Here is a 144,179-nt window from a genome sequence, read left to right as displayed (position 1 = left end):
TGGGTAGAATATGCACATGCGTAAAATGAGCTGGGGGTGGGGGGGACCAGATACTTGCGAAATGGCCTGGGGGATTATCTGTGCTTTTTGAACTTTTCTTTGGAGACAAGGGATGATCAGCAGGTTTCTGCCATTTTTGAAATACTATCTGAATGTGCCCAGCCTGCTCTGTGGAGGTCACTTCACCCTGAAGCTTTGAGGAAATGTCTTTAATTCTCCAAAAAGCTCACATTCTGGAACAAAACTCTTGTCCTTGCAAAAGAGGAGACCCAATCCCCAAGCAGCTTACAGATGGGAAATCAGAAGTCAAGAGGAGGGATTTCAGATAAGCTCTTAATAACTAAACCTTTTATTAGCAATAGTGTTTCCCTGTATCGCAAATTTCCAGAACCTGGCTAAACACTTTGGGTAACTGAGAGTCCAGTCTATCCCCAGAGTGTATTTGACACTCAATAAAAAAAAAAAAAAACTGCATTACTTTCAACAATTCCAGAATGGCTGACAAATACGAACAAAGTTTTAGACTAAATAATAAAAATGTAATGGGGGATTTTCATTTTGAATGGTCAGATTGACTCTAAAACAAAGATGGCAGATAAGAGCATCTAATAAGTCAAACTCATAGACATGTTTACAATGAATAATTATCTGGTAAAATACTGACCTAACCTAAGAAGAAGGCTGGGATATCAGATCATCCAAAATGTGCTTCCTTGTCTTCCAGTTCAATTTATGTCCTTTCATGGCAAATGCTGCAAAGCAGGCTGTGGGAAGCTCTGTGTGTGTGTGTGTGTGTGTGTGGGCGTGTGTGAATTCATAGAGAATAGGAAATAATACCTATGTGAATATAGGCATAAAGAGAGCTTCTCTTTTTTTAAAAACTTTATTTTATTTTTTCAGTGTTCCAAGGTTCATTGTTTATGCACCACGCCCAGTGCTCCATGCAATACATGCCCTCCATAATACCCACCACCAGGCTCACCCAACCCCCCACCTCCCCTCCAAATGCTCAGTTTGTTCCACAGAATCCACAGTCCTCATGGTTCGTCTTCTCCTCCTCCGGTTTCCCCCAACTCCCTTCTCCTCTCCTTCTCCCAATGTCTTTCGTGTTATTCCTTATGCGGCACACGTAAGTGTAACCATATGATAATTGACTCTCTATAGAGTTTCTTTATGATACCATAAGTGCCACATATGTGCTAACTGCCTTTATGACCATAGCTGCCATTGCTGCAATCTTAGTATCAAAGGAGCATCTCCTCCGTAACCCTTAAGAAGTAGATGCATTTTTCACAAGGGAGAGAATTCAAACCTTTTCAAATTGGCTCTTTTACATGTTTCTCCCCAACCCAATGACTTAGTGCCATCTTCACCAGAATAGTATCCATGTAGTCAGGACATGCCTGTGAATGGAAATTAGAGGTAATGTGATAGACTGTTTCACTGTGGTTTTTGGTTTTGAAAGACCTTAGGGTAAACCCCAACTTGGTCACTGAATGACCTTGACAATTCACCTTGCTGTAGAAGACTCCATTTCCTTATATGGAAAATTGGTATTATAGAAGGATACAACATTTCACACAGACTACTATGGAGATTAAGTTAAATAATTAGGGTAAATCTCTTAGCACAAAATATCCATTCAATTAATGATGATAACTACGAACATGGTATGTCAGATAACTTTTCATGCACATAAGCACCAGTGCTGGAATACTTCCTTGATTTGTCCCTGTCTTGGGGCTAGTCTGCTTCTTTTGGCTGCACATTAGGACCTCATTTTAAAATGGTACATGAGAGCATAAAATTTAGTAACACTAATATCTGTGTATTATATCCAAGGGAGTACAGCCATAAAAGAGTTAGTGCAGTATTGTCTACAAAAATATCCCATGGAATGGATCCCATATACAGTGTTATTAGGAGACTAGTGGATATTTTATTTTATGGCACAAGCTGAGAAGCTCCCAACTTGTATCACAAACTTCCTTGGGTTTACAGCTAAAGCAGTATTTAGGGAAATTATTAGCACTAAGTGCCTATATTGGAAAAGAGGGAATATTTCAAATCAGTGACTTAAGCTTCATTCTCAAGAAACTCAAGCTAGAGGGAAACAAACTGAACTCAAAATAAAAAAATAATTAAGATAATAAAAGAATCTGATGAACTAGAAAACAGAAAACTAATAGAGAAAACCAATGAAACAAAAGCTGGTTCTTTGAGAAGATCAATAAAATTGATAAGCCCCAAGTCAGATTGATCAGGAAAAAACAGACAAGAAACAAATCAGAAATGAGAGAGGTGGAATCATCATAGATTCTAAGGTTATTAAAAGAACCATAGAGAATTTTATGAACAATTGTATACCAACAAACTTATGTGAAATAGACAAATTCTTTGAAAGACATTAACTTCCAACATTAACTCAAGAAGAAATAAAAACTCTGAATAGCCCTATATCTGTTACAAGAATTAAATTTAATTTGAAGTTAAAAACCTTCTCACAAAGAAAACTCTAAAAAATACGGCTTCATTAGTGAGTTCTACCAAATATTTAAGGGATATTCTACACAGACTCTTCCAGAAAAGTGAAATGAGGAAATACTACCTAGTTTATTCTATGAGGCCTACAAAGGAAAAGCCATATGATCATATAAATATATGAAAAGAAAGTATTTGATAAAATCCAATATTCATTCCTGATGAAAACTCTCATAAAAATAGCAATAGAAGGAAACTTTCTTAACCTGATAGAAGGCATCCATAAATAACTTACAGTTAATATTATATTTAAGGTTGAAAAGTTGAATTTTTTTCCCTAATACCAGGAATAATACAAGGTTGTCAGTTGTAATATTGTACTAGAGGTTCCATCAAGTATAATAAGATATGAAAAAATAAATAAAAGAAATCCAGATTGGAAAGGAAGAAGTAAAATCATCTCTCTTTGCAGACATTATGATTGTTTATGCAGAAAATTCAATGGAAAACAAAAAAAATCTATGAGAATTTTTTAGTTCAGTAAGGTTGCAGGATATTAAGATAAATATGCAAACTCAATTTTATTTTTACAGTGGCAACAAACAATCAGAAACTAAATCTTTAAAAATGCATTTAACTTCAAGAAACAGGAAATACTTAGTAATAAAATCTGACAGAAAGAGTAAGACCTAGACACAAAAAACTATAAAACACTGATAAGAGAAATTAAAGATCTAGTTAAATGCATAAATATACTGTGTTTCATGCACCCCAATGTTTATAGCAGCAATGTCCACAATAGCCAAACTATGGAAAGAGCCTAGATGTCCATCAACAGATGAATGGATAAAGAAGACATATATACACACACACACCACACACACACACACACACACACACACACATACACAATGGAATATTATGCAGCCATCAAAAAACTGAAATCTTGCCATTTGCAATGACATGAATGGAACTAGAAGGTATTATGCTAAGCAAAATAAGTCAGAGAAAGACAAGTATCATTTGATCTCCTGGTATGAGAACTTTGAGAAACAAGACAGAGAATCATAGGCAAAGGGAGGGAAAAATGAAACAAGAAGAAACCAGAGAGGGAGAAAAACCATAAGAGACTCAATCTCAGGAAACAAACTGAGGATTGCTGGACAGAAGGGGGGTGGAAGGGATAGGATGACAAGGTGATGGACATTGGGGAGGGTATGTGCTATGGAGAGGGCTGTGAGTTGTGTAAGACTGAAGAATCACAAACCTACACCAGTGAAACAAATAATACATTATATGTTAATTAAAAAAAATACTGGGGCACCTGGGTAGCTCAGTGGGTTAAAGCCTCTGCCTTCAGCTCAGGTCATAGTCCCGGGGTCCTGGGATCGAGCCCCGCATCGGGCTCCCTGCTCAGTGGGGAACCTGCTTCCTTCTCTCTCTCTGCCTGCCTCTCTGCCTACTTGTGATCTCTGTCTGTCAAATAAATAAATAAAATCTTTTAAAAAATACTGTGTTTTTGTGTTAGAAGCCTCAGCATTTTTAGGTTGTCAGTTCTCTCCAAGTTAATTTATAGGTTCAATGAAATTTCAATTAAACTTCAGGAGGACTTTCTTTGTAGAAATTAACAAACTCATTCAAAAATTCTTGTAGAAATGTAAAGAATTTATAATAGCCAAAACAATTTGAGAAAGAAAAAAGAGGACAAATAACCCTAATTTCTGAACTTATTATAGAACTCCAGTAATCAAAATATTGTGGTCTTGACCTCAAGATAGGCAAATAGATGAAGGAAACACAATAAAGAGTCTAAACTGCACATATATAATCAACTGACTGCATAAAGAGAGTGCAATGCAAAAAGTATTTTTTTCCCAATAAATAGTGCTGGAATAATTAGATACCCACAGGCAAACAAACAAACAAAGAAACATTCATCCATGCTTGCGCCATATGCAAAAAATAACCCAAAAGGCATTATGAATCTAATGAAAAGTTTAAAATAATAAAAATTTTAGAAGAAAATAAAAAAAGGAAATCTTTGTGACCTTGGGTTAAACAAAGGTATCTTAGGTATGACATCAGGAGCATGATCTATAAAAGAACAAATTGATTAATGGAACTACAAAATAAAAACTTCTGCCATTTGAAAGGCACTGTCAAGAGAATAGAAATGCAAGTCAGACTAGGATAAAATATTTTCAAATTGTATATCTGATAAAGGATCTGCATTCAAAATATATCAAAAACTCCCAGAACTCAACAATAAAACACATGAACTATTTAATAAAAAGGAGGAAAAGCATCTGATTAGACACATCACCAAAAACTATACAGATGGAACTTAAATACATGAAAAGATACTCAAATTAAATGGCCATTAAGGAATTCAAATTAAAGGCACAGTGAGATACCACTACACATCAATTAGAATGGCTAAAATCAAAAGTGTTAGCCAGAGAGGAGGAGTCAAGATGGCGGAGAAGTAGCAGGCTGAGACTACTTCGGGTAGCGGGAGGTCAGCTAAATAGCTTATCTAAAGATTGCAAACACCTACAAATCCAACGGGATATTGAAGAGAAGAAGAACAGCAATTCTAGAAACAGAAAATCAACCACTTTCTGAAAGGTAGGACTGGCGGAAAAGTGAATCCAAAGCGACGGGATGATAGACCGCGGGGGGAGGGGCCGGCTCCCGGCGAGCGGCGGAGCAACGGAGCAAAATCAGGACATTTAAAAGTCTGTTCCGCTGAGGGACATCGCTCCAGAGGCTTAACTGGGGTGAAGCCCAGGCGGGGTCAGCGCAGACTCAGGTCCCGCAGGGTCGCAGAAGGATCGGGGGTGTCTGAGTGTCGCAGAGCTTACCGGTGTTGGAGCGGGGAGGCCGGCTGGGGAGACAGAGCCGAGGAGTGACTCTCAGCTCGGGGTTGCCTTGAGCCGGTCGCAGGCTCAGTCGGCTCGGAGCGCGGCCGGAGGCCAGGCTGACGGGAGTCATTGGGCGCTGTTCTCTGAGGGCGCACTGAGGAGTGGGGCCCCGGGCTCTCGGCTCCTCCGGGCCGGAGACCGGGAGGCCACCATCTTCATTCCCGTCCTCCGGAACTCTACGGAAAGCCGTCAGGGAACAAAAGCTCCCGAAAGCAAACCCGAGCGGATTCCTCAGCGTGCCCCGGGTAAGGGCAGTGCAACTCCGCCTGGGGCAAAGACGCTTCAGAATCACTACAACAGGCCCCTCCCCCAGAAGATCAACGGGAAACCCAGCCAGGACCAAGTTCACCTACCCAGGAGTACAGTTTCAATACCAAGGAGAGCGGCGGAATTCCAGAGGAGAAGAAAGCAAAGTACGGAACTCATGGCTTTCTCCCCATGATTTTTTAGCCTTGCAGTTAATTTAATTTTTTTTTCTTTTAAATTTTTTTTCTTTTTCTCTTCTTCTGCTAAATTTTTTTAACTTTTACCGTTTCCTTTTTTAACGTTTTTAAAATAGTTTATCTAATATATATATATTTTTTCCTTTTTATATTTTTTCTTTATCGGCTTTCTTTTTTTAAATAGTTTCTTTTTTTTTTTTCTTTTTGAACCCCTTTTTATCCCCTTTCTCCCCCCTCACAATTCGGGATCTCTTCTGATTTGGCTAAAGCATATTATCCTGGGGTTGTTGCCACCCTTTTAGTATTTTACTTGCTTCTTCATATACTCTTATCTGGACAAAATGACAAGGCGGAAAAATTCACAACAAAAAAAAAGAACAAGAAGCAGTACCAAAGGCTAGGGACCTAATCAATACAGACATTGGTAATATGTCAGATATAGAGTTCAGAATGATGATTCTCAAGGTTCTAGCCGGGCTTGAAAAAGGCATGGAAGATATTAAAGCAACCCTCTCAGGAGATATAAAAGCCCTTTCTGGAGAAATAAAAGAACTAAAATCGAACCAAGTTGAAATCAAAAAAGCTATTAATGAGGTGCAATCAAAAATGGAGGCTCTCACTGCTAGGATAAATGAGGCAGAAGAAAGAATTAGCGATATAGAAGACCAAATGACACAGAATAAAGAAGCTGAGCAAAAGAGGGACAAACAGCTACTGGACCACGAGGGGAGAATTCGAGAGATAAGTGACACCATAAGACGAAACAACATTAGAATAATTGGGATTCCAGAAGAAGAGGAAACAGAGAGGGGAGCAGAAGGTATATTGGAGAGAATTATTGGAGAGAATTTCCCCAATATGGCAAAGGGAACAAGCATCAAAATCCAGGAGGTTCAGAGAACCCCCCTCAAAATCAATAAGAATAAGTCCACACCCCGTCACCTAATAGTAAAATTGACAAGTCTTAGTGACAAAGAAAAGATCCTGAAAGCAGCCCGGGAAAAGAAGTCTGTAACGTACAATGGTAAAAATATTAGATTGGCAGCAGACTTATCCACAGAGACCTGGCAGGCCAGAAAGAGCTGGCATGATATATTCAGAGTACTAAATGAGAAAAACATGCAGCCAAGAATACTATATCCAGCTAGGCTATCATTGAAAATAGAAGGAGAGATTAAAAGCTTCCAGGACAAACAAAAACTGAAAGAATTTGCAAATACCAAACAAGCTCTACAGGAAATATTGAAAGGGGTCCTCTAAGCAAAGAGAGACCCTAAAAGTAGTAGATCAGAAAGAAACAGAGACAATATACAATAACAGTCACCTTACAGGCAATACAATGGCACTAAATTCATATCTCTCAATACTTACCCTGAATGTTAATGGGCTAAATGCCCCAATCAAAAGACACAGGATATCAGAATGGATAAAAAAATAAAACCCATCTATATGTTGCCTACAAGAAACTCATCTTAAACCCGAAGACACCTCCAGGTTTAAAGTGAGGGGGTGGAAGAGAATTTACCATGCTAATGGACATCAGAAGAAAGCAGGAGTGGCAATCCTTATAGCAGATCAATTAGATTTTAAGCCAAAGACTATAATAAGAGATGAGGAAGGACACTATATCATACTCAAAGGAACTGTCCAACAAGAAATTCTAACAATTTTAAATATCTATGTCCCTAACTGGGGAGCAGCCAACTATATAAACCAATTAATAACAAAATCAAAGAAACACATCGACAAGAATACAATAATAGTAGGGGATTTTAACACTCCCCTCACTGAAATGGACAGATCATCCAAGCAAAAGATCAACAAGGAAATCAAGGCCTTAAATGACACACTGGACCAGATGGACATCACAGATATATTCAGAACTTTTCATCCCAAAGCAACAGAATACACATTCTTCTCTAGTGCACATGGAACATTCTCCAGAATAGATCACATTCTTGGTCCTAAATCAAGTCTCAACCGGTATCAAAAGATTGGGATCATTCCCTCCATATTGTCAGACCACAATGCTCTAAAGCTAGAACTCAATCACAAGAGGAAATTTGGAAAGAACCCAAATACATGGAGACTAAACAGCATCCTTCTAAAGAATGAATGGGTCAACCAGGAAATTAAAGAAGAATTGAAAAAATTTATGGAAACAAATGATAATGAAAACACAACGGTTCAGAATCTGTGGGACACAACAAAAGGCAGTCCTGAGAGGAAAATATATAGTGGTACAAGCCTTTCTCAAGAAACAAGAAAGGGCTCAGGTACACAACCTAACCCTACACCTAAAGGAGCTGGAGAAAGAACAAGAAAGAAACCCTAAACCCAGCAGGAGAAGAGAAATCATAAAGATCAGAGCAGAAATCAATGAAATAGAAACCAAAAAAACAATAGAACAAATCAACGAAACTAGGAGCTGGTTCTTTGAAAGAATTAATAAGATTGATAAACCCCTGGCCAGACTTATCAAAAAGAAAAGAGAGAGGACCCAAATAAATAAAATCATGAATGAAAGAGGAGAGATCACAACGAACACCAAAGAAATACAGACAATTATAAGAACATACTATGAGCAACTCTACGCCAACAAATTTGACAATCTGGAAGAAATGGATGCATTCCTAGAGACATATAAACTACCACAACTGAACCAGGAAGAAATGGAAAGCCTGAACAGATCCGTAACCAGTAAGGCGATTGAAACGGTCATCAAAAATCTCCAAACAAACAAAAGCCCAGGGCCAGACGGCTTCCCGGGGGAATTCTACCAAACATTTAAAGAAGAACTAATTCCTAGTCTCCTGAAACTGTTCCAAAAAATAGCAATAGAAGGAAAACTTCCAAACTCATTTGATGAGGCCAGCATCACCTTGATCCCAAAACCAGACAAGGATCCCATCAAAAAAGAGAACTACAGACCAATATCCTTGATGAACACAGATGCAAAAATTCTCGCCAAAATACTAGCCAATAGGATTCAGAAGTACATTAAAAGGATTATTCACCACGACCAAGTGGGATTTATTCCAGGGCTGCAAAGTTGGTTCAACATCCACAAATCAATCAATGTGATACAACACATTAATAAAAGAAAGAACAAGAACCATATGATACTCTCCATAGATGCTGAAAAAGCATTTGACAAAGTACAGCATCCCTTCCTGATCAAAACTCTTCAAAGTGTAGGGATAGACGGCACATACCTCAATATTATCAAAGCCATCTATGACAAACCCACCGCAAATATCATTCTCAATGGAGAAAAACTGAAAGCTTTTCCGCTAAGGTCAGGAACACGGCAGGGATGTCCGTTATCACCACTGCTATTCAACATAGTACTAGAAGTCCTAGCCTCAGCAATCAGACAACAACAAGAAATTAAAGGCATCCAAATCGGCAAAGAAGAAGTCAAACTATCACTCTTTGCAGATGATATGATACTATATGTGGAAAACCCAAAAGACTCCACTCCAAAACTGCTAGAACTTGTACAGGAATTCAGTCAAGTGTCAGGATATAAAATCAATGCACAGAAATCAGTTGCATTTCTCTACACCAACAACAAGACAGAAGAAAGAGAAATTAAGGAGTCCATCCCATTTACAATTGCACCCAAAACTATAAGATACCTAGGAATAAACCTAACCAAAGAGACTAAGAATCTATACTCAGAAAACTATAAAGTACTCATGAAAGAAATTGAGGAAGACACAAAGAAATGGAAAAATGTTCCATGCTCCTGGATTGGAAGAATAAATATTGTGAAAATGTCTATGCTACCTAAAGCAATCTACACATTTAATGCAATTCCTATCAAAGTACCATCCATTTTTTTCAAAGAAATGGAACAAATAATCCTAAAATTTATATGGAACCAGAAAAGACCTCGAATAGCCAAAGCAACATTGAAAAAGAAAGCCAAAGTTGGTGGCATCACAATTCCGGACTTCAAGCTCTATTACAAAGCTGTCATCATCAAGACAGCATGGTACTGGCACAAAAACAGACACATAGATCAATGGAACAGAATAGAGAGCCCAGAAATGGACCCTCAACTCTATGGTCAACTCATCTTCGACAAAGCAGGAAAGAATATCCAATGGAAAAAAGACAGCCTCTTCAATAAATGGTGTTGGGAAAATTGGACAGCCACATGCAGAAAAATGAAATTGGATCATTTCCTTACACCACACACGAAAATAGACTCCAAATGGATGAAGGATCTCAATCTGAGAAAGGATTCCATCAAAATCCTCGAGGAGAACACAGGCAGCAACCTCTTCGACCTCAGCCGCAGCAACATCTTCCTAGGAACATCACCAAAGGCAAGGGAAGCAAGGGCAAAAATGAATTTTTGGGATTTTATCAAGATCAAAAGCTTTTGCACAGCAAAGGAAACAGTGAACAAAACCAAAAGACAACTGACAGAATGGGAGAAGATATTTGCAAATGACATATCAGATAAAGAGCTAGTGTCCAAAATCTATAAAGAACTTAGCAAACTCAACACCCAAAGAACAAATAATCCAATCAAGAAATGGGCAGAGGACATGAACAGATATTTCTGCAAAGAAGACATCCAGATGGCCAACAGACACATGAAAAAGTGCTCCATATCACTCGGCATCAGGGAAATACAAATCAAAACCACCATGAGATATCACCTCACACCATTCAGAATGGCTAAAATGAACAAGTCAGGAAATGACAGATGCTGGCGAGGATGCGGAGAAAGGGGAACCCTCCTACACTGTTGGTGGGAATGCAAGCTGGTGCAACCACTCTGGAAAACAGCATGGAGGTTCCTCAAAATGTTGAAAATAGAACTACCCTATGACCCAGCAATTGCACTGCTGGGTATTTACCCTAAAGATACAAACGTAGTGATCCGAAGGGGCACGTGCACCCGAATGTTTATAGCAGCAATGTCTACAATAGCCAAACTATGGAAAGAACCTAGATGTCCATCAACAGACGAATGGATAACGAAGATGTGGTATATATACACAATGGAATACTATGCAGCCATCAAAAGAAATGAAATCTTGCCATTTGCGACGACGTGGATGGAACTAGAGGGTATCATGCTTAGCGAAATAAGTCAATCAGAGAAAGACAACTATCATATGATCTCCCTGATATGAGGGAGAGGTGATGCAACATGGGGGCTTGAGCGGGTAGGAGAAGAGTAAATGAAACAAGATGGGATTGGGAGGGAGACAAACCATAAGTGACTCTTAATCTCGCAAAACAAACTGAGGGTTGATGGGGGAGGGGGTTGAGAGAGGGGGGTGGGGTTATGGATATTGGGGAGGGTATGTACTATGGTGAGTAGTGTAGTAGTAGTAGTAGTAGTAGTATGCTGTGAAGTGTGTAAACCTGGCGATTCGCAGACCTGTACCCCTGGGGATAAAAATATATGTTTATAAAGCTGTAAAAAAAAAAAAAAAAGAAAAGAGAAAAGAAAGGATGAATACCCAAGTTTTGTAGCAACATGGACGGGACTGGAAGAGATTATGCTGAGTGAAATAAGTCAAGCAGAGAGAGTCAATTATCATATCGTTTCACTTATTTGTGGAGCATAACAAATAGCATGGAGGACATGGGGAGATGGAGAGGAGAAGGGAGTTGAGGGAAATTGGAAGGGGAGGTGAACCATGAGAGACTATGGACTCTGAAAAACGATCTGAGAATTTTGAAGGGGTGGGGGGTGGGAGGTTGGGGGCACCAGGTGGTGGGTAATGTAGAGGGCACGGATTGCATAGAGCACTGGGTGTGGTGAAAAAATAATGAATACTGTTATGCTGAAAAAATAAAAAATTAAAAAAAAAATAGTGTTAGCCATACCAAGTATTAGTAAAGATGTAGAGGAACTGGTAAGAATGTCAAATGATACAACTAATGTGAAAAACAGTTTCTTAGTAAGTTAAATATTCATCTAAATTAAATATTCATCTACCCTATTATTCAGCCATTCTACTCCCAGGTATTTACACACACACACACACACACACACACATACACACACATGCCCCTAAACAAAAAAGAAAGAAAGAAAGCAGATGTCCATTCAAAGACTTATACAGTACATGAATGTTCATAGCAGCTTTATTTTTAATAAGCAAACTTTGGCTACAACCCAAAGGGTCCCCAACAGATAAATGCATAAAATGGATTAGTCCTCAGCAATAAAAATTAATAAACTTTTCATATAACATAGATGAATCTCAGACTAATTGTGTTGCATGAAAAGATCCATACAAAATAATATATACTATGTTTATATGGAATTCTTAAAAATGCAAACTAATTAGCATTAGCTCTGATAGAAAACAGATTAATGTTTGTATTGGAATGTGGGAGTGAGTTCTAAGGGGCAAGAAAGAAGCCTTACAAAGAAGCCTGAGAAATTTTGAGAATTGATGTCTATGTTAATTATCTTGATTGTGGAAATAGTTTCACAAGTATATACATATATCAAATCTTATCAATTATAAGCTCTAAGTTTATACAATTTATTGAATGTCAATTATATGTCACTGAAGATACTAAAACTGTGAGTATATTAGCTATTTTCTATATAAATTGCCTATATGCACCATTTCAATGAAGAATGTGTATAGATTTTTGTTAACTCTCTTCTTTTTATTCAGCTTATATTTATCAAAGTCTAATTTTACATCTCTTGGACCTAGCGAAAAATCAAGGCCTGTATTTTTAATGTCTTGTTTTTTTATTTCATTTTGTTAGTAATATTTCATTATATTTCACAAAAGTATCAATTTGAAATGGATTGAAAATTAAAACAAACAATCCAAAACACCTGGTGTTTTTTGACCTGTAGATTGAGAAACACCATCCTCACATAATTCCTCTCTATTAATTAGGATTGGATCACATGGTCATGCCCAGGCCATAAGAGAATCTGGGAAAGAAAGAGGAGCAACCAATTTTACCACATCTAGATGATATGGGTGGGACCCAGAATGGTGGAGTAAGGACCTCTGAATATCCACTTCTCCCTTAAAAAACAAAACAAACAATAAAACAAAACAAAACTGTCAGAAAACTAGTCCAAATCAAAATTTTTCGAACTCTAGAAATTAATCAAAGGCTTGCAACAATCTGAGGGATATTTATTTAAGAGTAGCTGAATATCACAAGTACAGACAGCTTTGCAACACCTTAACTTGCCCTATTCTCATTCCCTCCTCCCCAGCTCTGTGGTAGTCTTGAAAAACAGCAGCTTAGCAGTCATAAGGGGGTGTATGGTAATTTGAAATTCCTCAAAAAGTTTCATCCTGAGAGCATTATCAATATCAGAGCTATCTGATGTTTTCCTGAGAAATCCCTTTTTCAGGGCTTGCTGTTATTTCCCCTGACTTAGGTCTTGTCCAGTGAAAGAGGCCCTATCCCCAGGGCAATTGTCAAAAATGACCAATGACAATTGTTTAACATCTTAGTGGCCTCAGTTGGCATTACCAGGTGGGCTAAAGAGACTGATCAAAACCGAAGAAAGATCTGGAGAGTAAGATATTCATAGGGGGTTTGGAAAAACTCTGACATATTTCAGGGGACTTAAAAAGCCATGCACATGTACAGGGCTATGTACATACCTAGGAAAAAACTGAAAAGACCATAATCTATCACATCTGACTGACCTTGAGGCCTTGTACAAGAAGGAAGTGAAGGCTAAGGCAGAGCTCTAAACTGCTGTTTCATTGAAGAAGTGCCCCAATACTTAGAGACAGTCCCTGAGCAAAAAGTGTAATACTTATGTTTAAAGCATTTATAAAAACCACTGTTTAATTATGAATTCATCACTAAACTTACACTGAGTAGAGACTTCAGTGGCCACTTCATGACAGAATACATACTTTACAAAATTAGTCCAAGAATATGATTAAATGGGCACCTGGGTGGCTCAGTGGGTTAAGCCTCTGCTTTCAGCTCAGGTCATGATCTCAGGGTCCTGGGATTGAGCCATGCATCAGGCTCTCTGCTCAGCAGGGAGCCTGCTTCCCCTCTCTCTCTGCCTGCTGCTCTGCCTACTTGTGATCTCTCTTTCTTTCTCTCTCTCTCTCTGTCAAATAAATAAATAAAGACCTTTTAAAAAAAGAATGTGATTAAACAAGAACAACAATGGCAAACCATATTGAGAGAAGAATTTTATTTCTAGAGTGACTGTATTATTTAAAATGTTCAATTTTCAACAAAAAAAAATGAGACACTGAAATAAAAAGAGAAGTATGGCACATAGAAAAGAACAAAAGTAATCAATAGAAATCATCCATGAAAAAGCCAAATTTGGGGACTTATTAAAAACACTTTTAAATAGCTATCACAGGACACCTTGGTGCCTCAGTTGGTTAAATGCCAACTCTTGGCTTTGGTTTAGGCCATGATCTTGAGGTGATGGGATTGAGCCCCACCTAGGACTCTGTGCTCAGTGCAGAGTCTGCTTCACATTCTTTCTCCCTTTTCCTCTGCTCCTCTCTGTTCTCTCTTTCTCAAATAAATAAATAAAATATTTTTTAAAAAATAAGAATATAAGCAAATAAATAGCTATTACAAATTTATGCAAAGAACTAAAGGAAATCAAGTCTAAAGAATTAAAGGAACATGTGAAAATAGTGTCTCACCAAACAGAAAATATCAGTAAGAGATGTAGATAGAAGGATGCCAGGGTGGCTTAGTTGGTTAAGCTTCCAACTTTTTATTTTGGCTCAGGTCTTGATCTCAGGATTGTGATACTGAACTCCACACTCAGGGCAAAGTCTGCTTAAGATTCTCTCTCTCTCTCTGCCCCTCCCCCAACTTGTGTGTACTCTCTCTCTCTCACAAAATAAAAAGTAATAGATATCAATACAGAAAGAAATTATTTTTAAAAATTAGTAATTATATGGTTAAAAAGTTACAACTGAAGTGAACACTTTACTAGAGGGGCTCAATAGTAGATTTAATTTGTAGAAGAAAGAATAAGTAAATGTGAAAATAAATTAATTTAATTATACAGCCTGAGGCAGGGAAAAAAAAGAATGAAGAAAAATGAGCAGAGTTTCAGAAAGCTGTGGGACACCATCAAGCATGCCATCATATACTCAGTGGGAGTCCCAGTAGAAGAGAAGAGGCAGAAAAAGTTGGGGGGAGGAAGAGAATTATATTTGAAGGAATAATGACCAAACACTTCCCAAATTTGGTGAAAAACTTCAAGATGCTCAACAGACTTCAAGTAAACTAAAAGGGGTCCACACCTAGCAACATGTCATGGTCAAACTGCCAGAAGACAATCTTGACAATAGGAAGAGAAAAGAACTTATCACATGCAAGTGATCCTCAATAAGGTTAAAAGTTGACTTCTTGTCAGAAACCATAGAGGCCAGGAAGCAGTGGAATGGTATATTCATATTGCTGAAGGAAAAATACTGTCAATCAAGAATTCTATATGTAGTAATGATACTTCAAAAATAAAGGAAAAGCAGAGGAGTCAAGATGGCGGAGAAGTAGCAGGCTGAGACTACTTCAGGTAGCAGGAGATCAGCTAAATAGCTTATCTAAAGATTGCAAACACCTACAAAACCAACAGGAGATTGAAGAGAAGAAGAACAGCAATTCTAGAAACAGAAAATCAACCACTATCTGAAAGGTAGGACTGGCGGAGAAGTAAATCCAAAGCAACTGGAAGATAGACCGCGGGGGGAGGGGCCGGCTCCCGGCGAGCGGCGGAGCAACGGAGCACAAAATCAGGACTTTTAAAAGTCTGTTCCGCTGAGGGACATCGCTCCAGAAGCTTAACTGGGGTGAAGCCCAGGCGGGGTCAGCGCGGCCTCATGTCCCGCAGGGTCCCAGAAGGATCAGGGGTGTCTGAGTGTCGCAGAGCTTACCGGTATTAGAACGGGGAAGCCGGCTACAGAGACAGAGCCGAGGAGTGAGCTCTAAACTCGGGGTTACCTTGAACTGGTCGCAGGCTCGGTCAGCTCGGAGCGCGGCCGGAGGCCAGGGTGACGGGAGTAATTGAGCGCTGTTCTCTGAGGGCGCACTGAGGAGTGGGGCCCCGGGCTCTTGGCTCCTCCGGGCCGAAGACCGAGAGGCCGCCATCTTCATTCCCGTCTTCCAGAACTCTACGGAAAGCACTCAGGGAACAAAAGCTCCTGAAAGCAAACCCAGCAAACCCGAGCGGATTACTCAGCCCGGCCCTGGGTAAGGGCGGAGCAACTACGCCTGGGGCAAAGACGCTTGAGAATCACTACAACAGGCCCCTTCCCCAAAAGATCAATGAGAAACCCAGCCAGGACCAAGTTCACCTACCAAGGAGTGCAGTTTCAATACCAAGGAGAGCGGTGGAATTCCAGAGGAGAAGAAAGCAAAGCACGGAACTCATGGCTTTCTCCCCATGATTCTTTAGCTTTGCAGTTAATTTAATTATTTTTTCAATTTTTTTTTCTCTTCTTCTGCTAAATTTTTTTTAACTTTTACCGTTTTCTTTTTTAACGTTTTTTAAATAGTTTATCTAATATATATATATTTTTTCCTTTTTATATTTTTTATCAGCTTTCTTTTTTTAATAGTTTTTTTTTTTCTTTCTGAACCCCTTTTTATCCCCTTTCTCCCCCCTCACGATTTGGGATCTCTTCTGATTTGGCTAAAGCATATTTTCCTGGGGTTGTTGCCACCCATTTAGTATTTTACTTGCTCCTTCATATACTCTTATCTGGACAAAATGACAAGGTGGAAAAATTCACAACAAAAAAAAGAACAAGAAGCAGTACCAAAGGCTAGGGACCTAATCAATACAGACATCGGTAACATGTCAGATATAGAGTTCAGAATGACGATTCTCAAGGTTCTAGCCGGGCTTGAAAAAGGCATGGAAGATATTAAAGCAAACCTCTCAGGAGATATAAAAGCCCTTTCTGGAGAAATAAAAGAACTAAAATCGAACCAAGTTGAAATCAAAAAAGCTATTAATGAGGTGCAATCAAAAATGGAGGCTCTCACTGCTAGGATAAATGAGGCAGAAGAAAGAATTAGCGATATAGAAGACCAAATGACACAGAATAAAGAAGCTGAGCAAAAGAGGGACAAACAGCTACTGGACCACGAGGGGAGAATTCGAGAGATAAGTGACACCATAAGACGAAACAACATTAGAATAATTGGGATTCCAGAAGAAGAGGAAACAGAGAGGGGAGCAGAAGGTATATTGGAGAGAATTATTGGAGAGAATTTCCCCAATATGGCAAAGGGAACAAGCATCAAAATCCAGGAGGTTCAGAGAACCCCCCTCAAAATCAATAAGAATAGGTCTACACCCCGTCACCTAATAGTAAAATTGACAAGTCTTAGTGACAAAGAAAAGATCCTGAAAGCAGCCCGGGAAAAGAAGTCTGTAACGTACAATGGTAAAAATATTAGATTGGCAGCAGACTTATCCACAGAGACCTGGCAGGCCAGAAAGAGCTGGCATGATATATTCAGAGTACTAAATGAGAAAAACATGCAGCCAAGAATACTATATCCAGCTAGGCTATCATTGAAAATAGAAGGAGAGATTAAAAGCTTCCAGGACAAACAAAAACTGAAAGAATTTGCAAATACCAAACCAGCTCTACAGTAAATATTGAAAGGGGTCCTCTAAGCAAAGAGAGACCCTCAAAGTAGTAGATAAGAAAGAAACAGAAACAATATACAATAACAGTCACATTACAGGCAATACAATGGCACTAAATTCATACCTCTCAATACTTACCCTGAATGTTAATGGGCTAAATGCCCCAATCAAAAGACACAGGGTATCAGAACGGATAAAAAAAACAAAACCCATCTATATGTTGCCTACAAGAAACTCATCTTAAACCCGAAGACACCTCCAGGTTTAAAGTGAGGGGGTGGAAGAGAATTTACCATGCTAATGGACATCAGAAGAAAGCAGGAGTGGCAATCCTTATAGCAGATCAATTAGATTTTAAGCCAAAGACTATAATAAGAGATGAGGAAGGACACTATATCATACTCAAAGGAACTGTCCAACAAGAAGATCTAACAATTTTAAATATCTATGCCCCTAATGTGGGAGCAGCCAACTATATAAACCAATTAATAACAAAATCAAAGAAACACATCGACAAGAATACAATAATAGTAGGGGATATTAACACTCCCCTCACTGAAATGGACAGATCATCCAAGCAAATGATCAACAAGGAAATCAAGGCCTTAAATGACACACTGGACCAGATGGACATCACAGATATATTCAGAACATTTCATCCCAAAGCAACAGAATACACATTCTTCTCTAGTGCACATGGAACATTCTCCAGAATAGATCACATTCTTGATCTTAAATCAAGTCTCAACCAGTATCAAAAGATTGGGATCATTCCCTCCATATTGTAAGACCACAATGCTCTAAAGCTAGAACTCAATCACAAGAGGAAATTTGGAAAGAACCCAAATACATGGAGACTAAACAGCATCCTTCTAAAGAATGAATGGGTCAACCAGGAAATTAAAGAAGAATTGAAAAAATTTATGGAAACAAATGATAATGAAAACACAACGGTTCAGAATCTGTGGGACACAACAAAAGGCAGTCCTGAGAGGAAAATATATAGTGGTACAAGCCTTTCTCAAGAAACAAGAAAGGGCTCAGGTACACAACCTAACCCTACACCTAAAGGAGCTGGAGAAAGAACAAGAAAGAAACCCTAAACCCAGCAGGAGAAGAGAAATCATAAAGATCAGAGCAGAAATCAATGAATTAGAAACCAAAAAAACAATAGAACAAATCAATGAAACTAGGAGCTGGTTCTTTGGAAGAATTAATAAGATTGATAAACCCTGGCCAGACTTATCAAAAAGAAAAGAGAAAGGACCCAAATAAATAAAATCATGAATGAAAGAGGAGAGATCATAACAAACACCAAAGAAATACAGACAATTATAAGAACATACTATGAGCAACTCTACACCAACAAATTTGACAATCTGGAAGAAATGGATGCATTCCTAGGGACATATAAACTACCACAACTGAACCAGGAAGAAATGGAAAGCCTGAACAGACCCATAACCAGTAAGGAGATTGAAACAGTCATCAAAAATCTCCAAACAAACAAAAGCCCAGGGCCAGACGGCTTCCCGGGGGAATTCTACCAAACATTTAAAGAAGAACTAATTCCTATTCTCCTGAAACTGTTCCAAAAAATAGAAATAGAAGGAAAACTTCCAAACTCATTTGATGAGGCCAGCATCACCTTGATCCCAAAACCAGACAAGGATCCCATCAAAAAAGAGAACTACAGACCAATATCCTTGATGAACACAGATGCAAAAATTCTCGCCAAAATACTAGCCAATAGGATTCAGAAGTACATTAAAAGGATTATTCACCACGACCAAGTGGGATTTATTCCAGGGCTGCAAAGTTGGTTCAACATCTGCAAATCAATCAGTGTGATACAACACATTAATAAAAGAAAGAACAAGAACCATATGATACTCTCCATAGATGCTGAAAAAGCATTTGACAAAGTACAGCATCCCTTCCTGATCAAAACTCTTCAAAGTGTAGGGATAGACGGCACATACCTCAATATTATCAAAGCCATCTATGACAAACCCACTGCAAATATCATTCTCAATGGAGAAAAACTGAAAGCTTTTCCGCTAAGGTCAGGAACACGGCAGGGATGTCCGTTATCACCACTGCTATTCAACATAGTACTAGAAGTCCTAGCCTCAGCAATCAGACAACAAAAGGAAATTAAAGGCATCCAAATCGGCAAAGAAGAAGTCAAACTATCACTCTTTGCAGATGGTATGATACTATATGTGGAAAACCCAAAAGACTCCACTCCAAAACTGCTAGAACTTGTACAGGAATTCAGTCAAGTGTCAGGATATAAAATCAATGCACAGAAATCAGTTGCATTTCTCTATACCAACAACAAGACAGAAGAAAGAGAAATTAAGGAGTCCATCCCATTTACAATTGCACCCAAAACTATAAGATACCTAGGAATAAACCTAACCGAAGAGACTAAGAATCTATACTCAGAAAACTATAAAGTACTCATGAAAGAAATTGAGGAAGACACAAAGAAATGGAAAAATGTTCCATGCTCCTGGATTGGAAAAATAAATATTGTGAAAATGTCTATGCTACCTAAAGCAATCTACACATTTAATGCAATTCCTATCAAAGTACCATCCATTTTTTTCAAAGAAATGGAACAAATAATCCTAAAATTTATATGGAACCAGAAAAGACCTCGAATAGCCAAAGCAATATTGAAAAAGAAAGCCAAAGTCGGTGGCATCACAATTCCGGACTTCAAGCTCTATTACAAAGCTGTCATCATCAAGACAGCATGGTACTGGCACAAAAACAGACACATAGATCAATGGAACAGAATAGAGAGCCCAGAAATGGACCCTCAACTCTATGGTCAACTCATCTTCGACAAAGCAGGAAAGAATGTCCAATGGGAAAGACAGCCTCTTCAATAAATGGTGTTGGGAAAATTGGACAGCCACATGCAGAAAAATGAAATTGGATCATTTCCTTACACCACACACGAAAATAGACTCAAAATGGATGAAGGATCTCAATGTGAGAATGGAATCCATCAAAATCCTTGAGGCAGCAACCTCTTCGATGTCAGCCGCAGCAACATCTTCCTAGGAACATCACCAAAGGCAAGGGAAGCAAGGGCAAAAATGAACTATTGGGATTTTATCAAGATCAAAAGCTTTTGCACAGCAAAGGAAACAGTGAACAAAACCAAAAGACAACTGACAGAATGGGAGAAGATATTTGCAAATGACATATCAGATAAAGGGCTAGTGTCCAAAATCTATAAAGAACTTAGCAAACTCAACACCCAAAGAACAAAGAATCCAATCAAGAAATGGGCAGAGGACATGAACACACATTTCTGCAAAGAAGACATCCAGATGGCCAACAGACACATGAAAAAGTGCTCCACATCACTCGGCATCAGGGAAATACAAATCAAAACCACCATGAGATATCACCTCACACCAGTCAGAATAGCTAAAATGAACAAGTCAGGAAATGACAGATGCTGGCGAGGATGCGGAGAAAGGGGAACCCTCCTACACTGTTGGTGGGAATGCAAGCTGGTGCAACCACTCTGGAAAACAGCATGGAGGTTCCTCAAAAGGTTGAAAATAGAACTACCCTATGACCCAGCAATTGCACTGCTGGGTATTTACCCTAAAGATACAAACGTAGTGATCCGAAGGGGCATGTGCACCCGAATGTTTATAGCAGCAATGTCTACAATAGCCAAACTATGGAAAGAACCTAGATGTCCATCAACAGACGAATGGATAACGAAGATGTGGTATATATACACAATGGAATACTATGCAGCCATCAAAAGAAATGAAATCTTGCCATTTGCGATGACGTGGATGGAACTAGAGGGTATCATGCTTAACGAAATAAGTCAATCGGAGAAAGACAACTATCATATGATCTCCCTGATATGAGGGAGAGGAGATGCAACATGGGGGGTTAAGGGGGTAGGAGAAGAATAAATGAAAGAAGATGGGATCGGGAGGGAGACAAACCATAAGTGACTCTTAATCTCACAAAACAAACTGAGGGTTGATGGTGGGGAGGGGGGTTGGGGGTGGGGTGGGGTTATGGATATTGGGGAGGGTATGTGCTATGGTGAGTGCTGTGAAGTGTGTAAACCTGGCGCTTCACAGCCCTGTACCCCTGGGGATAAAAATATATGTTTATAAAAAATAAAATTTAAAGTTCAAAAAAAAATAAAATAAAATAAAGGAAAAGCAATTCCAAGATAAACAGAAATTAAGAAAATGCGTTAATACCCAACCTTCTGTATAAGAAATAGTAAAGGAAAACCATTTGTATGCTAATGAAGTATAATAAAGTAAATACCTCAATAAAGTAGTTTAAATCAGAATAATATGCATCATTCAGGGGTGCCTGGGTAGGCTCAGTGGGTGAAACATCTGCTTTCAGTTCAGGCTGTGATCTAAGGGTCCTGGGCTCCAGCCCTGCATCGGGCTCCCTACTCAGCGGGGAGACTGCTTCTTCCTCTCCCTCTTCTGTTCCCCTTACTTGTGCTCTCTCTCTCTCTCAAATAAGTAAATAAAATCTTTAAAAAACAATAGTAGTCAGAATAATAATAATAATAATAATATGAACCACTCAGGCTAACATGAAAGGGCAACAGATAGTAACTTAAATCCATATGTAGAGAAAAAGAGCACCAGTAAAGGTACACAGGTAAATATAACATCTTTTATCTGATCTAAAAAACACTGCATACAGAAATAATTATAAAAATATGTTGATGGGATGATAATATATAAAGATATAATTTATATGATAATAAGAGCACAAAGGAGAGGATAAGAATAGAACTATTTTGTAGCAAAGTTTTATATGCCATTTAAATTAAGTTGATACTAATGCAAAGCAGAATGTTTTAACTTAACATGCTAATTGTAATCCCCAGGAAAATCTCTAAGAAAATAGCTTAAAAAAAGTAGTTTAAAAAAAAAACGAGAGATTTAAAATGATACACTAAAAAATACTATTTAACACAAAATAAAAGAATGATAGGAGAATATGGGGCAAAAAGATATGACATATAGAAAACAAAACTTGATTAATAATTACATTAAATGCAATTGGGTTAAATATTCTAATTAAAAGGCAGATATTGGCAGAACTAACTTTTTTAAAAAGCCACAATCTAACTACATGGTACCTACAAGTGACAAATGCTGGATTCAAAGTTAGTTTGTAGGAAAAAAGATATACTGATATACTATGCAAACAGTAAGCAAAAGACAGCTGGAGTGGTTATACTAACATCAGATAATATGGACTTTAAGACAAAAATTACTACTAGAAACAAAGAAGGATGCTGTTTAAATTGCAAAAGAGAAAATTGATCAGGAAGTCAAAAATTACAAACATATGTGCCTAACAAGAGAGCTCCAAAATGAGTGAAGCATAAACTTAGAGAGTCAAAAGGAGAAATAGATAATTCACTGTAACAGTTGGAAAACTCGGTATCCTACTTTTAATAATGAATAGAACAACTAGACAGTAGATCAACATGGAAAGAGAAGAATTGAGAATGTGTGAACCAACTACAATGAACAAATGTGTATAGAACACCTGTTACTGAACTGGGCCCTTGGGCTCTCTAAACAATGGAAATTGACAAGATGCCAAACAGGAGTTCCAGGTGAGGCTTTATTGAGGCTTATGCTCAAGCACAAGGGAGACAGCACAGAGGAAAAGTCCTTCAGGCTGGCCCCGAGAAGAGTTGCAGGAGAGCTTTAAAGAGGCCCAGGTGGAAAAAGGGTAACATTTAAGCATGTAGAGGTAGAGATTTCTTGGCTCCTGTGCACTTAAAGGTCATGCTTCTTCATGTATTGCAAGTCTAACTGGAATGTTAATCTCCACCCTTGGGTGTGATTTTTAGTATTACAGTGAGAGGACATGTCAGTGAAAGGTCAGTGCTGGGTCTACTTTGGCACAGAGAGAGGTTTGGTCCTGTCTTCTCCATCCTTCATAGCTGAGTTCCTCCTTTCTAAGTTCCTCCTGCTTTTGCATTCCTGCAACATATACTACTCAAGAGGCACTGAGGTTTAGCTTTTCTTTTTATGGAGACAGCCAAGGAATGCTGGATTTTGCAGTTAGAATTAAGGGGACCCAAGTCCAGTCTTTGCTTTGCTTCAGACCCAACCTTAGCAGAATATACTTTATTCTCAAACGCATGAAGAACATTCTCCAGTATAGACCATAGATTAGGTCATAAAAGAAGGTCTCAGTAAATTTGTAAGAAGTTAAATTATACAGAGTATGTTCTCTGATCCCAAGTTAGAAATCAGTAATGGAAGGAAATGCACAAATAGGTGGAAATTAAGAAACACACTCCTAAATAACCAGTAAGTCAAGAAGAAGTCATAAGTAAAATTAGAAAATACTTTCAGATGAATGAAATTAAAACACAACATATCAAAACTTAGGGGATGCAGGGAAAGTAGCGCTTATACCCAATTTATATGACTGTTAACATTTATATTAGAGATGAATGTGATCACCATCATGGAAGTAACTTGAGAGTTACATCTATTCAATTGTACCAACATATCTCAAAACCATTTTAGGACTTTTAAGGAATAATTTTTAGGGTATCCATTACAGTTTTTTAAAAAAACTTCAATGATAGCAAGTCTTTAAAGATTTTACCTAATTTTTGAAAATGGAAGTCATTTGGTGCCACATTAGTGCATAAAGTGAGTGGTGAGACTCAACAATCCCACTGTTGACCTAAAGAAATGATACTGATCTGATGGAGGCATTTTCCAAACAAGATAGTGGGCAATTCCTAAAGAGGAATTCCAAACATGCATGAAATTTAAAAAAAAAAAAAAGAGAGAGAGAGAGAGATTGGAATAAATGTATAGCCAAAGAAGATGACTATTTTGAGTACAATAGTCATTTAAATGTATATTTTAGGCCTGTTTCTAAAGTAAGTATCTTCAAATCCTCTTTACTTTATGTATCCTACTATTTCCAGGTAGTTATCATTGTTATCTGCCCATTTTGTTTGTTTCCAAGAGAAACTGGAAATGGTGAATAGGCAAATATTGGCCTAGGATTTTGGTCTTCTTTTTTTTTTTAAATATTTTATTTACTTATTTGACAGAGACACAATGAGAGAGGGAACACAGCAGAGGGAGTGGGAGAGGGAGAAGCAGGCTCCCCGCAGAGCAGGGATCCCAATTCGAGGCTAGATCCCAGGACTCTGGGATCATGACCTGCGCCGAAGGCGGACACTTAACAACTGAGCCACTCAGGTGCCCCCAGGATTTTGGTCTTCTAAGTTAAGTTTATATTGACTAAATGGGTTTCTATTTGATCTTAATGTGATTTTTCCATTGTTCTGACAATTGTACATCTGTTCATAAGTCTGGGAATATGTGTACTTGTGTGTATATGCTCATACAAAAACAATAGACTGTTTTTAAAGTCAGAAAGTCCATGTGCTGCATATACCCATCTAAGCCTAATTTTTTTTTTTATTTCTCTAGCTGTCTCCACAGGATACCAATACCACATAATAACTACCAATAACTAATAAAAATGGCTATTAAGTTATATGGAATATAAACGACTATATAAATGCTGAACAGTAAACACTGTTTACAGCTTACTAGGAGAAAATGGAAACCTCATTTTGCTGATACAAACAAGATCCCCTCTTATCTTATACGTTGAAGGCTATTATTTTGAAAATTACAAGTCCCAGTGGATTCCCATACCAGAAACAATTATTATCTGATTTGTTCTCTTTATGCTATTGGTAATGTGTTGTAAAGTACCTTAACATAAATATTCGATGTCTTAAGAAACATCTGGTTGTTACCCAAATCTGTAAGCTAGCACAAGCTGAAGCAAAAGGACTACTGAGAGGGACGTAAGGAAATTGAAAGCTGTTGCAAAAAACCTGAGCAGAGCCATGGGATCTGGTTATAGGCAACTTGGAAGGCAAGCTTGGCAGAGGAGCGAAAACATGTTTCACTTTGGAAAGCTGTGAGGTACTGCACACCACAAAAGCTGCCAAGTTAATTTTACATGATAAGATATGGGACAAAAAGGAAGCTTTTTGGTAAAAGGATTTTTTAAAAACTATTTTAAAGTATTTATAAAAGTAGACCATACATTGTCTTTTGAAACCTTGGGAAAACTTCATAATTTTTGAAATGTAAAGTTCAATTTTATTAAACATATGGGTAAGTTTGAAATTATTCAGAATATTAAAATTAATTTGAAAATAATTAAAATACAGAAAAACCTCAGGTGTGCGTCCAAGTTCTGGGCAACATTAACATGGTATAAAAATTGCTCAGGAAATTTACAGTGAACAGGTGTGTGAAGTAATTGAGGGGAAAAAAAGTTCAGACATTAATTAGCAAGAATTATGAATATCCTTGTTGAATTGTTTTCTCTCGTGTTGGCATATTTTTAAGCATATTATGAAGGAAATTTTTAAAATTATGAATACACATGGAAAATAAACTCTTATTTACTCATAATATTCTATACTTTTGCCATTAATCACTTGATGACACATGGAAGGGGAAAAAAAGGAGTCTAAACCAAAAGAAAAATGTAAATATTTTTAAAAGTTAATTCAATAAGTCTTGCTAATATTGTTGAAATGTTCTCCCAAATCCAGCAAAATGAGGATTCATGCATTCAAAAGGTATCTCTGTTGAAACTTACAGAGAAAAGAATAACTATGACAAAAATAAGACCTAAGTCCTATACTCAAGGAGCTTACAGGAAGAGGGAAGCCAGACCAGAAAAGCAGAAGGTTGGAAATAATGTAATAATCCCCATTAGAAACATAGAGGATGTGATAAGGACATTGCCCCAGAAGGGGAAGGATAGTTGGATTGGGGTGTTTATCAGGTAGACAACATTAGAGACAAACATTTCAGAGAGAGAGAAGGGGGTGTATGAAGTTGCAGAAGTACAAGCAAGCCTATTGTGTGGTCGCCATCAGATGCAGTAGGGCAGTGCCGTAAGAAACACCTGAAAGATGGGAGAGGCTTTGGAAACAGGCTGTGGGAAGAAGCTGGGAAGACTTGGGTGAGGGAGGTGTATTTGAGAGCTTGAAGAGCCTAGAAGAGTGTCTCATGAAACCCTAATAATCTTTGAGGAGGTTGTGAGTGATGGCTTGAGGAAGAGAGTGAATAAAATGTTAACTGAAACTGGAGGAAAATGATCTTTGTAATATAGGGGCAGAAATTTAGCAGTGTCATTTGAGAGGAAGGAAAGTAGAAAGTTTACCGATGAACTTTGTGATCTAGCTAAGGAGATTTCCAGATACTGTTGACAGTTCTTCTTGATTTCTTCTTGCTGCTTATAATAAAATGTGAGAAAAGAGAGGTAAACTAAAGGAAGGAATTCTACACAAAGAGGGAGTTAAAAATTCCAGCCTCTCCAGATAACAAATGATAGTACAACTAAGAAATGGCTGGGGTCCCTGGGGTTGTGAGTTCAAGCCCCACGCTGGGCAGGCACATTTTTTAGAAAAATAAAATCTTAAAAAAAGAAAACAAAAAAAAAATGGCTACCAGGTAAAGATCAAATCCAGGGCACTCTGAAGAAAAAATGGTCCAATCATGAGGCCAAGAGTTTCAAATTTTTTTAAAGACCTCCGAAATATCCAAGACAATACAACATGGAATGATTATTCAGTCAAATAACAGGGCTTCAAAGAACTTTTAAGTCCCTCAGTAGGCTCAGCAGAAGTCTAAGGTAGAGAAAAGTGTATCTCGAAGAGATCTGTGGGGGTGGTCTTTTCTAATAGAGTCGATCCCAATAAAATTCACAGGCGACCTATAAAATTTTTAAAAGATTCATGTCACCAGGTGCACCACCAGCTTGGACTAAAATGGGCAAAGAGAGCACAGAGAGGAAAGGGGCCTTTGAATTCTCAAACTTCCCTACGCAGAAGCGAGGTCGAGGAACCACCGAGTAGCTGGCTCAGGTGGGAGACTACAGCCTTCACTTATTTCTACCTCTTGGAAGCTTCTAACAGCTCCCAAGAAGATCCCAGGAGTTGTGATGGCTTCGGTCTCTCCCAGCACCAAGAATGAGACTGACAGGGCAGTGAGCATTCTCGGCACTTTCATGACACTGTGCACATAGTGTTAGTGTGATGGGGACTCCAGAAATGACATCTTAGAGTGCTGGCCTCTTGAAGGAAGCGAGGAGATGGGGCTTGGCAGGGGCAGCTGTCTCAGGGTGGGCTGAAGCAGCAGCAAGGAGGTGCCCTCAGATGGTGTCCTGCCAGGAGAAACTTCTCTGCTTGACGTGCTGGCTCCTGAACTCGTGTATAAAGCCTTTGGAAATCTCTAAAAATAACTGGGTGAGCTTGGAAGAGGCTCAGAAGCCCTCGGCTCTGCAGGTGAGGCCATGAGCCAAATACAGATTAGTACCTTTTACGAGACCCTATTTGTACCCACAGCAATGTCTGGGGAACATAAGTTCCAAGCACTCGGAGAAGCCCACTATGAAGAGCAGCTGAGGTAAGTTACTGAAGGAGGAGCCTCGGGACCTGCTTATCTTCCTGATGGGTGTGGATCATGAGGTGGGGTTGGTGTCCCCTTTCAGAGCAAGGAGTGGTAGGAGGAAGTGACAAAGTGGGTTGCAGGGTCCTCCCTTTGTAGGGGTAGTGAGGGAGATTGCCCCACTCACTTTACTTCAGGACAGAGCAAGGAGAAAGGCGGCAAGATGATTGGCTCTTACCTCTGAGTCCCAGGACCTGAACCTCTACGTTGAAGAGCGGAGCTGTCCATTGGGACCTATATTGTGCCAGTATTGGAAGGTAAGGGAAAACTGTTTCTTATAACATTTCTGACACTGACTGTGTGGGGTTTTCCCTTGTATTAAACAATTCTGGCATGAAGAACTTGCAGTTCTCACAGACCTCACAAGTTAAATGCTCAGTCCCACAAGACTGCCCCTTCTTCAAACACCAATCACAACAGTGGGTGCCCAGGTTACCCACACTTCTGTCTGACATGACTACACATGGAGGCTTCCCATGACTCCTTCCTAAGGCTCAATAATTTGCTACCATGGCTCACAGAATCCATGGGAAAACTTTACTCACTTTTACTACTTCATTATAAAGCGCATAATAAAGGATACAAATGAATAGCCAGATGAGAAGGTACATAGGGCAAGGTCTAGAAGCATCCTAGAAGCATCCTAAGCACAGAAACTTCCGTCCCTGTAGAGTTTGAGGTAAGTCACTCTTCTGGCACAAGGAGGTGTTCTTGTTCATCAGCCCAGGAACTCTCTAAACCTCTTTGTGTGGAGTTTTTATAGAGGTTCCATTACATAGGCATGACAGATAAAATCATGGGCCGTGGGTGATTAAGTCAATCTGCATCTCCTTTCCCCTCCCTGCAGGTGGAGGGGTGAGGTTGAAAATTCCAATCGTCTAATCACATGGTTGTTTCCTCAAGCAACCAACCCCATCCTCCAAGAGTCTGCTCAGTGGCATAAACTCAGGAATGGTTGGAAGGGGCTGATCATGGAGAACAAGAGATACTCCTCTCACCCCTATCACTCAGGAAATTCTAAGTGTTTGGAAGCTCTGCACCAGGAACCAGGTATGATACCAAATACATAGTTTTTAAAATATCACAATATCACAGATGATCCATGAGGTTTCCTCACTTTGGGGAAGAAGTCAGAATGCTTCACCTAGCAGTGCAAGTTGGAAACAACTGGAGTTTCAATGAGAGGAATAGGATCCCTTTGTGTGAGACAATAGAAAATTCGGTAGGGCTATCTCAAGCCAGATGGGAGTTGAGGGGGCTTGTTGACATTGAGTCAGTGCCAGTCACTGCTGGGCTAACATGTGACTGTTGGCACAGAAAGCATATCATCTTCAAGCATGCATGTGTGCTGGGAGCTGAGGCATCCCAGCAGCATTTCCAGCCAATGCTGACCCCAGAAAGTATGTGGCAGCTGACAATGGGGAGCCATTATATACTGAAATATTTCAGTAGCAAATTTTCTGAAGCAGACACCTTACAGACACCTGTCTGAGGAATAATCATGAAGATACATTTAAAAAGATTGAATTGCTAAGTGCCTTAATAATTTATTAAACACTGTTCTGGCACTAGACACTTTACATATACCTCAGCCCATGTTTTCTATTAATAGAAATTAACAGGAAAAAAATCCTAAATCTGTGTGGATACATCCTAACCACCACTGTTTTCAAGTGGGAGAGTCATTTTGCCACCTTGGGCCCTGCCAAAAATGAATGCTTCTGGAACCCCAAATAAGTAGTGTGGCATCATTTTTTTTTTAAGATTTTATTTATTTATTTGTCAGAGAGAGAGAGGGAGAGAGAGCAAACACAGGCAGACAGAATGGCAGGCAGAGGCAGAGGGAGAAGCAGGCTCCCTGATGAGCAAGGAGCCCGATGTGGGACTCGATCCCAGGACGCTGGGATCATGACCTGAGCCGAAGGCAGCTGCCCAACCAACTGAGCCACCCAGGCGTCCTGGCATCATTTTTTTTTAAGGTATGAGGTTCTGGGGTGACTGGGTGGCTCAGTCAGCTAAGTGTCTGCTTTTGGCTCAGTTCATGATCTCAGGGTCCTGGGGTCAGGCTCCCTTCTCAGTGGAGAGTCTGCTTATCCCTCTGCCCCTGTCCCTGCTCATGCTCTTTCTCTCTCTCTCTCTCTCTCTCTCTAATAAATAAATAAAATCTTTAAAAAGAAAAAAACCTTATTCTTAAGGTATTGTGTTCTAAATGCCATGGAATTTTTAACATATCAGAACTTATCATAAAGGACAGAGTTTGTATTGCAATTACCAAGTCCACTTTGAATAATTTAACTCATTAACCAAAGGATAAATAAGGTCCATGTTTATTCTTCAATATAATACATATATATGACGGTTGTACATCTTTGTAAGGCAAAGAAATACAGCTGAATGAAACTATGTTCAGAAATTAAAAAAAATATACATGACATGTGCAATCACCACATTACAAATCCATTTTTATTTCTTACCTACACTACTAAACCTCATCGAAAGGACTCACTGACATCCATCGGCTGGGACAACTACAAAATACATACAATTCAAGATAGGAACACTCGGGTATTCATGTTTTCTGCTCTTTCGAATAAGTAGTAGTTGAGTTGTAAGCCTTCATGGAAGGTGAAACTACTCACATCAAGATCACTTACAGAAAGCACACCTGACTAAAATGGAGCTCAGAGACATATGTAGGACTTCTAGCGGGAGAAACCATTGACTTCATGCTAGACAAGGAAGTCACCTTCATCCAGGACTCGAACATCTAGTCATCTAATAGTCCAGCTTCAAGTTTCCTTTAGGACAGCAAGCAACTTGACTTTTGGAAATACCATTTTTTATCTCAAAAAGGCTTTAGGGGAGCACCGTGATGGATAAGAAGATGGACTTTGATTCTAACTGAAGAAAGAGAAAGAAGAAGAAAAAAAGCAAAAAGATAAAGCAAAAGCAAGGTAGGAAGCATCATGGCTTTTGAGAAGTGAGCCACAGCGAGGGCACAGCCTCCACCCATGCTGAAATTGCCCAGGAACAGACACCTGCCTTACCCTCTTGTCACACTCGCACAGAGGGACTTTCCAAATGAGGTTTCCTCATCAAAACTGGCCCATCATCCAAACTGAACTAGTACATGTATGCAACCTGACACCATTTGGCTCATGCTTAGAGTAGGGGTAGTGGGAGCAGAAGGAAGAAAAAAGGAATGAAATTAAAAATAAGACCCTCATTTCCCGATATCAAATACGTATTTTGATTTTAAAACAAGAAAAAATTTTGCTATGCTAATTTCCATAAAAATGGTGAAAATGTCATACATAATTCACGCATCCTTCAAAACACATTCACATCAAAGTAAGCCACAACAATAGCAGCATGCCTATTTACATTTTTGAGGAAAGAAAGCAAAATAATATGAAGTCAGACTAAAAACAAATATGAGAATTACCCCATTTCAACCTAGAAATCTTTCCCCAAGGTAGTTCAGGTGAGAATCCAATTTCAGATGTTTTCATGGCATGGACTGGGCATGAGCTCTTTTCTTCCCGATTTTTAAATAGCAACAGGTTCTGGGAAAGTGTTGGTATCTTACAAATGACAAATGAGGGCATGCTTTTTCTTGAATCCTTTGTGAGTTTTATTTCTCTCCAGGCAGTGGGAAGTGCCACATCCGTGCTGAATTTCTGCCTTTTTCCAAAGAAATGGCTACTGCTTGATGCAAGCAACTGAAGCCATAACGTCCATTAGGAGGGCGGAGGAGCAAATCAGGCTATCAAATCCTAATGACTTCTTGGAAAAATTGATCACAATAGCCCCAGTCTTGCCAGACTCAGCTTCTCTGGTCCGTGCTTGCATCTGGTTTGATTTCTCCGCTGTGCAAAGCCCCCTTTCCCATCAGAGTGGCAATCTACCAAGTTACCAGTTCTTGCAGAGGCAGCCACACTGGGTGTGGAGGGAGGGAACAGGATGAGCAGGAGACCGAAATTCTCCCATTTCGCTGTAATTCGAGACTGTAATCATCAACTCTGCAATGCAGACTATCCTCAGCTCTCGTATAAATGGCACCCTGCTGGCATGCGGGGGCCTCCCCATCCAAATTAAACTCCGAATTCAAAGGGGATTCTTTTTTTTAAAGTAGAGTCTCCTTTCTAAACCTCTTTAAAAAAAAATTACACCCACTGACTGCAGGGCCCTTAGTGGATTCATTTGACAAAGAAATCATTCCTTCAGTTGGCTTAAGCTCCCTCTCCCGTGTGTTGGGGTCTGGTGAAAGTTTCTCTGCCAAGGTGAGTCAGAATGGGACCTGGATAAAAAAGACCTCCTGCTCTATCTGGTAGATTCCACCCTATAGGACAGAAAACACCCTTCCATGAGGGGTTTCAAATCAGACCCTTGCATCTTATTTAGCATTTGAGAAGATGCCAGCTCTCTGCGGTCTGCGTATTAATGCACGCACTGGCTTGTATTTTTCCAGACTCGATGAATACCATCAGCTAAAGATAGCCCAGTAATATAACACTTCAGTCACAGGGCTTTGTTGTGTTATTGGTTTTTTTTTTTTTTTGGTTTTTTTTTTTTTAAGGAAACCAAATTAAACATTTTAAGCATAGTCACATAACAGGAGCAGGAGAAAACCAACCTTGAATAAATGCATAGGCCAAAGGAAAAAAGAAATGCATCATAATGCAAGAGCAAAGCTAGAAAGGAGTCCGTTTTATAGCTAGCATGACCACTAAATTGGCATGTAGTCTTCACTAAATTACACATTTTCTTCTGTCTCTACCTCCCCTTTACCTTGCACATGAGAATAAGAACATTACACATACAGTTATTCAAGGACATGCTAGAAGGATCCACTAGGTGGATACGAGCAATGATGGAGAAAAGCCAATGCCAGGTAAAACTGCCCTCCCTAATACAGCCAGCCATTGCTAGGGTGTATGGTGTCTATTGGAGCCTAGAACCATTTACAGCTAAAAATGCATTTTTATAGCTGATCTCAACACAGGAGTTATTTGGAAATGGGAACTAGGAGGACAGCTTAAGAAGCTGAATGGTAGGGGGTAGGAGAAGAGTAAATGAAACAAGATGGGATTGGGAGGGAGACAAACCATAAGTGACTCTTAATCTCACAAAACAAACTGAGGGTTGATGGGGGGAGGGGGCTGGGAGAGGGGGGGTGGGGTTATGGATATTGGGGAGGGTATGTGCTATGGTGAGTGCTGTGAAGTGTGTAAACCTGGCGATTCGCAGACCTGTACCCCTGGGGATAAAAATATATGTTTATAAAAAATAAAAAAAATAAATAAGAATTAAGAATTGATTTAAGAAGACACCATGTAAAGGAAAAACTGTTGATAATAAAATGAGCATCTTGTTTTTATCTATAAAAAAAAAAAGAAGCTGAATGGTGATCATGAGGCTGGATGTGTGATAGGAGTTTCGTGTGGCTCTGCACGGCCTCTTCTTCATCAAGAAATGACACACACATTTCACCCTTGAGAGGCCCTCGCCTTTCTGTGCTATATATGGTAGGGCTCACTTCCGTTATTAAAAATCCGTAATGAGATGGCACATGAGCTCAGGAACAAGAAGCTTCCAACTGGAATCATTCTCATATCCAAAGAGTGAGCAGGAGTGTTTGCCTCACCTCTGATTTCTGAGTGTTCTTTCTTCACAACCACTGAGCCATGTGAGATCATTGGGCTTCAGAAATGTTGGAATTTAACCAGAAACCTGAGCATTATTGTCAAAGTAGTTTCAACACTGGAAGCAAAGTGCCATCCTTCCTTGGGATGCTCATGACCCATCTCTCGTTGACAACAGCAGCATGAGGAAAGCTCTTGTGACTGTTACCATTATTCTAAATTCTAAACACTAGCCATAAGCAAACACCTCTTGCTCCAGTGGTGAAAACTAATGCCTTTCATCTCATGAATGCTCAGTCAGAAGAGAGCAGAGAGTGCCTCGTGAAATGCATGCCACTCATTTGAAAGTAGAATTGCTATTTGGAAGAAACCAATGAACTGGGAGAAAAGTTCAGAATAAATGGAAGACACGATGTCTGATGCCTCTTGCCTCAGGATTCAGAGACAGCTCAAGTTCCAGAAAGCAAATTATTTATCATTTGGAGTCACCTGATTTCAGACCAAATCAAAAAAACAAAATCTGAGAAACCAAGTGTTCAAAGGTACAAAGGACATAATTTTCTTCTAGTGATATGATCACCCCTTTGAAAGGCATAGCTTAAGGACTGGAAGCAGTTTTCTCCCTCTCAAGGTATCCTCCAGGTTTAAAAGTCTCCAGTAAATCTCCAGTCTGATTGTTCTAGTAAGCTGAGAAAGAGCAGAAATCATGTACCCCTTATCCCAGCGACTAAAATAAAAAAATAAACATTGAAAACTCAAGATGTCAAGGAAACATCTTCCCAATTGTGTCCTACCGTGGGGTGTGGGGATGTGAGGAAAGGGGCATGGGGCTTGTCTACACCCCCAGAACCACAGCAGTAGGCACCCCCTGAACTGGGTGCTCCAAGTTCAAATGCAGCGTCACCCCCAGCCCCCATAGCCACCCGTCATCATTGGGGTCAAGGCATCAGAACTGCTGATTTTTCCAAAAATCTTCCCAACGCAGCAGCAACCGCAGCAGTTTTCCTGCAAAGCAAACAAAATATGACTCTTGTTAATTCAGCAGGGCTTTTAAAATTGTAATTAGTTGGTTGTGCCCCTTAGGAAAACCACACAGGATTTTTTATAATGCATGTGTGCGTGTGAGAAGGAAAAAAAGAAACCCCTTGCAGGATTCCACTGCTTACCAGAGTTGGGTTGGGTTTTTATTTTTTCAGTTTATGCAAGATATTTTCGTACTATTTGCAAGATCGAAGGACAAGGCCGCTTTGTTTCATATGAAGCCTAGCCAGCTCCCGAGATTTCTGCCACACTGTCCATCCTGTCAGCTTGACCCCACATCAAGGTGACATCAAGAAGCGGGCGTGGGAACGTCTTCATTTGCATTATGACTATGTGTGACATGGGCCCACACAGTTTGCAGGCCTACATCACTCCTATGGATCTGAGGACATATCCTCAATTTTTATTTCACAGATTGGCAGAAGATGGACTGGAAACGCAAAGAGAAATGCCACTGGGTTGATTTTTAGTGTTTCCTCAACGCATCAAAAAACCTCTAACAAATTGCAGGGGATTTATATGCCTCAATTTACATTGTGGATCCGGCCTTATTCATAGGGCCTGGAAGTCATTCTTTTTCCACAGGAATAATCTTCAACCACCAGATTTTAAAAATCAATATTATCACAAAGTTGGTTTTACTCCTAACAGAATTTGCCAAAACCCCCATCTTATCCTGGCAGGAAATACTATAAAAAAAATGATTAAAAAAAAAAAAACTTCTCAAATGAGGCTGCACTCAGAGTTAATATCTTAAGCTTACATTTTAATTTGAAAAAAAAAAAAGGAAAAAAGTAAACTAGGAAGTGCCCACATCCCATGGACCTGAAACAGCTCTTCCCCGACCTGCAGTGCAACCAAGGTGCAAATTTCTGTGGCTAACTGGAGCTGGAGGGAATGAGGAGAGGAAGGCAGCCAGTCCAAGTGACCATCTGGAGGCGGGCCCAGAGAAAGGTCACATCAAGCAATTCCAACCAAAACGGTATCCAAGCACCAGTGTGACTGGCTCACATGTCTTTTTCCTCTGTAGAATGTCACCTCTTAGACTGCCACCATCCTCCATCACATTGATCAAAGCGCCAACGTGACATGGAAGGACTCTACCATCTCCCACTATCATTCCCTCCTCATTCTTTCCCTGCTGGACCCTAGTCACAGGCCTGCCTTGCAACGCAACCTCCTGTCACCCAATGAATTCATTCCTACCAGGCCTCAAAAGTGACTCCAGTGCTCATGGTGGGAATGCAGTTTGTGGCAAACCATTGAGGTTTGTGGTCACTGTGGATGAAATTTGGAGGGAGAGCCGCCTGCGAACTCTGGTGCCCACCACTCACAGGGAAGGCTGGTCTGCACCTCAGCAAGCCCAGTGACCCAGGCCTCGGAGCATGGAGAGTACTTTCCTTCTCTGCATTTTCACAAGATGTAAAGCTTTCTTCTACTTTCCCAAAAACTTTACTTTGACACATGAGAATGGTCTTTGTAAGTAGGAAGCCCAAGGCTTTCTTTTGATGTTTCATAGATTTCTAGATAAGTGACAGATTTCTAAGTAAATGACCCATGCACCAAAGACTGAATGCTTTCCTAACTCTGGTCGGTAACTTTGTTACGATTTACTGATTTGTTTCTGCATGATCTTATTCTATGAAAGATTCAGCACTTTACAAGAATATAAAGTCAAACAGACAAACCAAAACTTCAGACCAGAATAAATACCAATCAGAATAAAAGAGTAAGACCAGTGGGCAGCAAGAACACAGACTGGAAGGTCTTACACATTTGTTAAAATTGAGTTGAAACAATGGCCATGGACTTACTGTCCCAAATTAGAGAACTGACTTGCTGGAGGGTAAATGGGCCCCCAACAGCAATATAAATATTGGGATTCCTAAAAGTCCTCTGTAATAAGTACACTGTGTTAGGCTTTTCCTTCAGAGCATAAATTAAGCTAGCTTATTGATATAATCAAATGTGTTCATGTGTAAAACTATCGCTTATGTTTTCTGACAAAATTCTAAGCAGGGTAGAAGCTTTGTATGAAGTGGTGATTACTCCAGGTCCAAGAATGGGCCAATACCAGAAGGCAGCTCAGGGAAGAAAAATAAGCATGGGCTTTAAATTCAGAGACAACTGAGAAGTCACATTCTACCACGTACTTGCAGCACAGCTTTGGGGGAGTTATGTAGTCTATGAGTCTCTGAGATTGGTTTTCCCATCAATATGAAAAACAAAAAAAATACAAATACTTCCTCTGATCCCACACAATTGTGAGGACTACCAGAGACTGTCCTCTTCAGTTATTAACGTCTCCTGAGCTAATTATTGAGCACCTTCTATGTGCCAGGCCTTGGTCTGCAGGCTTTGCTTGGGTTATCTTGTTGGAGCCACTCAACAAGCATAGGAAGTAAGACTATGCTCAATCCATAAATAAGGAAATGGGTTTTTCCTGCTAGAAAATGGCAGATCCATGTTGTACACAAAGCAGTCTAAAATCAGGGCCCTCCCTCTCTGCAGAAACACTGCCCTCCTTCCCACATAGTGTAACAAACATTTGACTTATTTCTTGTTCTTCTCTCTGAAGGCTTGCAAAAACATCTCTTTAGGAAAAGATCCAAGACCAACCTTTCAAATGGGTGCCTTCCATGGCTATTTGGTCACAAGGTTCTTCTCATTAGAGCAACAATTCTTCTTCTAGGAAAACCAGAAAACATTTAGAGAAAGATTAGAACTTTTTTTTTTTATCACTTCATTCCTAATGTATGAGAACACCTGAAGAGTTAATGACCGGCTAATGAGTAGAAAATGCTCTTAGAGAGATGTTCTAAAAGCCATTGTTTATTCATAGCAGCAATGGCCACAGTCACCAAACTGTAGAAAGAACCAAGATGCCCTTCAATGGACAAATGGATACGGAAGATGTGGTCCATATATACTATGGAGTATTATGCCTCTGTCAGAGAGGATGGATACCCAATTTTTGTATCAACATGGATGGGACTGGAAGAGATTATACTGAGTGAAATAAGTCAAGCAGAGAGAGTCAATTATCATATGGTTTCGCTTATTTGTGAAGCATAAGAAATAACATGAAGGACTTGGGGAGATGGAGAGAAGAAGGGAGTTGAGGGAAATTGGAGGGAGAGATGAACCAGGAGAGACTGTGGACTCTGAAAAACAATCTGAGGGTTTTGGAGGGGAAGGGAGTGGGAGGTTGGGTGAGCCTGGTGGTGGGTATTATGGAGGGCACGTATTGCATGGAGCACTGTGTGTGGTGCATAAACAATGAATTCTGGAACACTGAAAAGAAATTTAAAAAAAAATAAAAATTAAAAGAATTACAAAAAAAAAAAGCCCACATTGTTCATGACCCTCTGACAGACACATTGACCATTCAGGGTCCAACTTGAGCATGTCCCCACTTTCCCTTGTCATCACTCTCAGAATCAGAAACAGAGGGATTTTGACTAAGCTAGAAGCAGTAGCGGAGACAGGACTAGACGCCTGAGACCAGGGTTTATCATAGCAGGCCTTAACTGCTGGGTGTGTGTGTTTGATGTGCACGATGGGGAACACTGGAAGAATTTTTGGTGATACAGTAAGATGATCAGAGTTGTCATTAATGAAGTAATGATTTGGCGAATTAGAGAACAGATGGACAGAGGTAGAATATCATGTTCTAAGGTATTTTATTAGTTCAGTAAATTGGAAAAAGGGCATGATCTAAGATCATAAAGCTGGGAATGGGAAGGAAAGATAGATTTATTAGTTCTGGCAAAGAAGAAACAATGTCATAGTTGTTCAGTTTTCCTTCCTTCAGGCCCAAAGCATTTATTAAGTCTGCAGTAGGTGCTTGATGAGTTCTAACAGATTTGTAATTTGGAAATGCTTTGTTCCACTCCAGCTGAGAGCTGTTTCTGATGGAAGATGGGTTATATATGGATGGTTGGAAATGTAAGAGCATACTACAGAAGGCAGAGAGCTACAGGGCTTTAATTCCTGGGGGGAAAAATCCTTCTTAAATTTACTGACTGATTATAGGCAGGCTATAGTGGTTAAGGAATGGTAAGTGCTTTTAAGCATGAAACAATTAAAAGAGATAAATAAAAGTTCTGGAAAGACTTTAAAAATAAAAGTTAGATTTAAATAGTGAATAGTTTTGGATAAGACTTAAATTCTCAACACAAAGTTAAATTCTGATTTTATAGAACATATCAGAACCAAGATTATTCCAAAAATGAATCTTCTGGAAAAATCTAGTCTTAATATTTCCTTGAAAAATAAAATACATTAAGCTTGAATACTGGCTTTTAGTAACACCAAAAATGTACAGAACGTAAAGAGTTCTGGAAACATCATCAGGCCCCCTTTGCCCAGAAGCCCATTATCCAGCAGGATAGCAGAGTGGTGAAGTTCTGCTCAGATTCCAGAGCCTGCCTGCCTACACTGGGATGCTAGCTCCATCATTTTCGCCTGGTGGGATCCTGTACAAGTACTTAACCTCTGTCCTCTGTTTCCTCATCTAAATGAGGAGAATAACAGTACCTGTTTCAGAGAATTGGCATGTGGAGTAAATGAATTAACTTCTGTAAAGCAGTTAGAACAGTGCGTGGCACAGTGCCATATAATTATAACTTTAATGATAACTAACTAGATTTCTACAATGGAAATTTTTTTCCAAATCCCCATCATTCTTGAAATGTCCATTCACCTAGGTACCAATGGTTGGACAGAATAACAAAAAGGTGATTTTTGTTGTTGTTATGTGGTTTAAAAATATTTTAAGCACTTTTTAAACTGTATAATGTCATTATTTATCTGCCATGGTTTCCATATTGTCCTACCACGTTAAAGTGTATTTGGACACCAATAAGCTTGGATAAAAATACATTGGTGGAAAATTGGCCCAAAATAGGTTGGTAACCCTAATAAGCAGTTTATGTAGTCTGGGTGAGGTACCAACTAGGTAAAAAGTCTATTTTTACTTGACATCAGTACCAATTATCAAGGAAAGGTATATTCAGACACAAATAAAACTTAGTTCTGATGCTGAATTTAGAAGTAAAGTTAATTTCAATAAAAACTGGACGTGGAAAAAATGAGTACCTGAAACATAGTCATTCCAAGGTTTGTTGGTCAGTGAAAAAGCTCCACTCCAAAACCCTGGGGAGTAGGAAGGATGGGGAGCAGAGATGGAAGAAATGAAAGTGTATCAAGCGCATATGGCTCCAGGGCATGACAACCACCATCTTAACTGATGCTCAAATTAGACTTTCCCCAACGAGGCCTGAGGACAGATATTACTTATTGCCTCTCTATATATCTTGGCCAGTTAAACATCCTAAATGTTTGGTTGAGTTTCTTAAATGTTACACTTCTGGTTCTGTGTTATTTGTATGATCCATAAGGATGTGGGTGGAAAAGTCTAGAGGAGGCTGTTACAGTAATTCAGATGAGGGGTATCATATGCCAGGATAACCAACAGGATGGAGAAGGTTAGACAGATTCTAGAAGTAATTAGAGAAAATAATGTATAGAACTTGGAGATAAATTAAATACGAGATGGGAGGATGAAGGTGAGGAAGGAAACAGCAAAGCCCAGGGGGTCTGGCTTAGGCCACTCAGTGGGAGCCATTCTTGGAGGATGGTAGAGGAGGAGGGAGTTGGGGAAGACAAGTTCAGTTTAGGACTGAGAAGATCCAAATGGAAACTTAGGAAAAGAATCTGTGCTAAAGAGGCAGATGGCTATTAGAACATAAATGGCAATTGAGGCAGTAAGAGTAGATTAGGAATTTCATTGTACGAAGTTAACACAGAGTGTGGGCTCAATTATTGGCAACAAGTACTCAGGAGAAAAGGAAGAAAGAGAAAGAGGCAAACCAGGAAGCTGACTCTTAAGGTTAGAGAACAAACTGAGGATTATTAGAGGGAGTTGGGTGGGGAATGGGCTAGATGAGGGATGGGATTAAGGAGGACACTTGTGATGAGCACTGGGTATCGCATGTAAGTGATGAATCACTAAATTCTGCACCTCAAATTAATATTAAACTCTATGTTAGCTAACTTGAATTTAATTAGAAACTTGAAAAAAAAAAGAAAAAAACCCACAAGTACTTAGGTCATCTTCATTCAGTCTTTGGTAAGAGTCTCCTTCACATATATTTATGTTGTTATCTGGATCAACCTGAGTCTTACAGCTTTGTGGTACCCAGAGAAGACTGAACAAGGTAACCATAAACATTAAAATTCTGAGTTCTGTTTTAGGAAGGCTCATTTATCCTGAATGTACACTAACCTATCTATTCCAAAATATTGTTTGCTTATATATTCTAGACTATATATGTGTATAAGTGTGTGCGCATAGTACAGTGATGTAATTTATATCATAATGAGTATAATGATTGAATAATAAACATAATAAATAGTTATGCTGAAAATAGTATCTCCTAAACTATGTAAGAAGTATTTATTAAAAAAAAAAAAAACACAACTGCTCAATAAAAACATTTTAAGCAGTTCAACATTAGCACAAAATTGGAAGGCTATGAGAGATGGAATTAGACAGAACCCCATATGAGACTAAGATGCTTTTAGCCTCTGATCACCAAGAGACTGAGGTCAGGTAGAAAAGAGGAGGAAAAGCGACAAGCCCCCGTTACCTGTGTGATGAGTCTGGAGTGGAGCTTGTGATCTGACAGCCAAGGGTGTTTGAGAGCTTCACTTGCACTTATTCTCCAGCTAAAGGGAAATTTGGAAGGCTGTTAGCAGAGACACACTAAGGAGGCCTGAATCTGTCATTCACCTCAGCTCTGGCCATTGCCTTTGAGAGACCAGATGGCCAAATGTCAAATTCACAGGCAGTTCTATCTTCTCTGGAACTATCATTGATGATTGTAGGGTACTATCAAATCCAGTCAGGGTAACAACAGCAGTGAGACAAGTGAGGCAAATAATTCAAAACTGTTGTTCATAGTTGAACATCCACTTTCCAACACAAGTAACCATTTTTCATGCCATGCTTGAGCTTCATGATTTGAACTTCTATCCATCAGTGGAAAAAAAATAAAAGTACACTTACTATTCCAAAAATAAAATGCTACAATGATTCTTGATAATTGTAAAAGTGACTTTACATATTAAAGCTCTTGAATAATATGCATCACTAACTTTTGAATTAAGAAATTTTGGGGGTGCCTGGGTGGCACACTTGGTTAAGCTCCAACTCTTGGTCCTGATCATGTCGTGATCTCACTGTCATGAGATTGAGCCCCATGTCAGGCTCTGCCACATTCAGTGCAGAGTCTGCTTGGGATTTTCCTTCTCTCTCCCTTTACCCCTCCCATACATTCTTCTGTCTCTCTCTCTCTCCCAAATTAAATAAATAAATATTTTTTTTTTTTTTTAAGATTTCATTTATCTGACAGAGAGAGTGATCACAAGCAGGCAGAGAGGCAGGGAGAGAGAGAGAGAGGAGGAAGCAGGCCTCCTGCTGAGCAGAGAGCCCGATGCGGGGCTTGATCCCAGGACCCTGAGATCATGACCTGAGCTGAAGGCAGAGGCCCAACCCACTGAGCCACCCAGGCGCCCCATAAATAAATATTTTTTAAAAAGAAATTTTGAAGACTTAAATAAAGAGTTAATGTAAGTACCGAGAGAGAGAGTTCATTAGATACCTTTACAAAGAAACTATATCCTTTTGAGCCAGCAAAGGTTTATACGATTTCAAAAAATAACATGGGAAAGAATTATAAAGATGATATTATCTTCTAATTCCAAGTTTTATAAATTTGTCTTGTATGCTAACATTTATGACCTTAAACCAAATAACCTTTCAAAATAGAAACTATAAGTGAGTGCAACAGCCTGGAGCCTACTTCTAAAATAGTATCAAGAAAGTAGTTTCCAATGGGCATGGAGCTCCAGTTTGTAGATTTCTTCAGTGAAATTGCTCTGTCAGATACTGAACATTTAAGTAAAAGATCTGAAGAGATAGTAACTCTTAACTTGAATCCATGAAGGAAAGTTTAATAACTTGGTGACAACATCACCATTAGTAGGACCTTAAACAGCCAGATATAATTTTTTTTGAAACTCTTGACCTCCACCAACCTCACCTGGAAGTGCTATTTTGTTGAATATCATAAATTTTCAGTATTGGACCTCCTGAAGCATTCCAATAACTGACAGTGCCAAAAATTATTATTTCTGTACTGTAGGAATATAAATTTCTAAAAGTTGACTATTAAAAAATAAACAATAACATAGTACAAATAATTAAAATTTTGGTACAGTTTCAAGTTTATTTTTGCACCCAGAAATTTATTCTATGATAGTGGTATCAGGTTTTGACCATAGTTTCATCCAACTATTGATTTGAACACTCACCCAGTTGTCATTCTGGTATTAGTGAATCGCTCAGACCAAAGGAGCAGGCATGACATGGCACTGGAGGCCACGAAGCGTGGCTATGACTCTGCCCTGTGCTAGCCATGTGACTGCTTGAATGCTATCAGCCTCCATGTCTTCATTTAATCCAGAGCATTAAATCAGATAACACATAAAAGCATATCTGTCTAATAGATTCTCAGTTAATGTAGAGTTCTCCCACCAAAGATTTGATAGAGTTGACATTTTCCATCTGTTCACTGCCTATTGTTCAGTGATGTATAAATATTAATAATAATAGTAATGGTAATATCAGGTGTTGTGCCTTTCCATGAAAGATAAAACCCATGTCTGTACGGTGCCCCTTCCTCACACTGACACCCCCTGCCTGGCTAAGTCCTCCTTACCCTCTAGGATGCAGTTCTGACTGACCCTTTTCAATAGACTACCTTTGCGTTAACTGCATTGTATTCTATCCTTTAAAAAAAAAAATACCTATCTCTTCTCTTAGATCATGGGTTACCTATAGACAGGGTCAGACTTTACATATGTGTTCTCAATGCCCCAGACCCATTGATAAAACACCTCCTTGGTGCAGGTATAGCTCCTCCATGTTGCTTCTTTAATCCCCTCCCCGCAAATTACACACTCCTATCTGTTCATGGTCATGTTTATTAATAACTTAAAAGCCATAAAGATAATAAAACAGTGAAGCCAGTATGGTTGGCCTTGAAAATCTTAAACACTGTTTACCATTTTACATTTTAAATATAAAACCAAAAAACAGTGTTTTTGACTAAATCACAATATCCTTCCACTGTTTGTAATTCTAAAATGCAAGCCCCTCTGTTTCAAGGTCACTTTTCTTCATTAGCTGAATTCTTTAAGGTTTTATTTATTTATTTGAGAGAAAGAGAGAGAAAGAGAGCACAAACAGGGGAGAGGGGCAGAGGGAGAAGCTCCTCACTGAGCTGGGAGCTCCATGCGGGGCTGGATCCCAGGACCCTGAGATCATGACCTGAGCCAAAGGCAGATGCTTAACAGACTGAGCCACCTAGGCGCCTCCATCTACTGAATTTTGAATTAATGTGGTTTTAGCATAACAGAAAATAGAAGACCACATAATATGTAATAGTTAAGTGGGCAGCCTTAGGGGAAGGTTGAATTTTGGATGCTCCATTCTGCCACTGACTAGCCATATGCTCTTGGGAAAACTATTTAGAGTCTCATTAATAAAACAGGAATGATAATTCCCACCTCTTGGAGATGGATAGGGGTTAAAAGACAAGCCTATAAAGTACTTGGCACAGTCTGGCCCACAGCAGGCTCTGAAATGAAATGATAGTTAAGTGTTCAGCTACACAGAGCCGGATATGTGCTTTGTAGATGTGAAAGGGGTTATGGAAATAACTTATCCCAAACCCTTCATTTTGAGGCCCGGCAAGAGCCCCTAATTGCTAGAGTCTTATTGCAAAAGGCAGAAACAGGGAAGTTTTTGTAGCCCCTTTCAAGCCATGTGACCAAACCAGTCCCTGATCTCAGTAAGCAAGGTCAAGAGCATCAAACTCCTTCCATTTACAACTTTTCTCAGGCATTGGAGATGTCACATAGAGAATTTGGGAGTTATTTCCATGTATTATGGTAGCCTATGCTTCCCTATTTTCCTTCCTTCTTCTAGAGCCCGGAACCAACTTGGGTTACCTCTTCTCCTTAATCAGAAGCTTGGAGATAAACTCCCTGGCCTCCTCTGAGATGTCCTGAAATTCTTCATCCTCTAAGTCCCACCTGCAGGCCAGGATGTTGCTCAGGGTCTCAGCATCATTGTCACCCAGGAAGGGAGACAAACCACTCAGTCTGTAAGACAGAGGAACCAGAGTGAGTCTTGTTTAAATAGCTTCAAACCCTTTACAGAAAGGTTGCTTTTTCTTGGCTCTGTTGTTTAAAATTGAGAGAGGGCAAATAACCTAATAATTAAGCATAATTTTATCATATGTTTTTGCAATCAGGAAAACGCTTCGCTCCCCGACCCTGGCCCCTAAAGAAACACCTGCAGAAACACCAGCAGCCACCCTGAAATATGAAATCTCTAAGGAGAGCACAACCTCATTTTTAAAGCCTTTACAGCTGCTGAAGTCTGCCACACACTCAGATGGCAAACACCAAAGGGTCACCCCTGAGGGATAAGGCTAACCTTCATCATTTAGGAGATCAGGACCCAAGTTGCTTTTTAATTACTTTTATTACATGAGGTATTATCCTAAGAGTTAACACAATTACAAGTAGACATACATTTACTTTTCAGGTGATGAGCAGGGAAAGAATTTACTCCTTTCACCCACAGGATTCACAGAGCCCAGAAAGTGACTCAACATGGCACAGTGTTATTTATCTGTTAAAAGACCTAAATTGGGCCATGATGCCTGTGTGTAAGTGTCAGAGAGACTGGAGACCTGCTTACAGCATATAGGCAATGACGCCCACACTCCACATGTCAGTGGGAAAGGAAACAAAATCATAGTTCACAACTTCAGGGGCAAGAAATTCCGGAGTTCCAAAGTTCACCTTCAGCTTCTCTCTGGGTTTGTACCTGGAATTTGGGAGACAAAGTGGAGGGATGGAGAGGGTCAATCAAACAGCAATAGTCATAGAAACTGAAAAGATGCTGTCTATAAGACAAAATAACGTCAGCCATGCAGCAAACTTTAAACACACAGGCTTTAAAGGAAATCGTGTATTTAGGAAATAGTGTTAAAAACTTGTTTTAGAAAGTTCCAGGAGTTTAAGAGTCATAATTCATACTGGAAAACCTTAATAATCTGAAACAGTGGTGGAGAAAGCTGGTGAAAATAGAACACCTGAAATCTAGAACATGACGAAAGGAAAACTGATACAATCCTTGACATGCTGATGGCTTGAGTATGGCCATCTTAACAAGTAAGTGAAATGCAATTATTTGCATCCATTTTATATTCACCATCAATAGACTGAAGTCCACATATAAACTCTGTTCACTTAAGAAGCTTATAGGAACCAGAACCTTTTCCAATCTCATTTATTCATTTTTTTAAAGTAAATCTTCTCTTTACAGATGGAACAAATAAAAAGACTAAGACAAACTTACAAATTCTAAATTAATGTCTTCAAATTTAATAACTTTCACTGTATAAGATTTTAAGTTTTCTTATTTTTTTTTTCTTGGATACACTGTAGAAACCTCTAAACATTCCAATTCCAAAGTCAGCAAGGTAAGGCTGGGATATAATTTTTGTCAAGTTAATTCTAAATGAGAGTCTAAAACCATGAAGTGTATCAGATTTATCTTTGCAAACAAAGAGCACCAACATGCTCACTACCTCCATTCATATACCTATGTCCAAATACACATACCTTCTGGCCAATCCAAAATCAATAATTTTTATTTGTTTAGCATCCCGATTCACACACAGGATATTCTCAGGCTGCCAGGAGAAAGAGACACATTAGCAATGAAAACAACCATCATTCACTCAAATTGTCCTTGAACCACAACTAAAAATACAGCAATGCTCAGGAAAAACATATCAGGCCTTTCACTTTGGGTCTGGCTTGTCTGTGTGGGTATTTTCTCCTTTAATTTTGTGGTGGATGAGGTTGTGGGTACCCTGCCAATCTTGCATTACCCTGCCTGTCTCTCTCCCTGGTTCTGCAGTTTACCATAATGTGTGAGTTCAAGCAGAGGCCTCTTTGAGGGAAGAAAGACAAGGAGCCTGCTTCAGTACCTTCCAAATGGACTGGTGGAGGCTGTCTCGGACTTGACTCTGCCCCTCTAAAATTATTAAGTACGAATTTCCCCTTCTTGGAGGAATATCTTTCCCGAAGATTTATGAGTTCCAGGAGAAATAGCCTGATTCATTTAAACAACCACACTGAGTATGCAATATAACGTGAACGCTCCTGACCTCCAGATTTTCCCTTTGTGCTTAGACTATGGGAAAGTCATGTGTAAAAGGAAGACTTCCCCCTCATTCATTCTTCATTCTCAGCAATTCCAAAGTTTTGCTGAGTTTGTTCTCAGTGCCCAAACCCTTGACTAAGTGTTCTCTTAAGTTTGACTCTGGTTAAGTCTTTGCTCTCTGTCAAGGTGACAGTCTAGGGGGGTGAAGAGGGAGAAAACATGGATATTAGAATTGCAACTCGGTGTTTATGGAGTGTCTTATAAGGATGCTTGTATTTGTCAGGTCAGAAAACTGAGATCTGAGAAAAATAGGGAATTTGATTTAAAGTCTAGGTCATCCATAAAAAAGACAATTTTCAAAGAATTGCTTGGAACTCTCAAGTTCTAGTCCCAACTCACACCTAAGAGCTGGGGCACATTAGCCAAGTTGCTGAATCCCCAGGATCCCATGTCCCATCCTATAGGTGGGATCACAGCTATCCTCCCTCTTCCTGTCTGGGTGGAAAGGAGGTTCAAATGAGATCAGAAACTAAGAAGCACTTGATCAACATTCAATAGACCATTTGGTTGACATAATGTCTTTGGAAGCCCTTTTCTAAAATATCTCTAAAATTGGTGTCTATGAATAAAAGCTATTGATGATGAAGTGGACACTCTATAAGAACATTTGGTTTCAAGCTTAAATAATTGATCAATATGAATAAAGTTGTCTAATTGTCAAAGAATACTATGATATAAAAATGTGTTTACAGCTTTTTTTTTTTTATTTGACAGACAGAGATCACAAGTAGGCAGAGAGGCAGGCAGAGAGAGAGGTGGAGGCAGGCTCCCTGCGGAGTAGAGAGCCCGATGTGGGGCTCGATCCCAGCACCCTGGGATCATGACCTGAGCTGAAGGCAGAGGCTTAACCCACTGAGCCACCCAGGCGCCCCAAATGTGTTTATAGCTTTGAAGGCACTTCAAAAAGTTAATTTTTTTTCTATTAAAGAAAAGCATGTTCATTGAATAAGATTTGCAAAAAGGAGAAAAGGAGACCATTTTTCATTTTTAAGTCACCTATAATCTCCCCTCCAATGGTGACAATCACTCTTAATATTTTTGGCCCTTTTTCTTCCAAGGAGATTTCTGTAAGGGATGAGTGGTCCTTAATGACCCATCCAGCTGTCGCCTTTACTATTATCTTTGCCTTCAAGCCATGACTAAAATTGCCCATTGCAAGTCCTCAATCAATGTTATGAAGCCACATACAGAGCTTTTTGACTTATGATAGGTCAGGTCCTAGTTATAGTTGCCAATCAAATCCCTTTAGGGATATCTGCAGAGTATCCACACTCAAGGAAAATGCTCCATGGAAACACACATTATCAAACTCAGTTTGAAGCCAGGGCTTTGCTAATGATTTTCAACCTCTGACTTTGTCTTTCATATACCACTTCCTCCTGCCCTGTGAATGGGAGAAGTAGCACACATAAATCAAAACAGTGAGGGAAGCTAAGTTACAAGAAGAGTAGACTATAGAAACCAATTTAAGGAAGTTAAATTTATTTAGCTCTACAATCCCCTATGACTTGCAATTGATGGTATGTTTTAGAGAATATATATTTTATCTTACGGTCATGCTGTGCAAACAGGGAAATGAGAAAATGATTGTGCCACACAAGAAGAGGCAATTTATGATATTTAACCCCAATATTAGAGCTGATCAGAGTTACTGAGCCTGGGTATTTCCTTAGTTCTAACAATTTATAGTCCAATTCTAGGCACTTCATAATGGGAGAGAGACCAAAAGGGAAGGGTCATTAAATTAGATGAGAAAGGCAGGTGGCTTGGCTCCCCGCTGCTTACATAGGTTCTCTACCATGTCCAATGTGGTGCCAGCCCCACTTCCACCACCCTTCCCAGCTCCTCAGCATTTTAGCACTGCCCTTCTGGCTGTCCTATACCCCATTCTGCCATAGGTCTCTACTCACTGCTCTAGCATGACACAGAAAAACAAATCCCTAAAGTCCAGTGCCTCCTAAAAGAGTTTGAGACCACGAAGGATGCTTGGAGAGTGGGAAAACTTGGCTACCACTAGGGAATTCTGAGTTAGCTAAAATCCTCCTACCTACTTATTCTAAAAATGAGAGGGACACAGCAATAACCCCCATGGTGCTGGTAGTGGTGGTGGTTTTAATCCTAAACTTTTAGGGAAAGGATCTCCCACGTGGATTTCTTTCACAGGGAAGTTACAAGAATCTGAATAGTTGTACCTGAAGGTAGAGATGTGCAAATATTAGGGGGTGATGAAAGCTGGGATTAGGAAGATGATGCTAAGAATCCAGGTTTTCTTTAATTCCCGAATATGTACCTCATGACAGCATAAATTTCCCAAGCTGGCAAATAGTATCTGATGGGACCTACTGATTGATCTACAGGAGGGGAAAGTGGAAGGGGCTTCATACCAAACAGCATGCTTTACCTTCAGATCCAAGTGGAGAATGTACATCTGATGCATGTGTCTTATGCCCTCACATATCTGCTTGATGAACAGGATGGTGTCAAACTCGGTCAGATTGTAGTTGTCATCGATGATGCGGTCAAACAGCTCCCCTCCATCCACACTGCAGAAGGAAGAGGTGTGAAGTCCTGAGTATGACTCCTTCCTGAACACAGCTATTTCTTGGCATAGCAGCTGGGTGTTTAAGATCCCCTAACTCCTCCAGCAGCTGTGTGTGACTTCTCTCCCTCTGTCGCTATCTCAGATAGATGATGCTTAGCTGAGGCCCTTTAATGCTACCATCAATTTCACTATGGGAAAGCCTCAAGGTCCCCATCATCCAGTGGCTGCAGCTCTGAAGTGAGTCCACATCGGCCATTTCCTAACATATACAAAAGATAAAGAGGACCTTACAAAGGCAGGGAGAGGAATCCCAAATACCAAGCAAAGGTCAAATAGGGTCTCCTCAGACTTTCAGTGTTAAAGAGCTCCTATGTGCTTTTTTTTTTTTAAGATTTTATTTATTTATTTGACAGAGATCACAAGTAGGCAGAGGCAGACAGAGAGGAGGAAGCAGGCTCCCTGCTGAGCAAAGAGCCTGATACAGGGCTTGATCCCAGCACCCTGGGATCATGACCTAAGCCAAAGGCAGAGGCTTTAACCCACTCCTGTGTGCTTCTGATGCTAGACATTTTGTTACCCAAAATTCCTATTGCGCAATGATAAACAAAACCCCAAGCGGAGGAAAGAATGAGCTGAATCACAATAGTGAATCAGCATTACTGAGAACTACTCACTTTCTAACTGTTTACTAAATTTTTATACAAATGAAACCTAGTTGCAAGTCTCTTAGTCCCAATTACTAAGAATTTGATGTGAACTTTGTATTAACGATTAGGTTGAAATTAAAATGTAGTTCAAAAATCACTTTCCTTCAGGTTAACCATAATAACCTTTAGGCTGGGTATTTGACAGTTTTATAGCTTAGATCTAAAGCTATGTCTATGAGGTTATTCTACTTCTTAGTAAAGTCATACATGGAGATGTGGATTCCTAGGTAATTTTCCTTCCGAAACCGATGCAGTTGTCTGGTACATGCCAGTCGGAATCAGAAGTACACTAAGCACAGATCTAGCAACTTCCAAAGCAAGACAGAGCTACGGCTGCGTAATCATGGGGGCTGCACGTAGCTGTGCAGGGGAGGGGCCAGGGGCCGGTAGAACACATACTACTCCATGACCAGGATGATGTCATTCTTTGACTCGAAGGCATCATAGAGCTGAATGAGGTTCACGTGATCCAGCTGGTTCATGATGTTGATCTCATTCTTCACTTCATCCTGAGAAGAAGGACAGATGCTTTAGCGAAGTGAAGATAATGATGACAAGGAGAGACCCACGTGGCACAGTCTTTACCTTGTCCCTCGTGCTTCTGGTCTTGATGATCTTGGCCGCCAGCTTCAGACCTGTTGCTTTCTCTTCACACTTGTGAACCTGGCCAAAACGCCCCCTGTGGAAGAAGAGGACGTGGTGCAGCGTGAGCTGGGCCCCAGTGGAAGACGCAGCTGTCGGGGCATTTCTTTTTTGGGGTTTGAGTGAGCAAACCTGTTAAGTGTATCTACTATAGCCAATAAGCTTCTAAAATAATATTAAAGTGCGATCTATCTGTCACAGGCTGAGGGGTTTCCTGGCCCTACCCCAGACCTACTAAGGCAAGAATCCAGGGTAAGGCCCCAGAATCTGCATTTTCAGAGCTCCTTAGGTGATTCACATGCAGCCTAAAATTTGAGAACTTGTTATAGAAAAAAAGAGAAGCTTTCTGAATACATGTGAGTGGAATAACCTAGGTTTTATAAGCATATGAACAATACAGGGTGTAGGTCAGCCATATAAAATTATTTTGGAAACTGCATATAAATAAAGTAATAGCAATATTGCACATAGATACACATAATAAAAATACATATTATATAATCACCCATGAGATTTTTTGACAATTTAGCTTGGATATAAATTTATATATACTTTGAAGGACAGCTTCTTACACATGTAATCACATATCAAAACGCACAGTCTTGAACAATTTTGAAATATGACTTCTTGCTTTGATTCCTGATTTAGTAAAACACAACACAGGTGCCTGCTTGTGCAATGTGGCTATCATGGGGAAGGGGAAGCTTCCTGAGCAACATTGTGACCTGAAGGCCCACAACATCTGGAGGACTGCAGAGGTGAGGATGGTGGCAACAACTGACAGAGGCAGTGTGATGACCACCACTATGTCCCACTCAACTCGGCTACATCTATGCAAAAACAGTTGGGTCTCAGAGAATGACATTCCTGTAAATATAAGCCAAAGGAGGACCTGAATTCCAACTACCATTCCAGATCTAGTCTCTTTACTGGACCACATGAACACAGCCTAGGAACCTCACCTGTGACTACTGATGAAGATAATGCCCTGGGGGTGCCACTGATGGCTCAGCGGGTGAAGCATCCCCCTCTTGATTTCGGCTCAGGTCATGATCTCAGGGTCCTGAGATGGAGCCTCTCATCAGGTACCCTGCTCATCAGGGAGCCTGCTTCTCCCTCTCCCTCTTCCCCTCCCCCTGCTTGTGCTCACTCTCTCTCTCTAAAATAAATACATCTTTTTTTAAAAAAGAAAAAAAGAAAGAAAATGCCCTTGGAATTGTCTCAAAGCATCTTCAGCAAATAACTATTCTCCTTCCGAGACAATTGCTGGGTTAACACTGAAGTCCCTGATGACCCCAATGGGCCTCTACGTGCAGTAATACTAAAGACTCCCACGGTACCTATTCACGTTTCAGAGTTCCCGTTTGTCTGTCTGCCCTTCCTCATAGTCTGAAGGGCAGTTCTCTATAATCAGCAGGCTGAGGAGTGAAGCATTCAGGTGGTTCCCCATGGTGGAGGGCAAATGAAATATGGAGCAGGAAGAGGAAGAAGGGACTTCACAGTAGGGATGACACCCCAATGACCAAATGCAGAAACATGCCCTGTAGTTTCTATGCATATTTTCCATGTGTTGGTAAGTAACTTTTGTGTATAGCAGTATAAATATTCTACTTCCTTTTGCTATTTCATAGAGATATGCTGACAGTAGCAAACTTTATAATTTAGACATTAAATTACAAGATATCAAAGGAGGATTGTGATTATTGTAGAAGAGGAAGGAATATCTCCCAGTAATAAATTCGGTCTGATGGACTGTACTTTTCCTCCTTCAAGGGGAGAGTGTACATTTAGACATCCTTTAAAAAAATTCTTCAGTGACTGAAGCAATCACTCAAAACACATAATAGCAATTAATACAGTAACGACATAAATGGAAAACCAACAACAATGGTAAAAAAAAAAGATTTAACACATGCCACAATAAATACACAGTGTTCACTCATTTTTACATTTTATATCTCCATTTTCAAGTTTTGGACAGCTTCTAAGCCTCCTGGTGACTCACGAGGGCTTCTCCCACTTTCAGACATTACAACATGGGAAGTAAAGCAGATAATAAATGTGGACTTCAGTCACTGTCACCACATCAACCTTTCTGACATCAGTGACGATTTTCAGAAATGTTTACAATCCCTTAAAATGCTTCTTTATGACGTTTCTGGTTGTCGGGTCAAGGCTGGCAAACATTTACGCAATCCTCAGGATCTGCCTCTTTGAAAACTCTCTTCCTTTGTTGAAAGCGTGTTAAAATTGAGTGTTACTTACCCTCCTAAAATTTCCGTTCTGCTCACGGTATAAAAACTGTTGATGGCTGCTTGTTTGGCTGTCACGATACGGTGATTAAACGGGGCGGGAGGAGCCGGGACATCATCTAGATGGTGAGAGGAAGAGAAGGGCCATTTGTTAAACAGACCTCTTTCTGGCACCAAAACTGGGCCCGAGAATAAAATAAAATGGGCCATCTATTTTATGGCTAGTGATCCAGGAAATGTATGTTTTTATTGCATATTATGGTCTATAATACATAAAGGTGACACCTGACATCTTTCAGAAAGAATGTCAGGACCACAAAACTAAAACCTTCAGAACAACTTTTAGAAATGCCACAATATCCTTTTGTTGTCTGATTGCTGAGGCTAGGACTTCTAGTACTATGTTGAATAGCAGTGGTGATAACGGACATCCCTGCCATGTTCCTGACCTTAGCGGAAAAGCTTTCAGTTTTTCTCCATTGAGAATGATATTTGCGGTGGGTTTTTCATAGATAGCTTTGATAATATTGAGGTATGTGCCGTCTATCCCTACACTTTGAAGAGTTTTGATCAGGAAGGGATGCTGTACTTTGTCAAATGCTTTTTCAGCATCTATGGAGAGTATCATATGGTTCTTGTTCTTTCTTTTATTAATGTGTTGTATCACATTGATTGATTTGCGGATGTTGAACCAGCCTTGCAGCCCTGGAATAAATCCCACTTGGTCGTGGTGAATAATCCTTTTAACGTACTGTTGAATCCTATTGGCTAGTATTTTGGCGAGAATTTTTGCATCTGTGTTCATCAAGGATATTGGTCTGTAGTTCTCTTTTTTGTTGGGATCCTTGTCTGGTTTTGGGATCAAGGTGATGCTGGCCTCATAAAATGAGTTTGGAAGTTTTCCTTCTATTGCTATTTTTTGGAACAGTTTCAGGAGAAGAGGAATTAGTTCTTCTTTAAATGTTTGGTAGAATTCCCCCAGGAAGCCGTCTGGCCCTGGGCTTTTGTTTGTTTGGAGATTTTTGATGACATGGCCAACAGACACATGAAAAAGTGCTCCATATCACTCGGCATCAGGGAAATACAAATCAAAACCACCATGAGATATCACCTCACACCAGTCAGAATGGCTAAAATTAACAAGTCAGGAAATGACAGATGCTGGCGAGGATGCGGAGAAAGGGGAACCCTCCTACACTGTTGGTGGGAATGCAAGCTGGTGCAACCACTCTGGAAAACAGCATGGAGGTTCCTCAAAAGGTTGAAAATAGAACTACCCTATGACCCAGCAATTGCACTGCTGGGTATTTACCCTAAAGATACAAACGTGGTGATCCGAAGGGGCACATGCACCCGAATGTTTATAGCAGCAATGTCTACAATAGCCAAACTATGGAAAGAACCTAGATGTCCATCTACAGACGAATGGATAAAGAAGATGTGGTATATATACACAATGGAATACTATGCAGCCATCAAAAGAAATGAAATCTTGCCATTTGCGACGACGTGGATGGAACTAGAGGGTATCATGCTTAGCGAAATAAGTCAATCGGAGAAAGACAACTATCATATGATCTCCCTGATATGAGGGAGAGGAGATGCAACATGGGGGGTCGAGGGGGTAGGAGAAGAGTAAATGAAACAAGATGGGATTGGGAGGGAGACAAACCATAAGTGACTCTTAATCTCACAAAACAAACTGAGGGTTGATGGGGGGAGGGGGTTGGGAGAGGGGGTGGGGTTATGGATATCAGGGAGGGTATGTGCTATGGTGAGTGTTGTGAAGTGTGTAAACCTGGCGATTCGCAGACCTGTACCCCTGGGCATAAAAATATATGTTTATAAAGCTGTAAAAAAAAAAAAAAAAAAAAAAAAAAAGAAAGAAAGGATGAATCCCCAAGTTTTGTAGCAACATGGACGGGACTGGAAGAGATTATGCTGAGTGAAATAAGTCAAGCAGAGAGAGTCAATTATCATATGGTTTCACTTATTTGTGGAGCATAACAAATAGCATGGAGGACAAGGGGAGATGGAGAGGAGAAGGGAGTTGAGGGAAATTGGAAGGGGAGGTGAACCATGAGAGACTATGGACTCTGAAAAACGATCTGAGAATTTTGAAGGGGTGGGGGGTGGGAGGTTGGGGGCACCAGGTGGTGGGTATTGTAGAGGGCACGGATTGCATGGAGCACTGGGTGTGGTGCAAAAATAATGAATACTGTTATGCTGAAAAAAATAAAAAAAATTTAAAAAAAAAAAAAAAAGAAAGAAAGGATGAATCCCCAAGTTTTGTAGCAACATGGACGGGACTGGAAGAGATTATGCTGAGTGAAATAAGTCAAGCAGAGAGAGTCAAGTATCATATGGTTTCACTTATTTGTGGAGCATAACAAATAGCATGGAGGACAAGGGGAGATGGAGAGGAGAAGGGAGTTGAGGGAAATTGGAAGGGGAGGTGAACCATGAGAGACTATGGACTCTGAAAAACGATCTGAGAATTTTGAAGGGGTGGGGGGTGGGAGGTTGGGGGCACCAGGTGGTGGGTATTGTAGAGGGCACGGATTGCATGGAGCACTGGGTGTGGTGCAAAAATAATGAATACTGTTATGCTGAAAAAAATAAAAAAATTTAAAATAAAATTACCCTATTTAAAAAAAAAAAAAAAAAAAAGAAATGCCACAATAGTTGAAAAGCTCTAACCCCAGTACAGTCCATACAGATAATTCTCTTAATCCCAAAACCATGTAAGTTCAAAGATAAGAAATTGTTTGATCCATTAAAAAAACAAAACAAAACACTATGAGGTCCATTATTTAACTAAAAGAAAGAAAGATGAAGAGATTCTTCATGTCATTGAAATGTTGGCTATTATTCTATATTACTTTCCAAAATATTTTAGACTTTATTTAAGACACTTTTAAGGCACAAAGATGAAATTTTCCTGTCTGGAAATAAAACCACCAATAAAACTGGCTAAGTACATATGCTACAGCTCTCAAATTTCTCCTACTTCCCACCCTCAAGTCTAAGTGTTCTAACTCTAGTCCACGTCATGATCAGTTCTAAAGCACGAACTCAGTTATATCCTTCCATTGTTCTTTTAATTTTTTCATGGTTTGCTTTCTGTGAGCCTATTCATTTCCCCATTTATTCCATATTTAAGCATCTATTGCATTCAGCTTCTTACATGCATACAAGGATACAAGGGGAGGGGAGTAGATAATAACTTTGGTTTCAGAACTTTAAATGTATTCAACGTGTAATTCTGGAGCACTTATCTTGTGCGAGGCACTCTGCCAAGTGCTAATATTTTTTAAAAATTCAGATACTAGAAGTCTCCGGGAATCTCATTTGATATAGCCATTCATCTCTCACACCATAAATATGCTGAAAACGAAAGAAGTCATGCAAGAATTCTCTTGGTGGCATTCATCTCTTCAGACAAAAAAAGGGGGGGGTGATTTTTTACATACACCAATGACATCAGTTGGCATTGTGTCTCCTTCAGGCTGTTAGGCTAGGTGGAATTCAGTTGGAAATGTTTGCTGGAAAGGTTAAGAATCTCTAAAAGACTGAAACAAAAGCCATTTCCTACCCAGTAGGGCCACCAGATCTTGCTGTCTGGAGGTCTTAGTTCCAGTGGACTCCAGGGGTTTGCCTTGTAAGCCTCCCCGGGCTTGTCCAGTTTCCTGTGTCCTAAATACGTGTCCTTCACCTGGGCTCGCTACATCTATTCTGCACTTTTTGTTGTCCTCTTTGGTGAAGCACTCCTCCATCACCCTCCGCTTGCTGCCGCCAGTGGGTTCTGCTTCCTCAGCGTTCTGGAAAGTGGGCGCTAGTGCTGAGTTTTCCAGGATTTGGAATGAGGAAATGGCTTTTACATTGCTGATACACCTGGAAAATAAAATCCAGCTGCAGCTTTCAACGTTTCAAGGAGATAACTTTCAGCCGGTCAAAGGTCTTAGCGCTAAAGCTTGCTGAACATGGTGGTTTGGTGAAGCTTCATGATAGAGTAGGATGGTTCGGCATTTGGGATAAAATGGAGCAGTATGTTTCCCCGTCATATGAAGGAGCCCAAGAACAGGTGTAGAAGACTTGGGTCCCAGGGACTCCCCTGATGACCTCATTATGACCCCAGGTTATTTCACGGAATCTTTACCAAAGGAGTCATTTTATGATACCTAGATAATTCGATCTTCATTTTTTTCACTTCCTTTTCTTATAGAAGAGAAAGATTACTAAATTAAGTATACTAAAGGAAGTAATCATCTCTCTGAATATAAACAGCAGGGAGAGTAAACCTTTATCGATGAAAGAATTGAACTAATTTCAGTTTTTTAATAGCTCCTTACCTTACTAAGCATATCCTCACAGTGATGGACTTTCTTAATAAATATTGGTTTTTACGTTTAATTCTTTAAAAATTAGGCTTCTGGGACGCCTGGGTGGCTCAGTTGGTTAAGCGGCTGCCTTCGGCTCAGGTCATGATCCCGGCGTCCTGGGATCGAGTCCCACATCGGGCTCCTTGCTTGGCGGGGAGCCTGCTTCTCCCTCTGCCTCTGCCTGCCATTCTGTCTGTCTGTGCTTGCTCTCTCTCCCTCTCTCTCTGACAAATAAAAATTAGGCTTCTCCATGATTAGGTTTCAAATACATTACTTATAAGTGAAATAAAAATTATATCTTAATTCCCTAAAAAACACACAGGTATTTGGATATTCTGTTCCAGATAGATTCTGTGGCCCATCACAAGATAGAGTAATTGATTGTAATTGGCTACATAATTACCTGAACTTATATGTGAAACTTTGCAGTTGAGGAAGAGCCCTTCGATAATCTACTTCTTACTCAATCCTTACAATATTCTCAGAAAATAGCCAATTTATCAGGCATAAGTTAAGAATTAGTTTCTTAACTTATGGTTAAATCTGATCTCATTATTCAATTCTTGATCTTAGGAAGGATGTGCTTTATATTGCTAAAAATAAGAACGTCTTACTTAATCTTTTAAAAAATATTGATTCGGGGCGCCTGGGTGACTCAGTGGGTTAAAGCCTCTGCCTTTGGCTCAGGTCATGATCCCAGGGTCCTGGGATTGAGCCCCGCATCGGGCTCTCTGCTCAGCGGGGAGCCTTCTTCCCTGTCTCTCTCTGCCTGCCTCTCTGCTTACTTGTGATCTCTGTCTGTCAAATAAATAAATAAAATACTTTTAAAATATTGATTGATAATAGTCATTATCTTTATCTACCAGTTAGTAGAAGAAAACAGTAAAAATGCCTGAAAATATCACAGGCAAGAAGAAAAAGTAATGGCAAGAAACAGGGCCAAGAAAAACCCACACCAGCTGGGAAACTAGTTTCTAAACCATTGCTTTAAAAACTCACTTCAGTTCTCCTTTTGGTATGGCTTTAAATTGCAATGGCACATAAGTCTACCAAAGACATCCGTTGTAGGCAAGCAATGGTTTAGAGCCTACCTTTCACAGAATTGATCACTGTTAGTTTTATCAACACACTGCTTTTTATCTGAACACTTGTCCAACACTGTTTCATTTGCAATTGCTGGTCCTCCTTTCATCTCAATTTCTTTTCCACTAGTATCTTCCTTAAAATGAAGCCCATTTTTCTCTCCTTTGAACACTGGACATTCATTTTTATCCACAATGGCTTGTGTATCATTTCCAGCACTACTGTTTTCTTGTCTGCTCAGTCTCTGTGTGCTTGAAATGTCTCTTGTGTCTTTATTTTCTCTTGGCTCTATGGAACTTCTTAGAGCAAAATCTTCTACCTTGTCTTGTGGTCTTTCGGTATGAAATGTGGCAAAACTTCTCTGAACTAAAGAGGCATTGGTCTTCTTGGAATCTTTCTCGTTGAGTTTATTAATCTTTTCTTTCTCAGAGGAGGGCTGGTTCTTCTGGGAAGATCTCTCTAAAAGCCACAAAATATTTTAATGGAGGACGCATGTGATCAGTATAATTTTGGCTTCACATAATGGCATTTCTATTCAGGTTTCTCTTTATCAGAAGATATACCCTTTGGGGGCACCTGGGTGGCTCAGTGGGTTGGGCCTCTGCCTTCGGCTCAGGTCATGATCCCAGGGTCTTGGGATTGAGCCCTGCATCGGGCTCTCTGCTCAGTGGGGAGTCTGCTTTCCCCTCTCTCTCTCTCTCTCTGCCTGCCTCTCTGCCTACTTGTGATCTCTCTCTCTGTCAAATAAATAAATAAAATCTTAAAAAAAAAAAAAAGAAGATATACGCTTTGGAAAAGCAAAGTAGATGTGAACATGACCAATTGACTGACATTTGGGTTCCCAAAGAGTTTTTAGTTTGTAATTAGTAGGACCCAAAGTCAAACAAAAAAGTTATTCAAACAGCACTTCTCCCAACACAGGGCTTTATGAACATGTAATTCCTTCTGAATAAGAACAATGACAACAGGACTTTTATACCAGAGCTTTCTTTATGCATAAATCTCTAGTCTTCTAAAGATGTTACTACCTGTGAGGGCCGATGTCCTTTTGTCTTTGACAGGGGTTGTTTCCTTCAGGCCAAGCTGTGACCATGACTTCTCCTTAGCCTGTGGATACACAATTGAATAATTGAAGTCACTTATTAATTACATCAGTGTTTCTCAACCTCAGCACTACTGACACATGGTGTGGGTAATTCTTTGTTGTGGAAAATGTCATGAGCATTATAGAACATTTTGTAGCATCCTCTGTCTTCTACCCACCAGAAAACAATGGCAACTTCCCTCCCAGTTCTAATATCCAAAATGTCTCCAGAAATTACTAAGTGTCCTCTGGGGGTAAAATCATTCCAGATTGAAAACCACTGTATTGCATGATTCAAAAAAAGAAAAAAAAAAACAGTAGAATTAATAGTAAGTTAGAGGACAGTCTGAATTAATGAAACTGTAATAGACGACAATACTTGAAAACAAATGAACTCACTACTCTAAAAGAAATTCTGTTAAAACTCTGGCATTGTTTGTAAAAGAAGGCCCATCTTCATGAATGGATTAAAGGACATTGATAGTGTATCGTCACCTCTGACCTCCAGTTATATTGTCTTGATATGGTTCGCATATAAATCAGATAAAAATGAGAGTATCTATGTGAATAAGATTTTGTAAACCAAAAAGTAGGAGACTAAAGTAAGCCTCTGTAAATGAGCTTTCACGTGGCTTAGAACAGATGACCCTTTTCCTAGGCAGATAAACATCCTTCTCATAGTTCTGGCTTCTCTGAATTTGCTTAGCCAACTTTTCTTAAATACCACATAAAATATAAACATTAGTCCAATCCACCCAAGTTATCATAAATTCCAAAGTTGTGCACTATAAATTAATTAAATTGTGTGGATGTCCAAAGAATCAGTTTCTTTTCTTTGGAAAGAGAGTAAAATCTGCCTTAGGGTGACTTGCAAGCATGAAACTCCATGTAAGTGCAGCTCAGGGGCATCAAGACAGACGGCTAATGTACTTTTAATAATCCAAGGGGCCGTCTCATAGCTTCAGAGCATTTCCATTTTTCAGATAGAGACATTGAAACACAAAGGTGGTAGGTTTAGTAAATCCGTGGAAAACCAAATTAGAGATTATATCCTCAGAGTTTGTAACTTCCTTTTCTAAGTGAAAGTGCAGGACAAATGTTCTTCAAGGTCTTCAGGCAAAGCCAGCTGCTCTCCCCTCTGTGCACTGCATATGCACTCACCCCAGCATCACCAACAACACTTTTAAACATTTTCCCTGTTAATTTCCCACTAGCCTGTAGGTCTTGCTTAAATGGGCAGGAAGACTGGTTCATCTTTGAATCTCAGGCACTTAGCCCAGTGACTAGGATATAGCGATGATGGTGGTGATGATGGTGATGATGATGACAATGATGGTGATGATGTTGGTGGTGGTGGTGACAATGATGATGCTGGTGGTGGTGATGAAGATGATGAAGAGAGTGATGGTGGTGATGATGTCAATGTCGATGTGGCTAATATACACTAAGCACTATCCACATCCCGGGCACATTTCTAAGCATGTCAGTTGATCCTCATAGCAACCCTTTGGGATAGATATTATTAGCCACATTTTATAACGAAATCAGGTAATTTCCAAGGATTATACAGTTCAGAAATGGTCGAGCCAGGGTTATTAGTCAGCTGTCTCCTTCATTTTGTGCTCTTAACTACTACAATCAGAAAAAAAAATAGATTACAGGGAAGGTGTGTTGTTAGTATTTACTGAGTATCTATCGCACAGCCAGTACCACAGGCGATAAGAAGGAAGATTAAGAGAGAAGCGTATAGGGGCCCCTGGGTGGCTCAGTGGGTTGAGCCACTGCCTTCGGCTCAGGTCATGATCTCAGGGTCCTGAGATAGAGCCCCACATAGGGCTCTAAGCTCAGCAGGGAGCCTGCTTCCCCCTCTCTCTGCCTGCCTCTTTGCCTACTTGTGATCTCTCTCTCACTCTGTCAAATAAATAAATAAGAATCTAAAAAAAAAAAAAGAGAAAGAGAGAGAGAGAGAAGGGTATAAAATGGAAACAAGTTAGTAGAGTGAAGAAATAAATATTTACCAAACAATTAGAATTAACATAGAATTAACATAGAAGAAAGGCAAGAGAGAGAGAATTCAAGTCCAACTTTGAAACAAGTCAAATTAGCCAAATAAGGTAGTCTAACAAATTGTGTGTAAGATACTGTACAATTTTGTTTTTCAGTGTTTCTTTTTTGAAATGAAAATTCTTGGTGGATAGGCATTGTGCTTCTGGATTTATTCTGGATAATGTGAACATAGGTGGACTTGATAAAGAAAAAGGGTATGTATCAATCAATTTCAGTTCACCAAAATAGGTAAAATGGAGAATTTGGAGGTAAGACTCCATGGAGTGCCAAATTGATGAGCCTTTGCCTCTAAGGTCATCCAGGTACTGGTGGCAAAGATTTAGGAGTGCAAACATTCTGAGGGTAGAGCAATTGGAGTTGACCAACAGGAGAAGCTGTCGATTCTGAAGAATATAAGAAACCAGCTTCCAAAAGAGGCTGGATTTTTTCTTTGTCAATTATATATCACATATGTTTTACCACTTAAATAATGTAAGGAGGTCTTTATTCATTGCCACAGGCCATTGTATTTTTATTTCTCTATGTAATACTGACATCTAGAGGAACTTTGAACTGAGTTTCCAAAAAACAGAAACTGTATTTCTCCTTTCCTGCTTCTGAACAGCAACTTCAGTATGAAGAGGGTTTCCATGTTATCTGAAGAAGATGCTAAAATAGGAAGCACAAGTCTGTAGATATATCTTGTCCAAAGATGAACATATTTTCTACCCATTTTACCATGTTAAGCATGATGTTCCTGTAAGGATTACTGTCACCTTCTGTTAATAGATAAAAGTCATGTCAGAAACTAAGTTCCTTTGCTAAAATCACACTGATGACTGAGATGAGTGTGAGGGCTTCAGTGCATTCAAATTCACTCATTATTCCTTCACTTAATAAATACTTCTATATTTGCATATGGATTCCTTTTGTGATCAATTATTCATTACTTTTATAATAATCCATTGATGCATTTAGAATGACATACAGAAGAAAGGAGACCCAAATGCCCAAGTATTTAAAACAAGTTCTGTTCTCTCCACTCTGTACAGTTTTCTTGACTGGTGTCCTGAGTGGGGAATATGTTTCCAAAGTAGTTTTCAGGTTATATAAAGGACATGTTAGAACTCGTTTCTATTTGTTTTCTATTCTTTTAAAATTTACATTTTATATATGTTTTAAAGCATGTATGAATAAAGTTGGACAGGTATATAATTTATAAGTTTCTGTCATATGCTAAATTTATTTATAAAAATAAATATACATGTATTGTTTATCAATGTGCATATTTCTGAATAAATGTTGGGATTTACTTAAATGCATTTTACTGATAGCAGTGCAAAATCAAAATAATTTGAGGACCATTCTTCCAAATAACACCATTTCTTACATAATGATTTTCTGAAATATGTGCTTTAGAGAAGAATTATTCTAATCAGCAGGTTCAAGGACAAGTACATAATTTGAACAGTGAGCTCATTTCTTGCAAATTGCTTCTAAGAGGTCAAGATTCATTGCTTAATGACTACTTTGACATTTAGACCAATTGTATGCACCTTATACTCTGGTCTCCAGGCAGTTTCACTGATTGCCATGGAAACAAGAGCTACGCAGCATCAAATAAAAAGGCAGCATCCATCTGGAAGCATGTGTCCACCTACCCAGTGTGGAGTTCACTCCCACCGCAGACCACAAGCCTGTCCCAGTACTACACAACAACTCTGTTTCTCTTCAAAGTGGTAGAACAACCAAAAGGAAAATTAGTTCTGTTGAACGACTTTGCCTCATTCCTCTCCTTTCCATTCAATACAAACCAACCTTAAAAATCCATCTTAAAGTGGATTTAAACTTTTAAAGAACAGAAAGGCAAACAGCTACTGCCTCCTCTGGACGCCCTCAAAGCAGTGATCATCTTCTTGGTATTCTATGGCCACTTGACATGCCTGTCCCCCACCTGGGATATGGACCCTTTTCTTCACATTTGTTTCCCCAGCACCACATGCTGAATATGCTTGGTGAACCCGTGTATAGTAAAGGAAAGAAGTGCCTGCAGGACGGGTACCCTCATTCTGACAATATCCCTTTTTTTTTTTTTTTTTAGAATATTTATTTATTTATTTATTTATTTTTACTTTTTTAATGTGCAATTAGCCAGCATAGAATACAACATTCGTTTTTGATGTAGTGTTCAATGATTCATTAGTTGCATATAACACCCAGTGCTCATCACCACACATGCCCTCCTTTGTACCCATCACCCAGTTACCCCATCCCTCTACCCCGCTCCCTTCTGTGACCTTCAGTTTGGTTCCCAGAGTCTCTCATGGTTTATCTCCCCCTCTGATTTCTTCCCATTCAGTTTACCTTCCCTTCCCCTGTGGTCCTCTGCTCTATTCCTTATGTTCCACATACGAGTGAATCCATATGATAATTGACAATATTCTTTAATCAGGCTGTGTCACTGAAAAGCCCCACTCTCCCAAGCACCATCCGAAATGTATCCCTGTCACTGATGCTCATATCCTTAGCATCACTTAACTGACGGTAAGTTACATCCTCGGCCCTGCATTTGGGGATTATGATTGTACAGAAAACTGTTTTCTTACCATCACAATGGAACATGACTATACTAACTGCACAGCCCGAGCTGAGGGCTTGTCATTATCACTGCTGTGGAGATGCCAAGATGAACACCTTTTGGTAATTTTAACCTAATGCCTAGAAATACAAAAACAAAATGATAACAATGTATAATGACTTAAACTTTGGGCTCATCATGAGGAAGAGAAAAAAATGGAATACAAATAAAAGAAATACAATAAAATAAAAGAAATACAAAAAGAGGAATTTTCAGAATATCGAAACTATATTTCCTTGCTTGAGTAAAAAAGATAATTTTAGAAATTCTTTGTAAAGTAAATCTATTTCTTTTCATCTTCAGGGCACACTCAAATTCTTGCCCTGAGTGAGAGGACTCCCTAAAGTCCCCGGGCTGATGAAAGGAATGTTCACAAAGCATAACCGGTTTCATGGTCCATGAGGACTGGCATAGAATAAGGCAGGACAGGATCAAACCAAACCCAAAGGAAAAGTGTTCACCTTGGCCTCAAAACTCAGTAATCAGACCCTCCCCTGCTGCTGAGAAGAACATCAAGGATAATCAGTCACCTGAGAAAATAACCCTGCAGGAAAATTAAAGCCTTTTGATGCATTCGCTATTACATGGGCAGTGCTTCATTCAAAAAGCAAAAGACCAGAAATTAACAGCTGGTTCAGGACAGCTAATTAGACCATCTGTCAAGTGAAGATGTGTGGTAATTTTACTTTTATTCAACTTTAAGATGTATTGAACAGAACTATTAAAAAAAAAAAGAGTGTACTACCACATTTAACTGTCTCCTCGAGCAGGAAAGACTGAATAGGGAACAGCACTGGTCAAATGCACTGTATCAGGTTATTCCTCATTGACTACAGACTTTTCTTAATTTAAATACACTCTCAGGTTTTCTTATTCCAATAACCCCTTGTTATGGCCAAGACCATGCAGACCATATGTTCAGTCCTGATGCGATGTATGAAGACTGACGGGTTAGGGGTGGCAGACCCCTAATATCTGCTCCACCATCCCAAGGGCCAGGCCAGGCTGTGGATGAGAGGTACAAGTCATTAAAACCATAGGCTCGCCTCCATTCTTCTAACCAGCCTGCCTTTGTCAATTTTAGAAGAAGCAGTTAGAACAAGTTAAGAATCGTCACCTAAATATTTAGTCACGTCAGGTACTTTGATCATATAGATTGTGTTTTTCCCTCATCTTATGCCCAAGGGATAAGCTTACCCAAAACATCTTATAAATGAACTCATATTATTTTATATCCTTCTCATCATCACTTCTCCTGCCCTCCCCACCAGAAAATGCTGAGCTCTCTGACTCTAACTGCTCCTTTTTCCCCAAACTACCCACGTGACTTCGGTTGGCCATACACGCTACACCCCACCTTCCAGGCCCTAATCATCCTTTGTTCTAACAAGGTCAAAACTAGGCGGGGGGCAGGGGTTTGACAATATTTAATGTACGGGTTCCACCCCTAAAGAGGGGGTGCAGCTACACACTATTGTTTTTTCTAATATCCACCCCACCCTCTGCCCCACAACCACACATACACACCCCAATAATTCCAAGGGACTGCAAGGGTTGGGAGCCACTGTTTCTGTGTTCTCAGCTCCCCTCACTCTGGGTTGTTTTGTCGAGGTAGGGTTTTTTCTCTGAGTCCTTCTTACCATCCAGGCTGCTGTGCCATAGTTTTGAATGATAGTAATAACACTGGAGATGTAGTATTTCTCCTAATCCCGAGTTCCTCTCAACCACCAGCAAAGGTATTTGATCCTCTCTAGGATGGATTATCCAGCAAACTACTGCCTCTTCCTTGCTGGCCACCCAGGGACACATGTATGGAAATGAGACTCAGGTAGACTGGCCCAGAGACCACAAAACCTCCTCTCCAAAAGTGATCTCAGGGCATCCAAGGAGGGCAAGCCAATAAAAAAACCAGCATTTCTAACCACACCTGAAATCCTCTGCCTTGCTTCCTGGTCAAAGCTCAATTAATTGAAAGTGATTTAGATCCCCTACCAAAACGGAGGTGAGCAGAAGGCAGCCTGACTCCAGTTAAGTGGAGAAACACCACTTCACACGGTGTAGAATTATTTATAGCCCTTTACACAAAAGTGTATCTGAAAACCATAAATGGTGGCATGCTCTGCCCTCTTGGGATTCTGCCACCAGAAAACAAGCACCTGAGCACTTCAAAAACAATACATCAAGATTATTAAGGAATTGCAATGTGTTGTGTTGTGTGTGTGTGAGAGAGAGAGAAAGAGAGAGAGAGACAGAGAGAGAGGAGAGAACAACCAATTTCAAATGCAGGTATAAATGGGATTATAGCTCTTTGATGTTCCTCTGATTAAAATGAGTCTTACTTAGTAAGATTCTTCTTTTATACTACACAAGACCCAACCTTGGAATGTTTTCACATGAAATATACAGTGTTTTTTCATCACCTAATAAAACTCTTCTATTTCTTCCTGCCGCAGACAGTTTTACAAGCATTCATTTCACATAGTGTTCTCAGTGTGCTTTTTAATTTTTATTTTAGGTTCACTTTTATCACTCCATCTCCTGTCCCCTGCTCTGAGTAAGCAATCAGCATTTTGGTCCAGCCTCTCACCACAGGCTGGCTCGTGGAAGTAGCGTCTGCTGGCAGAGGCTCCTGGGGAGTTCAGTGTTTCCTCAGGTGAGGTGATGTGTGGTCCCACGGGTTGTTAAGGAGGTTCTAAGATTTGAACTTAGATTTACCGAGCAAAATATCTAACTTCCTATGGTTTGTCTTTCCATATCTTGCCCTGCACAGCAAATTTTGCAAGCACACTACAAAGTAGCTTTAAAAAGCGATCTCTGAAAAAATAATGAGAAGTTGCAAAGCTCTTAAAAAGTTTCTTAAAGCTCTTAAAAAGTAATATAGTTTTTGGAATATATAATTCAAACTCAGTAGATAGAAACAATCAATCATGACTATCCCCAAAGCTTTCATTGTCTAGTCCCTTCTACTCAAAGTAGGGACCACAGCGACCCAGGACCCGTAGAGCCTCTCAGCACCCCCCTTCATTTATCCAATCAGAATCTGCCCTTTAACTATTCCCCAGGTGATTCCCATGCACATTACAATGTTGAAAACATTGATCCAGATAACATCCATAATGACTTGGTGCAAAGAAATATTTCACAAAATATTTGTCATGGCTGCTTGTATTTATTTGAATCTGTCCTCCATTCACAAAAAGCCATTGTCACATTTGGTTAAGCTCAGAGGGAGGACTGTGGAGAAAGCAGGAAGGAGCCAACAAATGCTCCGCTGGTCTGGATGTCAGCTGCCCTTGAGGGCAATGGCCAGTAGAAGTCCAGAACTGTGTGGAATATCAGTGACCTTTGAAGAATGCCCAGAATTTTGACACTGACCCAAGGAGTCCTAGCAAGGACTCAGAAGGGTGTGTGAGCGAGACCTGATGTACCTAATTTCTAGGGTCTCTGCCAAACTCGGGTCTCATAGAAAATCAATACTAAGGTGTAAAGATTCTGCTATGGGCTGAATGTTTGTGTCCTGCCAAAATTCATATATTGAAGCCCAAACTCCCAATATGATAGTATAAGAAGGTGGGACCTTTAAGTGATAATTAGGTATAGATGATGTCATGAGGGTAGAATCTCTGGTGAAATTAGTGTCTTTATAAGAAGGAAACCTGGTTCTTCCTCTATCTCTCTGCCATGGGAGGATACAGAGATAATGCAACTGTCTGCAAGACAGGAAAAGGGTTCTCATCAGAATCAGACCACCCTTGGCACCCTGACCTCAGTCTTCCAGCCTCCAGAACTGTGAGAAAGAAATTGCTGTGTAAGCCACTCAGTCTACGGTATTTTGTTACAACAACCTGACCTAAGGTACAAGGAAACTGTGCCAATGGTAAACTCTAGAGAAAATCAGTAATATATTCTGATCAGCTCAAAAATGCAAAGAATACAGTTAGGATTATTAACACAAGTGCTATAACTAGGTTGCAATAAAGGGGATTATCAATCCCTTAAAAGGAGCAAAAGAAATTTTATTAATCCCAGTTCTGATGAAACAAAAATTTTAAAGTACACAGATAATACATAATGTCTGATACCATCTAACTGTCTGTGCTTTCACTCCTAAGATAGACTTAAAGGCTCAATTTATGGAGAACATTCTGAACACCTTAGTGAACTCTTCGTGTTCTTATCTCATTCTCTTGTTTTATTATGTACATACAGGAGAATATTCAGCTGGTACACTGGTACTCTAACAGTTATAAAAATAGGGAAGTATTTCCATTCTGGAGGATGTCCTGAGCCCTCCCAAACAACTCGTGACCTAACCACTCTCAGGACCCTCCTAAGATCTGAAACCCTGAAGGTCAGTATCTGGCATGGCTGGGACGTCTATGTGCATGGGGACCATCCAGTGCAGTCTATTCTGAAAGGTGAGTGACTGCAGACTCCCAGCTATGAAATTCAGTTCTGCATCAGCAAACATGAATATAGTATGAGTGCACCTGGCCACAAGAGTAGGCTTATGGCTGTATAATTTTTAATATTGGAATAAAAGCTTTTAATATTATCTGTGCTGTTCCTAGAAGTTAATTATTCATAGGAATTGGAAAGTGTGCCTTGACACTCAAGGAGAAAGCAGTGCAGAGGAGTAAAGAAGAGGTAGGAGAGTTTCTATCAGCAATACCTTTGCCCACCTTAGACCCTGGGTCAGTGGTCCAAAGTTTATCTCCTGCCCCAAAGATTCCCAATCGGTAGGTCTGGGCTGCAGTGTAAGAATATTTTTCACACGCGGAGAGAGGAGTCAAGATGGCGGAGAAGTAGCAGGCTGAGACTACTTCAGGTAGCGGGAGATCAGCTAAATAGCTTATCTAAAGATTGCAAACACCTATAAATCCAACGGGAGATTGAAGAGAAGAAGAACAGCAATTCCAGAAACAGAAAATCAACCACTTTCTGCAAGGTAGGACTGGCGGAGAAGTAAATCCAAAGCAACTGGAAGATAGACCGCGGGGGGAGGGGCCGGCTCCCGGGAAGCGGCGGAGCAACGGAGCACAAAATCAGGACTTTTAAAAGTCTGTTCCGCTGAGGGACATCGCTCCAGAAGCTTAACTGGGGTGAAGCCCAGGCGGGGTCAGCGCAGCCTCAGGTCCCGCAGGGTCACAGAAGGATCAGGGGTGTCTGAGTGTCGCAGAGCTTACCGGTATTAGAACAGGGAAGCCGGCTACAGAGACAGAGCCAAGGAGTGACTCTCAGCTCGGGGTTACCTTGAACCGGTCGCAGGCTCGGTCAGCTCGGAGTGCGGCCGGAGGCCAGGGTGACGGGAGTCATTGGGTGCTGTTCTCTGAGGGCGCACTGAGGAGTGGGGCCCCGGGCTCTCGGCTCCTCCGGGCCAGAGACCGGGAGGCCGCCATCTTCACTCCCGTCCTCCGGAACTCTACAGAAAGCGCTCAGGGAACAAAAGCTACCGAAAGCAAACCCAGCAAACCCGATCGGATTACTCAGCCCGGCCCCGGGTAAGGGCGGTGCAACTCCGCCTGGGGCAAAGACGCTTGAGAATCACTACAACAGGCCCCTCCCCCAGAAGATCAACGAAAAACCCAGCCAGGACCAAGTTCACCTACCAAGGAGTGCAGTTTCAATACCAAGGAGAGCGGCGAAATTCCAGAGGAGAAGAAAGCAAAGCATGGAACTCATGGCTTTCTCCCCATGATTCTTTAGCCTTGCATTAATTTAATTTTTTTTTCTTCTTCAATTTTTTTTTCTCTTCTTCTGCTAAATTTTTTTAACTTTTACCATTTTCTTTTTTTAACGTTTTTTAAATAGTTTATCTAATATATATATATATTTTTTTCCTTTTTATATTTTTTATCGGCTTTCTTTTTTTAATAGTTTTTTTTTCTTCTGAACCCCTTTTTATCCCCTTTTTCACCCCTCACCATTTGGGATCTCTTCTGATTTGGCTAAAGCATATTTTCCTGGGGTTGTTGCCACCCTTTTAGTATTTTACTTGCTTCTTCATATACTCTTATCTGGACAAAATGACAAGGCGGAAAAATTCACAACAAAAAAAAGAACAAGAAGCAGTACCAAAGGCTAGGGACCTAATCAATACAGACATTGGTAATATGTCAGATATAGAGTTCAGAATGATGATTCTCAAGGTTCTAGCCAGGCTTGAAAAAGGCATGGAAGATATTAAAGCAACCCTCTCGGGAGATATAAAAGCCCTTTCTGGAGAAATAAAAGAACTAAAATCTAACCAAGTTGAAATCAAAAAAGCTATTAATGAGGTGCAATCAAAAATGGAGGCTCTCACTGCTAGGATAAATGAGGCAGAAGAAAGAATTAGCGATATAGAAGACCAAATGACAGAGAATAAAGAAGCTGAGCAAAAGAGGGACAAACAGCTACTGGACCATGAGGGGAGAATTCGAGAGATAAGTGACACCATAAGACGAAAAAACATTAGAATAATTGGGATTCCAGAAGAAGAGGAAACAGAGAGGGGAGCAGAAGGTATATTGGAGAGAATTATTGGAGAGAATTTCCCCAATATGGCAAAGGGAACAAGCATCAAAATCCAGGAGGTTCAGAGAACCCCCCTCAAAATCAATAAGAATAGGTCCACACCCCGTCACCTAATAGTAAAATTGACAAGTTTTAGTGACAAAGAGAAGATCCTGAAAGCAGCCCGGGAAAAGAAGTCTGTAACGTACAATGGTAAAAATATTAGATTGGCAGCAGACTTATCCACAGAGACCTGGCAGGCCAGAAAGAGCTGGCATGATATATTCAGAGTACTAAATGAGAAAATCATGCAGCCAAGAATACTATATCCAGCTAGGCTATCATTGAAAATAGAAGGAGAGATTAAAAGCTTCCAGGACAAACAAAAACTGAAAGAATTTGCAAATACCAAACCAACTCTACAGGAAATATTGAAAGGGGTCCTCTAAGCAAAGAGAGACCCTAAAAGTAGTAGATCAGAAAGAAACAGAGACAATATACAATAACAGTCACCTTACAGGCAATATAATGGCACTAAATTCATATCTCTCAATACTTACCATGAATGTTAATGGGCTAAATGCCCCAATCAAAAGACACAGGATATCAGAATGGATAAAAAAATAAAACCCATCTATATGTTGCCTACAAGAAACTCATCTTAAACCCGAAGACACCTCCAGGTTTAAAGTGAGGGGGTGGAAGAGAATTTACCATGCTAATGGACATCAGAAGAAAGCAGGAGTGGCAATCCTTATAGCAGATCAATTAGATTTTAAGCCAAAGACTATAATAAGAGATGAGGAAGGACACTATATCATACTCAAAGGAACTGTCCAACAAGAAATTCTAACAATTTTAAATATCTATGTCCCTAACTGGGGAGCAGCCAACTATATAAACCAATTAATAACAAAATCAAAGAAACACATCGACAAGAATACAATAATAGTAGGGGATTTTAACACTCCCCTCACTGAAATGGACAGATCATCCAAGCAAAAGATCAACAAGGAAATCAAGGCCTTAAATGACACACTGGACCAGATGGACATCACAGATATATTCAGAACATTTCATCCCAAAGCAACAGAATACACATTCTTCTCTAGTGCACATGGAACATTCTCCAGAATAGATCACATTCTTGATCTTAAATCAGGTCTCAACCGGTATCAAAAGATTGGGATCATTCCCTGCATATTTTCAGACCACAATGCTCTAAAGCTAGAACTCAATCACAAGAGGAAATTTGGAAAGAACCCAAATACATGGAGACTAAACAGCATCCTTCTAAAGAATGAATGGGTCAACCAGGAAATTAAAGAAGAATTGAAAAAATTTATGGAAACAAATGATAATGAAAACACAATGGTTCAGAATCTGTGGGACACAACAAAGGCAGTCCTGAGAGGAAAATATATAGCGGTACAAGCCTTTCTCAAGAAACAAGAAAGGGCTCAGGTACACAACCTAACCCTACACCTAAAGGAGCTGGAGAAAGAACAAGAAAGAAACCCTAAACCCAGCAGGAGAAGAGAAATCATAAAGATCAGAGCAGAAATCAATGAAATAGAAACCAAAAAAACAATAGAACAAATCAACGAAACTAGGAGCTGGTTCTTTGAAAGAATTAATAAGATTGATAAACCCCTGGCCAGACTTATCAAAAAGAAAAGAGAAAGGACCCAAATAAATAAAATCATGAATGAAAGAGGAGAGATCACAACGAACACCAAAGAAATACAGACAATTATAAGAACATACTTTGAGCAACTCTACGCCAACAAATTTGACAATCTGGAAGAAATGGATGCATTCCTAGAGACATATAAACTATCACAACTGAACCAGGAAGAAATGGAAAGCCTGAACAGACCCATAACCAGTAAGGAGATTGAAACAGTCATCAAAAATCTCCAAACAAACAAAAGCCCAGGGCCAGATGGCTTCCCGGGGGAATTCTACCAAACATTTAAAGAAGAACTAATTCCTAGTCTCCTGAAACTGTTCCAAAAAATAGCAATAGAAGGAAAACTTCCAAACTCATTTTATGAGGCCAGCATCACCTTGATCCCAAAACCAGACAAGGATCCCATCAAAAAAGAGAACTACAGACCAATATCCTTGATGAACACAGATGCAAAAATTCTCGCCAAAATACTAGCCAATAGGATTCAACAGTACATTAAAAGGATTATTCACCACGACCAAGTGGGATTTATTCCAGGGCTGCAAGGTTGGTTCAACATCCGCAAATCAATCAATGTGATACAACACATTAATAAAAGAAAGAACAAGAACCATATGATCCTCTCCATAGATGCTGAAAAAGCATTTGACAAAGTACAGCATCCCTTCCTGATCAAAACTCTTCAAAGTGTAGGGATAGACGGCACATACCTCAATATTATCAAAGCCATCTATAACAAACCCACCGCAAATATCATTCTCAATGGAGAAAAACTGAAAGCTTTTCCGCTAAGGTCAGGAACACGGCAGGGATGTCCGTTATCACCACTGCTATTCAACATAGTACTAGAAGTCCTAGCCTCAGCAATCAGACAACAAAAGGAAATTAAAGGCATCCAAATCGGCAAAGAAGAAGTCAAACTATCACTCTTCGCAGATGATATGATACTATATGTGGAAAACCCAAAAGACTCCACTCCAAAACTGCTAGAACTTGTACAGGAATTCAGTCAAGTGTCAGGATATAAAATCAATGCACAGAAATCAGTTGCATTTCTCTATACCAACAACAAGACAGAAGAAAGAGAAATTAAGGAGTCCATCCCATTTACAATTGCACCCAAAACTATAAGATACCTAGGAATAAACCTAACCAAAGAGACTAAGAATCTATACACAGAAAACTATAAAGTACTCATGAAAGAAATTGAGGAAGACACAAAGAAATGGAAAAATGTTCCATGCTCCTGGATTGGAAGAATAAATATGGTGAAAATGTCTATGCTACCTAAAGCAATCTACACATTTAATGCAATTCCTATCAAAGTACCATCCATTTTTTTCAAAGAAATGGAACAAATAATCCTAAAATTTATATGGAACCAGAAAAGACCTCGAATAGCCAAAGCAACATTGAAAAAGAAAGCCAAAGTTGGTGGCCTCACAATTCTGGACTTCAAGCTCTATTACTAAGCTGTCATCATCAAGACAGCATGGTACTGGCACAAAAACAGACACATAGATCAATGGAACAGAATAGAGAGCCCAGAAATAGACCATCGACTCTATGGTCAACTCATCTTCGACAAAGCGGGAAAGAATGTTCAATGGAAAAAAGACAGCCTCTTCAATAAATGGTGTTGGGAAAATTGGACAGCCACATGCAGAAAAATGAAATTGGATCATTTCCTTACACCACACTCGAAAATAGACTCAAAATGGATGAAGGATCTCAATGTGAGAAAGGAATCCATCAAAATCCTCGAGGAGAACACAGGCAGCAACCTCTTCGACCTCAGCCGCAGCAACATCTTCCTAGGAACATCACCAAAGGCAAGGGAAGCAAGGGCAAAAATGAACTATTGGGATTTTATCAAGATCAAAAGCTTTTGCACAGCAAAGGAAACAGTGAACAAAACCAAAAGACAACTGACAGAATGGGAGAAGATATTTGCAAATGACATATCAGATAAAGGGCTAGTGTCCAAAATCTATAAAGAACTTAGCAAACTCAACACCCAAAGAACAAATAATCCAATCAAGAAATGGACAGAGGACATGAACAGACATTTCTGCAAAGAAGACATCCAGATGGCCAACAGACACATGAAAAAGTGCTCCACATCACTCGGCATCAGGGAAATACAAATCAAAACCACCATGAGATATCACCTCACACCAGTCAGAATGGCTAAAATTAACAAGTCAGGAAATGACAGATGCTGGCGAGGATGCGGAGAAAGGGGAACCCTCCTACACTGTTGGTGGGAATGCAAGCTGGTGCAACCACTCTGGAAAACAGCATGGAGGTTCCTCAAAATGTTGAAAATAGAACTACCCTATGACCCAGCAATTGCACTGCTGGGTATTTACCCTAAAGATACAAACGTAGTGATCCGAAGGGGCACGTGCACCCGAATGTTTATAGCAGCAATGTCTACAATAGCCAAACTATGGAAAGAACCTAGATGCCCATCAACAGACGAATGGATAAAGAAGATGTGGTATATATACACAATGGAATACTATGCAGCCATCAAAAGAAATGAAATCTTGCCATTTGCGACGACGTGGATGGAACTAGAGGGTATCATGCTTAGCGAAATAAGTCAATCGGAGAAAGACAACTATTATATGATCTCCCTGATATGAGGGAGAGGAGATGCAATATGGGGGGTTAAGGGGGTAGGAGAAGAATAAATGTAACAAGATGGGATTGGGAGGGAGACAAACCATAAGTGACTCTTAATCTCACAAAAGAAACTGAGGGTTGATGGGGGGAGGGGGGTTGGGAGGGGGGGTGGGGTTATGGATATTGGGGAGGGTATGTGCTATGGTGAGTGCTGTGAAGTGTGTAAACCTGGTGATTCGCAGACCTGTACCCCTGGGGATAAAAATATATGTTTATAAAAAATAATAAAATTATAAAAAGAAAAGAATATTTTTCACACGCTTTTGAAATGGTTCTGTTGTAAGTGCTCCAGGGATCATACTTTCAGAAAGTGTAGAAATTCTTACTCATTATTCGAGATCCTACCTCAAGAAGTTTCCCTTTGTGAATTCTTCCTTAAACACTCTGGTTCCACATCCTTCTACCAGAAGAGGAGTCACTCTTTCCTCCACATTTATTGATGATACATCCATCACGGATTTACCATACTGCATTATTTGTTTTCACACCTGACTCTGCCTGCATATCTTGTATTTCTAGCATCTCACGCAGCATTTGACAGATAAACACAGACTGAGTAGAAAATAGGGGTCAGGGCTGATGGGGGGCAATATTTACTGAGCATCTCAACCAGCTATGTAAAGTTTCCAGAAGGAATGCTGTAGCACACCCTTTATTATATCCGGTTTCAGGCTTGACTGTCTTGCCCTTAGGCTCCTGTGGCACCTAGAAGTTCCCTCTATCATGTAGAGAAATTTGTTGGCCTGAACCTCTAGGAGAAAGCTCATAGTCTTCTCAGACCTTTGCAAGAACTTAAAGGCTTGTGTTACCAATTCACATCTGAGAGTCCACACTGAGTGTGGGTTATTGAACTAATGTATCATTTGACCACCTTCTCAGCAAATGTCTTAGACGTCATAAAAATCAGAACATGTCCTGTAAACATGCATTTGCTTAAGGCATATATTTAAGATCTATTATTCATATAACTATATCAACCATAACTTTTTTTAACATTCAATAATACACTAACATAGAGAAACACTTAATGAATATATTTTTTAGAAGATTTTATTATTTTTAAGTCATCCCTACACCCAACTTGGGGCTGAGACTCACAACCTCGAGATCAAGAGTCGCACACTCTGCTGTCTGAGCCAGCCAGGTGCCCCAAGAGCTGCTTAAAGGATACTTTTGGTAATAGAAATGAGAAGAGGTTAGATATTGTTATTGCCACAATTCACTTTGTTATGATTATGAAGGAGACAAGCAGAACCTATCTCCTCTGAAGGTCTGATTACACTTCTTTGGGGAGCACCTAACTCAACATTAAAATAGATGCTAAATAAATGGCTCTGCATTTTCCTGCCGAAGCCCTTTACCATATTTCTAATGGTGATTAAGTCAGACATCATATCCATTACTCCAACATCCCTTTAGCGCTCAAGTTCTGTGATGCCACAGAATCAAGAATAAATCTTGGCACAGTTACAGAGCACGCTCAGAAGCTTAACGCTGGCAAGAATCTGCTGCTCAGTGCTTTTCTATGGATCTTGCCTCTTGGAATCTATCTATGGGGATGATTTACTGAAGTAAGGCCTAAGTAAAAGTGTCTTTATGGCAGATCATAGGAAAAAAAATCACGCTTGTTTGGTTTGTGCTATTTATTTAGGTCTCCATTTCTCAGCAGGTGAGGGCTTTGCTTCAACCACTTTAAGCCCTGTCAACACCAAAGGAGTTCTCCTCCAGATTTTATCAGCAAAATTTCTGATTTGCTCCTTGCTACCAGGAGATGGGAGTAGTCCCTGAGTTCTTCAGAATTCTCCTGCTGTGTCTTCTCAAGCACTGTTCAGAGGTAGTGACCAGTGAGGTGGGGTTGAGTTTGTAAAACATGCCGCTCAGATTCCTGTCCAAATTCATGATCTTAGGCAGCTATGGCAAAGAGCCTGCCTCCCTACGTTTGCTGATTCTGAGAAGAACAATGTCCTTATTCTCAAAGCCAAGACATTGCTACTTCAATAGACAAAGGCAAAACAAAGCAAAAGGTAACTTTTTTGATGTTGTGGAAATCAGCTATTTTTGGTTCATGGCAGAACAGGAAGGAGTCTGAAAAATCACCTTAGATTTAACATCACAAATTTAAATAAGGTTTTAGAGAGAAATTAAAGGAAGGGAAGGAGTTTGCCTCACAGTCCAGTGGGTCAGATACATAACTTTTGTATTCTTTTGTATTCTCAACCATACAACGTACTCCCCAAAATCCACAGTATTCTAAGGGTTCAAAACAAGACAAGGAATTCAAAAACTTACTAAATCATAAAATCCATTTGAATCTAGAGAGACCTTAAAGAGCATTGTGAAATGAGTTAAGGAAATCTAACTCAAAACTGGAAGGGGGAAGCCATGCCGGGATGGTCACACACATGTCACTCATTGTAGCTTGCTTAGTTCCACAGGAAGAAGGAAGATTTCCTCTCAACCCTGGTAACTGCCCTAAACTGCAGCCAATGAGAGAACCATTCACTTCCAACACCTACAGCCAATGAGAAGCCACCACCACTACGAACTCTCATTTCTGCACCAATGAAATTTTGTTCTAAACAACCTCTTCCAACTTCCTCCTCTCCTCCATGAAAGGACACTCTCCTCCTTTGTTCTCTGTACTTGGAATGTGCTTGGAGAAGCCATGCTCCAGACTGGAAATGAGTCTCTCTCTCTCCTGATTGACACCGGAGCTACACTCTAGTGTTCAAACCTACTACCATTAAACAGCCCCTGCCTCAGTGTCCTAAATAGTTCAAAGAATGAAAGTCTCTAATAAACCACAACAGGTTGCTATGTCTAATGATCCGCTTCTGCTTAGACGCTCTAGGAGATACCCACCCTTTTCTCCTTAGTTCTTCCACCCCTATTGGTTTATTGGGCCAAGATTTCCTAGGAAAATATCATGCTGGAAGTTCTTTCTCCTGAAAAGGGGAAATAATTCTGGAATTTCACAGCAGCAACCAAAATAGCCCACTAGGTAAATCTCAGGACACTCAACATCTTTTATTTGCTGTGTCTCTGATCGCCCCTAGAGCTAATTCCAAGGATGCTAATCATTTGTCCCTGTTGGATCAGCTACCACCCTTCTGGGTAAATCCTCAACTGATATTGTCAGAATATACAGTGCATCTCTTATTAAGATACAAATAGATCCCCCAAAACCTCTCCCCATAATTAATCAATATCTGTAAATAAAGAGGCCCTTCAAGACATTAAGCCTATAATAAAATGGTAAGGGCCAAGGTCCCCTGATCCCCTGTATCAGTCCCTGCAACATTCTTATTTTTACCTGTGAAGAAAACAAATAGCTTGTCTGGGACTTCCAAGCCATAAACAATATTGTCAACCCCCACCATTCTATTTTTCCCAACCTTCACTTTATTTAACTCCATCACTACTGAGAGCAAATTTTTTTCATGATCGATATATGTACTGCTTTCTTTAATATCCTAGTAGATAAAGGTAGTCAGTATCTTCTTGCTTTCACTTGGGAAGGACAGCAATGTTATGGGACAGGAATGCCAGGGTTTCACAGAAAGCTCACAAACATTAAAGCCTGGCCCAGATGATATCAAGTTCCCTGAAGGCTCCACTTTAATACAATCTGTGGATGACTTACTTCTTTGCTCCCTTTTCCAAGCCTCTTCACAAGAAGATAGCATCCATGCGCTAAAACTCCTAGCCAAAAAAAAAAAAAAGATATAACATCTCTAAGGAAATATTATAATTTGTTCAAACTCAGGTTCAATATTTAAGACATCCAATCTCAGAACAAGGACTGCATTTGGATCTAGACAGTTTTAATGGCATCCTGAGCTTCCTAAAGCTCCAAAACAGATGTCAACTGTGAGGTTTTCTTGAATTGTCAGACTATTATTGCAACTGTATCCCAAACTTCTTCTTATGACCCCACCTTTATATACCTTGTTAAAAACAATTAATTAAACCTGACCTATCATCTAAGAGGATCCAGATGACATGACTTTCCAATGTTAAAAAGAAGTTTAATAAGGCCCCTTGCCCTTGAACATCCAAATTATCAGCTCCCTTTCTTCTTTTTTGCCTACAGAAAAGAAGGGAATACCCTTGGGATACTCAACCAAAATCATGGAGATTACCACCAATCCATAGGATCCAGCAGCAACGAGGTCCCACAGCCTGGGGATACCCACCATGCCTCAACGTTCTACATGCTACTTACTGCCTCTTTTGTAAAGGCCACTGAGGAAATCACCTTGGGATCCCCTTTAACCCATTCTGTGCTGCCAAAACTCCTCTTACTTCTCATCACACTCAGCATCTTTCAATAAGCCATCCTACTTCCTATGAAATTCTGCTGTGAACTGCCCCTTATATTACTTTTTCTTGCTATAATAACCTTAACCCTGCTACTTGTCTCCCCTCCTCTATCAGTGAAAACACCCACAACTTTTTAATACTGGCAGATCACCTTCTGACCCTTGTGATGACTTAAAGGAAACTCCTTAGGATAACAGTGACTTTTCATTGTTCACTGAGGGTTCTTAGCTGAAAGATGAAAATGGTAAATATTATGGTGGATATTCAATATTAACTCCTTTTGAAGCAAGCAAAGTAGCACCCTTGCCTTTGACTACCTCAGCCTAAAAAGGAGCTATAAGCACATACAGGTTCAAGTCTAGCCAAAGGTGAAAATGCCAACATTTACACCAACAGTATATATGCCTTTGGAGTGACTGGTAATTTTGGAATGTTAGGGAAACAATGCAGGTTCCTTACTTCCAGTGGAGATAAAATTAAAAGCAGCCCTTACATTCAGGAATTGCTGGACGCCATACTCTTACCTGCTGCTTTGACTGTTACTAAAATCCTGGGGCATTTTAAACTTAACTTTCTGGAAGCCAAAGGAAATCACATCACCTACATTTCCATTTAAAAATGCTACCCTCAGGGTGCCTGGGTGGCTCAGTGGGTTAAGCCTCTGCCTTTTGATCTGGTCATGATCTCAAGGTCCTGGGATCAAACCCCTCATCAGGCTCTCTGCTCAGCGTGGAGCCTGGTTCCCCCCTCTCTCTCTGCCTACCTCTCTGTCTACTTGTGATCTCTCTCTCTCTGTCAAATAAATAAATAAAATATTTTTTTTAAATGCTACCCTCAGGGCACCTGGGTGGCTCAGTGGGTTAAAGCCTCTGCCTTCGGCTCAGGTCATGATCCCAGGGTCATGGGATCGAGCCCCACATCGGGCTCTCTGCTCCGCACGGGACCTGCTTCCTCCTCTCTCTCTGCCTGCCTCTCTGCCTACTTGTGATCTCTCTCTGTCAAATAAATAAATAAATAAATAATCTTTTAAAAAATAAATAAATAAATAAATAAAATGCTACCCTCAAAGGGTCTAGAAGTCAAATCTCTGTCATGGTCCGAAGGAACTCTCCTCCAGATGATATTAATTAATTGATTCCAGAGAAATTAACTATGGACACCCAACAATAAAACAGTATTGGCAATCAAGTAGTTGCTAGTATGATAAGAAGAGAAACCTCTGGTTTGGACCAAATATAAACCTGGTCCTACCAGAAATTCTGAAGCTTCCACTGTTGACTACTGTACATGCATTTAACCATTGGTCTATAGATAAAATGATGTTTATAAATCAATACTGGAGAAATATCAACAAGACTGCAAAAAGCACCTACTTTGCTTTCCCTACCTGCCTCAGATACAATCCAGGGAAACCTATCCACACTGTTCCTGGGCAATTAAATTGCTTTATGGACCATTCAAATTTTGGCAAATGGACTTTATCAGCTACCCCCATTTCATGGAATCAAATATGTCCTGGTAATGATTTGCATGTTTTCCCACTGAGCCAAAACCTTTCCATGTAGACAAGCTACTCTCCTTCTTCAGTAGGATAAAACCATCCCTACCTGGAGAACTTCTCTTGAGCTCCATAGCAACTGAAGAACCCATTTTATTCATCAAATATTATAAGTCTGTGCCATTTTGGGCAGCTGGAAAGCATTTTCCTTTTGTTTACCATCCTCAGTCTTCAAGACTACTCAAGCGAACTGAACTCAATTGGAAAAATTTATGGAAACCCTCCAAATACCTTGACCAAAAGTATTGCCATTGGCCCTTCCAAATCTCAGATCCATCCCCTTAGAACTTGTAAACCCTCATCCTTTGAGAAAATTACTGGATGTTTCATGAATCTAGCATCTCCCTCTTCTGACCTGCATATAATAAAGGAGATACACATTACTGTTACAAAGCTCTAATTACATCCCTTGAAAATAATCATACTCTAGTAGAGCAACCTTTCCACAGCATACTTCTGGGACACAAAGACATCAAAGACCACACTCTGTAACCCAAGAAGTTTGCTTATTGGAAAGACATCTCTGGAAAGACTCTTTTCAGCCATGCTGGAAAGGCCCCTATCAAGTCTTACTAACCAATCCTTGTGTTGCCACCCTGTAAGGAGTTGACTCCTGGATCCATGTGTCTCATCTAACAAAAGCCCCAAACCCTGACTGGACCTGAATACCAACTGGTGACCTCAAATTAAAGATCTCTGGGAGCTGAAGCAGACAGCTTTCCCAAGATGACAGGATCAGGCCTGTATATTCTTTCCTTTCTGCCTTTTCTCACCTTGTTTTCTCCTTCTCTGTCCTGGAGAGACAATGCCCTTGCTTGTGTTTCCCAATTCATCACAAAAGGAAGAAGCCCTTCTGATTGTAGGACCTGTCATCAGAAATCTAGATCACTGTGACAGACATGACTCTTTAGTCTTTCCAAAAACAAATTTTTCCTTCATCTCCAATGTGACCCCTAATTATACTTGCACCCTTGTAGATATTTCTCACTGAGTCAAACTTCAACAACCAGGTTTTCCTGTATCTTGCTTTGTCATCTCTCATCACAACTCCCAATGCAATGAATTCTACCTATTCACAAGAATAAATTCCTCCAGAGAAGTAAAAACCCCATTACATAATACTTGGGAACAAGCACATTGGCCACAGAAAATTCCACCTGATGGTCCGTGGTCCTTTGATCACAACTGGTTTGGGCTCCTGCTTTAGGACTATAATATAAGCTGGGGTCATTATTCTGCTCCTCATCTTATTTTGTGTAAACATTTTTAAAGCTTTGTGCCTATTGCCTGTTGAACCTTTGTAAAAACATCATACCCAGTAGGGTGATGCTGAATCAATGCTTCAAGATGGATCCAACACTTACAACCTTGATAAGATGCAGACTTTAGGTGGAAAATGCCTAGAAGCTCTCCCTCCCCATCCTTGCTTGTTATCCAAATGTGGCCTCAGTGTTTCCCAGTCTGTGTACTTTCCCTCCAGCCTGGGACATGACACACAGAAAAGGTCCTTCCTGGTACCAAGGAATAAATGATCCAATTCTTGATCAGCAATCTTTTTGAAGAAAGATCTCTTTCAAATGGGGGAAATGTGAAAATGTGTTAAGGAAACCTAATACAAAATTGGATCCAGGAGGCCATGAAGGGGGTAATCCTCATGCTCATGGCACTTGTCACAGCTTCCAAAATCCAGCAAGAGAAAGGAAGAATTCCTCTCCCCTGCCCAACCTATAGTGAATGAAAGGCCACCACCACTTCCAATGTCTGCAACCAATGAGAAGCTGCCACCACTTCAAACTTCTCTTTCTCCAATGAACTTTTGTTCAAAACAACACCTTCAAATTCTTCCTTTTCTTTATAAATGGACACTTTCCTCCTTTGTTCTCATAGGCAAGTGGTTTGCCTTAGTTGGCTTGTCCTGAATTGCAATTCCTCTGTTATTCCCAAATAAACTAGATTTCTCTTTTAAAAGATTGACAGAACGTGGCCCAATCATCTCAACTGGAGATGAGAAATGGGATTCTACTCAATTTCACCTAAGTATAGATTTTAACAATGTTTAACGTGTTCCTGCTGAGAGGAAGGCTGTTGATATTACTGGTAATTTTTCCCACAATACTTTCATCCTTAAAAACATAATAGGACATTGTGGCATACAGTCTCGATCTTTATTTCTTCTCATTAAAAATCCACCCACCACAATACAGTTTTTGAATGTACACATAGTTCTTGGCCTTTCATTTGTTATTATATATCAGTTTTTTATGATGTTTAAAAGAAGTAGGGGGCTATAGATTGTGTTAGGTGTAGGCATAAGCATAAGCATTAAAATATATTTTGGTACTGGGTTACTATTGTAGGAAGTACACAGGTCAAGTAAGCTTTAAAGTGTCTATTTTTGTTTGGAGGATAAACAAATCCTTCTCAAATAAGACATAATGATGGATAGGATTAAGAAAACTCTATTAGCACCTGCAGTAACTATCTGAAGAGAATCTTTAGCCTTAGGCTAGACATCCCCTGAGAATGGGGAGTGGCTGGCTTATTTTCCTTGGCTTGCGAAGAGCCCCACTTGGAACTCTCTGTGAGGTGAGAGGAGAGCACTATCATTCATGCCATGTATTTCCATAGGAAGCAAAAAACAATTGCAGACTTGCACTTCCACCCTCCTGGGGATTATGCTAGACTACACCCAGAGAGCAAGACATAAATACATGCCTATGATGAGGTGACAGCTGGTCTCTGCAGCAGAAATGCACAATCACTGATGGGAAAGTTCAATTGTGGGTATTCCAGGAACAGGATTAAAGTCTGTTTTCAGTTAGGAGCCTCCATAAAAGTGTACTCCATCTGTGTTTACTACATGCAGCTGCACCTCTCTCAACGTGCTTAATGAACTTTCTCTTCTTTGTGAACACTGACTTACACTCAAAGCTACAGTCTTAAATAACTATTATGAGCAAAATACTTGTATAAGACAGCATAGACCAATATATGTGTGTGCTCCTTCTCCATTGACTGAAAGGGACTACATACCTCATACTCATGTGCCAAGCTATATCATCAAATTCCAGAAAATAAATCTAAACTGTGAAATGAGAAACTGCTAAAAGGAGAAAAAAATAGAAGTAACTATTTCCAACTATTCTGGTCATATCTCATTATGTTCATGTATTAAAATTTAGGCAATAGTCTAAATATACTTGAATTTCACATTTAATGAGATCAGTTCAATTTGGCATTTAACAATCATTATAAAATGTTTCATTTTTATTTAATTCAGCTATAAGCAATATATTTTTCAAACTGACCTCATTACTGGTGGAATACATTTACACACATATATATATATAACTTACTAGCAATATCAGTCAACTCTGAACTTCTTCACATACCATTACTTTGCTGTTGTTCATTTTCTGTTCACTCCCACAGAATTACTCTATTGGCACCAACTTTTCCTATCTAATAGAGAAGTAGTGTTATTTAAAAATAAGTAAGTTCTAGGTAGATGTTATAATAGTGTTAAGTACATTTTATGAATTCTACTTATAATTAGAATCACCACAAAATTTTCTCTACTGAAAGTTTGTTACAATAAATGTCAAGTCAAATGCAGTTTTTCTTTAAATTTTAAAGAGAATTAACCAGATGAGAATTACAACTCCTATGAAAATCCACATTCTATAAAATGGAGACTCCAGCTGCAAAAATTCCTCAACTCAAAATCCTAAAATCTTTTTTTTTAAATGATTAAATAACTAGGGCTAGTATATTATATAATGTGGATATATATTTTAATGAAATAGCATACCATTCACATACATTTCACAATCATCCATATTTTTATTAAATATTGCCCCATCAATACTGATTTAACCAAATTAATGTCTGCAGACTATACATAACCTTTCCCCTTAGATGACCTAATATCATTATTAAAATTTAAAAATAAGAATTTTAACAGAATTAACCCCAACCTAATTTCTAAATAATGTTTCATTTTAATAACTAATAATGTTAAAATAAGTTCCCTTTCTAAGCTCAAGTTCCAGTCAAAGAATACTAGCTCCAAACTAGAAACCAAAAAAGCTGACAGTGAGTATATAAATATATTTGTATACTTGTGCTTAGAAATAATAGAACTGTGTGCATATGATTGATATTCTTTGATGAAAGTTCCATTTTAAAAAAATTTGTCTTGAATCATTATATTTTGGTACATTCTCCTTCAATGCTTTTACAGATCACTTTTCAGAGGATATGAAAGAGTTGACCTCTACTTATCAAAGTTCAGCTTCACAAAGTTGCCATATAATATAGGTTTCATTGCCATAAACTTTGGCTGTGGGGAAAAAATAATCATGGCTCACCTTTCCATTTCCTCTGCTAACAAAACAGAAGGAATATCCAATATCAAAAAATATATTTGCTTTGATTTAAGCCATTAGTCTTATTAGACTGAGGGAGTACAGGGATAAGTCAGCTACTCCTAACACACTGAGAGATTCTGGGAGCTCTCAGCTTCTCAACAGGGTTGTTGTTCTGTTTCTACCCAGGACTATATGTTACAGTCCACTTAATCTTTTGGCTTGTGACTTTGTACTCCAACTCACACCTACAAGTTCTGGTTTCCTCCTTACATGGCTCCCTCAATACTGAAGTCTTTATATTATAGGAAGGCCTGGGTTCACCTTCTGGCTTCAATACCTCAGTGTATTTTCCTACCTAGCACATCACCCTGCAAACACTATCTGGTTTCTTTCTAAATGAGCAACTCTGATATGGCACTTTTAAAAATATCTTAAAACTTTAACATCTCTTGGTAAGCCATGTACCTATCAGATTTCTGGTAGGTACAGAAATCTGGTGGTTCCTGTTCTCTTAAAAGATCCCTTGGTTTCATCTGCTTAGCCCTTATCCTGTTAGTGGTATTAATTATTCATGCATCATCAGAAACTGATAGCTGTGTGACATTTCTTCTTATTTTGGTCATCATAACACTCTACCGGTCTTTTCATCTACTGGTATAGTTGATGTCTATGAACATTGATCTAAGATTTATTCCTCTTGAAGAATTCACCAATCCTTTCACTCAACTCCATACAAATGATCTTAAAACTGTCTTATTCCCATAATCCCAGTGATTACTAGATCTTAATATCTGGACATGGTATAAGAATTTTGAACTCTGAAACTTAACAACAATTAAGTTAACTCTGAAACAAACTTAACAATTTGATACCCCACATTGGCTTGCCTTTCTGTTATTCCAGTTTCTGTCAATAATGCAATGATACTTGTGTCCTATTTGTTAGTCTTCTAGTGAAGCGTCAGGTCCCACTCAGTGCAAGACAAGGCCAGATCTGGGCCTTGCACTAGAACCCTCCATCCTCCCACTGTGCATAGTTCACAAAATAAGCTCACCCATCTTAGAATCCAAGGCCATGGCAAGCTCCAATGTTTGAGCCCTTGAATGGCGACAGGAATCCAACAAATGAACAAAGCAGAACAAATGGGAATCCAGAGAAACATTGCTGTGAATTCTAATCAAGAAGACTACATTTTGAAAGGTCTGCCCATGGTTATTAATGAACTATGTACTGATTTTAGGTCTAATGATACAGCTCCAGCCTCTAAAAGACAACCTAGGTTTGAGGTCCAGACTCAGCTCTTGCACACACCATCAAAAATTTAAACGGGGTTGGGGGGGGTGCGCCTGGGTGGCTCAGTGGGTTAAAGCCTCTGCCTTCGGCTCGGGTCATGGTCTCAGGGTCCTGGGATCAAGCCCCGCATCGGGCTCTCTGCTCAGTGGGGAGCCTGCTTCCTCCTCTCTCCCTGCCTGCCTCTCTGACTACTTGTAATCTCTATCAAATAAATAAATAAAATCTTTAAAAAAAAATTTAAACAGGGACCAGCAGAGCCTAATCCTAGTATCTGGCACATCCTCAGGAGATGGGAGTATTTTGGTGTAGGGGTTCAGGTGTAACAGGCTCATCATGAGGATTCAGGGAACCCAGTGGTAAGCCACACATTTGTGAACTATGTTGAGGCCACGATCAGCTTAAGCTTCATGCAATGGTTTGAGATACCAAAAGGAACCCAGTATCTGCACAGAAACATTTCATTTCCCAAATATTTGAATAGTGAGAAATTCCTAAAATAAAAGCCCCCCTATCTAAGGAATGGCAGAGAGGTCAAGGCTGCCTAGTGGTTCTTACTTTACACCAAGCCTGTGGATCCACAGCTCACTGAGGGTGGCTGTGGGAAACTAAGGCATGAGATCCCTTGAAAAGGAGGTTAAGCTTACACTTGGAAGTCATGGAACAAGGTTCAAAGTCAAAACATTCATGACAGGGCAATGACCCTCCAGCCCTAGCTGCATGATAGAATCACCTGGAGAGTCTTTGAAAAATACCAATCCTGGAGTCTTCATTCAGACCAATTGTATCCACAATTGTGGAGTGGAGCCCACACTTTGGTATTTTCTCAAGGCTTATAGCTTTCAGATTTAGCAAATGAAAGCATAGGATGCCCAGTTAAATTTAAATTTCAATAAAAAACAAATACTTTTTTAGCATAACTATGGTCCATAAATATTCTTATACTAAAAAAAATTATTGTTTATCTGAAGTTTTATTTTAATTGGTGCCTTGTATATTTTCTCTGGCAACCTATGTGACTCTAATGTGCAGTCAAGGGTTGGGAACAAGTGCGCTAGGGTTAGCTTGCTAGGGTGCTATCCCTTGAATTTGCAAAGTTCGTCTTAGTGGAAAGTGAATTCTGTCGCCACATTCAGACTCTTCTTTCAGGTCTGGTGAACCGGAGTTTCATTCACCAAACTATCAGTGTGTGTTGAGGACATGCTAAAATTTGACAATAAATAAAATCTTCCATACTTGCACATATATTCCATTAAAATAAGAAACACCTTTTAAAAAATAATTACCTAGATAGTAATAGATCACATTGACATTCTTGTCATTATTTCTGTTAAGAAAAGTCCATTCGGAGCATGACTTATAAAAAAACAACTCTTTAAATAGAGTTATCAAAGGTACCTTATTAAAAATAAACTTTTAAGTATTGGATTAAAGCTTCCTTTATCTATAGGTTTTCCGGCGCTGAAAGCTAGTTCCAGTGTTGATTGATGCTCCCCACTTTCATTTTTGGTAGTGTTAGAAGCTCTCAAGTCACATGGTTCCTTAGGAGATTCAAAGCACACTTTTTAGTATTTTTTAAAGTTGGTTTTAAAATGTTGAACAGGGTGAGATCAAGGGACAAAGGGCTGAGTATTTTATAGTACTGCAATATCACAGCTGATATTTCACAGCATCACAAATAGTTTGTTACTAACAATGCACAAGGTATGGAAATCTATAAACCTTTTATTTTCCAAATCAGGGTGGTATGTTGATTTTTCATAATACTGTATCTTGCACTAACTCATCTCTAGGTGTGTTTGTTTAAGATTTTATTTATTTATTTGACAGAGAGAGAGAACACAAGAAGGGGAAGTGACAGGCAGAGAGAGAGAGAAGTAGGCTCCCCACTTAGCAAGGAGCCCGATGTGAGACTTGATCCCAAAACCCTGAGATAATGAGCTGAACTGAGGGCAGACACTTAACCAACTGAGCCACCTAGGCGCCCTGCCAGGTGTTTTTTTCTTGAGTGAGACAGATGGGGTGGACCTGTGGCCAGTCTGCTGACCTATGGGGTGACCTGTGGCCAGTCTGCTGCCCTGCCCGCACCCATGTATACAAGTCTAAGGATAACAACCGTCATCTTCCATGCATGCTGAAGCAGAGCACATACTGAAAACCACAGCTCTAGATTCCTATCAATCCATTCATTAATACACATTGAGTCTTGTGTTTTAATTACTTACAACTTCAACCTTCTGTTATCCAGTTTATATGCCTCTGACTTTCCCACTAGACATGGTAGACATAGATTTCAATTGCAGAAATCAATCTAAGTCATGGCATTCCCACATCCCAGGAGAAAAGGGTTTAGCATGACATTTTCTTGATGAATGTAAGCTACAATTTTTTGTTAGTGTTGATATGTTAGCAAACCCCTACTTTCACTCCCAGATGGTGCTATATACTAAATATTCTTAACTACCAGTTAGTTTCAAATTTTTCATTAAATTCTCTTGCAAATGACTCAGTAAGGATGAGATAAAATGAGCGGAAGAGTCTCTTTGTATTTTCAAACTGTGTTTTAGGATGGCACGAGAAGAAAATTTTCTGGTTGTTTTCCATGAGTTCTTCCATGGGGTGTCAGCCCCATGGGATGGTACATGAATAAGCTTTAACAGGACATTATGATCTGAGGCCCTATGAGGTGTCAGGATGGTTTGGAATGGCATCTGAGGCAGCATTCAGCATGTAATAGAATCCACTAATTAAAAAGAGTTTTTCAGTAATGCTTAAAGTTGGGTATATTTGGTTAAACAAAAAAATAAGGCACATTTTAAGGTCTGTAATTTTAAAGAAGGCGCTGAGGATTTCACTCCAGAGAGGAAGATACAGTAATAATTGTTTCCCACAGTCACTAATGCTCTTCCCTCCAAACGTACTTCTACTCCGATATAAACAATAAAAATAATAGTTATGCATTATGCAGGGGAATATGTTTTAGAACACATATCAGAGTCTGCCCTTGAAGAAAATTTTTTCTCAGCTTTAGTTTTAAAACAGAAGAAAGACTACTGTTAAGTGGTTTATTTAAAGAAACTGTCACCGTGTTCCCACTAATACTCACTGTAATCTAAAACCCTCAAGCACTGGTACTACTCTCCCAGTAACAACAGCTTCATCATGTTCTGGGGCTCTTTTTCATCAGGGGCCACCTGAGCTGATGGATGACCTCGGTGGAGAGAAGCCATAAGTCCCAGCTGGTTCCCTTTTGTCTATCAGTGGTGTTCACCTGCTGTGTTCCTAAGTACCCATGTGCTCTCTAAGTACCCATGTGCTCTCTCTGACACGTAGGTCTCATAGGTCTCAAGTTAGCAAATTCCAGAGGATGGACCGTTTATGCAGAGGCTTGCATATTTGCAAATAGCCTGATGAGCTCTGCCCAGGCCTGGGTGTCTACCTCAGGCCTTTTAAAACCCAGTAGGAAACCACCAATTATTCAGAGAATATCATCAGTGAAACAAAATTTCAAGGGATCTCTGACTTGAGCTAAGCAAAGTGTTAACAATAAAAACCTAGAATATTCAATAGTCTATAACACTCATATTTTGAGAAGTTGATTTTAATGATCATGAAAGTCATAAGCAGTGGTTTCTAAATTTAATTAAAGCAGGATTAACCAAACCAAATTTCTAAGGGTTAGGAGTATTGAGGTGAAGAAGGCCCCACTGAGGTATGCCTATCTTCAAGGAGTCAGAGTCCTACTCCTTTCACACTAAGATTGTATGGCAAAAGGGCCAAATACAAGCTGTTCTGCACTGCTCGGCAGGGTACTGTATTCAAGTCATAAAAAGTCCTGGAGAAAACAGGCTTTTCAAACCCATGAAATGTTAACTCCCAGGTGGGATCATCTCTAACAAAATTGAACCCAGCGTCCTGGGTTCTAGTCCCATTTCTGCTTACAAGCTGTGTGCCCCTGAGGAAGGCATTTCATGTCTCAAAGACTATATTTTTCTCTGCCAAATGGACATACTTTCTACTAGATCCAAAGATTACTAGGAGGCTAAGATACAGGGACAAATGTGGAAGTGTTTTTGGAAAAAGAAAAGCAACTTAAAAACTACGATTTAGTCTTCCACAAACAACATTTTCAAGTGTCTGCACAAATGGTATTTGCTCTGAATCCTCTCTCTACTGGCAAAGGAGACATCTCCGTGCATCTCTACATCTCGACTGTCATCACTGCTGAAATAGAAGGTGTCCAAGCATGACCCTGATGCTTGGAAGAACACTCTCCCTCTTACATAAGAGTTCACACAAAGTTGCCACTGGTATTATGTGAGAGAGGGGGAGTTCCCCACCCCAAGAGTCAGGACACGCTTTAACTGTCAGAAATCCCCTGGGGAGGTCATTAAGGACCAGCACGGATGGCCAGGTGGTGCAGAGTTTCCCAGTCAGTACCATTTAAAGGTCGTATTCCATATTTAGGACCAAGGATAGGCTGTCCAATGTGCCCTGAGCTACCATTCAGTCGAGAATGTTGTGTTTTTTATTTGTCTTCAAAACACAAGGAAGTCATGGCCACTCCCACTTGAACCCAGAAGGAAGAATGAATTTCTTTTTTAGTGAAAAGTAACAAAAACCAAAACCACCATGAGATGCTACCCATCAGGATGGCTATTATCAAAAACAAAAACAAACAAAAAACGAAAAACAGTGTCGGTGAGGATGTGGAGAAATTGGAACCCTTGAGCACTGTTGGTGGAAATGTAAAATGGTGCAGCTACTGTGGAATGATGTAGCAGCTAAAAACAAAAATACATACATATATAAACAAACAAACATAGCATTACCATATGATCCAGCAATTCCATTTCTGGGTTTATACCAAAATAATTAAAAGCAAAGACTCAAAGAACCATCTGTATGTTCATGTTCACAGCATTATTCATAATAGCCAAAAGGAGGAAACAACTCAAGGATCTATTGACAGATGAATGGATAAACAAAGTGTGGTATATACATAGAGCCTTAAAAAGGAAGGAAGTTCTGACACAGGCCACAATATGGGGATGGACTTTGAAAACATGCACAGTGAAATAAGCCCATTGCAAAAGAATAGTGTATGATTCCACATAAACAAGGTACCTAAGAGAGTCAAATTCATAGAAATGGAAAACAGAAGGATGTTTACCGGGGGCTGGAGGAGAGAATGGGGAGTTAGTCTTCAATGGGTACAAAGCTTTAGTTTTGCAAGATGAAAAAGTTCTGGAGATGGATGGTGGTGATGATTGCCCAGCAGTGTAAATATTCTTTGAAGCCACAGAGCTGTACATTTGAAGATAGTTAAGATGGTATATTTTAAGCTATATTTTGCCATAATTTTTTAAGTCATAGAAACTAATATATGTTTTGTTTTGGGGAACTTTCTGGAGAGAAACTAGGTTAACCAGACAATTGTGCACAGAGAAAAGTGCCATGTTAAGGTTTCCTGGCTACGTTAAAGGCTGAGCACAGAAGATTTTATCTGCTAAGGGGAAAAGGAGTACATCCCTAAAGGGCATCTGAGTCAAAGCTTTCTGCTGACTTTCAAGAACGAGCTGGTCCTGCTTCAGGTGTCCAGTCTGTAGGTGAGGATCAAAATCACAAACAAATACATTGTTCTTCTCTGGTTCACCTTTGAAGAAATACTTGTTCTCTTTCCATTTCTGAAAGAGGTATACATATTTGCACCATATGGAAAATGAAGGTGTTTTCCCTGCCAGAGAAGGAGATGAAATGTTTGCATAGTAGAAGAACTCAGAGCATGTGTGAAACTAAAGTTCTTTGGAAAATCCAAGATTTATGGAACCTTTTCTCTGCTAGACAGGAGCCCATGGTTTTTTACACACCCACCACCCAGGTTCCCAAGACTGCTGCCACTGTGAATTTTTGAGTCTTCACACCATACTCAAAGCTCTCTTTTCTCCAGTTCCTTTTCCTGAAAAAACCTCCAATAAATACTTCTTTGTAAATGCACAAGAAAAACAAAAATGAAAGATTCTGCATATGCACTGTTGATAAGTGCATTGGTTAAGCTAGATAATTATCTCTTTCCTTATTTCTTTTCCTCTTCCCTAAAGAATTTGAGGTTACTAACATGTGGTTAGAACATTTTAAAAACTGGATTTAGTACCATGATCAACAATTTTAAATGACAACAATTTTTATGGACCCTAGGTCAATGGTTGTTCTTCTGGCATCGTAATCAAATGTTGTTTTCAAGGCATCGTAATCAAAACATGAATCATCTCTTCTTTGGTTTTTCTTTTTCTTTTTAGGTTGAAAATAGACTATCAAATACTAGCAAGGATCAGAATGTGTGTAAGTGTGATCCTATTGGGATAAATCCTTTAAAGCCTTTGCATATATACTGATATGTACATAAAAACTTCTGAAAGAAATCACAAGAAATGATTAACAGTGTTTACTGTAAGGAGAGAAACTTGAATTGGGACCACAGAGTAATCTCTGTCCATTTTAAAGTTTTCTGTACATGGGATGCCTGGGTGGCTCAGTGGGTTAAAGCCTCTGCCTTCGGCTCAGACCATGATCCCAGGGTCCTGGGATCGAGCCCCGCATCGAGCCCTGCATCGGGCTCTCTGTTTGGCGGGGAGCCTGCATCCCCCGCCCCTCTCTCTGCCTGCCTCTCTGCCAACTTGTGATCTCTGTCTGTCAAATAAACATAAAATCTTTTTTAAAAAATAAAATAAAATAAAATAAAGTTTTCTGTATAGTCTGAATTTGTTAACCCAGGCCTATATATATATTATCTATATTAGATATAGATATAGATATATAGATATAGATATATCAATAAATATAGATAATATATATACACACACAATGTGTGTATATATACATATATACATATACATGTATATACACAATATATACATTCAAGATAAATACATATACATATACACATATGTATATACATATATACATATACATATACATATATATACATACACTATATATTTTTTTTCAAGAAATAATGTTGGATATGCTCAGAGAAATAAGACAGCTGAGATTTCCTTATAATCTAGTAAGAGAATCTAATAAGCACATTATTAAATAATTAAATAATTAAATAATTATGCATGTGCTGTAATTGTTTAAGAACTTGGGTTCAAATTCTAAGTTGGCCATTTTCTAGCTGTGTGATTTTGGGCAAACTACTGAACCTTTCTGTGCCTCAATTTTCATCCACAATAGGATAATCACAGCTAATGATAATCATAGCTCCTACCTTATCACATTTTTATGAGCACTGAATGAACATATGTAAAGCACTTAGGACAGTGTCAGGCACATGGGAAGTTCTCACGAAACTCCTAATGTTATTATGGGAAAGATGTGAGATAGGTAATACACCAGCATAGGACAAAGAGAGATTTCTTTTGCCTCGGTCCAGGGTTATCAAAGGCTTTGAAGTGAAGACGTTGCTTGAGCCAGGCCCTAAAAGATAAATCCATTTTTGCCAGTGAATAGAAGGAAAAGGACATTTCAGGGAAAGAGAACAGTGTGAGAAAGGGGCAAGGCGATGTGGCTGCCTGGACAGCAGCCCAAAACAGGCAGTTTGAACTCCTGAACTTTCCTTCAAGGAGTGTCTCAAGGAAAGGAAAAAGAAAGAGCAACTTTGTTCATTTTTAAAGTCCAGTACGTAATTTGTGTAAAGTCTGACCCTTCATATGGTATTTCAGACTCACTTGTTAAATTGCATTTTTATAGTCTTCTTGGTAGAAGTTCACACCTGATCAAACATCTGTAAATGAACTAGTATAAGAAATGAAAATCCTGAAATATAAAGCAGATACCTACACAGACCTCCAGAGCACAGACATGCAGGATGGAGCAGGCCTCACACCTCTGCAACCCAATTGACACCTGCTTCTGGGGTCGAGTCACTTGCAACACACTGTTGGGTATTGGGAAATGGCCTTGTGACGGGTGTGCCTCAGCACCACTGAGTGGGATTCAAGGGATTCCAGCGCATCATCATATTCCCCTGGTTGTCCCCAGATCTGAGTTTAGACCATGACCTTACACTCCTCAACTCAAAGTCACCTGGAGTGGGCACCTACGTGTTTGACACTGTGCTAAGTCTCACTCAACCCTCACCAGGAGCCTCTGGGAAAGCATTCTGATTTCATTCTTGTAGGAGAAGAATTGAGCTTCTGAGAAGTTACACAATTTGCCCAAGTTCCTGGCCGATAGTTAGGATTGGTAGCCACAACTTAATTCTGCATTCAGTGCTCTTTTCACTATCTGCTGCCTCCTCTGAGAAATGCCTTAAACTCAGCACACCAAGATGTCACAGTATCAGAGAGTGTTAAAGATGGAAGAAGTCCTAAACATCTACCCCGTGGTCTCCAACCCATACACTGAGAACCCCCGTATTACCCATGATTCCATACGTACCCTAAGCATTGTTTAGAGCCTGTGTCATGGATTGCCTATCCAACATCCTTCTCCCATCTTCCCTTCTAACAGATACCTGAGCTACTGCATAATGTGCTACATCCTTTCAACCTCCTTGGCAAATGAGGTAGCTATGGAGATATAAGCATAAAAGAATAAAAAGCTTTAAAGAATTTTTTTTTTGCCCTCCATTGCCCCTCCTTCTTCAAGCGCTAAGAAAAGCAGAGATTGCGGCAGGAGCTCCAGCAACCACCTTGGGGCCATGCAGAAAAGGCAGAGAATTTCAGAGACTTTGGCTATAAGCCAACACCTCTGGGCTTCTCTATTGTGAGGGTCTAAATCTTTATGTGTTTATTCCACCATAGCTAGAGCTCTCTGTCTAGAAGCGACATAAAATTTCTGAGTGATATACTGGCTAAATAATAGCATGGACCGAATATGGGACTATTGTTCAAATGTTTGTTTATACTGGTGTGGTTAGTAAAATTCAGACTTACTTGAAAGAACCGCTCAATAAAAATAGCTTTCAGTCATGTATTTTCTCAACAGGAAATAACAGAAGTATGGCTGCTATTGTAAGGGAGTCTGTGAACCTTTTTTCTTTTACATTAATAAGGCTGGAAGTCACTAATCTCATTAGATCCCTAAGTGACTTTATAAGTCCAGTTCTCTAGATTCATGGTGGGGTCCTCTTTCCACCATTCCACTAGCATCGCTTTGGACTGCTATTGCAGACCGATCATACAAACAGGGAGTGAGCAGAAATGGAGAGCTAATTTTGAGCAAAATTCTTGGGGCTTCTTAGGGAAAGCCAGCACTCTTCACAAAGAAGACTCTTCAAAGAGCAGGAAGTGCAGCTAAATCTTGGGTTATTTCTTTGAATCACATCCATCCACGTGGCAGAAAACACTCCAATTTAATGCATAAAGATTAGCACATTGAATGTTTATCAGTGAGGAATGACAGAGAAAGGAAGGAAGGAAGGAGGGAAGGAGGGAAAGAAGGTAGGACAGGAGGAAAGAAAGAAAGAATGGACAGTGGAAAGAAAAGAGCAATGGGTAGTATTAAAAAGAAGCAGAACAAACAAATTCCTGTGAAATGGAAGGCTGAGGCACAATTTTCCCATCTTTTATAATAGTCCCTTAGAGTGTGAAAAGAGGGCCACTGTTTCACAGGTAAAATTGTGAATTTGAAAGCAATTAAACATAGTAATTTTTCCCACCCAGCTACAGAATTGAATGTGCCAAATAATTTAGTATTAATTGACTGTGAAAATGCATAGCATTTTATAGCCCTTGAATTTCTTGCCTGTGTTTAGTGATTTATTAATTATAAATGACATGTTATATTTCACAGTTTGTCTTTCTGTTATTTTCATTAGAGTAAGTTCTTAACAATTCCAAGTTCGGGTACCTGAGAAGTCTATTAAAAAAAAAAGTATGAAATTTGTTTAAAAAGAAGTGCAAATTTAATCCAGGTCTTTTAATTCTATAATACAAATTAATAGCTAATAAAGTATGGTTCAAGTACATGCCATATCAGATTCACATCGACAAGTAGCGTTTGTAATCAGAAGAACTAGTTTGTCTTTCTACGTGTAAGTTCTAACAATATCCCTGAATATTTTCTCTCTTCCCTAGGTTGCTAATCTACAATCTTGTTTACACTAATTTTTTTAATCAAATCCTCCCTCTGCCAAGTAGAACAAAAGTAGTTTTTCTTAAGCAAATCCTGTCCTGCCAAGCTGAACAAAGGTAAACTTTAACCAATTCCATTATCACTAATGATAGGTTAGCAAAGTTGGAGTACATGAGGTTTTACTGTGTGAATATTGCGTTAATATGCTCTCATATTTAACAAAAACTGGGGTTGTTTTTTGACCTAATAGCCCTTTTTGAATAAGTTATGTGAAGTGAAATCACAGCTGATATATTTGTAAATGTACCAATAGGAACTTTCAGATTCAAAAATTTCCTAACTCCACACTCTGCTCCTTCTTTGAACCCCCTTAAAATAATAGTAAAGGGATTTGTGAAGTGACAAAAACACAAACACACAGTTAAAAAAAAATGAAAGGAGATGACAGTAATAGACTTTTGGAAGGAGATGACAGTAATAGACTTTTGGAAGCTGGAGGCAGATGAATAAGTGGTAATCAACTGGGCACATGCAGAAGAGCTGAATCTTAAGACAACAGAGGAAAACACTGAGAAGTAACTTAAATTGTCCCACAAAACCCCATAACCTTACCTGGAAACCTTCAAATGTGCTTATCTTTAAGTCCTATTCCCAAAATTTGTTGTCTGGCATGTGGCCTAGAGTTTGGACTTTTTTTCAAATTTCCTAGGTGACTCTAATATGCAGACAAATTTTGGGATCCCTGCCCTAACATGAAAAACAGAGATTTAAAACTAATAAAACAAAGCAATTGGAGGAAACAGAGATTATGTGTAGAAAAGAAAGCTTTTTGAAAAACTCATCACCACCCTCAGAGAAATAGGAAAATGTATTAAGTCTATGTAACAAGAACAGGATTCATTAAAAAAGAACCACTCAGAGAATTCAAAAGAATTCTTGGAAATTAAGACTATGATAGTAGAAAACTTCCACAATAAAGAAGTCTCATTGAAAGCAGAGCAAGATATAGAAAATAAAAATGAAGTGAAAAGATAAGAAATTTAGAAGACTAGCTAGGAGACTCAATATTCAAATACTAGAAGCTCAAGAACAAGGAAATATGAGAATCTCCAAGAAAGTTTCCCAGCTTGAAAGATGTAAGAGCCCAGCAACATCCTGCACAATGGATGAAACAATTGTACAAGGCCTATCATTATGAAATTTCCAAATTTCAGGAAAAAAATAGAGGGTCTGTCACAGCTGCTAGAGCAAAAAGAGAAAAACATATGCCACATACAAAGGATCCGAATTCTGAACTTATTGGACTTTTTCATAGTAACATGAAAGCTAGAAGACAAGTTACAATGCCTTCCAAATCCTGAGAAGAAATTATTTCCAGTCTGGAATTATACACCAGATAAACCATTATTCAAGTACATATGTAAAAAAGTTCTCAAAATATTACATCCCTCCATCACTTCCCAGGAAACTACTAGAAGATGTGTTCTATCTAAGCAAAGGAGTAAAACGAGAAAGAAAAACAAAGGATATCTACCAGAAGATACCCAATATAGTACACAGGATCTCTCTACACCGAGCGGGAGTAGAAATCCTAGAATATCAACTGTGCTTCAGGCCTAGATGGCAACCAGCATAGAACGAATTAAAGTTCAGATTGATCAGCAGTCTCTGGGAAAAATTCCTTCAAGAATGTAAAGTCGATAGGATACCTAATATATCTGAAATTTTGTAGAAAAGATTTAGACAGTTAATAGTTTGGTTTGGAATTAATGACAATTTTTTTTAATAAGCAAATTTTTAAAATCAAAGCAACCATTAACTCCAGGGAAAAGAAAAGGCTGAGCAAGAAATGAAAATACACAATGAAATTCTACATTGCTCTCAGTCATGGATAGAATTTTCAAAAACAGCATAATTGAAACACTGAAAATTTATTTAACCAAAAATTACAATTATGTTGGGAGAATGAGGAGAGTAGACAGGATATAAAAGGGGTGTGTGTGTGTGTGTGTGTGTGTGTGCGTGTGTGTGTGTGTGGTGGAGGCAAGAGATGCAAGAGACTTAATTCTTATCTCTCTTTCTACAGCATTCAATTAAAGAAGCCTAAATATGAAATGGTAAAAACAACACATACATGCTATTTAGACAGGTAAATAACAAAAGAATCAGATAAAACAAATGAAAATACTTGCCTCTGATAAGGGGGAAATAGAGACTAAGGGTAGGGACCACCGTTTATCACCAAAAATTTATAGAACTTTATGACTCTTTAAATTATGTGAATGTATAGTGAATATTTAAAAAATTATATGAACAGTATGAAGATTTTTTATGTAAAAACATTTGATGTGTCTTATATGTAAAATATTTTAATTATGAGTGAGCTGCCCCAATTTTGGCAAGACAGTTTGAGACCCTGTTATATAGCCTTAATAATTCACCTTTACGTTTACTAATTCACATTTTTTCAATGATACACCAACTTTAATTAGAGAAGTTTCTAATTAAAGTTCTCTAATTAAAAAAATAAGTTTTGTGATGTCTGATAACTATTAAGGTGACTAAGGTTTTAAAGGTAAGCTTTCTCATCCCTGTGCAGCATCAAAAAGAGTGTATTTTAAAGTTTGCCGTGAAGTAAATTTGCTCAAGCAATTCAGCATTCAAATAGTCAAAAGTACAAAAGATGCAAAGATCTCTCAGTAAAACTGGATGACTGCCCTTACACTAGGCTATCTTGAGGTTTTCTTTCTCACTGACACCCTAGGGTTTGCATTTCTTCTTTCATTTTAGAATCCTTTCTCCAAATTTCCTCTTCATTTATGGCTTAGTCAAAACACCTAATAAAGTTGGGGCTTTTCGCATCCTCAGTAAGGGCTCAGGTAGAATTTTGGGGGTTGTGGGTAACTCTGGCTCCGGTCATATCTGGCTAGACAGACACTTTTCATTAGGTTGCTAGTTTTCAGGGGAACCTATCTCTTTCTGGGCTCTTCTACGCAAAGTTCTTTTTTTTTTTTTTTTAAGATTTTATTTATTTATTTGACAGAGAGAGAGAGAGATCACAATAGGCAGGCAGAGAGAGAAGGGGAAGCAGGCTCCCTGCTGAGCAGAGAACCCGATGTGGGGCTCGATTGCAGGACCCTGGAATCATGACCTGAGCCGAAGGCAGAGGTTTAACCCACTGAGCCACCCAGGCGCCCCTCTTCTACGCAAAGTTCTATTGACGGTTTCTGATATCCTTTACACTGGCCCTTAAAGATTACGTTGTCCTCCTTTAGTCCCCCCTGTAACCAAGAATAATGTTTCTCCTTTTCACCTAGCACCTGTGCTGGTGAGGTAGACACGTAAAGGACATTCTGGCAGGTGCTTAGCCACCATCATTCTGATGTTCTTGCTCCTGAGGGTCCAGTGGGGGTTTGCTCTGGATTAGGGGTTTGTTAAGGAAAAACAGCAGGAATCCCGGAGGGTTCAGCTCTATAGGAGCTGTGAAGGGGTTCTCCAACTTTGAACCAGCTGAGAAGCAGCCAAGCAGAAAGGCATCTAAAGATCTTAGTCACCCTGTGCTGAGAAACGAAAGTGAGAAGGGTCACTGAGAGCCATAAGGGAAATTGTGGAGGAAAGAAGAAAGCCTCTTTTTTCTTTTGCCAAGTAAACTCACACTACAGAAATTCATCCTTTAGACCTTTATGGCCAGTTGTGGAATAATCCAAGACATTTGAATCTACTCCACAGTTCATTATTTACTGGAGATCTTCAGGGAATCCATTTCATCATGATGGGGTGAACATATTAGGGCACAATGTAGTCTTTCTAAACACTGCATGTAGCACAGCAGCAGACAAATGAAAAATTAGTTCATGTCTTGATGATGATTAAGATTGACAGGGAAATCCTCATGGAGAATTCTCATATTCTATTAAGAAACATAATTTTTTAAGTTCAAGCTCATGATACAAATAACTCAAGCTTACTAAAACTATATTAAAATTAAAAATATATTGTGTAGCTAAGTAGGATGCTAGACTTAGCATCTTTTGAATTAATTCTTGACATGCGGAGCACTTTTCAATATAATCTCATATATATATATGAGATTATATATATATATATTATATATAATATATATATATATAAATATATATATATATAAATATATATATATATATATATATAAATATATATATATAATATATAAAATATATATATATTTTTTTAAATCGACGAATCCTACAGTCTGGAGAGGCATGTGAACGTGTCTTATTCAAAACCCTGACAAATAGTTGTCCAGCTACAAACTCGTGGCTTCACGGTCATGTGAATGTGGAAAGACCTCAGTGTTTGGAAGGTCCATTCTTATATACCAAGGTCCGCATTCCTGGTCTCATCTTCAAAGACACTAACATTGAGTTTACCAAGGAGCAAGTAGTGGCCATTGGTGCTGGGCTCTTTTCTCTTGGCTGATTTCTCTCCTTATCAGTTGTACCTACTATCAAATGTCTCATGGAGTTGAGAGGCACTAAGGCATTTCTAAAAAGACTAAAAAATAATCAACATCTCCAACGTATTTCGAAAACGTGTAATGCTTGTTAAAGTCCAAAAATGGTACTGAGACTCTGCAACTATAGAATTTCAAAAAAGTACAATGTTTCAAGTTACAGACAGATGTAATAAAAAGCAGAGAAGATGTAGGAGGTGAGAGGAAGGAAGGAGCTCTGGGCACACAAAGCCATAACCATTTGCCAGGAAATAGTTGTAAGTGTTTGGAGACTGCAGGTGAGTGGTTTCCATGAAACCAGATCTCAGTGTTAGGTGTCTGCTTAAGTAAATTCCATCCTTGGTGCACTCTCCTAGCCATTGAAAAAATTCCTCACTCCAACTTAGAAGACACAAAAGCCCTGCTCAGTGTTGTAAGGCCATTACAAGAGATGAGAAAGCAGAGGGAAAAGTAGAAGTGCCTCAAAGCAACCCCAGACCAAAGCAGCCCTCACACTTGGCTTTTCTTTCCTATATAATTAACCAAATGATAACTCAAGCTGAAACAAATTTCTGTGTAAATATCTTAAGACTGGATTATTATCTTATAGCAGGAAAGATCAATTTTGTGGTATATAATACTTTGGAATTATAAATATGTGTCAGATACTGTTACCTGAAATGTGGCGCTAGTCAAGACTACTGTGTGGTTTCAGAGAGCATAGACACAGGCAGATGGGTAGAACCCCAAAGGCCTGGAGAATTGGCTGTTTCTGGTCTCTTTGGCAATCTTTATTAATCTTAAAGAACTGGCTCTGTTAACGAAATTGAAGTCAATTGCTACTACTCTTTAAAACAAAATACTGTGGATCCAATCTTCTGCCTCAAACACAAAAACTTGGGATTCTATTAATCTAAGAGTCTGGACACAAGGAAAGAGCAAGGCACAGGGAAGCCCCACAGGGGTTTTTGAGGTAAAATGGAAATTGAGAAGAGTGGGGGGCATGCCAGGAGAAGAAACTGCCCCCGAGCTGGTGACAGGAAGGCACTAGAAAGCTCCCCTTCTCCTCCAGAGTCTCAAGGACAAAATCTCCCCCAAAAGCAGGTGGGAAGCTGCCCACAGACAGGCATCCTTTCATAGACAAAAAAAAGGGCAGGGTTTTCAAAAGTTTAGAATACCTATGAATTACTAGGGGTTGTACCTAAACATAAGGATCAGAAATTTTAATTTTATGGGTCTGGGGTAGAGCTCAGAAATTCAAAAAAAAAAAAAAAGAGTAGCCTGGTTGGTTCCTAAATTCTCCTTTTTCTACTTCTTCTTCTTGTAATTATTACTATTATTAGCTAGCATTTACTGAGGACTTCACAATGGCTTGGCCCTGCTCTTATTTAAGCCACCGCAATCTTGCTCATTTTTCTTCCATTCCACACACAAGAAAGCCGAGGCACAAAAGACTGAAGTAATGAATCCAAGGCAACGTGGGTAGTAATTTGTAGAGTGGCTAATTAAATTTTTAAAGGTAACCCAGGTGCCACAAAATCTTGACAAGTAGCATCAGACAGTGGTGAGGGGGCGGGGGGTGGGGGAGTACCATCCCGTCCCATCCCCTCTGGTTCTGTCCCATCCCATCCTGGACCAGCATGCTTTGTTTCTTCCTATTTGTTTTAAGGTGTTTTTCAGATGTAAGACAAAGGGGATACAATGAAACCTGCCTGTTTGCTATACAACGAGAGGTTTGCACCAAGCCGTCTGGAAGGGCCATTTCAGTCTTTTACCTACCTAATCATGCAATGTTTGAAGAAAGAGCTTAAAAATAAGAGTTTGGGGCGCCTGGGTGGCTCAGTGGGTTAAGCCGCTGCCTTCGGCTCAGGTCATGATCTCGGGGTCCTGGGATCGAGTCCCGCATCGGGCTCTCTGCTCGGCGGGGAGCCTGCTTCCCTCTCTCTCTCTCTCTCTCTCTGCCTGCCTCTCTGTCTACTTGTGATCTCTCTCTGTCAAATAAAATAAAATCTTTAAAAAAATATATAAGAGTTTGGGGGCACCTGGGTGGCTCAGTTGGTTAGGTGTCCTCTTTGGGCTCAGGTCATGATCTCAGGGTCCTGGGATCCAGCCCCTGCTCAGCAGGAAGCCTGCGTCTCCCTCTAGCTCTGCTGCTTCCCCTGCTTGTGCTTTCTTTGTCAAATAAAGATAAAAAATCTTAAAAAAAAAAAAAGAGTTTGATAACACCCAGCCTTTGGGAGTTTTAAGCTAAGCTCCTCTGTCAGGCATTCCAGTCCATAATCACACCCAAGATTCTGGGGCTTTAGCAACCAGCCCCAGGCACAAACACATGCTAGGCAGCCTTATTTGTGAGCCATACCCCATTGCTGTGCAAATAAAACTACAGGAAACCCAGAGAAATTTGAATTTCAGATAAGCAATGAGTAACTTTAGGATATATATGTACATCTCAAATATTCCATGAACAGACTTACACTAAAAATGATGCACAGTTTATCTGAAATTCAGATTTCATTGGGGGTCCTAAGCTTTATTTGGCAACCCTGCCCTCCAGCAGTGGACCAGACCCCCCCAAGGGGAGTTTCTCTTTAGGCCTTCTTGGACCCTTTCCAGACTGGAGACTTTCATCTTCGTCAGATGTGTTTTAATAACTTCGGGGAGAAAAGCGAAGGTCTCATTTTGTTTCTTTCTAGGAGCTCCCCCTGAGGGGGCATTTTTCAGCATTCACCCACCAAGACCATTGGGAGAGGAGTTTTTGCCCAACTACAAAGGAGCCTGTTGAAACCTATCTGGGAGGCATTGGTTTCTGTGATTTTCTTATTTACATAACCCAGAAGGGTTACTCAAGCAATTTCTCCCATCAGGACCACTGGGCCCAAGACAACTTTTTGCCTCCATCCAGATGGAGATGCATTTGGCAAATGCTAGCTTTTCTTCTCCCTAAAGCACTGCCTTCCCAGGAAACCCACTAAGCTTTCGCAAATGCATTATTTACATTCTTAAGGATGAACTCTTAGCAGCTCAACAAGAATGAATGGAGAGCACGCTAAGAGCAAGTTCTGGTTCCAGCTGGACGCGCACATTCAGTATGTGGGTCACACACCACACAAGGCTGCTCTTCCAGGAGGCAAATGGACGGTAAGCCAGTGTGTTCCCACAGCTAAGCCTAAGGAACAGATGCCTTTTTCTTCTCCCATAAGTGATGTTAGCTGACCAAGACTTCAGCCCATGAGAAATGTAGAAGGATATTCCTGCAAATCTACTGCCTTAGAGGGAATACTTTTCAAAATGTTGCACAAAGGTACTTTCCCGGCTTGGAGTGACTCTGTTTCAGGAGAATTGCCCAACACAGGGGGAGAAAGACTAAGGAAACATTGAGAGGGGGCAAGTCTCAAAAAATCAGTTTTCCTTAATTACAGCATTGAACCAAGAACTCCAAATAGCCAGAGGAGCAGGTCCTTATGTGGTTAAAGGCTCTGGTGTTTGCTTAAGAGGCTAATTTTCAGACCACATTCTCTTACTCAGCACTTTTAATCAAAATAATCAGTCCAGTGTTCGAGGAGGAACAGGGAATGAATAGGGCAGTGTAAGAATCCCTTGTTGCTAATGAAATATTTAAAATCCAGGACAGGGATGGTCTGTACTATTTAATACAGAGGAGACTCTTACCATGCCCCTCCATACCCTGGTGTGTGTGTGTGTGTGTGTGTGTGTGTTTATTTGCAAGAGGAAAAAAATAGAATTTATGCACCTTAAAAAATATGAAGTGAAAAACTATCCATTAGCACAGCAAAGACCTATTTCCAGGAAACAGGTTTTAAAAGAAAATTCCTGACATCCTGAGGTTAAAACCAGGAGGTGTCATGACTTTGAAAGTGAACGATGAAAGGGTCACTGTGTCCAGGTGCATACAGGCTCGCCTCGTTTCATCTGTTAAGGGAAGCTGGTTAAATCCCTGGTTGTGGTCCAAAAATATCCTGGCAGTTAGCATCTTGCATTAAAATTTATAAACCACAAAAGGCCTTTTCTTAAAGAAAAGTTAATTCAGGCTGGATGGCCTAGAAAAAAAGAAGAGGTATTTAAAAGGAGTAGTCATCAGAAGTGGTTATATGGAAAACTAGAGGTTAGTAATGCTTTTTACTCCCCTAAAATATACTAAAAATATAGCAATAGTAATTTCAGAAGGAAGGGAAATGGCACCAAGTATAATTTCATTTCTAAGAAGTCCCAGAAATGAGCCCTGGAATTGCCAGAATTGACTTTTAGGGGCGACAAAATAATGGTAGGAGTATTAGCAGGAAATCAGAGCTGTCAAATGCAAGGAAACAGGCTTCCCTTTGCTATCTGCACTCCGGAGCCAGCTCCTCTCTCCCCAGACTCTGGTCAGGCAGGTGTGGAGGGGCACTCAGCCCTTCCCCTCCATCTCCCTCTGCTGTGCCTCCTTCTTTAGTCCACCTATTCAATCCGCCTTTATTGAGCACCTCCTGTATGCTGCCCGGCTCTGTCCATTCTTGTTCAGTCTGCGGAGGTGAACTGGAGCACCGTGTGCTCAAAGAGGCTGTGGCGAGTTACCTGCAGGCGAGGTCCGGTCCCCCAGCCTCTGGGCTTCTCTTCTCCCTCAGCCCTCTTTTCAATGGCCTGACTTCTCGGGGGGGGGGGGGCAGAGGGGAGACAGTTTCTTTCACTCACAGCTGCATCCACACCATCTCACCACCCACCCGACATCCACCCATTGGGGTGTCCAGCAAGGACTGGCAAAACGAATGAACTCCAAACCGCGATCCCAGTTTCACGGGCCCATTTTATCTGGTTTATCTTTTATTCCAAAAGGACTTGGATATTCGGCTCCGAGGTTGGAGATTTAAGGGGGTCGGTATAGAAGGGAAAGTGGCAGCAAGGAGAGGGTGATCATAGCAATAGATGTCCATGAGTGCTCCCTTCTACATGGTAGTGAGGTGGTCCTGCAGGTGACTCCATTTCTGCATAAACCCAAGTGGGAGGAGAGAAAGCCCCAAACAACCAAGGTCTGTGGGTCTGTCCCACAGAAGATCAGCCTGGACCCTCCTGCCAGCTGCGCTTGGAGAATTACAGTCCCTAATAACCATGCTTGAATTTGCCCAGCTTGGTTTTCCTCCTGATTCATATAATCAGACATTTCAACCTCGACTAAATGATAAGCCTCTTGAGTAACAGTAACAATAATATTAACGTGAGCTCCCATTTACTGAGTGCTCAGTATGTATCAGGCAGAACGCTAAGGGCTTTATACATAGTGTCTATGTTTTCTGCCTAGCAGCCCGCATGACAGCAGTGTTATTAACCCCATATTTCAAATACCTGCTCAGCAAGCTACAGGAACTGACCTAGGTCCAACAGCTAATCGTGACGGGCACTGTAAATCCCATTTCTTTGGCCTCATCTATAGAGCCTAGAGGGTATCTGGGCACTTAAGAAGCATTTCATAAATCTTTTCCAGCTGGCCTGAGCCGAACAGTATAGTTCCTTGCATTTCTGGTGACAGTAGTTCCCACCTGGGCTCACACACACAGCCAGGATCCATCTGAGCTGGACTTTGGTCTTGACGGAGCTTAGTGGCCAACTCTGCAGTGACCTTAGAAATGCTGTTCTGTGCCAGGCCATGACCCCTGAAGCTGCTGGAGTCTTGGGAGGAGGTGGAGTCAGCATTCCAGAAGGTTAGTGGAATCTTTATTGCCAATGCCATAAAACTGAAAATCTAGAGGGTTTTGCAGGAAGGGCCAAAGGGACTGGACTGTGCTTCATTTCTGCTGGGAGTGACCTCACACTGAAGGTTTAGGCTTCACTCCGCCTGACCTTGGCTGTTCCTCCCAAACATTCTTTCATTGAAAACCTTCCTTGACCCTCTGTCCCCAACTGCTCTCCCAATCTATTTGTGGCTATATTGAGGGCTAAGAATACCGGGGTTGGATTTCATCCAGTGTCTCAAATACATTCAAGGAAGACTTATTTTATTATAATGATTCAGACAGGGACAGGGTCTCCTACCTGCTCGCACGTTGTGCAAAATGGTTCTCAAATCTTCTTTAAACCTTTGTACTATATCTTTCTTCTTATCGGATTATTGTTAATCTGTTGGTTTTATCCTGGATAAATCCTCTTTTGTGGGCTACCTTAACTACCTAGTGTATCTTCTACACAACTGTGAGAAAGCCAGCACTCTCTCTTCTGTCACTGGGTATGAGAGAACCAAATTTTTTATCCTACAAAATATTTCTCATTTTAGTCTTGATGCAACTGATGCAAGGAAAGAAGAGTTATGCAAGGTGGAAATGGAAATATATATGTAAAAACTATAGTTTCCCACAATTTTCCATGAATTCATAATCCCCAGAAACCAAACAAGCAACAGGAGGCTCAAGAAGTTCTATAATATCAGCTGACAGTTACACAGCATTTACTCAGAACAAAAATCACCTCATCCATGTGTATTATCACCAGCTTATTCTACAGATAAGAAAATTCAAGTGGTCACAAGACTAACTTCACAGTAAGAGGTAGGGATGATGAATCCTCAGGCCAGATATTTCAAAGTTTCATATATTTTTTAAAGATTTTATTTATTTATTTGAAAGAGAGAGAGAGATCACAAATAGGCAGAGAAGTAGGCAGAGAGGAGGAAGCAAGCTCCCCGCTGAACAGAGAGTCTGATGCGGGGGCTCGATCCCAAGATCCTGAGATCATGACCTGAGCTGAAGGCAGAGGCTCAACTCACTGAGCCACCCAGACACCCCTAAAGTTTCATATCTTTTTATAGTCTAACCAACCCCCAGCAATCACATAACATCACCTTCTTAGCTGCTGGTCAGAATCGGCCGATATGAAGAAGTTCAGGGATAGAAGAAGGGAAATGAGCAGGACATCAATCAAATGGTTTCCCTAGAACAGCGCTAACCACACTCCCCATAAGAATCCCCTGAAGGGTGATTAGAAACACAGATTCCCAAGCTCCACTCAAGGAGATTCTTCATCAGTGGCTCTTGGGGGGCTGGGGATCTATACACTCCCCAAGCCTCCTAGGTGATCCCCGTGTTCAAGAGCGTCTAGACATGCTGCATTCCAACGTGTTTCTCCTCCCAGATAAACGAACTCTTGGAGAGTTATGTAACATAGTCAAGGTCACTTATCTAATGTGAGTGGCAAAGGCCAGAAGGACCCACAGACTCCAGACACCAGTGATCTTTCCACTTGACCCTGAGAGCTTCTGAATCAAAAGCCGTCCCAAAACCGGTGCCAGTGAAACGAGATGGGTCCAGCTGCTCCACACAACACGTGCTCGTGCTTACGTGCTAGGAAGCACCAGCACAAGAAGAAATTCAGGGACCAGATAGAATCGCAGGGATTAGTCCTTTACTCAGCACATACGTGGCTTTCAATTAAACCCCCTGTTGCTTTGCGGACAAGAGCAGACCAAGGGATTTCCATGACGCACAGTCTCTTCAGAGGGCTGCAAACTCTCAAATGAGCAGGACCTTGATGCCCGCACCCATCGCTGAGAGGACCAGTGTGACCCTCGCAGAGAGAGCAGGCCATTCCTGACACTTCGCAAGTTCTCTCACCCAGCTAATCTCACTGGCCAGAATGCAAGCTTTGTATTTTGTCTGCCTGGGAAATCTTATGGAAAGAACTATTATTAGACATATTTATTTTATCAAGGAAAATATTCTCATAAGATGTTCAAGAAAGGATATTGCCTGGTTCCCTCTTAGCAGTCAGAGAGACCCCTTGGAGAAAACACATGTATACATTTATGTCCTGAATATGTATGTGCATGTATACATGTAATATACAAATAGATTACTTAGGTAAGCATATATTCATAAGTGCAGTCGGAAATGTTTATTTTCGTTTTAGCAATTTTTTGCAGTAAACTTTGGCCCTTTGTTTTTCTGTTCTAAGAGTAATGAATATTCTAGTGCTTTTCAGACTTTAATATGCATATGAATCATCTAGGGGTCTTATTAAAATGCATTCCTATTTAGTAGATCTGGGTGCAACCTAAGAGTCCGTATTTCTAACAAGTTCCCAGGAGATGCTGATAAGTCACAGACCATGCTTTGAACAATGAGATTCTGATCTGTAGCGGATGACCATCTTCATCGCACATAAACAGCAACCGTTAAGGATCAGAATATACAAGAGGAACAAAAAAATAAAAACTATGTTCAAATTAATCTACTCTTTATTGGATAATTAATTTCAAAAGGGACTTCAGAATCTATGCATTGTCCCTTAGATATAATTATAAATAATTTTCACTCAATTTTATTAGAACCATTTCAGGGTACAAGTTGATAGAGAGATTTTGACTTGAGAGAAAGAGGAAGTAATTGCCTTCTTCTTCAAAAGGAGGCAGAAAACACCCAGAACTATGGGTGCTGTTCTATTGCAGACACACTGATCTGTGGGTAAATGAAGAATGCTGGAGTGTATCAGATCATACCAATCTCTCAAAACTGATTCTGCCAGTCTAGAAATGATTAAAATTTTATTCAAGCATATCCTCTTAGAACTTTGGGGGGAAATGTCCAACACCAATATCATTCCAAATATTCTGCTACTTGGAATTCTACTCATTGCTTTGTTAAAATATTTGACGTAAGTATATTAATAATTATCTTCACTTCAAAGACTTAAAATATGAAATTTTTCCTAAAATGTGTTGGTAATAACTAGAGCACAAATGAAAATGGACATGCCTAACACGGTTGCTAAGAAGGATACAAAGAAATCTAGAGGGTGATTCCCCACAGAGAAGGAGTCCCAGCTTTTTAGGAGCAGACACCCAACCTGTGAAAAAATTATTACCAGAAAGAACACAAAAACTATCCACACAAATGGCACACGTTATTTAAATGGTGTACTTAAAATGATGTAGTCAAGGAAAACTTGGTGGGCAGGGTGAGGTGGGATGTCAGATTAGAATCAATGGTGGTGTGATTTGAATCTAACCTTGAAAGACAGGAAGGATTTCAAAAGGTATAGAAGAGGAAAAAGAATGAGGTAAGGTATGATGAAAATAAAGAAGTGGGAACAGATATTAAATTTGGGGGGTCACATCTCTGTGCCAGGCACCAAGCCACTTGTTAACAGATAAATTAGCTAATTTAACTCTCCCAATTGTTCTGCAAGATGGGCATTCTCACCCATTATGATGAACTAGGGATAGAGATTCAGGTTAAATGGCTAAGGTCACACAGGGGTAAGGGGCCCCACGGGGATGTGAATCTGGGGTGATTTGATATCAGAGTCGATAATGGATCTCTCTAAACCAGCATTCCCCAAGGTGCACCTATGGCATCCTAAGACGTGAAGATGAGTCAGGAAACAGAAGAGTTCAGTGGTTAGATAAATTTTGAAAGCTCTAGGATAAAGTAGAATGCTAATAATATTTCAGATATCAGCTAACATTTGTTGAATGCTTCCCATGTGCCTGGTTAAAATGGTTCTGTTGCTTTAACAGAGGACCTCTTGGAGCTTTTAATTCTGTAATATGCATTGAGAATTTCCAATGTTATATGTTGGGAAATAATATTAATAATCCCACATAAGATGATATGATCATACAAACATACAGTATTAAAATAGAGTAACTGGAAATAGACTGATAGGATTCAATTAGAGGTCATTATCTTCTGGTGGGCAAGCTTAAGAGTTAGATATTATGCCTAGTAAGTTTCCATTCTTCCCCGTATCCCCCAGTAATGTACAGCTCTGTTAGTAAACTGTGTGTGCCCTCCTGAGCTTGGGACCAGGGGTGGTTCTCAGGGAACAGGGATGGGGAGTCGAGAAGTAGAGAATGCAACTTCTCTTGTGGTACCCAACAGGTAGGTAAGTCGGGTCTTATTATTCACCGTTTGAAATATCAAGAGATGAAGCTGCTGGACAGGACATCAGTGGAGTCTCCTGCGCCTTTTGTCATACCGGTGATAGTAACTGTTATAATTTGGGAGTTCATAACTCTTTGTTAACTGTCTCTGTGTCAGGCTTTATGAGCCACCCATTGCCTGGTCCTATGGCATGTTCAGTAACATGTGTCCAATAAAATAAATGGGCTCTTCCTTCTCTCATGTTCTATCAAGCCGACGTTACTAAATCCTTCTCTGTGTCAAACACAGTGGACCCTTGAACTGCATGGTTGAAAATCCACATATAACTTTTGACTCCCCCAAAACTTAACTACCAACAGCTTCCTGTTAACCAGAAGCCTTACCAACCATGTAAACAGCCAATTAATTAACACATACTTTGTATGTGATGTACTGTATCGTTACAATAAAATAAGTTGGTTTAGCTTATCATTTTCCAGCTTTATTATGTATTTGAGAGAAGCATTAGTTCCAATGTATTCTCGCCTGGCTTCTGCTGTGTTCATGGACCAACACCCGCCGATGGCTGCAGCCACAGGACAGACACACAGTCCCTACGATCAAGATTAGCCTGAAGTGATGTGGCGTCACTGCCCAGCCACAGTTAACTTTTGCAACTTCTCCCCGCTAGAGGTCACTGTTACATCACATTTCCAGAACAGAGCCTCACTATCAAGCCAAAGAAACTGGACCGCTTTCAATCTAGCGGCTCTGGCTCTGTTTGCATAGAGAAATAGAACAAACAAGCTAGCTATTCACCAAATGGAAGCTACATTTCAGATAATGCGAAGATAATACAAACTGTCCTTGGAAAATTCATCAGAGACCATTTGTTTTCAAATACTTCACATTTAATTAAAAAAAATGAATTCCAGTTAAATTTTCTTCAAATAAATGTAATTTTCCTTTTCATGTTTTTGGGCAAGCTAACATATTCAGCAGATATCATGATACATAGCGGTATAACTCTGGGCAAGTGCCTGATGTTATTAAGCCTCACTTATCTATAAAATAGAGGTAATTATTATACAAATGCATTGGACCATTGAGGATTAACTGAGATGCTGTATGAAAATTCTTAACAGGTGCCTGGGACGCAATAAACATAAGTGTTAGCAATCATTAGTGTTATCCATGGAGCCGATCAGGTAGTGCTTACAAGCACTGTAAATTGCTTAGAACAGGTTCTGGAACACAATGAGGGCCACTTACGTGCTTGTTAAATAAAATAAGTAAATAAATAAACAGACCAAACTGAAAGCATAAATCCTAAAAGTCAAATGCAAACACAGCCTTAAGAACTCAGAAACTTACCTATATTATCATATTAATTCAACATGCTTATTCTGGAAGGTTGGGAAGAAAATGGGGACCTAACACAGGTCACTATCCATTCTTAAATTTCTAAATAAGTACAGATTGCCAAGGGGTCTAAAGGGAGATCCTAACATAAAATGTCTCTAATACGGGGAACTCAGACTAAATAGAAAAGAGACATTTTCTACCTAAATGCGTATCCTGTGTTTACCCTTCAAATAAATAATCTTGTTTCATCAGATTCTGCCTCTTTTTGATGCCATCAGTGGGCATCAATATGTGAAATTGCTTGTGTCTTTGAGTTCCAGGTATCTACACTCCAAACCAGAGTCGTATCCTGCAACGACTATGGGACAGTCCCAGAGAATCAACAGTGTGTCTTTGTGCAGGAGAAACTCAGTAATTCTTTACTGAGTAGATTGATGTAGAATATGGACACAAAGATCTAAATGACTTTGATACAGGCTGATTAACTACATTTACATTCCTGTTTCATCAAGTACATTTTTAAGGAAGACTGGCTCTTTCAAAAACAAAACAGAACAAAAACTTTGAGCATCTGGTGGTGAATAATGCTATGATTACTAGGACACTTTGGTCCCACTGCCGTATTTTGTGCTGAGGAGCTAGGAGTTTGCCCATCATTGCCTGTTCATCACCAGGGCAAATGTCAATGCAGTGGAAAAGGTCAATAATTTGAATGATTATGAAAATAGTTTTGAACTTGCAGACCTCCAAAGGGTCTTAGGGTTCCCCAGGGGGCCCAGGGACGTCCCTTGGAGAACTGCTGGCCTAGTGGATGATGTCCCAGTGAAAGACAGTGCTGAACAAGGTAAGATTCATCATGAGTTCCTCTTGCCTGTTCCATCCCCCTGTTTCTCTTTCTTGGACAATTTGGGAAAATACCAAGCGTTGCTAAGACCTTCTTTGGGGTTTAGGCTGGAATGGGTGATGAGCACTTTCTGGGGCCGCACGATGATGTTATCTGAAGCCCTCTCCAGAGAACTGAAGGGACATGAGTGACTCAGGGACGTGCAAAGGCCTCTGGCAGATTCTAGGAGACTTAGAAGCTCCAAATAAAATATTCAGCTCCTGCTAGTTCCTCCTCTCTTATCCTCCAGTGTCCAAGGGAGCTCAGAATCAGAAACCAGCCTCTAGACCAAATATATGCTAGAAGCAAAGATGTCCAAGCTAGACGGGGACCCCTGGAATGGCAGATACTCTGGAATAGAGGGATAGCACAATGCTTGTCAGAGGTTGATTATTATGCCCCGTCAAAACTCTGCAGTTAAAAACTCCATGGGTATACCTGCACTAGGCATTCCAGAAATAGCAGAGTAAAAGTCCATGTAGAATTGTATGGCTGGGGGCTCCTGGGTCACTCAGTGGGTTAAGCATCTGACTCTTGATCTGATCTCAGGGTCATGAGATCAAGTCCTGATGGGGCTCCCTGCTCAACAGGGAATCTGCTTGAGATTCTCTCTCTCTCTCTCTCTCTCTCTCTCTCTCCTTCTCCCCTTGCCCCTCCCCCTGCTCTCTCTCTCTCTCTCAAATAAATAAATTTTTTTTAAAAAGAGAACCATATGGCTGGATGTGGGGAAATGCTATTATAAAACATTTATATCGCACAGAAGGTAGAGTCATTTCTCAAGGACACAAGAAAAAAGTACACTTACAAATTAAAATCTTGTCTCTGTAATTCATTTTTATACTTATCCCTCATCCCAATTAGTTCAGATAAGCCCCAAACCATATACTAAGTAGAACAGGGAAAGCTTACAACCTTGTTCACTGCTTACATTTGGAATGCCAATGCTAGAAGCTAAAGATCAGGTAGACAAACGGAGAGGCTGGGCTCACACGCCCCTCATTCCAGCCAGGTCACTACCTTGCTTTAGAATTTCCTGACACCCCACCACTGACAGCAGCATTCAACCTGATCTCTCACCACCTGAGCCTTCTAACTGGGCACCTTGCTGCTCAGGTGCTCAGCTCCTGAGTTGAAGCCTTGTGGGAACTGTTCATAGAGGAAGAGCCTGATGCACGGGAAAGTTAAGAAGCAGGATGCTCCTGCCTAGAAAGAGGGAGCGCCAAGGCAAGATGCCAGTGGGCCTGGCTGATGGCCAGCCATCCTTCGAGGCAGGCCTGCAGGACTCGAAAAGCTGCCCTGCTCCGGGCCGGCTGAGCCAGCGCCTGCCCGGGATACCTGTGGCGCTGTGTTCACATGGGACATGGCCAACACGGAGCCTTCACAGCCACCATGGAAAGCGTTGCCCACTCCTTCCGTGAAAAAGTCTGGCTCTAATGAAACTTTTGTTTTTTGTAAAGAGCAACTTGGAAAACATGGTTGGGATGGTAATTCTGATTTTAGCTGAGAATAGTCCCTCCATGTAATGAATCTTGGTCAAATCCAGTTTACTCCTCTTGGGCTTTGAGTCCCCCCTTCAAAGAAGGATTTGGATGAGCTGACCACCAAGGCTCCTATGTGTCTAGGTCCCTAATCTCTGAGTCACAGCTTCCTTGCTAGAGCACAGGTCTTTAGTGTCCCGTGGAAATGCCACACTGACCTGGGCTCCTCAGAAACCCCCCAGTGGACGAAGCCCATGAGCCATGGATTATGCTGCAGGCTTGTGCTGGGATCCAAAGGAGCACGTTATTCCTACCAAATCAGTGGACTAGCAAGTCAGACGCTCTTCCTGAAGTCAAAGTTGCAAATGAGGTTGAAGTGCATGGGACGCCCCTGGGAACCGACAGTCACCTATACGCAACTGAAAGGGCCAGGGGATTAGTCACCCGATGGATGGAACGGCTCTTGACCATTGGTGATGACCCAGTGCATCACTGTTGCCCGCCTCAGTCCTCTGGGTGGACAGCTCTGAGGTCATCCTACGCAGCAGTGGTGAGCCTCGCAATGTGAGCTTGTTGGGGCTTCTTTCCTTCTCTACTTCACATTCCCCAGCCCCCTACCCATACTTGTTGAAGTCAATTCCAAAAACAAACCATCTACCCACATGCTTTTGTCTCAGCTCTGCCTTCTGAGGGGACCTAAAGAGCGACAATAGGGAGAACACGGGTCTAGGCATTTAAGAAGCACTACGTAGACTTTACCTATTATCAGTTTTCTGTGTACCCACTATCTTGAAGGAACACTTTGAATTTCTCTGCTCTCCAAGGCTGTCTGCTCATCACCACTTTCCCTGGTCTTTGTTATTGTCACTACACAGTGAGCAGAAAATGAGAAATAGATTTGAAAGTACCAAGTAGCACATGGCAAAAAACTGGAACTAGCCTCCTGAGTCTAGGGGTCCAGAGGCTAATGTGAGATCACCTCATCATTAGGGATTTGGGGTAATTTTAGACTGTACACTAATAAACCATTTTTTAAAGTGTATGTGTGTGTGTTACTGTGTCTTTAAAAATCTAGAATAAATATATCAAAACCATGATTTCACTCTGTTGTTGCTTTCACTAAAATTTTTGAAATGACTTGATATGTGAAAATAGTAATCGAGGGGCACCTGGGTGGCTCAGTGGGTTAAAGCCTCTGCCTCCGGCTCAGGTCATGATCCCAGGGTCCTGGGATTGAGCCCCACATCGGGCTCTCTGCTCAGCGGGGAGCCTGCTTCCCTCCTCTCTCTGCCTGCCTCTCTGCCTACTTGTGATTTCTGTCTGTCAAATAAATAAATAAAATCTTAAAGAAAAAAGAAAATAGTAATCGATAGGGGTTGAAGTAGCGAAATCCATGAAGGTGGACTGAAAACCTGAAGTCTGAGAAACCCTAACAGCTCAACATGCTTTCACAACTCTAATGTTTGAGGTGAATTTCATTAACAAGTATGTTAACATGTTCTTACTTAAGAGCAAAGACTTGATTTGCAATATTTATATTTTTTATTATATTGCTTTAACTTTTAAAGAAAAAAAGATTTTTTTCTCATATTATACTGAATAACATAAAACTCTCATAATTTTAATTATTCTGAGACCCTGAAATGACACAAACAATATGACTCCTCTGTGTGTTTGGTTTAGGACACCCAGAGCTTTACATAGGCAAGCATTTGTACCCAATGTATTAGAAAAATCTTTCAACTCCTTTATGTTCTATGGATATCCCTATACTTGTATGCCAATGCTATGTTTTATGTTCTATGGATACAGAGCACACTAATATCACAAGTTTGATCTCCCAATGCCTTTGGAAAAGGCAGTTCCTAAAACTTCTGTGCTTGTGGATATTTCTAAGACAATAGGTTGTCCACATTTCTAAATAACCATTAGCAATGGGGAGAGAAAAGCAATAAGACACGTTATAAAAATCTAACTTAAGAGACATTTTCTTTACAGCTAAAAAGTTGCAAAAACTCCTTGAAATACATTCCCACAACATTCCCAATTAGCGCATATATCTTGCTGACCTTGTCATTGGGAAATAGTATGAAGGCTATATTCTGAGAGCTTGGGTGAATAACTCATTTTTTTCCATATAGAAGATGAAAACCCTCATGGTATTTCCCATAGGATATGTGTTAAGCAGCCAAAAATGAGTAATGCTTGGACAACACTGACCAAGTCTGAAAACACAGACCTAATGGTGACACTAGGTCAGACCCAAAGAGACTTAGAATGTTTTATGATCTCACTAAAAAAAAAAAAGTCTGTTCCTGCCTATCTATCTTTCTCCCATCTCTTTTACCTTGTCCTCAACAAAGATAGATCAGATAATATACCATTCCAAGGTTTGGCAATTCCTCTGAAAGTGAACTTAACGGTCGCTGAAATACTGATTGGGTCAGGGTCCCCTGGAAAGGGAGCCGTTATGAAAGTCCAATGCCTGGAGCTCTCAGTCCTCCAACACCACCAGGATGCTGAGGGGGCAGTTCCTTGTTGAATAAATATAAAGAAGCCATCTACATGCAGGTATAGGGACAGGGATATATGCCCAACTCCCCTGGAGAAATTTTTTTAACTATAAATCATGCATTCTCAACAAGGACAGTATCACCCCCCAAAGGGGTAAAATTGTTTCTTTAGGAGGGGTGGAAAAAAAAGTATTCCTTTTAAGTATAAAGCACAGACATACCTGTAATACGTAAGCAGGTATACTGTATATCTGTGGTGTTAAGATTTCATGGGAGGGGGGCTCCTGGGTGGCTCAGTGGGTTAAGCCTCTGCCTTCAACCCAGGTCATGACCTCAGGGTCCTGGGATTGAGCCTGGCATCAGGATCTCTGCTCAGTGGGGAGCCTGCTTCCCCCCACCCCCACCACCTGCCTTTCTGCCTACTTGTGATCTCTCTCTCTCTCTGTCAAATAAATAAATAAAATATTTTTTTTTAAAGATTTAATGGGAGGGGTTTCACTAGGTGGAGAAAAACCTAAAAGCTCTGTACAGAGAGTAGATGGTGATCAGGCAAAGTGGAGGGACACTGCTGTACATCCCCTTCCTGGGAACCAGGCTTGTTTCCGTAGTCTCTTCCAAACAGTTTTATACTGTCATTAAAATAATGTATCTTAAGCTAATTGATAAAAGAATTAAATTTGTGGAAAGAGCTGTTTTCCCAGACGCAAATACCCTCTCTTGGGAGGTGCTAAAATCCTTAGAATCTGAATTATTTCTCTTCTTTCAGAATTGGGCTGTTCTCCTGACTGAATTCCATTCCTGGAATAGCTGCGGCGTCACGTGAAAGGCATTATCTGGCAACGGTTCCAAAGAAAGAGCATATAGGCTGGGCAAGCTGGCTCCCCCAGGGGAGGTGGCCACCCTTCACGTGCTGCTTTCACCATAGACATGATAAGGGGGACGGAAGTTTTGCTCTCGTGTCATTTTATTTTCATAATTAAGTCATATGCGTAGTAGGGGAATGGAGAACCGTTGACATTATTTAGCTCTGAAAACAAAAATAGCTCACCGACTTTAACATGCAGCGGGAACGGCTGCTTTGAGGTTCCCCGAAAGTTGGTGCAAGTGTGTGGAATGCTGAAATGTGCCACATGCCACTATTATTATCCCAACCCCTCCTAAGGCTACGGTAGTCTTAGGCAAGGATTAAGACGGGGCATGCATTCCGTCTCCTTTGGCAAGCACCGCTCCCTGGTTGGAAATAGCACGGTAAATAGAACAACAGTAAAATGAATCTGTCTTAGTTAAAAGCCATGTTACTACCTGCGTCTCCTCCAGAGCAGGAGCCTGTCTGTGACCTCCCCGTGTCATCACGGACTGGAACACACGCCAGAGTAAGGAAGACGAGATAAGGCACGCACTACCTACAATCCAGATGTCCTTTCTTCTAAGTACTAAGTCCATTCTCGGGGAGCGGCTATGGAAGCCACCTGGCTTATATGCTCCTTCCCTCGCCTGATCTAGCACGATGAGCGCGTTCCCAAGCACACGCTTGTTTGCATGCGCGTTCCTGAGGAGCCGGCGTTGCCCGATGGCGGAGGGTTCTCGCGGGGTCCTGCGATCCGTGTTTCCAGCTACACGATCAACAGACAATCTGTCTCTTTAAAAGGAAAAATAGGATGGCCTGCATGACAGATCTGAAACAGGTGTAGGGGCAGGGACAGACCCGCCGGTAACAAGGGACACCGACTCGAATGCACTTGTCCCCAGTTCAAGGACGATTAGCACCACAGAAACGGGCCTCTGGCTCGCTGGCTGGGCCACCGCCAGGGAGCGTTCTCTGTTCTACTGCCCTTCCGAGCAAAGGAGCAAAGAGATGCGGGTGGGGAAAAGCAATTTTAAAAAATCACAAAACGTCCGCCCTCGGCCGTGGTATTTTGATATACACGCCAGTCATTCTGAGCACCGCTGGTGGTATAATTTCATAGTGGTTAGTCAGGAAATGCCATCTGCAATTAAGCACACCAACTGCAATCAACATAGAAAGATCCAAGCTTTCTCCAACCCACTCAGTGCTATTCACATCCTGTCGGTAAATATTTTTTGTTTGGCCTTTGGACCCTTTGTAGCAAGCATTTAAGATTCTGCCTCTGGTAGAGTCATCCTTATTTCTACCCCCACAGCTCTGCCTCACTCCCCTGGCTGGGACCGTGCCTTTCAGATGGAGGATGGGAACAGGGTTCTACAGAAAGGCGGCGGGTGGGAGGGAAAGCAAAGGACAAGGAGAGAAACACAGATAACCTTGGGCATAGAAAGTAGATATATGTTTCATAAGCGGGAGTAGGCAAAGGGAGGCAGACAGAACCAATTGGGAGAGTAGAACCCTGCTTGTCTGGCCCTTTTGTCTTTTATTAAACAAGTGTGTGGACGCGTGTGTGTGTGTGTGTGTGTGTGTGTGTGTGTGTATTAAACAGTAAATTATATCTAAGAGAAGTGTGTGTATTAAACAGTAAATTATATCTAAGGCAAGTATAGCAAGGGGCTATTCATATAGGTAATAAGGAACTAACCAAAGAAGAAAACTTGGACTTGATTCTATAAAAATGATGCTAATTACAGTTATGAGAGTCATTTACCATCTACAAGTTAATAGTATCATATAATATAATATAACAGTATAATGTAAGTCGCTACTGAGCTCATCCCTTGTATAGAGCAGATTAATTTTTTTGTGTTTTACTTTATTTCAACACCATATTATGTAGGTTTAGACCTTGTTATGGCATCTCTGCTATAAGCTTTTTAAAAGTTCTGCATTATTTAGGTGATTTTGAACCATCCTCTAGAATATAAAGCAATGAGAAAAGTCACTAGAAAACAGAATAAAAAGGGAAGTAGAAAATGAAAGTAAGCAAACCATAGGAGAAAAGTAGAATGTGTGGCATTTAACGAATTCAACAAAAAATAGAGTAAAAGAAAGAAGATAGTTAAAATTAATCTAGTGGAGGAAAAGTAAGTGAAATAGAAAAACTTGGTTGAGATAAGGGGGAAATAAAGGAATCTGAGCATAACCAGCCTGGACTAGGGAGCAAAGACCTTTCCAGAAAGAAATTGTACTTCACACCTTCCAAACAAAGCTTCCACATCACTAGAGTATTCGAAATTCAGAGTAAATTATTTCCACTGCATCACTGTGACATTTTCTACTGTGATTAGCAATGCTAATCTTCTCAAAAAGAGAAGGAATAAAAAGAGAAAGGAGAATAAATTTTCTTCACTTACGGTACATTATGGCAAGCATTTTTTTTTTTTTAGACCATCCCTGAAGAGTGATAACTGATATTGTAAAGATTTACTGTGGCCCCAGCAGAAGATGGAGACATGTCAGTGTAGCTCTGTCTGTAGACCTGCAGACATCTGAGCTGCTGGCGTGGCCTTCTCCACCCACCCATGGCCAGGGCCCGCTGCCTATCCTGGCACCCACTGACTGGGCCGGCCAGGGCCTCCAGGACTATGACCTTGGCAGCCACAGAAAGAAGAGCTCTGTGTCTCCCCTTCATGTTCCATCCCTCTGCCAGAGGGCCAGAGGGCCAGAGAGAGAGAGAGACAGGGAAATTAATTGCTGACATCTCTGGGCCCTTCGCCACTTACAAAGAAGAAGCTGAATGGGACCTATGGAGCTTCCAGCCACTCCTTTCCACCTTCCGCGTGGCGTCGACTGCAGGATCGAGGCCAGGAAGCCCGGGTTAGACGCGGGACATCAGACCAAGTGCGAAGGACGCTCCTTTCTGAGGAGCAACATTCTCAGTCTCGTCCTCAAAAAATATCTCAAAATATTATGCCCCAATCATTTGATTTCAAATATCCTGAAGCAGTTTATCATTAAAACAATTCTTCCTTAAAACATTTCTGTTCCAGTTTAGCAGCCCCTCACTCTTCAGAGATAATTCCTACTTCTAAAAATTACACCACAGAACCCAGAGAAAAACAGTACTGGAAAAATAATCGAATTCATATAAACTATTACCAGTAGCTGGTTATTTCAAAGTTATCCAATAAGATTGTTTTGTCTTCTCTGTCCTAGAGAAATTAATGAACAGAAAAAGGAATCCTTCTGTTTATTCATTTGCATCAAAACAGCCCTAAGGAGGAAGTCCTTCATATGGCACTTCCATTTAGTCCGTGGAAATTTCTTTTCTCAAGAGAACTAAGTTTCAACCCATCTCATTTCTTTTCTCCAGCACATTTTATCATTCCATACTGACTGACAGTGAGAAGACTTTTCTGCCCTAGTTACTTAATGGCCCTGCTTTATTGTCAGTGACACAGTTAGAAATGCCATCCCTATCTGAACAGTGCTCTTCAGAACAGTAGTTGGACAAAGGATGTTTCCCAATCCTACCTAGTAAGAATCATCTGTTCTGATCTTCTAAAATACTCATTCCTAGCCTTCAGCCAGAATGCAGAATTCAGGGGCGCCTGGGTGGCTCAGTGGGTTAAGCTGCTGCCTTCGGCTCAGGTCATGATCTCAGAGTCCTGGGATCGAGCCCCGCATGGGGCTCTCTGCTCGGCAGGGAGCCTGCTTCCTCCTCTCTCTCTGCCTGCCTCTCTGCCTACTTGTGATCTCTCTGTCAAATAAATAAATAAATCTTTAAAAAAAAAAAAGAATGCAGAATTCACTTCCACAGATCTGTTCATTCCACAGATATTTTGGGGACCTCTTCTGTGCTAGTTACCAGGAGAGTCCAAGCACGAGTGATTCAAGGTCTTGACCTTGAAGAGCACTGTTGAGAGAAAGGTGACAAACATTCAAAACAATAGCAAATGCTAGAAGAAAGGCACAGGCACCATACTGTGAGGCCAACCCTGGGCCAGGAACTGCACTTCCATGGATCCATGAGTGGGGTTGACTGAGCCAAGAGAGGAGAGGAGACTGCTGCTGGATGACATTTCTCAAACATTTATCATGATGACAGATACTGTGCTAAGTGCTTTATATATATTATCACACTTAGCTTCCTCAACAGTCATCAACCCATTATTCTGATGAGGCAGCATCTTGGCTGAGGTTAGGAACTTGCCAAAGATCAAGTAGTCAGAATCAGGCTCAGGACCTCATTGTGCACAACTGAGGACCCAGGCATAGCCTTCAGGGAAGGTTTGCTTGTCCCCGTCACTCACCGTCACTGTCAACAGTTATGCCACCCACGCTGTGAGGAACTCAAAGTCTTGAGAAAATTAGAAACTCTTCTACAGAGCAATTGTGCCCCGCATAGTGCTTCTCTGAATTTCACACCCAGATCCATCCTTGTAATTGATCCTGCTCAAGAAATGTGTGTTTCCAGAAGTTCTCATTCATAACATCTAAGCCAACCACAATGAAGAGAAGCCTGCTGGTAGAGATGCACATTCAAAGGCATCTACTTACCAAACTCAGGTGTATAATCTACAACACATAATCCTCAGGGAAACACAACGAAAAATGTTTTAACCATAAAATTTCCTTAATTCTTCACATAAACGACAAAAATAGAATTTGACGAGTCTGTTAAGTGGCTACATTTGCTGATTCATGTAAAAATAGATAAAGTAGAATGGATACTTTTTACAAGACTAAATTACCACATAATTACCTCATTCTTTCCAGATCTTGAGTCCTGTTCACTAGAACTTTCTTCCAGAAAACATTTCACTTTCTCAACCTTTTCCATGCAGTGGAAGAAAGCCATTTTCTCCAGTTTGTTACTGTTATAACATGTGTTGATTTCTTCCAGCCTCTTCACTTTTAACATCTTGGTGGTGAGTCCGATTAAGTTACTGTCTGGAGTGTGGTTTTCATCTCCCTCTGATTTGTAAATTAAGACGCAATCATGAGCTTTGAACGTGCCTTCCTCTTGACTGTTTAAAAAAAAAAAAGGAAACAAAGTTCTCATCACTTACTCACATATTTGACTTTTGAAGAAAATGACCAGTGAGAATTTTGAAGTCCCTTCTATTTAAACTGAAAAGAAGATCCAAAATTAGGAAGAGAAATGCCAATGTTAATATCAAGTTTCAAATGCTGGAACTTTGAACGAAAAAAAAGGTTTTTTCCCCACCTTTTCCTACAAAAGCGAACAGTAAAAGGCAACCTTCAGTTTCCCTGGGTGACTGTGTCCCTCACTGTATAAAATAAGATTTATATCAAGTGGCCAATTTATATACAGAATATAAAATTTCGGTGGGGCTAAAAAATATAAATATAAAAATATATAATATAAAATTAAATATATAATATAATATAATATATATATATATAATATATAATTAAAATATATAATATAAAATTTCGGTGGGGTTGCAGATTTCGCTCCTCCCATTCCGGCGGGACGGGCTTCTTCCTGTGTGAGGGGGTCTCTCATCCTTTCCCTGGGGGACTTTTGTCCATCTGGGGAGTGATCTCCACCAGATGTCTCAATTCCAGAGCTCTTCTCTGCTTACACCAGAAATGCTTATTTTAAAAATGAAGTTTCCTTACAGCCTTCTCACACAGATAAGATACCCAGATAGTTTTCTGCGCATTGTCATTAACTGCTAGGTATCAAGGAGTACAAATCGTTGTGCTTTCCTTGAAATACTTTCATTACAAATTAAATAATACACATAATACCGCTCTGATACTAGAGATCTACACATAGTATGTGTCCACATACTTGATGGTATGGGGGTTTGGGGAGAGATTGGTTGGAATTTGCAGCGGGTTCTCACCGCTGACTGCTGAGGCCCCCTGCTGGACGTTTTCTGAAAATTACTTCCAGCTTTTTCTCAAATTTAAAATCACCTGCAATTATCTCCACAAAACTTCATTTTTCATTCTCTGAACTCAGATAGTAAAATTCATATATATCTTGAGTTCCAAATTATTAAAAATCCAATGCTCTGTGAAATTCTTCTTAGACACAAAGACCTTACTTCAAACACTCTGAAATGTAAGTAGTACCAACCAGAGTTCTCTATGATACATTATAAATGAATACTAGCATTCCTTCAAATTGCCCTGAAAAAAATCATTATTAAAATAAGGAGGCAGATGCATGGCTATTTCTAAGGCAAACTATGACTATATGTAGCTGTAGATGGTACTCAGGTTGAATCAGGAAGCCACATAAAAACTAACATATTATAAAGAAAACAAGTCCAAGATATAACAATTTTGCAAAGAAATAAAAAATGTTAAGCTCTACCTGGAGTCTGGTACAACCTGTTGTTTAAGGCAATATAGAAAGAGGAGATGCGAGAGGTTATAACAATTACTTAAAATACAGTAATTACCATGTATAGGAGGACATCCTAGGGTTTGGACCACTCCAAGTGCAGAGTACAATTTCCGGCAGATAAAAGGAAGTTTTGCAGAGTTCAAGATGACTACGCAATTCTCTGGTAAAAGTCTTTACTCTCAGTTGGTGTAAGTCTTCTGAAAAGACAAGTGTCCACTCTGAAAGGAAGTATCCTCTCTCTAAAATGCCACTTTGAGCCCCTGTTTAAACTAATATGGTCCTTGATCTCATGTTGCTCAGCTGTTGCCTTCTTAGTCAGAAGGGGAAGAACATTAATTTTAGACACCAGGCTTTTCAAGGCCAATGGCTCCATTTCAGAGGTCAGGTAAGGAGAGGATGTACTGGGAACAGTGGATGAAATATCACCTTCACCTTTTCTTCTCATCAGTGTGGCAATACTCTCAGAATTACCAAGGACCATTTGCTTTGGCAATCAGATGCCCTGTTCTCCTGCCCCTTTTAGACTCATGATGATTTAAGTGCTCATTCCCAGCCAAGAGGATTCTGGGTGTGGGAATCCCACAGCCACCTTTGTTTGCCCATGTGACACATAGAACATACATAACTAGAATATGAGACATCTTTTGAAAACACAGCAAGTTTTGGTTTTCTCAGTGCTTAAATTGATTTGCCATATCTCCAACTGTTTCCAGCTCTAGGAAAGGTCAACTGTTTAGGCATCCACAGAGTTGCAAAAACAAGAATGAATTTTCATAAATTCTCCTTACAAAGAACACCGTGACTTTCTCCCCATTGTCTGTCACAGGTTAAGAAGAGGGAATCTAGGGCAAACAACCCACCTACATGATCCTAACAGGAGCATATCTCTGGATTTAGTTAAGTGGCATAAAACCTCAACTACCTGAGCTCGTAATACAGACAATCGTACAATTCTTCAAGACCCAGAAATCATCTTCCTTTTTGGAGCCTTAGCTGACCCCTGAACTCCACACACCAACATTAGCCTCTAGAATTCTCTTGTTTTTCCAAAAGAAAAAAATTTCTTATTCTTAATTCAGATCATTGTGTTCCATATAATATAAAAATACATTTCCATTTTGAGTAGCATATAAGGAATTGTAGCAAGACCTTTAAAAAGGAAAACTTTAGGTGTTTTTCTAAGATTAGAGAACTTTGTTCTTTAGAGGAGTAACTAAACAAAACTAGGTATTTACTAAAGGTAAATTATTTAACAAAATTGTTACAAAAAGAGTGAACTAATTTGAGGTTACCAATTTTGCTTGGACTAGTTAAATCATGAAAAAAGTGATAAAATGATAAAATGACAAATCCCCTGCCCAAAGGCAACGTGTATGGCCTTCTGCTGATTTGACCATAACTTCCATCCAGACCGTCCATATAGGATCAAATCTTCCATCCCCTCAGTCCAGCAAACCAGGTACAGGCTCCAGTGAACCAGAAAACAGCAAGATCTGCTCCTTTGCTTTTTCTTTTAATAAGTTGTTTTATTTTAGGGTAGTTTGAGATCTACAGAAAAGGTGAAAAGTGAAAAGATAGCATGGAGAGATTCCACATACCCTCTTGTATACGCAATTTCCCCTATTGTTAACATCCGACACCTGTCACAGTTAGTGAACCAATGCTAATATGAAACTGCATGTTTCATTCAGAGTTAATGAGGTTTTCCCTAATGTCCCTTTTCTATGTCAGAATCTCATCTAGGGATTTTCATTCCATTTAAAGCCACCAGAATTTGTGATGGATTGGATCTGGGGTGTGAAAGGAAGATGATAGACAAGGATGACTTTTCAATTTTTTTCCTGAGCATTTGAAGGTCAGAGTAGACATTAACTAAGATGGAGAAGGGCATGGCGGGGGGGTGGACAATTTTGGGAGTGGATGATCAGGAGCTCAGCTTTTGACAGGTCCATTGGACATTTAAGTTGAATAGGTTGTGAAATGGAAATCTCGACTTCAGGGAAGAAGTCCAGATTGGAGATAAAAATTTGGAAGTCATCACATGTAGATAGTTCTATGCACAATATGTATTTGATAGATATTTGTTGATTAATAACTAGAGAGAAGGTTTTAAATTATGTCTATTTAACATAAAAAAGGAAAACTCAATTAAAACAATCTATGCTACTTGTCTTCTAAAATTAGATGACAGTCCAGTTCCTGCTATGTCATATTTTTCAGCTTATGATAGCACAGAGGAAAGGAGCCTGGTACAATACTTGACCACCAAAAACAAAACAAAACAAAACAAAAACCCATATAACACATGCATGTCCATTATGATCTGTCTGCATAGCCTCAGCATCCTAAGTCCATACCCAAAAAATAATTGGAATGTCTTAAAGATGCTCCTATGCTTGGAAAAGTTGACAATGAGGCTATAAACAGACTCGGTGATACTTTTCCGGCTATCCCTGATATTATGGAGATACAAATCCTTTTTTTTTTTAAAGTACTAACCTCAGAAAAACCACATTCCACAAAGCCATGGGAATTGCAATTCATTTCAGGGGACATTTTCACTAATTAATGAGAGACTGTAATGTCAAAAAAGCCATATAAAGCATGGATGGCCAATGACCGTGTGCTGGTTGGCATTCAAACAAAGCTGGATAGTGCTTATAATTTCTATTTGGACACAGCATTCTGAATGTTTCCAGAACAGCAAGCCTCTCGAACATTTATTCACAAAAGTGGAGCAATCTTCACAAATACCAAAATGCAAATCAAAGACATTCCTGATATCCACATAACCATTGAATTTTCTTCCTTTCAAAAATCACCGCTAAAATGAGCCATAAAAGCAAAAACTGATAAATTGCACTTCACAGAAATTCAAAATTTGCTCTTCAAAAGGCAGCATAGGAAAATGAAAAGACAAGCTACAGACCTGGAGAAAATACAATGAAGTTATACATTTGATAAAGGATTTGTATCCTGAATAATATAACCAACTCTTACAGATCACCAATATAATAACGACCTAATGTTTTAAAAGGGACAACAGATTTGAAGGACATCTCAGCAAAGAAGACACATAAACAAGTCGTTACAAAGCACAAGAAAATTGTTCGAAGTCAGTCATTAGGGAAGATGCAAATTAAATCACAATGAAATAGCCTCTTACACCCACTTGAAGAGCTATAATTAACAAGACAGACAAGAGTAAATGTTGGCGAGGACGTGGAGTGACTGGAACCCTCATCATGTATGTTCGTGGGAATGTAAAATGGTACAGGTTTTGGAAAACAGTTTGGCAGTTTCTTAAAAAGTTATTTCCTGTGTGACCTAACAATTTTATTTTCTAGATATCTTACCTAAGAGAAATGAAAACATGGATACTCAGAGCTTGGCACATGGATGTTGTTCTTGGCAGAATTATTCACGAGAGCCAAAAATTGGCAACACCATAAATGTCCATCAATTGGTTTGGTAAAAAGAAAGAGAGAATGTGATGCATCCATTCAAATGGAATACTACTCAATAATAAAAAGGAAAGAAGTACTGATCCCTGCTACAACTTGGATAAACAAAAACACTGTGCTAGGTGAAAAAGGCCAGAAATAAAGACCACATATTAAAGAGTTCCATTCGTTTGAAATGTCCAGAAAAGGCAAATCCACAGACACAAAAAGTAGATTCGTGGTTTCCTGGAGCTGAGAGCAGGAACAGGGATTAACTGTAAATAAAATCTTATTGAGGTGGTAGAAATGTTAAAAAACTGTTCTGTGGGACACCTGGGTGGCTCAGTGGGTTAATAAACCTCTGCCTTCGGCTCAGGTCATGGTCTCAGGGTCCTGGGATCAAGCCCCGAGTCAGGCTCTCTGCTCAGCAGGGAGCCTGCCTCCCTCTCTCTCTCTCTGCCTGCCTCTCTGCCTAGTTGTGATTCTGTCAAATAAATAAACAAAATTTTTTAAAAAACTGTTCTTCGGTGATAAGTGTGCAACTCATTAAGTTTCCTAAAACATTGTTGAATTGTATAGAGTGAGTGAATTTCATATGTAAATTATACTTCAATAATGTAATTAAGAAAAAAGAAAACCTAATAATATGATTGACAAAGAGTAAGCTTGTTAAAAGAAAACAAAGGAACAAAGCACTACCAAACATTTATGGACAGCTTTTCCACGTGACCAAGGCTGGGATCCAAGGAGACATAAATTATACCCATACTTGTTGGGTCACCTGGGGCCAAAGAAAAGGAGAAGGAAACAGCGAGTGGGGAAAAGTCAAGACTCTCACTCTTTTCTTCTGGTATGAACACTACATAGTGCACGACTTGTAACAACAGAAAAATTAGTGGCAACTAAAAACTAAATTCTATCTCATTTTCTTCTCAGAGACAGAGACATTTCTTCTTAGAGCAAGGATAATGATGTTGCAGAAAGTACAGTTGTATTTACATTGGACCCTTAATATTACCAAGTGACTTTTCATAAGTAGCTAAATTCTGTGTAATTAAAAAATGAAAATAAAAACAGGAGGGTTTAAAAAACTAGATAAAAATATAGATGGGACCATTTAAAAATTAATCTTCAGAAAAATTAAATAATGTTCTAGTTCATTACTTCTGTAATGGTTTAACAATTTGTTCAACTAGTTATATCCTTTTTTACTTTCTTATAGAATGTAAATACATGTCACTGAGTAAATATACTATGGCTTAAACAATACATGTAATATTCAGTTAGAAGACAGAACATTGAAGAAATATTGTGCATAAATAAATTTCCAAAGCTCATATGACTTTCATATAATTTTTGTTAAATATTTTTCCTTTCCTCTGACTTTTTTCTTTTTTTTAAGATTTTTTATTTGTTTTATATATAGAGGGAGCACATGTAGGCAGGTGCCAGGGAAGGGGGTAGAGGGAGAGAGGGAGAGATTCCCAAGCTGACTCCCCGCTGAGTGCAGAGGTCACACAGGGTTTGATCTCAAGACCCTGAGATCCTGACCTGAGAGCTGAAACCAAAGTCCCGCTCTCAACCACCTGAACCACGCAGGCATCCATCCTCTGATTTATTTCTTAAACTTAAAACCTACAGAGAATTTACATGGATAGAACAATGACTATCCATATACCCTTTACATAGATTCACCAAATGTTAACATTTCCTATATTTGCTGTCTTCTCCAAGAGTAAGTCACAGACCTCATGAAACTTTATCCCTAAATACATTAGTGTATATCTCCTGAGAATAAAGATAACTTTCCCACCTAACAGGATCCAAACACAAATCACAGAGCACACTTAGTTGGCATGTCTTTTTAGTCTACTTTTACATATTTGGGTAACAATAACCCAGTCATCTTCATGACATTGATAGCGTTGGAGACTCCAGACCTATATTTTCACAAAATATGTCTCAATTTGAATTGTCTCTTTGTTTCTTCATGTTTAGAACTGATCAAACCATTGGGTATGAAAACCATGTAAGTGATGTTGTGTCTTTCCGAATGTCACAAGAGGTGGTCCATGGTGTAGCTTGTAGTATGATCAGTCATGTGAAATTTGATGATCTGATTAAGTTTTCCAATGTAAAGTTACCCTTTTTCTTTTTGGAATTAATAAGCAGCTCTGTGAAGTTATGGATACCCCCTTCCCCAACAATCTATCACCCTATGATTTTAGTATCTATTCTTGCCTGAATCAATTATTACCAGAGCCATTCTTAAGCGGTGATCTTTTTTTTTCTCCTTTTGTATTTATTTTTTTTATTAACATAATGTATTCTTTGCCCCAGGGGTACAGATCTGTGAATCATCAGGCTTACACATTTCACAGCACTCAAAGCAGTGATTTTCTAATGGTACCATTTCTTCTCCATTTATTAACGGGTATTCATCTGTAAAAGAAGAGCTCTCCATCCCCATCCTGGCCTCCTTTGCTTTTTAGTATCACCACGAACTGGTGGATTTTTAAAAATGAATATGCATTCCCTATATTATTCATTTTGATGCTCAATTTCTTCTAGATTTGATCCATGGGAGCACTTTTGAGCATGCTCCTGTGTACTTTTGACATGCCACCATTATTTATTGAGTACTTCCTTACTTTTGTGGCATAACAAGATGTTCATAGCTCACGTTGTACCTTTCCAGCTCTATTTCTAAAATCTGCCATTTCTCAAAGGAGCCCTGGTTCCTTTTAGAGAAGAATGGTATTTAGAAATTAAGACAAGGGTAATAGGAGTGTTCTTTGTTACTAGGGTGTCATTGCTTCTAGCTCCTTCATGGACAAAACTAAGAAATATAGTTTTTTTTTTTTTAAATCATGAGTTCATACTTGTAAATTTCTAATTCCAACGTAACACCATAGGATTCTTTCTTCTCCTTCCCCCATTCCATATATATATCTCCCTCCCATTAATTATTTAACCATAAAAATAAAAACCATAATAAAATGCTTGCTACAAGGTAAAATCCGTGCTTCTCTGTGATTACCTACTTCAACCAATGGAGCAAAGTCTAAAGTGTTCACTACCAATTTTTAAAAATTCCATTCTACAGCATGAATCATCTTTTCCTTAGTTTTGGGAATTGGAGGAAGGGTATATTTATGTTTACATTCTTGGGAATACTTTTCTACCTTCTAAATTAGAAGTGAATTTCAGGAGCTAGAAGAAGCTTATGATAGTAACAAGGCATGAAATTACAGAAGTGCAAAGCCCAAGTCACGCTCTTCTGACCAAATGTTGGCCTGCTCTTCCCAAGAGGGTAAGGTTCAGGGGAGAAATTTTCCATGGGGAAAAACACTGCAGTAGAGAGGGTATTAGTGGCTAATGAGGAGATGGGTGAATACTTCACCAACTTTTAGAGATGTGTTATTCCCTAATAAAGGTAAAAGTGGTATTTTTACGTAGAAGATAAATCTGGCTATTATGTAATGGTTCACAGTATATTCTTAGGTTTTATGCTATATACTTGAAAGCATTGATTTTTGGGGGGTGCAAAAGGACCATAGGAACTGGCAAAATGGCATTACACAGAAAGGACCATAGGACCTGGTAGCGTGGCCTTATACGGAAATATTCTCAGTGTAAATGAAGCTTGGGTGGGCATAGGGCGATGGACACTCTCATATACTTCTCGTTGGAATGTAAATTGTTCTAATCTTTATGAAAGGCAATTCAGACATACCTTTTGACTCTCAAGTGCATTCCTAAAAATTTTGCCTCTCCCCAAATAGAGTTACACACAAAATATTATATTTGCAGTCATCCACGATGACATTATTTGTTATATTTAAAACCCTGTAAGAGAACCCAAGTACAAGATGGTTGAATGGATATGGTACTTCTAGAAAAAAGAAAATTAGGCTTCCATTAAGTCCCATGTAAAAGAATGTTTAACAACATGAGAAAAGATGGCTGTGGTAGTTAGGAGGAAAGGGACAGATTATAAAACAATAAGATTCCAAAAAATAAGATTCCAAAAAAAAAAATAAGATTCCAAATTTGACTTAAAAAAGATACACAGTAAATATATAGATGAATGGTAATACAGATAGTTACACTGTTAGGAAAATGGATAAGGTTGCTACACCAAATATTAACAATGGGTAACTCCAGAGTAGGGATGGGAATTATGGTTTGTGCTTTTCAAGAATTACCAGTTTTTCTAAAATAAACATGTATTTTCCTCTTAATCTGAAAAAATGCGATGAAAATCATAAATGCCATACTAAGGAGACTAGCCTAGTGGATAAAGCATGGGCTTTGGAAACATTTAGGCATGCATTTGAGGATTGCTTGTTGTCTGAAGTCAGCAAAGTTGCTCCATTTTCCTGAGCCTAGGCTTTTTTCATCTCTTAAACGAAGACCATATTTACCTTATATGGTCATTTAAATATAAGAAAGGAGATAAGAATGGCTAATGCATCAGAGGGACTTGATAAATGTCAGCCTACATGGTTATTATCATTGATAATATAATATTACCAATATATACATTGGTAGTATTTTTATAAAAAATAAAAGGTATCAATTGAAAAACGTAAAGCTTAAATTCTAAGAAGGAAAAATACTCCCAAGTACCTCAATTTTCTTAATGACAGTGCAAGATCACTTACTGTTACTGTACATCAGAGCCTCACCAGCCTATGGCTGCAAAATGAAGTCATGCTAACTCGAAATATATTTTTCTTTCATTGGAATATACATATTTAGAAAGGACATACAACTGTATGTACAGCTAAGAAATAATTAGAAACACCCATAAAGCTACTAGAATACTGAAAGCACCTCAAAATCCCATTCCCTTGTCCTCCCCTTAAATTAACCACTAATTTGAAATCTTATAACAATTTCTTTGATTTTCTTTGTAGTTTTACCACTTATATGTGCACACTGGATATACAGGGGGGGTTTTGTTTGTTTAAGATTTTTATCCATCTATTTGACAGAGAGAAATAAATCACAAGTAGGCAGAGCAGCAGGCAGAGAGAGCGGGAAGCAGGCTCCCCACTGAGCAGAGAGCCCGATGCAGGGATCAGTCACAGGACCCCGAGATCATGACCTGAGCCAAAGACAGAGGCTCTACCCACTGAGCCACGTAGGTGCCCCAATATACAGTTTTGTTTTGCCAGCTTTGGATTTGTGTGTAGATGTATTCATACTATTTGCATTACTTTTTATCTTGTTTTTCCTGTTAAATCTGTCTTTGATTCATCATATTATTGGGCATAGTTGTCTCTGTCATTTTTCATTATCATGCAATATTTCGTTCTATAAATATTATAAAATTTATGCTTACACCCTACTATTGATGAACATTTTGGCTATTTGCAGCTTGGGACTTGTATGAAATTGTTGTGCATGCATGATGTATTTTTTCAATGTATACACCAATATAGATCCATTAATGTGGTTAATTACATTATTGAATCTTAGTGCAAAATCAACCTTGAGTTTCTAGAAAAACTCAAACTTGCTATTCCCTACTATCTTTCACATTATCTTTCACATACTTAATGAGATGTGTTAACATTTTGTTTTTGACATTTCTCCATCTATATTTCTTGAGTAAGATTAGCCTACAGTTTTTGCTTTTAAAAAAGTCCTTATGGGGTTTTCAGCCTTCTTTCTGTCATAACACATGCATTAATGTTACAATTTTAAATTTATCTCTATTGTTTTAAGTACGTCTCTCAGGTTTTGAAATGTAATATTTTTATATCATTGAACTTAAAACATATTCTTTTTTTTAAGAGTTTATTTATTTATTTGACAGAGAGATAGAGAGAGATCACAAGTAGGCAGAGCGGCAGGCAGAAGGAGAAGGAGAAGCAGGCTTCCCGCCCAGCAGGCTGGATCTCAGGATCCTGGGATCACGACCTGAGTTGAAGGCAGCCACTTAATCGACTGTGCCACCCAGATGCCCCTCAAAATATGTTCTTATTTCCATTCTGAATTCTTGACTAATGGATTATCCAAAATGTGTTTCTTTCTCTATAGAGGGTCTCCCTGTCCCTCTGCCAAATACTGGAAGCACTTCTCAGAAATTCAGGACCTAACAAGTTTTTGTCTTGAGGCTCAATTCAGGAAACTGCAAGGCCAGGCTACAAAATCACATAGACCTGAGCCTGTGGCCACGCCGCTCAAAGAGAGGCACTTTTAACATATCGCTCAGTGCCAAGGCAACATTTCCCATGATCTCACAGGAGCAGTTATGGCTTTGGGTTTACTTCTAGCTCATTCTTACCATCAGGGTATTGCCCTTTGGGGGTACCAGCTTAGCAGAGGAAGGTATAGTAGACCCCTCCGCCTGGGTAGACCCCAAGCTGGACTACTGTCCTCCTCATCTCATGAGGCCACCAAAACACAAGCCCACATTTGGCAGAATTGCCAAATCCCGCAGGGCAAGAACTTTCCTGTGCAGGTCCCTCTTGTCTCTGGATTTGGACTTCCCTTGAAGTTTTGCTTATTTTATCAGGCCTTTGATAATTTAAATATTTTAAAAATATTTTACCAGCGTCTTCAGTTGTTTCCAGCAGGGATATTGATCTGAATTTCCCAGCTGCCATTATTAAAAATGAAAGCCCCTCACATTCATTTTTTTTAAATCAAGATAAAATTTGCTTACGGTGAAATGTGGAAATCTAAAATACTATACAGTTCTGTGGGTTTTGAGAGATGTGTATACCCAAAAACCAAGAAACCAATCAGGATATAGAACATTTCCATTATGTCCTCTTCCAGTCAATTACCCCAGAGACAACCATCCTTCTAATTCCTTTTTTTTTTAAGATTATTTATTTATTTTAAGGGGTTGGGGGGCAGAGGGAGAGGGAGAGAGAATCCCAAGAAGATTCCCTGCTGAGTGTGGAGCTGATGCGGGGCTTGATCTCACAACTCTGAGATCATGACTTGAGCCAAAATCAAGACTCAGACACTTAACCTACTAAGCCACCCAGGTGCCCCCATCCTTCTAATTTCAAACAATATATTTCTCCTGCTCTTACCTTTTCTTGAACTTCCTATTAAAAAATCATAATCTATGCTGTTTTGTGTTTGTCTTCTTCCACTTAATATTTGTGTAAATCTTTTATGTTGTTGCACACATATGCAGTTCATCCTGTTATATTGCAAGGTAGTATTTCACTGTGGGAATAGACCACAGTTTATCCCTTTGCCTACTGATTTACATTGTTTCCAGGTGTTTTTTTGTTTTGGCTTGGTTTGGGGTTTTTTGCTGTTAAGAATAAAGCTTCTAGGGCACCTGGGTGGCTCAGTGGGTTAAGCCTCTGCCTTCAGCTCAGGTCGTGATCTCGGAGTCCTGGGATCGAGCCCCGCATCGGGCTCTCTGCTCAGCGGGGAGCCTGCTTCCCCCTCTCTGCCTCCCTCTCTGCCTACCTGCCTCTCTGCCTACTTGTGATCTCTCACTGTCAAATAAATTAATTAAAAAAAAAAAGAATAAAGCTTCTATAAACATTCTTCAACAAATTTTTTGTAGACATGTTTTCATCTCTCTTGCGTAAATACTTAGGAGTACAAGTGCTAGGTCATAGGGTAGATGCATGTTTAATTTTACAAGAAGTTTTTCAAAGTGTTTGCACCATTTATACTTCCACCAGCAATGTACTAGCAACGTATGGAAGTTCCCGTTGCTCTACATCCTCACTGACATTTGGTATTGCTAGTTATTTGAATTTTAATCATTTGCTTGGGTATGAAATAGGATCTCACTGTATTTTTAAAAATCAACATTGTTCAGATAAAATCTGCATTAATAAAATGCACTCATTTTAAGGGTAGAGTTTGATGTGGTTTTTTTTCAGTTTGATATTTTTATAAATATATACAACTGTAACCATCTCCTCAATCAATACACACCATATTGTTGTCGCTACCTCGCCAAATCCCTAGTACTCTGTCACCATCAATAATGTCCACCCTTCTGCCCCAGATAGCCACTGACATGAGTTTTATCACTATAGATTAGTTCCGCCTAGTCTAGAATGTCACATAATTAGAATCATACAAAATAGACTCTTGTGTGTCTGGTTTCTTTCATTCAACATAATGTTTCTGAGATTTATTTATCTTGCAGTATATATTGGCAGTTTATTTTTTACTGAGTAGAATTGCATTGTATGACCAAACCAAAATTTGTTTTTCCATTCATCTGTTGATGGGCTTTCGGAATGTTTCCAGTTTGGAGCTATTATGAATAAATCTACTATAACCATTTGCATACAAGTTATGTTGTGTTGGATGTTGTAGACATGTTTTCATTTCTCTTGGGTAACTTCCTTAGGAGTGGAATCACTGGGTTATGCAGCAAGGGTATGTTTCACTTTTTAAGAAAATTGCTAAATGATTTTCCAAAATGGTTATACCAATTTGGTGTATGAGCAATGAGTTAGAGCACCAAATGTTTCTTATCTTCCGATGTTTAATATTGTCAGTCATTTTTTTCTTTTCAGTCATTCTAGCAGGAATGTAGTGGCATTTCATTGTTTTTCTTTTTAAGATTTTATTTGTTAGAGAGAGAGAGAGAACAAGTTGGGGGAGTTGGGGAGAGGGAAAAGCGGACTCCCCACGAAGCAGGGAGCCTGACATGGGGATGATACCACGACCCTGAGATCATGACCTGACCCAAAGACAGATGCTTAACTGAGTGAACTCAGGTGCCCCTCGTTGTACTTTTAATCTGCATCTCCCTGTACATGTATCCTGTGGTTTTTGGCTATTCATGTATCTCCTTCATGAAATATTTTATACCTTTTCCCCATTCTGGTTTATTATTGAATTGCAATTATTCTTTATATATTGTGGAAGTAATTCCAATGTAGACAAAGGTATTGAAATATTTTCTCTCAGTCTATGGCTTGTGTTTTTATTTTCCTAAAGATATCTTTTGAAGAGCAGGTATTTTTAAATTCTGATGAAGTCCAATTTATATATACCTATACCTATATTTTTAATAACTAATGCTGTTTGTGTTTTCCCAAAAAATCGTTGCCCCGAAGTCATGAAGATACTCTTCTACATTTTATTGTAGAAGCTTTATACTTTTAGCTTTTACATCAAGGTCTGTGATCCTTCTTGAATTAATTCTTGCCTGTGGTGTAAGGTAGAAGCCAAAGTTCATTTTCTCTTTTGTTTATTCAGTTTTTGACAAGATCATTTGTGACCTTCACATTAATTTTAAATGCCTTTTTTTAAAAGGTGTCTAAGATTCTCCTTTGCAATGCCTCACTCTAACAACCAGTCACCTAGCAGCTCCCAACGTATCCCCAACTTATTTCTGGAAATTCCTCAAAGAGTTGCTTCATTTGTGTTATCAACTATTCTGTGGGCTGCAGTCATCATGTCATGTCTGCAGGGCTCTACACATAGTGAAGGTCAATGCTCAAGAGCCTCCTCGAAGAAGCCTGACTGTTGCTGCAGCTCATGGTGTCCACGGTGCAAACATCAACATCTGTGCCGGGGCTGCTCTCCACAGGTGCTGTCCACAAGTGCTCAGGAGCCAGAGCAGAGTGAGGGAATATGGCCTCCTCTCCAACTCAGTGCTGCTGGGTCTTCTAGCTCCCAAGGTAGCACCATTTATACCCAGAACATCCAGTTTCTTAAGTTTGTTCATCTTCTGGTCTTCAGCCCTCTCAAAATGAGGTTTCAAATGCAGTTTGATTGGCAAGAAAGAAACAGATGTCATGGTAAGCCCTCTACATCTTCTGCCACCTTCAGTTAAAATCCATGTCTCCCCAAAGCAACTCAGTCTGACTTCCCAGGGTCAATTCTCCATTGTCTATTCTCACCTGATGGAGAAAAAAAAGGTATCTTTTTTCTTTATGGAATGTTGTCTAAATACCTTTGTGTCAGCAGGAAGTCTTTACCAAGCCTTTCCATAAATGAAAACCCAGTCAGGTGACTTTTACAAAGAAACAGAATGCTCCAGATGTGAACCTTAGGAGAAAAATGTTAAGTCTGTACTTGAAGCCTGCCTGATTGCTCTTCTTCAAGGATTCCATTTAAGTACATTCCTAGTGTCCACTACATGGCAAGCCTGTAGTCTGGCCCTGCGCAAGCAAGGTGACAAACTCTATCTTATGATGGAAGTGGAGGCAGGAGTGCAAATAGACCTGTAAATGGGCAGGTATAATCCTATGAAGGTGTCCATGATAAAGAACAGACAAGGTGTCAAAAGGCACCAGAGCATACGGCAAAGGGCGCCAAAGCAGCCTACAGGGTTGAGGCAGGTAAACAGGACTTATCTAAACTGAAGAGTAAATAGTAATCCAGACATAGCAAAGGACCAGAAGGAAACTCTAGGGCAAGGAAGTAAGATGCATATGTGTGAAAATATGATGATTATCTTTAGTGTTTTTGCCATGAAATCTAACAATGGCTGCTAGTTTGTGGCAAAAAAAAAAAATTACCTTAAGAAGACATCTTTCTCCTATTCTACTAAAAGTTGTTTTTTTTTAATCAGGGATTGAATTAAAATTTTGTCTATGCCACTTCAAATTTCACTTTAGAATATTAAGAGACCTGCTCTCTCCAATAATTTAATAATACCTAGTACAGGTTAACACAATTCAAAAAGAAAACAAAGTAATAGATAAATGCACTGAAAAGGAAAAAGCAAGAGTATTGTTCTAACAACAATTCTTTGACACCACCTGCTCGGTGTCCTGTAATTAATTCAATTCTGACACCAACTAACCAAGATTAGTATCAGACACCATAGGCTAAGGGAAAAGTCCTCCACAAGACTGCCCCCACACCATCCTCAAGTCTGAGGGGCCAGCTGCACTCCTGAGGGGCTCTCATGACCCTCTCATTTTTGGATAATTCACTAAAACAAATCACAGAATTCATTGAAAGCACTCTACATACAATTTCAATTTTTTTAGTGAGGGATACACAGAATGCGATGTCTGGGAGAGCACCAGATGAAGAGCTTCCATGCCCTCTCCCTTGGAGACAAGGCTCATTCCTCTCTCTGCCCATCAGTATGCTCACCAACCAAGCATAAAGAAGCTCAACTGGGCCTTGGTATCCAAAGTTTTCACTGGAGTTTCACTACGTAGGCATGCTTGATTAGATCACTAGCCATGTGATTGAACTCAATCTCTAATGTCCCTGTCACCCCCAGGTTAGTATGAAGTTCTAATTGTGTGGGTGGTCTTTCTGGTGACCAGCCACCTTTTTGAGCCTATGTTAAGAACCTATCAGAGGCAACCTGATTGGCATAATACTCCACTGTCACTCAGTAGAGTCCAAAGTTTTCTGAAGCTCTGTGTCAGGAACCAGGGACAAAGATCAGATATATTATTTTTATATTATATCAATAGAAAATCATTTAAAACCAATAAAAGAGTTCTAAAAAAGCCAAATATGAAATAAATAAAAAGCCAGTGCATTTCTTTTATACCAATAAGACCAATAAGAAAGTAGAACACTCAGAAGACCTTATTACATATCAAGAAAATGTGCACAACCTATTAGAATAAACTGAATAAAAAATGTGGCATAGATTCCAGAAGATACAAGGGAACTTCAGGAAAGAAAGGAACATGAGGTTAGGTTAGGGAGAGGAATCACAAAGCCGAAAGGAGAACAGATAATCATAGGGCTCACTTCTAGGATGGTGACTAAAGATGTCAGGGATTAAATGGACTCAAAATGTCCAACATACCTTGTGTATAAATATGAGGCAGCAAGATGATATCTGGAGGTTCAATAATACTTGTGGTTACTGACCAGAGGGCTTATTTGAGTTACCCACTGAATACATCATTCCCAAACTGACTCTGGGGAAGGAGGACAGAGAAGATAGTTAGGAGGCTCAGAGTAAACTGCAAGGCCAGTTGAAAACAATCAGTGGGTTATTTAAAGAGAAAATTTAAGCCTGGATTTTACTGCTTTACAATAGTCTCATTTCCTGCAACCTTATCATATGGTTTAAATTTATTTATATTTAGCTGATTTTTAAAAGAAAGTTTAAATTTGGTTAGAAAAATCAGTATGGTAGATTCAGTTTATTTTTCTACCATCACCATCTAGTGGAGAAAACTTCAAACTTCAGGCAGAACGAGCTAGGTAGGGTTCAGAAATAAAATAGAGGCATTGTTGGGTCGGGCACTACGCTACACACTTTACATTTATAAGGTCATTTGCTTCTCACAGCAGATCATGTAGTGCCTCATGGAGGTAGGCACTGTTGTTCCTCTTTTAGGTTTGGGAAAGTGAGTCTGAGAAGTTGAGTATCTTGCCCAAGGTCACACCATGGCCAACTCAAATCCAGATTCCTGAAGTCCATGTCAAATGCCACTCTCACCTCACAGTATATCCAAATACCTCAACTTTATTCATGAATATGACTATGGATGCAGAATATACATACATATATGAAGATTTTTCTTTCTTTTTATATTTTTCCCTTTTTCTTATTATTTCTTATATATTATATATATGAGCAAAGCACATGTATTGAAAATACTGTATAGTTTTGTATTCTAATTTTTACTCCATATTACATAAATACTTTCCCATTATAATAAATACTTTTGACTTACTCATATATACATATACATATTAGGTAACAATAAAGACAGCTATAGAATTACATTTATATGTAAACATACAGTGTAATCCCAAAATGCATTTTGAAAAACTGGAAGAAGCTGCTAAAATATTAACTATGCTGATCTCTGAGTAGATTTTCCATAATAACATGTATTATTTCTAAAAATATATATATTTTAAGCCTTATATTTACCAAAAAAAATAGACATTCAAAAACTTTGCGATTGTCTGGTTTGTTGTAATTATTTAAAAATAATTCGTTTGTGTTAGGGGTGATCATATGTCCTTCTACTTCTATAATAGTTTAAATTAATATGGTACATTACATTCCCATGTTTAGTAACATTTTCCTTCACAACCTGTTTTAGGGACAGTCCTAGAACCTGAAGAGTACCAGAATTTACCACACCAAAATATACCACTTTTGCATAAGGATTAAAATTGACCCTTAAACAACACCAATTTGAACTGGGTGAGTTCATTTACATATGAATTTTTAATCGATAAATACAGTCCTGGGTTGGGGTGCCTGGTTGGCTCAGTGGGTTAAGCCTCTTCCTTTGGCCTCAGGTCATAATCTCAGGGTCCTGGGATGGAACCCCCACATCAGGCTCTCTGCTCAGGGGGGAGCCTGCTTCCCCCCTTTCTCTGCCTGCCTCTCTAACTCGTTGTGACCTCTCTATCAAATAAATAAATAAAATCTTAAAAAACAAAACAGTACTGGACACCTGGTGGCTCAGTTGGCTAAGAGACTCCCTTCAGCTTAGGTCATGATCCTGGAGTCTCAGGATGAAGTCCCACATAGGGCTCCCTGCTCAGCAGGGAGTCTGCTTCTCCCTCTGACCTTCTCCCCTCTCATGCTCTCTCTTTCATTCTCTCTCTCACATAAATGATAAATAAAATCTAAAACAAACAAACAGTACTGATATGTGGAATTTAAGAAACAAAACAAATGAAGAGGGAAAAAAAGAGAGAGAGAGAAAAGCAAGCCTCTTAACTGAACAAACTGGTGTTTACCAGAGGGGAGGCAGGTGGGGTGAAGTGTGATGGGAATTAAGCAGTGTACTTTTCCTGAGGAGTGCCCGATGGCATATGGAAGTGTTGAATCACTATATTGTACACTTGAAACTAATATCATACTGTATGTTAACTAACTGGAATTTAAATAAAAACTTAAAAATATTTAAGACTGCTAAAAAATAAAAATAAAAACAGTGCTGTGCTGTAAATGGATTTCCTCCTCCATATCATTTTTCTCAATAACATTTTCTTTTCTCTTACTTTAAACACAGTATATAACATATACAACATATAAAATATGTACTAATCAACTGCTTATGTAATGGGTAAGGCTTCCCATCAACAGCAGGCTATTAGTAGTTAATTTGGGGGGGAGTCAAATGTTATATACAGATTTTCAACTGAGTGTTGGGAGGAGATCACTGCTCCTAACACCACAATTGTTTGAGGGTCAACTAACTGTATTTTGAGCTGAAGACAATTAAGAAGCAGCAGATATAAGAAAAGCTCTCTGCTCTCCCCCATTTGCCTAAAAGGAGAACATAAATTTGTAAAGACGTCCCTCCTCCCCTCACTACCAGAAAGGACAGAAGTTAATTACCAGGGGGAGCCTGGGTGGTTCAGTCTGTTAAGCCTCTGACTTTCTCTGATTTCAACTCAGGTCAAGCATCTGATTCTTGATTTCAGTTCAGGTCATGATCTCAGGGTAGTGGGATCAAATCCCACATCAGGCTCCACATTCATCATGGAGTCTACTTGAGATTCTTTCTCTCTCTCCCCTTCTCCCCCTCCCCTGCTTGCACTCACTAAATAAATAAAATAAAATCTTTTAAAAAAAGAAGAAGTTAGTTACCAGAGACAGCTCTAGACCCTTATCAGCCCCCAGATGGTACCAGAGGAATCACGAACTTAACTGGCCCTTATCTTCCATTAGTTTCCCATATATTTACCTTTCCACAATTTGTCACTCTTGAAACTCAGTCTTTTTCCTTTGTCTTATCACTCCTCTACAGATTTATTATTCTTCTGTTAAGATGTAGTAAGCCCATGCTCATCACTAAGCACTTCCATGTGTATGAGTGCCTTACGTGTTAATGTTTTTCTTTCTTTTTTTTTTTTTAACTTTTCTCTTTTAGTCTGTCTTTTGCAAATTTGATTCACGGGGACCAATAAACTTAGGATGGGTAGGGAGAAAAGACTTTTTCTGTCCCTAACAAACTTCTTCTCTAAGTACTTGCTTCTGTGATGTTCTGCTATGGTTGCTCTGGGGGATAGGTAAAAGGCTATAGGAAGTCATGCTCCTTCATTTTTGCACAATTTCAGATTATGATGACCAAAGAATAAAGATTTTTATCTCATTTTAACATACTTTTTCTATTAATTTTATTTTTGAGCCTGACATATCTAGTCAGAAAATCATGAAAAAAACCACATCTCACATCTTTTCACAACTACCAGGAGGCTGGGCCACACACCTCACGTCCAGTTATCAACTGAAACAATGCTTCCTTTACCTGAGCTTTTGATTACTATTGTTTTTCTTATTCTACTTCCCTGTCTTGCCCCTTTTTGTAAAATCATCTTAATAAAGAGACTTACAAAATCCTCAGCATTTGCGTTGGAATAAGTTTCATAGAGATGTTCTTGTACAGATTAAATAAAAATATCATTCTTGTCAACTTTTAGAAAAATTCGTTCTTTCCTAAAATTCATTGTTTTTTCATTCTTCACTCTCCCTCAATTTTCTTCCAAAATACCAAAAAAATAATGATAGTAATAATAATGCATCCTTACATTTTTGAAGGAGAGGTTTACAGAAAAGTAGAAAATAAAATTGCAGACAATAGTAATCCTATCATTCGAAGATGTATAATACCACACTTTTTAATCTCATTTGTTTTTTCATTTATGGCGGGCATTATCTGTCACTGCCTATAACGCTAAGTTTGACTGATTCCCTAATATTTTATTGCTATGGAGATAAATACACCTGACTTGGATTACCCTCACTTAGAATTAAGCCTGCTTTTGAATATTTAACTATTAAACAGCAGACTGAGACAAGCATCTAGGTGTGTTAAGTAAAAAGCCCTTGGGTGAAAAGGCCAAAAAGCTAAAAGGGGGTGAGGTGGGGATATTTTCTCTTTATTTGCGTTTTCTGACGTAAATAATTTTTTCAGACGTGTAGTTGCTTGCATTGTTTTCTTTTGTTCAGGTCCTTTGTCCAGTTTTCTTCTGCAGGGTTTCGGGGTTTCCCCATTTTTCTTTAATTAGAAACAACCTGCCATGAGCCTCCTCTCTTCCCCCACACGCCCGCTGAGTTCTCTGGGT

The 144,179-nt window shown here is 39.6% G+C and overlaps 1 protein-coding gene across 4 annotated transcripts; it reads right to left on the bottom strand.

Annotated features, from left to right (window-relative positions):
• Positions 1-33,218: 33,218 nt before the first annotated feature.
• On the bottom strand, positions 33,219-125,049 carry MYLK4 (myosin light chain kinase family member 4). Of its 4 annotated transcripts, XM_047734811.1 has the most exons (15): positions 124,811-125,049; positions 123,133-123,397; positions 59,726-59,804; positions 58,706-59,156; positions 56,828-57,126; positions 53,246-53,351; positions 50,924-51,017; positions 50,738-50,847; positions 49,491-49,632; positions 46,483-46,553; positions 45,554-45,682; positions 44,797-44,949; positions 41,370-41,448; positions 37,336-37,404; positions 33,219-34,680 (listed from the first exon to the last, which is right to left on the bottom strand). In XM_047734811.1, the coding sequence occupies exons 1-14, from the start codon at positions 124,825-124,827 to the stop codon at positions 37,360-37,362; spliced, it is 2,040 nt and encodes a 679-aa protein (XP_047590767.1). In that variant the 5' UTR covers positions 124,828-125,049; the 3' UTR covers positions 33,219-34,680; positions 37,336-37,359. The 4 variants fall into 4 exon arrangements, with proteins under 4 accessions (XP_047590767.1, XP_047590768.1, XP_047590769.1 ...); XM_047734812.1 differs by lacking the exons at positions 123,133-123,397; positions 124,811-125,049 and adding an exon at positions 118,823-119,217; XM_047734813.1 differs by lacking the exons at positions 56,828-57,126; positions 58,706-59,156 and having other exon boundaries at positions 124,811-125,041.
• Between the last annotated feature and the right edge of the window lie 19,130 nt (positions 125,050-144,179).

Source organism: Lutra lutra, chromosome 6 (genome assembly GCF_902655055.1).
Source record: "Lutra lutra chromosome 6, mLutLut1.2, whole genome shotgun sequence".
Classification (NCBI taxonomy): Eukaryota; Metazoa; Chordata; class Mammalia; order Carnivora; family Mustelidae; genus Lutra; species Lutra lutra.
The sequence above is the reverse complement of the archived record's forward strand: the minus strand, read 5'-3'. Positions and strand labels throughout refer to the sequence as shown.

Coding starts and splice junctions, on each gene's coding strand:
- MYLK4 (XM_047734811.1), bottom strand. Junction 50,848..50,923: donor CCAGAAGCACGAGGGACAAG/GTAAAGACTGTG, acceptor CCTTCTTCTCAG/GATGAAGTGAAGAATGAGAT. Junction 37,405..41,369: donor ACTCCAGACTCATCACACAG/GTAACGGGGGCT, acceptor TGGTTTTCCTAG/AAGAAGAATTGTTGCTCTAA.